We start from the raw sequence: 132,198 nt of genomic DNA on the forward strand, positions 1-132,198 counted from the left end.
ATACAATTATACTAAGGGAGTTGGTGTGTTCTCTCTGTGTCTGTGTGGGTTTCCTCCGGGTGACTGTCTGTGAGGAGTGTGGTGTGTTCTCCCTGTGTCTGTGTGGGTTTCCTCCGGGTGACTGTCTGTTAGGAGTGTGGTGTGTTCTCCCTGTGTCTGTGTGGGTTTCCTCCGGGTGACTGTCTGTGAGGAGTGTGGTGTGTTCTCCCCGTGTCTGTGTGGGTTTCCTCTGGGTGACTGTCTGTTAAGAGTGTGGTGTGTTCTCCCTGTGTCTGTGTGGGTTTCCTCCGGGTGACTGTCTGTGAGGAGTGTGGTGTGTTCTCCCTGTGTCTGCGTGGGTTTCCTCCAGGTGACTGTCTGTGAGGAGTGTGGTGTGTTCTCTCTGTGTCTGCGTGGGTTTCCTCCGGGTGACTGTCTGTTAGGAGTGTGGTGTGTTCTCTCTGTGTCTGCGTGGGTTTCCTCCGGGTGACTGTCTGTGAGGAGTGTGGTGTGTTCTCTCTGTGTCTGCGTGGGTTTCCTCCGGGTGACTGTCTGTTAGGAGTGTGGTGTGTTCTCTCTGTGTCTGTGTGGGTTTCCTCCGGGTGACTGTCTGTTAGGAGTGTGGTGTGTTCTCTCTGTGTCTGCGTGGGTTTCCTCCGGGTGACTGTCTGTTAGGAGTGTGGTGTGTTCTCTCTGTGTCTGCGTGGGTTTCCTCCGGGTGACTGTCTGTGAGGAGTGTGGTGTGTTCTCTCTGTGTCTGCGTGGGTTTCCTCCGGGTGACTGTCTGTTAGGAGTGTGGTGTGTTCTCTCTGTGTCTGCGTGGGTTTCCTCCGGGTGACTGTCTGTGAGAAGTGTAGTGTGTTCTCTCTGTGTCTGCGTGGGTTTCCACCGGGTGACTGTCTGTGAGGAGTGTGGTGTGTTCTCCCTGTGTCTGTGTGGGTTTTCTCCGGGTGACTGTCTGTGAGGAGTGTGGTGTGTTCTCCCTGTGTCTGTGTGGGTTTCCACCGGGAACTCCAGTTTCCTCCCACAGTCCAAAAACACACGTTGGTAGGTGGATTGGAGACTCAAAAGTGTCCGTAGGTGTGAGTGTGTGAGTGAATGTGTGAATGTGTGTGTCACCCTGTGAAGCACTAGTGCCCCCTCCAGGGGGTGCTCCTGCCTTGTGCCCAGTGATTCCAGGTAGGCTCCGGACCCACCGCGACCCTGAACTGGATAACAGTTACAGATAATGGATGGATGAATGAATGAATGAATGAATGAATGAATGAACAGCGCAACACACTTGCAGGAGAACATTAACAGGTGACACTTAAAAGTAGTTTGAAATTTCAAATTCACACACAAACTTGTTCCAGTTTTTGGATTATGTTTGACTTGAACACATGTTTGTTTTTTGATTTGTTCGTAGTGAAAATAGAGCCCAGTCTACGACCCCTCCCTCTAGTGCCGAATCATACTGGCACAATACAAACTCATATTTTCATCATTTGGAGTCCTTTCTGTTGACAGGCATGATTTAAATTCCCTGGCGGCACAATGCTAGATCCAGATGGAGGAAACAAGGTGAGCAGCGGCTTCGTTCAGAGCTGATAAAAACTCACAAGACAATAATGTCATTCAAAAGCAAAAGGAAAATCCATTCCTATTGCATGGTAAAGGGCGCTTAATATTGAGCCGATGTATCAGCAAGACAATGGGGCTGTGATAATGTCATCCAAATGCAATAAGCTTGGAGAGATGGGATCAACGCAAAGGCAAAGGCAAGAGGTTGCTGACATATTCATACAGAGAGAGTGAGAGAGAAAGAGAGAGAGAGATGCTTCCATTCATTCATTAAAACCACACAAAGCCTCACAAGCACTTAACCGATCCTTTTAAACACAGCCCCTGACACTCAGTCCCTTACAATGTTGTTTTCATACACATTCCCCCAATTAGCTTTTTCAGCACTGGCTTCAGTTCAGTTTTATGAAAGCACAGCCTTATCAGATGACAGAGGTAAGTGTTGGTGAGGAGTTAAGAGCGTGTACTTTTATTCAAGACAAGGATGTAATCTTAACAAAAAAGCCTAAGGACGTCAAAGTGAATAAAATGTGTAAACTTTGATCAAACAAGTATGGGTTTTTTAGCTTTGCACAAAGCTAGAGCTAATAGGAATGCCATAGAATTGCGGTCAATAACTAATATGTGACACAGCATCACTGACCAGCTCACAACACTTAAAGGAGGACACCGACAGCCACTAACACTGATGGTGCTTTTCCAGTGCATGGTCCCTGCTCTACTCAGCTGGGCTCTACTGGAATAATTTGCTTTTCCATTAATCAAATCTGGAACCTGTTACTTGGTTCCAAGTGAATGAAGTAGGGACTAAATGTGAAGTGTAAACCTTGCAGAGTGGTGACTGGCCTGAGAGACGTCAACATGACGAATTACAAACAAGCCGTTTGTAAAATCTCCATCTATAGTAGAGAGCACATGTTTTTATTTGACTCACAACAGCAGTTGTAAAATTAAACTGTGGTTTTTTCGAGAGGTTCAAATGGTCCTTGGATAACATTGTTCTAAGATATGGATGAGAAAATCTTCACAGTACTGTATGTTTACAGTAGGGCGTCTGAATGGCAACTGTTTCACCTGTGCGCCTATCACCTGGCGACCACCGATTTGATCCCCAGTCTACGATGGTACATCAATGTGGGATGCCCCACTCTCTCTCTCCCAAATCACTTCACACAGTGCTAGTCAATGTCTATATCCAATACCATGACTCAACTGGTCATTTATGGTACTTTTCCACTGTACTCCCTGTTTTTTTTTTTCACCACAATGGCTTCCCCCAAAATGTAGCCAGTGATGTCACAAAACACAGTCTCTAACGCTTTGAAATCCACAACAACAGCAGCGATAAAATTAATCAGTCTTGCCTCATCATGCATTCGCAGGTCAGTAGAGATTTGTCCGTTCCTTGTTGAACAGTCCAACTCTTGCTCGAGATTTTCGTTGGCCATGTTTCCAAGTAGGGTTTGAACCTCTTTAAAAGACCATGGCATGTTTTTACCAGCTGCCATCGTGACTCGGATAAAACCAAGTGCAGACAATTCTCTCCGGCCAATCAGTGCTCTGCAAGGTGTGTACATTATGGTTTAAGCCAAACTTGGTTCACTAGGTACTTAAAGAGGACTCAGTTAAAGGCAGAAGCAAAAAAGAAAAGTAGAGCCTAGCTGAGTAGAGTAGATACCTTGCAGTGGATAAGCGTCATTAGTGTTCTCCTCCCAGTGTGTTCAGTGGCAGCTCCATGTGTCTTAATATGAGACTACAGAGAAGGACAAAACTGCATGAAATAGATGTTTCTGCCGAAAGAATCCTTTATAATTCTACTCACATATTTCCTATTGATTTGCATATTAGTTATAAAGTCTTGTACATCCAGGTACAGTGTATCTATGGTGTATTTTTGAATTTGAAATGAAACATTCCTCTGGGGACTTCAAGGCTGAGGTGAGGACACACACAAATGCAAAAGCATTCACATTGCATTTCGGTTTAAATTCTCCTGTTGCACATGAAGTTGAAGAGCTCTAATAGTGCAAAGCTACAAGCATTCACCAGCTACTCTGGCTCTGACTCCCACACACACACACATTCACGCAGACACACACATATATCTACGTACACACACACTTAGCTATAGCTGAAGGTTGACAGCATTGCCCAGCGAGCTCTCAAGGCCCCATCAGTGTGGCCTTGGCGAGTGTGCGCTGTCTAAAAGGCTGAGAACAGCATGAGCCTCTACTCTCCCTCCACAGGGTCCTGATGAAACTCCTTAACCACATTCTTTCTCTGTCTCTTACAAAGAGAAGCAGTCGCTCCACACAAGAGTTAAGCGCTCTGTCACCTGACGAATGACAAATTAAGTGTTCAGTGTTTATTAATTCCAATTTGGTGACTTTACAAGAGAACAGAAAATCATTTGGAATTTTTAATGGAAGCCAATGCAAAGAGATTTTATTTTTAAAAATATGTAAATTTTGAAGCACTTCTATTGGTCCAGAGAAAACCCAGAGATGCAAATCCATTTCTTCAGATTGAACTCATAAGGAATGCAGTGATTATATATATATATATATATATATGTGTGTGTGTGTGTGTGTGTGTGTGTGTGTGTGTGTGTGTGTGTGTTAAATAAATGTCATTTTTGACACTACACAACAGTAGACAAATGAGTAGGAGAAGGTTTGAATTTTAAATGATGATAATACATAACATTATTCATCCACCCCCTGCAACATCTGGAGCACATGGAGGAAGGCCCTGCAGACACAGGGACAACACACAAAACTGTTTACAGACATTGACTTGAAGCAAGGACTGAACCCAGGACACAGAGACTCTTACACGGTGTAATAGAGACACTGTCTGTTACAGTACTCTGCTGCTTTACAGTAATCTGATTATTACCTATTGATTAGGATGACACTGATACACTGAGAGTAAGTAAACACGTTGTCTTGGAAACACGTTCTGTATTCTGTAGAAAAATGAATCAGTGAGGTTTGTTTTTAAATATGAATTAAATAAAGCTGTTTGCTTTTGTATCTTTTTTACAGCAGACCTTGCAAACTGCTCATGACTAAACCGAGGTCAGTGCAACTACTCAAAACTTCTCCTGGATCGAAGGGAATTTGTACCTCTTTGCTGAATGATTCTGCTCTTCTGGGAAGACATTACAATTGATCCTGGAAGTTTTCTACAAGGAATGGATACTATTCCGCTAAAAGGACAGTGGTACGGATGTTAGTTCTGGACCAGAAACCCTACTCCACCCCACAGCCTCCAGAGAACACAGCTTAATATTTCTCTTGTGACGTTGGGTACTGGGCAGGACTGGGCACTTATTACGTATAACGTGCACTTTGAAGTTGCATTTACTCATTAAAAAGTGTGTCTACAAATTCTGGGCTCATTCATTTAAACTGTTGTGGTTCTCTCCACACTCTAGGAATTCCATTGTAATGAAATATCTTGGAGCTTTCCAATTAGTAATTTAGTGTCTCATACTAATCACATTACCGAGAACCTTGAGAAACTGTAAAAGAGTTAAAAGAGAGTTATCAATAAATATTTTAGGTTTTGTGTAACATAAATATTATAATTAAAAACTCAAACATTATGCCACAACTTTTTGTCATTTTATGGTAAATTACGGTAACATTTTATGGTGGATTTAAAACTAAAAATGACATATTAAAACACTATGTTAACAATCGCTAATTCTTTAAATGATCTAAACCAGTGGCTCTCACACCGTGCGATGTTTACCCTTGGTGTTAGGCAAAGCATCCTGAAGTACACCAGACAACGGATTTATACTAAAAATCTTCATGTGTTAATTATGCGATCTCTTTTAGAGTTGTCATAAAAATGAATCTGGGTTCAGCAGAAAAAAACTTTATTGACCTCTTGCCGAAAATATGACAAAACCAAGACCAAATTATGTAACAAAATGGATGCTGAGCGAGATCTGGATTTAATTCATCTAGTCTCTTCCTCGGCCTGGATAGGGTCAGCCCTTTAACTAATTTGGAAAGCAGTAAATGCCTACTGTGCACAAGTAGTGTGTGTGTGTGTTTGAGTATGTAATATGACGTATCAGTGAGGTTGTGATTTGATAATGGGTGGTACTTGTCCTGAGATCCACTGCTCTAAACCAAACCTCAAATGTAACGTATTATCCCCAAGAACAGAACTAATGGATGCACTGTTTTGTTCCTTGATGGAACTCAAAACAAATGCAGTGACGAATAAATTTTCTCGTTTTCTATTTTCAAACATTTTAAATTTTAGGTTTGTTTTTTTATTGAATGAAATGACAGTTGTCATGTTGATACAATGCAACAGTTCAAATAAAATGACAAAAGAGCAATCATATGTTTCACAAAAAAACCCTCTTTGAGATTAGTCCTGGACTATATCCTCCTTTCAATGAAAAAAATCGCAATTCAAAATACTACGCAGTCCAAGGCTAGGCTTATTCCCCGTTTGGGAAACCATCCCATAAAAACGTATTCGTACACTTTAAAAAATACACGATCCGATTCCAAAACTGAATTTGTGTACATTATAAGATAAATACAGATAAATGGGGTTTCATGTGGAGTATGATCTGTTAGAGTTGATCATTCACAACAGAGCAGTGGGCTCTACTGATGAATACAAGATCAGATCCTGAGGGAGGGAGAGATAGAGCCAAGGTCAGTGCTGTATTAATTCAAGCTATAGAGCCCATAATCATGCTAGGACAATCCATTCTGTGCGGGGAGCCGCCACAGAAACTGCTGCCTTCAGCAAGGATGAGTGAAAAGTGTTGAGGAACACCCTTGTCCAAGCAAATGGGATGTAAATCAAGAAATAAATGGTGGAAAAGCATATAACTTCAGCCCAGGGAGTTCCACCATAGACTCTACCATAAGAGGAATTCCCCTCACAGACTTCAAAGACGAAATTAACTTCTGAACTTCACACACCTGATCCGAGCATTTGAGAGCGTCATTTTTCCTCACAGTAGACCAGAGAATATCCAAAGTAAATACTGATGATGTAAGAGCAGGTCTTTAGGTCGCTAGCTCTGTTATCCAAAGAAACCACAGGAAGAACAAAAAAAAAGACTCATCTTTCGGCAGCTCATGGATCCATCAGTGTAACGAATGGCTGCGCTGTTATCCCACTTTGCCGCACACTCCCACACCTCTCGGAGACAATAAGCCTGTTGCACATCCCACATCCTTCAAGATCACGTCCATAGATATGACTCAAAGCCCGAGGCTTCTTCAGCCTGACTCATAGCGAAAAGAGCAAGTCGTTTCTTCTGATTCTGACTCACTGATTGGCGTCTGGCTGCTAACCAGCGCTTCCTTAACCAGCAGGACCCTCAGCACCAGACATTTCAGAGCGCTGGTATCAACAATGCGCCCCCACGCTCTTGTCACACAAACAATTTAATGTGGATCTGCTGAGCAATTGACTGAGTGCTTCTGTCTAGTGTTTACCTGATAGTTTTCAGGGACTTGAGAAGACTTGAAGAAGGTTACGAAACACTATTATGTTCTTGTTTATGTTCTTAAAGGTCCAAACACTAACAAGCAATCAACTCTTTAAACGTTGGGACATGGAAATTAAAGAAAAGATCTGCATGATATGATAATGTTGTACCACTGTAGGTGTAGGACTTCATCAGTACTTGAATGCACTCACTGACTAAATAAATAAATAAATAAACAAATATTTGTCTGCATCAAATGAAACTGTGCGTGTGAATGCAATGTTGGCATATGTAAGTAATTACAATATTGCAGCGAAAGGATAAATTCATTGGGAAAACCATACATTTGAAAGGAAGCTCTAGTAGCCTGTTAGGTTGCCTCTAGCCTGCATTAAAAAACGAGATAAGGTTGGGCATGGAGACATACAGGTTGCGGCTAGCATCCTGCAGCACATTTGCCCACAGATGTTGCTACAGCTGGGCCTGTAGATCCTGCATGCTCTTAGGTTGCAGAAGCTGGAGTCCCAGCTCATCCCATAAATGTTCAATTGGCAATAAATCTGGTGACAATGTAGGCCAAGGAAGTGTTATAATCTGGCAGAGACATTCCTGGGAAACCCTTGCAGTGGTGAGCATTATCCTGTTAAAAATGTCAGTTAGAAGCTTTGCCGAAACGTCCATCTTGCTTGTCTCAGTCCAATGATGTGCTCCCTCTCAAAGTCGAAAGATCTTTGAGTGTGTCGTAGAAGCATGTCCTCACCAAGAGGTACAATACCTAAATGTAGCATCTGAGGGTCTTTTTTTAAGGCTGCTCTTGTGGCAAATCCCAGTGTCAAATCAGTCCACAGCTGTAATCATTTACATATCTGCTGGAGACATAACTAAAAGACATGTAAAGCTTTGTTTCAACCTGCACTGGACAGCTCAACACCCTTGAAGGAGAACACTAACTGCCCAGGTCTGTCATGTTGGCTAACATATGCCTGATCGACTCACTCCAAAGCCCCGACCCCCTCCTGGCTTAAGTGATTTTATTACATTGTTCAACAGCACAATTATAATCACCACTGTGGGAGGCCACTATCATGACTCCAGGCAGATCACATTGTAGGCAGAGTGTATCATTATACCGCTACTGGGTTTGCAGGTTTCTCCTCTATAACTTGCAAAAGATCTGACCCTTTCATTCTCAGCAGGACACCCAGGGGCTTGTGATCTCAAGGCTGAACTACTGCAACTCATTGGTCTTGTGGTATGGGTTTTCAGTCCACTTCAGCTCATCCAGAGTGGACAGCATGGATGTCTTTAATCTTCTGAACTTCTCTTTGATGCTCTACTCCCTGCATGATGGCAGATGGTCAAAACCCAATCGGTGCCTTGACTTCTTCAAACTTCAAGTATAGCTCAGCTTGAGCCACCTTCTTTCAAGTCACATGGGAGACATAATTCAAGAGTTTTCCCTCAGATAGAGGCTCAAATAGTGGAACAAACTTCCAATGTCTTCAAATGCAGAGTGAAGACTAGTCTTTTATTTAAAATTTAATCGACCACTAACCCTGTACTTATTGAAGCATCCTGAAACTATTAATGTTTTGAATAGTTTCTCTTTCCCAGACATCAGAAATTACTGTGATATAGTATTACACTTATGTTCTTTGCTTTAGATCTCAGCATTGACTTCTGTATCCTACTCGTTCTGGTGAGGATATATTCTGACAAAATGTCAAAGCTGTTTTGTAAGTGGATTATAAGTGTGCCAACTAAATGCTGTAACTGTAAATTGATTATGAACCCCACGATTGGGCATTTAATGTACTTTAACATAACCCAACCCAGCTCAGAAAGAACCTAGAAAAAATTCCATAAGAAAATGTAGATTAGGACAAACCTCAAGGCCCCGCTGTTACACAGTGAACATGAGGAAAACCACTAAAGACAACCCTTGATATCCACAAAACCAATGCTGAAAGATTTGGCAAAAACAATGTTTCTTTTTATCCGTGAGAGTGCAAATAATTGTGTCACAAAAACTTCAACCCAATGAAAAATCATCACCCCAAATAATCCTAGATTGGCTGTCACACTCATCCACTCAGTACACATTTCTGGGGTCTATAACAGCCCTCTTTTGACGAGTGGCACTTTTACAACTGGATCCACTTGACGTTTAATGCAGCAGGTATGCTGCCAGTCTGTTCGTAATATGAATTTTTACATATTTGACTAAAGGACCATTCCCAGGATTCATACAATGTGTACAAATATAGTTTGCCCTTCTTGGGAGTACATGTGGAATTCTGACACAAACCCAGTGTGAAGAATCAGCCTTAACCCTGCCCATATATTTAACCTTAACTCTAAGCCTGACCCTAAGCTTTGAAATAATCTTCAGCTCCAAAATATTACAGATTATAGCACACTTTCTGTAATTCTTCCTTTGATGTACATAACAGAGTTTGTGTGGATTTAGTGAACAGCGCCTCCAGTGGATGGGAGTTCGCTGAGTACCATAAGTACCACTCAAAATGAATCATAGCATAGAACGTTTATGAATATTAATAATTATTGAAGATTTAACACAGCACTAAACAGAAGACAATTTAATTTTGCATGAGAATTTTATAGAAATACAACGGGCAATATTCTGGACATTCAATAAAGCTAAATAAGTGGCCAGCACAAGGTACAGGTGTGAACTGGCTACAATACGTTTCAGGGAGACGTTGTATAATTATCACTGAAACCACATTCCTAAGTGGTTTAGAGACACGTGAGCATATAATTCCTGTAGTGTTTCTGGGGCTGCACTGGCTATATTTCTAGGACAAAACCTCAGCCATGCCCCTTCTCCAGTGAAAATGGTGTGAGAATCCAATCACAAGCGCTCACAGGAGACACATTTAAATGCAAGGAGTGAACATGCGTTTTTGGCAGTTGTTTGTAATTGGATTATTCGAGACGCATATTAATGCTAGGTGCAAATGGGGCCTATGTGCAGCCTATGACTTTGAGATGGTGGTTAGATTTAATAGTATGTTAGCACTGACAGCTAAACTAAGCACAAATTACTATAACAGCACAATTTCTGCAACTGTGTTGTAATTCATCTCAAAGCTTTTTTTTTCTTGGCAATTTGAAAAAAACTTTGCAAATATCAGCTTTTTCCTGGATGGGGACTTAAACCTGTGCACAGTGAGAAAAACAATGGCGCTAATGAATTCTGGCTAAGCAGGAAACAGGGTTTCATTTCCAACAGCTTGCACTTCATGCTGAATACTCCTTCACAAAAACAGTCTTTGTTAAAACCAGATACATGTGGAGACACAAACAGGGAGACAATAAACCACCCACAACCTCCAACACCAAAAATATGCAAATGAAATATTTCCATGCCACCTGCAAATGTGGTCCCCCTAGACCTCCAACCGATATTGTATCTCACAGATCTTCTCTGTGCATGATCTGAGTGACTGTTTCCATCTCTGCATATAAATATAGCCTATAAATATCTCCATATCTTCCTATAACCTATAGGTTCCTCTCTAACGCCTTGGTACTTCCACCCTTTTTCTTCTACTCTTTGGTGCTGTCGCTCTCACGTGGCTCATTAGGGTCCGGATCTGGATTTCTATGAAGTTGATTAGTTGTAAAAACCTATTGTTAAAAGAACAAGGCAATTAAACTGAACTGAATGTGATTCTACTGAATTAAACAGTAGGCTATGACAAGTTCGCCCATTCTTTTTCAGTGCCATAGACGAACCGCATTTGGTTTCCTGGAATTGAGAACCCAGTAAGTGAATGATATTTTTAAAAGAATGGTGAAACATCCTATAACCCTCATATTCGTAATGCTTTATAAACATGTTTCTATGCTAATGGCATGAAGGGTAACCTGTTTAGTAGCTTATTTATTGTTATAATTACATCCATGACCGTTTTTAAACAAGAATGTATGTCCCGTTTTGCTTCTGAAATGCTGATCTTGAGTTTCTGTAAATATTTCATATAACAGACTCATAACAATGAGCCTTTAAATATACGGTTGGATATTGAACAAAACCCACTGTAAAACATTGTTTAGACACAGCATTTCTCAGCACTCGCAGCATCTTTGTTTACCATTTTGGTACCTTCAGGAGTGTCATTTCAGTGCCAGTCATGCAAAAAATGTGCCACTCTCTGGCAAAAGAGTACTTTGCAAACAAAACCAATGCAAAATGATGCACATCCATTGATGCTTCACTTGTAGGTGAGAGTGCTTTATAAGCTTTATTTATTTGGTTTCACTGTCTTTAATTTCCCCTGGGGATCAATAAAGTATCTATCTATCTATCTATCTATCTATCTAAATGCCTTGTGATCAGTGCAGTGCTACAGTTAATATGTGAGGTGTTTGTTTCGACACTGTATTGGTGTAGTTTAGTGTCACTGTTGATGTTTGTCAGAAAAGTACAAATAGAACTCAACACACAGCAAACTCAAAGTGCTGCTGTGAGTTAAGAATATGACCTTAATTGTTTTTTTTAAATCACTAGCACAGTAGTCTTAATAATGTGGTGCTACAACCCATCCACATATTGTACATATAGTATATATATATATATATATATATATATAAGTATAAGGGCTGCTTATATCTTAGGTTAAAATGAATGACTCTGATACTATGTTGCATCTTATTTAGATAGCAAGTACATCAGAGGCTCACCAATCACAGTGCTGCAAAACATACATTGACCGTGGACAAGTATGTGGAGAGTGGAGAGTATATGAGTTATTATATATGGTAAAAACAAGCAAGGAAAAGAAAGAGAACAGAGCGAAAATGCTAAAACAGCGTGGGTTCTGGAGTCAACAGAGGATCGTTTTCATTTAAAGAAACAGGTGCCGAAAACGGCTGTTCTGAACAGGGTTGTTTAGATGAGGGAAGAATGCTGCTGTGGTTTTTGACCCTTGTGGTATTTTGAGCAAAGCATGTCACACATAATGACTTTATGAGCTAACACAGTTATGACACACCTTGGATGTTATATCCTGTGATAATTGTGCATTTATAATGTTTTACATACATTTTGACAGTGTTACCAAAAGAAATAAATGAAACCTAATGAAATGTGTGTGTGTAAGAAGAACCACATAATGACAATGTCCTACGCCAGTGTAAGGATCTTCCAAGAGCTGTATTTCTCATCCAACAACCACTCAGAAGTCTTCATTTTTAAGAGTATTTACTCAGTAGATTTTGGAAAGATTTGGAGCGCCCAGTTGAGGTTTGTCTCCATGTCAAGACTTTCACATTTTACTCTCCTGCTTTTTTAGTGTTCCTTAACGGGCAAAGAATGGCGTGTTGGTTTGATGGTGGGTTTTACGTGCCTGTGTTTGTTGCTGTTTACTTTTAAATAGGGAAAATCTGGGGCTAAAACGTATAAAAGCTATTCCACTGTCCAAAAAATCAAGTATACCCAAATTGGCGCATTTACAGAAGAAATAGAAAACGGTATTTACTTCTAATGTAAAAATAATGTTTGTTTTTCGACTGGGCCATTTTTCGTGAAGCTTTCACACAATGCAAAAGCCCTCTCTCATGTTCAAATTTCACTAAATTACACAAGCTGCACAATGTGGGGCTTGATCTCACAATCCCAAGACCTTGGGCCTGTGTGTCAAAGCTATTACCCACAGTGCCATCCAATATAAACTGATCAAAGGATGATATCTATGTTCCTGTGAGAATCCTCCAGTAAATACTATCAAGAAAGAAACTTCAGACCAAGAATAACATTCCACCGCATCTGAGCCTCACCAAAATTGTGTATATCTCAATCTGACAGTTTCCGAAACATACATCTCTCCAGGGACTAAGACACCGAAAGTGATCCAAGCCCAAATTTGCCCCCTCCCCACTGTTGTAAAAACACTCCCCAGACTCCGGGCAACCACCCACAGGCATTGGCTACCTCCGTGGCTGTCCAGGGAGCATTCTACTGTGGAGCCAGAGGGCTAAGGACTAACCACTAACTGCTTCCCTTTTTGCTGTCAAAACTGCTCCCGCTGCTGGCCCTCAGGAGGCAGATCTATTTCCATCGCGCCATTCTCTGGGTGCCGCCGCCGCCGCCGCCAAATCCCAAGCACCATCTACACAGAGGCCGGCAAATGAAACGAGTCACTCTAGACTGGACGCAGGAGCAATTCAGGCTATTGTGTAAGAACACAAGCGCGTCTCACACCCGCACACACGATCTGCCAGGAAAAGCCATAACCCCGTTTAGCTCTTCGCCCGCCAGTGCTTTACGCCTCTGTGAGCCCAGGCTCTATATTAAGCAAGTTAGCTAATGGCTGTACGCTGGTGCAAGGCACATACCGCTGGGCTTATTTGTTAGCCAGCTAATTTCAGTACAGAGGAAAGCAAAATGGACTGTGGATCTGGGAAAATGAAACCAATTATTTATAAAAAAGTAAACAGAAGAGGGGACCATCAACAATCCCGCCGAGTACATGTTGTGTGCTGCGGGAGACGTCAAAGCAGGGTGCTCCATGCCTGGTTCCAGCCAAAATGAATATACAGGCATTCAGATGTCTGACACCTTGCCAGCTTTCACACTCTCCGCAGCAATACACATACGCCAGTAGAGCTTCGCCGCATTATTCAGAGTGCTAAACTTAATCCTTCGGTAATCCCTCGAATGAGGGGTAAAAAAAAAAGTTATCAACACAAGACGGATGATGTGCCTGCATTTTTGGAAAGGAATAGGAGTTTCTTTTAGAGGTGCCTTTAGCTGTCATTGCTGTCTGCACCACAAACCGTTCATGCACCACTTTCACCATAAACAAGTTCCTTCTGGTGCTGCAGCCCATGCACATCATTACCATGAAAAAAGCCTGACATTTCTCTTTGTTTAATCCACCCTAATGAGGCTAAATTTAGCAAGTGTGGTGGATGCTGAAGGTGACTGGGGCCCACGGGGGGTCTTTAAAAACCCACAAGGGGAACAGCAGCTCTGCCACTGTTGCCACGCATCATTCATGGGCGAATGCTCACCCACCGTGTGGTTCCCACTTTAAAGGGGAGGTGGAATATTAGGCCCCAGACAGTAAGCCTATAGGCTATAGCTGCTTTACAACTATTTACCACTGTTTAGATCAGTCCTTGGTGTTTCACATGTGACATGTGAGAATGCCTTTTAGGTGAAAGAGATTTAATAAGTATTTTAATTTCAATTCTATAATGTGAACTTTGTGGTGACGATATAAGTGATGGTTGATTAAAAAATAATGAGGACACATGGTATCCTTTTAAAGGGGAGGATCCACCTTTCATTAAAAATTGCCAATGCCATTTTTGTTAGATTTTCTTAGACTTTGAGTAATGCCCAAAGAATGAGATACAACCAACTGAAATGAGTTTACTCCAGTGAGGTGTTGGGCTCTAGAACCTGCTAGAACTGCTGCTCCTCCACAGTGAAAAGAGCCAATTGAGGTGGTTCAGGTATCTGATAAGGATGCTCCCTGGAAGCCTCGCCCTGGAGGTATACCAGGCATTGGCGACTAGGAAGAGGCCTCGAGGTAGACCCAGGGCTCACTGGAGGGAGTATATTTCCTGGTTGGCCTGGGAAAACCTGGGGATCCCCATGAGGCGTTACCTACAGCTCTGGGGGACAGAGACGCCTAGGATTCATTGCTCACCCTATTGCCACCACAACCCTGAAACGGTCTAAGCGGAATAAATGATGACAATGATGATGATGATGGTGATGGAAAATGCTCTTGCAACATTACTGTGGTTTTTCGGTCTCCCTGCATTGAAAGAGTAAAAGCCTGGTCTTTTATGAGCGCCGGCGATGTCAGCAAAACGGCCACCGAGTGCTCAGAGGAAGGGGCGCACACATGGGGCATATAGGATACTGCCAGTATGGTGTAGCAGATCAAAACAATGCATAAACACCACAGCACTGAAGACTTCACACCACAAACAGCCAGCACAAACAGAAAGAACAAGGTGTTAAACGTCTTTGATACTGATAAACGCTGGCTTCTCAGTTCTTGAAAGTCTGGAGCCGCAGTCAGCAGCCCATTCACTTTGGGGAAAGCTAATGCTGACAGTCCATTCTCACCTAAGACAGGTACTTCAGAGAGGTGCGGCTGAAACTGAATGGCTGCGGACCTGGAGAGAGCCATGCAATTAAACACATTCAGAAACAGGGCTGGATTAGGTAGGAGGCAGTACGACAATATTTATGGTTACAGTGATGAATGACTTATGGCTTTCTGAGCGCACTGTGGGGATTGTTAGTATTTAAAGAAGTATTCAGTGAAGCATTGGATGAGACTCATTGTATTCACAGCTGTAAGGGGTTTTATCATTGCTGCAACATTGTGTATGCTCCAACTTGTCAATTCTCAGCTATATGCAGAAGTTTGGGTACTCTTGGCGAACTGACATGATTTTCTTTGTGACAATAACTTTACCATTGTTGATTTTAAGAGATTAATAATAAGAATATAAAATAAAGCCTGCAGGTGCCTGCTACTCTTTCCACTCTCTTTCTTTTTAAACGTTTTTTTTTTAGATTTGCTGCATCTAAGTGTTCAAAGCCCATTATTTGAGCAGGATTCACTGCAGCCAATAACCTGCACTTCGATGGTAACCTCCACACACACTCTCAGTAAGTCACGGACATTATTCTACAGAGACATGAAGTATCTGGAACTTTCTACGGTCTCGATTAATGGTGCAAAAGATGCAAAAGTTCATTTTTGGACCAATGCATTTGACACAGTTGAATAATATGTTATAGCCCTGTCCCCCACCTTTTGCGTGTGTGTGTGTGTGTGTGTGTGTTACTTGTGTTGGGTTTTTGATCTAAAAAAATGGCCTGCAAATAAAGGTAAGTCATATTTTATACTAAATTTGAGATGGTTTCTCTGTGTTAAAGTTTGAAAGCCTTAAATTTTGCATAAAAATGCTGCAAAAACACTTTTTTCTCTTCAAAAAAACATATATATATTCTTATATTTAGTTAGAAAATCAAGACAATAAGTCATTTTTATTTGCGGTCAAGGATCCTGACGTTCTGTTTTGTCGTGTCACCCACCACTACCCTGGAAGATATTAACAATATGTATCATTATCGTCTTAATGCTTTGGGTCCCACTTAATAGTGTCTCCAATGCTCTAATTACACATTAATAATGCAGCAGTGTAGCTACTGGTGATGTATTCACTGCTGCAGATCTATTACAGTAATAAAGCTTATGTAAATGCACTAGTTTCTACTATATCTTTACCTAAGTTATTATGACTGCTATCAAATTTCAACACTGAATATAACAGCGTTGTTATAATGCTGTTGCATGTACTGTTTATATGTAATTACACAGTTATTAGAGACCCTTCATTCATTCATTTCTGTTTGGGTCTGGAGCTGACAGTCTATTAGAGTATCACATTCACCCAGTCACACACACACACACACACACACACACACACACACACATACTCACACCTCTGGACACTTTGCATGGTCAACCCACCTAGCAACATGTTTTTGGACTGTAGGAGGAAACAGAGCCCCCAGTGGACACCTGCGCAGACACAGGGAGAACACACTAAACACCTTAAAGACAGTGACTCAAAACAGGGGTGAAATCCACAACCCCAAAAACCTGGAGCTGTGTGGCTTCCCCCAAAGTGGCACCAAGTTCTGTTTATTGGAAGCCAATATCTGTTCTCAAAAACATCTTAAACAACGAGTGTTAACCTAATCTTAACAGAGAGAGAGAGAGTGTTCGGTGTGATGCTCACTCCACCAATTTAGAACCTTCATTTCTATAAGATGCTTTTGGGAAATTCAGCCCTGATTTTTAACCTCTTACTTTTAGGTTTAAGAGGCTATTACTCCTTATTTAGCCCTTAATATTTGCTTAATATTACACTCTCTACAAAAAAAAAGGTTCGGCAGAGGTACTAAAGGTCCAAACAGTGTAGTGTATCTTTAAAGGTGCAGCAGTGGTGTTAGAGTCCAGCTGTGTTCCCTAAAGGTTCATTACATTCTCTTCTCCAGAAGGAGATGGGCATATTTCTAATAATTCATTATAAAACCGTACAAAATGAAAAACATAATAAAAGTCCTGGAGATGGAGAGAAAACATCTGAAATCAAAACAATTTTAAAATCTACAACTGTTATAAAATAAGGTACAATGATGTTCCCTAGCTAAAGCTACAGGAGATGTCCTCCTGACAGTAACAGCAAAGCGTACCACCACAAGGAGAGGTTTTCAGACAGTGTATGACACTAATTCGTAAGTTGCGTGTAAATACATCACACAAACTGACTAAAAACAAACTTAATAATCCATTCATTCACTCATGAGTGACATTTATATAATGCACCCTTGGCATTGGATGCTGCATGGAATTATAGCATTAGCACAGCTATGACCTCGCACCACAAGATTAGCTAGGTCACGCCCTGCAGCCAAACACAGCTGAACTTGAAAAATCAATTTAGTAGAGGACATGATAATTAGCTAAGATCAGATGAGCTGAAGTTCCTCTCTCCTGGAAAATCAGCGTTTCACTGATGCAAAGTTTTCTGCAGTTGTTCTAGTGAGCAGTGCCCTGCTTTGTTTCAGGCAAAAACCACAGTGCAACTGCCGTTATGAGAAAACCAGATAAGGCCTGGTGGCCGTCCAGCGGTCAGAGAGCTTGGCCAGGAAATGGGGGGCTGTGGCTTTGATCTTAGCCTTTTACCTCCCACTCCACCACTAAAAAATGGCACTCTACAGCGCTCAGCGAGACCAGGCCAGTAAATAGAAGCCAGTTCATCCAAATGCATCAGCAAACAGGGGCACTGTGTGTCACTTGCAATGTAATAATCCATACAGCCTCGACGCAGGGCCCCATTTAAAGAGGAGAGCGGAGAAGAATGATACATACCCCAGATCTAATAAGACAAGAGACATTCCTCTTGTAAAACTGCCACAGCCATTGGTGCTGTCCTTGGGTCAGTGTGGTTATGTGGTATTATGAAAGATGCTTATTATTGATACCTAAATACCCTCTATTTTGGAAAATTACACAAAGCTGCCTAAAGTTTTCCAGTTACGCTTAAAATAACACAATACGCTTTTCACTGGGAGTGCACTTGGACATTACCCTCCATAACTCGACTGTTCAGTGTTCAGAATTAGCAAGATCTCATTAATAAACAGCAAAGGTGATGCTATAATAAGTGACAATTTAATAAAACATTAATACAGGATCAATAAATTCATTCATTCATTCATTATCTGTAACCCTTATCCAGTTCAGGGTTGCGGTGGGTCCAGAGCCTACCTGGAATCAATGGGCGCAAGGCGGGAATACACCCTGGAGGGGGCGCCAGTCCTTCACAGGGCAACACTCACACACACACACTCGCACCTACGGACACTTTTGAGTCGCCAATCCACCTACCAACGTGTGTTTTTGGACTGTGGGAGGAAACCGGAGCACCCGGAGGAAACCCACGCAGACACAGGGAGAACACACCACACTCCTCACAGACAGTCACCCGGAGGAAACCCACGCAGACACAGGGAGAACACACCACACTCCTCACAGACAGTCACCCGGAGGAAACCCACGCAGACACAGGGAGAACACACCACACTCCTCACAGACAGTCACCCGGAGGAAACCCACACAGACACAGGGAGAACACACCACACTCCTCACAGACAGTCACCCGGAGGAAACCCACGCAGACACAGGGAGAACACACCACACTCCTCACAGACAGTCACCCGGAGGAAACCCACGCAGACACAGGGAGAACACACCACACTCCTCACAGACAGTCACCCGGAGGAAACCCACGCAGACACAGGTAGAACACACCACACTCCTCACAGACAGTCACCCGGAGGAAACCCACGCAGACACAGAGAAAACACACCACACTCCTCACAGAAAGTCACCCGGAGGAAACCCACGCAGACACAGGGAAAACACACCACACTCCTCACAGACAGTCACCCGGAGGAAACCCATGCAGACACAGGGAAAACACACCACACTCCTCACAGACAGTCACCCGGAGCGGGAATCGCACCCACAACCTCCAGGCCCCTGGAGCTGTGTGGCTGCGACACTACCTGCTGCGCCACCGTGCCGCCCCTGTATCTATATATCTATATATAATTAGTCCAATCACCTATAAACTCACGAATGCTGTTGAAATGTATTCAATTGTAATTTTGATTTAATTTTGAATTGTTAACTGTATAAAATACGTCTAAGTTCCCTGTGACCACTAACCAATAGGAGGAGGAGATACACAGCTAACAACATCACATCCCTCAAAGAGAGTGTGTGCTCTTTCAGGACAGATCTGTTACAGAGTCAGGTTCATTGTGTTATTCTGTTTAATGTTTAATATATAGTTTTCTTCTGATATCGTTCCACGACTGATATCTGGTATCTGTTCAGCACCATTAACTCAAGATCTTGAAGGATTGCCTGTACATATGAGAACACTATGTTGTTGATTAGATTATGACTGATGATATTTGAATATAACACGCGAGGTTTGATTATTTTTGGAACTCAACCACAGTCTTCACTAATGCTCAGTCTTCCAGGGTTCCTCCACAGGAAAACAATGCAAAAACAATGCTTTGACACTTTTTTCACAGACATTAAAGTAACCCAGCCTCAGTCACGCCGGCGCTCTGAGTGAAGCTGGCAGGAGCTGAGTTCTGAATGAAACCCGGTGAAAAAGAGAGAGAGAGAGAGAGAAAGTTGAAACGTTGTCATGTGAAGATTGAATGCAAATGTAAGCGACTCTGACGATCGTCTTATCCCTGACTCTCACAGAGGAAAGCTACAGTAAACATATCCATCACACACCGTTTAAGGGGAGACTGGTGCTATGTGGCATTACGGAGGATGAAGAAAATAGCATCGTAGCTCCGTTTCTCCTCCACCTGCTTATGGTGCCTAAAACTCCTTCAGCACTTCAAACTCTGGAATGAACACGGATGTCGTCATGGAACACATTGTTGCGTCGTCAAAGAAGATGCTGAGACAGGAAGCGGGTTTCCACTGGACCGGCTCTTTACCGCTTCAGCTCACTCTTTCAGTGTTGAAGAATACCTCCCATTGAGCTTCTCTCCAGCCGTGGACTCGAAGAGGATGATTATGGGGGGACATAAAACGAATGCAATGCCAGTGAAACACCTCAAGAACAACAGCATATCGAAAACCCTTAAATAAATAACTCGCAGTCTCGAAGTCGCTCTCTCAAACTCCTCCACAGCTTAAAGGAACACTAGGTTCGTTTTGGTGTTTTGGCTTCGGGGCTCCCCCTACGACTGCAGGGTGTCATTCACTTTTAAAACACTGTCCTAAAATCAAGAGAATCTAGTTTCCTACCCACAGTGCAGCCTCTGACATATGACAACAACAACTGTGGCGGTGGAGTAATAGTGGGGTACTTGTGCTTGCATTTGTGCATGTATCATATCATTCGCTTACACTGCCCCCTTGATTTCCAGTGGTACTGCTCTGTTTAGTCTACATTCATAACCATTCAAAACGTTTCACAGATTTGCACTGAACACTGATTACAGAGAGAAGGCTCCGTATCTGTATACATATTTAACATCCAGCATAAATGAGCCTTTGGTGTTTACCGCTCGACATCTGTGACGAGTTACGCAACATTCAGACCTTAAAAGAGAATCGAGTCAAGCACTCTCCAAACCTATAATCCTATAAATAAGACGCAATAACAGAAACGTCTCATTTACTGAGCTTCCCTCTAATGTGTCCCTGTTTCATTTCGGAATTAGCATGAGAGCATAATTCAACATGGGAACTATATAAAACAGGCCCGGAGCCAGCACAAACTGTCGAGGCAGCATAAATTTGCTATAAATTTGCACAGTAATGCAGACCTACATAGTGGCAGGTTAAAGGAGAGCATCGGCAGCGTATACTGATGAATAACTTTGCTTTTCAGTGACAGGAATCAATGTAAATAGATTGTTCATCAGGCTCCTGCAGGAATGACAGCTTCCAGTGATAGAGCAATGAAGAAGAATTGCATTTACACATCGCTCTCCCTTACCTCATGCGCTCCAACGACTCTGACGTGTTTGGTGTCTGGTGATTGCTTCTGTTTCGGCTCTGAAGGCAAGGCCACTGTAACAGCTAACACTGTTGGAAACAATTTATTGGTCAAAAGTTGCTCAGGAGACTTCTTTTATTAATTTATTCATATTTTCAATTTTAGCTGCTGCTGCTGCAATGGGTCAGGCATCACCCACCAACCTGACTGATGACCTACTAGTGGTGTCCATCAACTAAATCCCAATCACTTTACAATTAATCATGATTAATCACAATTTAAAACGCTAGTATTTCCTTGTTTTTTGAGGTTTTTTGTGTGTTTAAGGAGGATAAAACAAATACATGTGCAGAGTGAGAGGAAACCATTCTTTTTACTTTATTATAACATTTCCCTGTAGAGATTATTCATTCATTCATTCATTCATTCATTCATTCATTCATTATCAGTAACCCTTATCCAGTTCAGGGTCGCGGTGGGTCCAAAGCCTACCCGGAATCATTGGGCGCAAGGTGGGAATACACCCTGGAGGGGGCGCCAGTCCTTATGTAGCGTTTATAATATTTGAATTTAAATCTCTTAATTTGCTCAACAAGGTTTAATATCGAACACAAGGATGCTGTTTACATCGTTAATAAATCCGCTATGGTTCACTAGGCTCCGTGTAACTAATGAATCATGGGAGAAAGTTGTGACCAAATTTGGTAAAATCATGCATTTTTTTGGAAAAAAAAGTATATGTTAAATATTCCAGAATAATCACATGTGTAAATGCATTAAAACGGACAGCACTGCCACACACACAACTCAGAACAGTTTAAAGCCATATGCTACTCAGCGGCTTAACAGCATTTCATCTGGGATTGGGACCAGCAGCAGGAGCACACCAGCACCACTCCAGTAGCTGAGGGGTAAATGCAGTGGAAACTCCACACTAGGGGTGGGGTAAAAACTCCACACTGACCCGAGGCAAAGCACAAACCCAGGTCCCCAATGCCCCAGAGCTGTGCAGCAGCGACACCACCCTCAGGCCATTGTCCTAATATTCCTCATTTTACAACAAACTAAAACGAGACTCGGACTCCAGATCATAATGAAAATAGTTATTTATAGCACACTTGGCTAATACTGACTTTTATAATTGGAATAGACTTGTACTTAGTCTTAGTTATGCTTAGGAAAATATAATGAACTACTATTGCTTTATACATAAACCCTTCAGTTACATCTGACAACAGTTTAGAGTTAGGGCTAGGGTCGTATTTAACGTTTAGCAAAGCGTATCTGTATTTTTTAAAGCTGATTTTCCATTACAATTATAAATGTGATATAAACATAACGTATACATATAACACTCTCACACCTAACACACACTGGAAATACATCTTATAAACTAAGAAGTGGCTCTATCTGCTCCCAAGATTTCTTGAAAAATTAGTGTACTACTGGTACATTAATATCAGTAAACTTAATAACGTATACTTCACCTTTACTTACGTTTACGTAATAAAACGTACTTTAAATATACTGTTTCTGTAAGTGTAATCATGAGCGTTCATATCTCAGCAAATCTGAGAACAGTGTGAGATTTACTGAGAACTCCAGACTCCGAAACAGACACACACACGAGGCTCCTTCTCTCAGGAGAAATTTGTGAGCAGCTGGAGACTTCAGCTGAAGTGTCTTTTGTCTTTTCGTCTGAATCCGACTGTCGTCTAGGAGAAACTACAGAGATATTAAGTAGATCTCTTTCTTGATTTTTCTTGCCTTTGGGACAAGTAATGCAACTCGCATTGAGAGCAATTAGCACCAATTAGCATTGTGCAAACTGCATGCCTAAAGGCTACCACACACTCGAATTTAATTGGAAAGCAAAACAGCAAAATCTAGTGAATCTATCACGTTTGGTAAAAGCTGTGACTCACCATCCTCAGCGCAAAAGCCACACCTAATGTCAGGTTTTTTTTATCTACTTCAGGCTTCATTTCAATGCAGTAACAGCAGCACAATCCCAAATGGCACTTATAGAAACTTAAAAGTGCTTGAAGTCAAAAATGCAAATAGGACGACTAAAAGCAAAAGGGTCTTATCCAACCTTCCCAATTCCCCATAGACATGCAGTGCTTTCTGACAGAGCAGTGATCTCATACAGTGTAGAAAAGAATGGGGAATATCTAAAACCAGTGATGGTTAATGTCTTGAAGCTTGAATTTTCATATTTCCATGCTTTGAACTTTATAGATAACTTTTTGATGTGGTTACTTATCATTAACTGAAAGGTACACCAGGTAAGATTTGGTATTTTTGCTCCAGATCTTCCATTACAGGTCAGCGTAGCATCACAATGATTTTAATGACCTAGTGTTCAATCGCTCAGTGTGTTGCACATGTTGCTGAGAGCCTACAAATTTTACACACAAAGTGTAAAATAAAGAATCCCAGGCAGTTTTCTGTGGACTTCCTAAGTCAGAAAAAGTTCTGAACCCCAGTCCCAGCACCAGATCCGAGATTACGACAGGGTTTTACCAAATAAAACAGACACGAGCTTCTGCACGCTTCCTTCTCACTGCCGCAAGCTCGTGGATGGTGTGAACTGTGTGTGGCTCAGTCTCATTTAAAGGGACAGTCACTGAAACCGGTCGTTCTGAACAGAGGGAGAAGAGCCCTGTGCTGTTTGATCTTTGTGGTATTGTGAGCATGTCTCACATTTCCGTTAAGACGCCAGGGAACTGTGTTAAACTTGTGGGAAAGGTGACTAATATGTCACCGTTAAGAAATAAGTGCCTAACTAAAGTGAGCAAATGTGTCAAAGATGCTTTTCTGACATTTTTTTACCACACTGTTAAGAAGATAGTATGGCAGTTTACAGCACATACACAGAGCAAACCTTGGGAACTAGAGAATAAGACATCAGCAGAGAGGGAGACAGGGAAGGAGTGAGAAAGTGAGAGAGTAAGGGAAAGTGACTTTGCGAGGTCAGTAATGCTGAACCCCGGTGGTGTTATCAACATGCACAACAGCTCACTCGGCCCATTGGAACAGGCTGCAGAGATAAGGCCTGGGGTTAAACTGTGCCGCTCCAGCACCCTCAAAAAAAAAAAAAAAAAGTGCTGAACCTTAAGCAACTGCTCTTTTAATGCATGTCAAACTGCTTGACTCTGCTTTTCAGAAGATATCTCAAAGTCTGGATTTAAATGAGAGCTGGGCACTGGAGAAACTCAAAGAAAAATGCAGGAGGCTCATGTGAGATGCTAACAAGCCTTTGGAAATATTTGGAAGATGAACAGCGCTTCTCAAATCTGATTGGCTGAAGCATGTTCAAAGCAGCGCTCAAAAGTACGCTCAATATTTTCTGTATTGGAGAAGTCTGATGCATTGCAGCCTGAAATCAAACAGACTCGTCCTTACCAGGTTGGTGAAGAGGGACATATTCCACAGGTATCTCAGAGGACCCACACTACTGGGGTCTTAAAGGAACCTCTGGGATGTGCTTTGGTCGAAATACCACAAGGATCAAACACCACAGCCCCATTCTCCACGTTTAAATGAGCGATTTCAATTCTAAAATGTCTTCACTCTAGGGAAGATGTTCTACAAAATCAGAGCATGATGCATCCTGTGTTTTCAAACTTACACAGCCCCCAAAACACTAACTGGGTTGGTTAGTTAGCTCTATTTTCCCTCTGTTATTGCTACTCTGGGCTCAGCACTGCAGAAACTACACTATGTAACTTCAGGAGGAGAGTAGGAAACCACCCCCACCCCTCTCGCTCCCAGTCTTTAAGGTCAGGAGAGTGCTGTAAAAGTGAATTAAACTTTGCAACTGTAGGGAGTGCCCAGGAACAAAAATACCTCTCACCTAGTGTTCCTTTAATGTGCTAATGCATTTTATTATTATTTTTTTTTTATATGTTCCTTTTAAAAGATTTAAGTATTTTGCTCCTGGGGCTCCCCTTAGTGTAATTACAGTACCATACTGTAATCACTGTAGCAGAGGAGAGAGGTGTAAATTTTCTACCCTCTTCCAAAAATTACATAGTGTAGTTTCTGCAGTGCTGAGCCTGTCTGAGCAATGACAGAGGCTCTGCTCCCCTTATTGCAGCTCAGTGGAGCACCACAGTGATTTTGAAGCTGTAATTTCGAGGTGAACATATGACATAGTGTTACTTTAAAGTTCCCAGTGATATTGATCACAGAACATTATTTGTTTTGGGGTTTTTCTTGTTGTTTTGCCATAACCTTAAATTAAAATGTAATGACTTGCATAAAACAGCTTCTGAGGTTGATTACATCACTCTGCATCAGTGGACAATAATCTCCTCCTCCCTCCCTCCCTCCATACCGACCTTAAACTGAAAAAGAAAGTGCTACAGTATATGGCCTCTCTGCCCAGTGTGCTTTCTGCAGTCAAGGGCATCGATACAGATATTGTCTTTCTCTTCTACAGCAACAGCTCCTACTCTTCTGAGAAGGCTTTACACTAGAACTGGGAACAAATCCTGTGAGGATTTGGTTGCGTTTAGTTGCGTAACTATTAGCGATTCCAGGTACTGATGCTGGATGATTCGTTTAGGATCATGAACGCCAATTACCCTCATCCCAGCGGTACTGGATAGTGCTCCATCAGTGCAGAGAACACAATTCTCCTGCTCCACAGCCACATACCAGGAGCCTTTATACCCCTGTAGCCCATGCTTGGCAATGGGCTTGGTACTTAGGGCCCCATACTGGAGGTGCTTTTCTGTAGAGGTTGTGCAATCTACGAGTGTAGTATTGAACACCTGTGTCAGCAAAGGGTGCACCGTAAAGTAGTGGGAATCAATGGCTGTAAGCTGTATCTACATTTGGACAGGTGGTGTGGCTTAGAATCCCTCACTGTATGGAAAATGCATGAAGATTTCCAATGCACATCGACTTTAAGAACTTTTTTTCTTACGAAGTCTTCTTACGACATATTCCTCAGGCGGCCCACGCACCCAAAGAAAGCTCAGACGGAGCTGGCCGACTGCGGACGTGTAGACAGACCAGCTTACTCCTCACTTACCGCAGGCTCCAATTCCCAAGTGGTGCGCCGTAAAAGAGAAATGAATTGGTAACCAGAGAGTAATTTGATTCAGGGCTAGCAGGCACCGCCATTACAACCTTGTGTACGGCACTTAGACTGGAGCTGGCCCTGGGGCACAATAAGATCGAGAGAGGGAGAGGGAGGGCAAGGGAAGGAAGGTGGAAAAAGGGAAGACAACAGAGGAAAACAATACATATTCCATGATCTAACGACCCGAAGAAAAGCCCACTGGTCGAGGTGCTATTAGGCCCGTGTGAGGATTAATGAAGGCATGTCCCATGCATTAAGGATCCATCAAAGAATCAACAGGGAACGGAGGCCATGTGTTGCTAACGGCAACATGTGTTAAAAGCATTTCGTGTATCTTTCCGATACCGCACGCTGGCAGATGAGGCAGTGCAAAGTGTCTCTAATGAAAGACATACACGCTGCCTGTCAAAGTCTCGCCAAGCTTTTAATAAATGAGCATGTTTTCTTTGTCGGTTTGTACTTAGCATATTAAACGAGAAGCGTGACGGATCACCCGTTAGATCTCGCCATGTCTCTTTGCAGGAACTGTGAAACCAAAGGAATAAGTGACAAAACAATGGGAATGTTGCCAGATCCACAAATTTTATCCACTCTTGTGATGTCAGTGCTGAAAACCATCGGCTGTTTTAATCAACTTTGGGCTGCAACATTTTCCAAACCTGCTTTTAATAACAGCGAGAATATAATATTCATGCTCAGGAAGACACTCTGACCCTGTGTAAACCTTGTCTTGAGTTGATTATATAAACATAGTATCTACATGAAACTGCAGGTTCAGTTGCCCTCAGGATGGAATTGAACACAGATTTGAAAATAAAAGGATCTCTATTTTCAGTTTTTAGTTTTCTATATCCTTTGAACACAGCACATCATTGTGTACAACTTACATCATGAATCGACCAATATAAATGCTCCAAAATTACTGTCAATAAGCTTTTAAATGGCCTTCAAATGAAAGTTAAAAAGGCTGTTCCCTTCTGGTGTAAAGTTACCGTTTTGAGATGTTTATGTTTGGACAGAGACGATATCCTGAAGGAATCTTATATTCCACTTCCACTCACGTTATTATAATATTGTATACATTAAAGAGCCCTGGCCGTCCTGTATAGAGCCCCATTCAAAGCACCTCAAGCTGAAACACACCCTATAACTTCAGTATAAACCGCCACGGCTAATTCTCCAACAGTAATGCTCCAAAAGTTTATGGCCCCCTTAAATCTGATCACCACCCCCACTGCAGGAGCTGCTTGAGATGCACTTTAGCCACATGTCATATCAGCAAAATAAATGTAAACACATCCATCTCTCCATGCCACACTTGACAACAAATCCCTCCCGGGCGTTTACCAAGCGCAGGGACGATACCCGCAATGACTAAAATATCCATCGTCTCGTAAACATTGTCTGACAGAGGTTAAGGAAACGTACGTCGTCCAAAACTGTGAATGTTATGGAGCTGGAAACCTGGAAATAACCTGCAAATGAAGAATCGCACAGGGGAATTGACTGCCATGTTACAAGACATGAACACATGAACGTGTTTAAAACCTGGTCAGGATACAGCCCAGCTTCAAATCATAATGAATGACAAATATATCAGGAGGAGAAAACTGTGAGTGTTGGAGAACACTGTGGCCCGTTTAAAGCTGCTTAGTAAGTCGTAGTAAGAGAAGGAAGCCTGGTCTCAACTTGAACTTGAATGTAACCTTAAACATAACACTAACCCTAACCCTAACACAACTCTAACCCTAGCCATAACCTTCACCCTGATTCTAAGTCTAAAACTACTTTAAACTGTAAAATGTAGAAGCTTTTATTTTCCTTTTGTCATCATTTTGTGTAGCGTTTCCCTACAACAGTTTACAGCACTGTTTCTATTCCTCTTCTTCAGATAAATAACAAACAGGATGGTTGACTGGTCCCACAGTCCAAAAGGTGGATTGGCGACTCCAAAGTGTCCGTAGGTGTGAATGTGTGAGTGTGTGTTGCCCTGTGAAGGACTGGTGCCCCCTCCAGGGTGTATTCCTGCCTTGCGCCCAATGATTCCAGGTAGGCTCTGGACCCACCGCGACCCTGAAATGGATAAGGGTTACAGATAATGAATGAATGAATGAATGGTTGACCGGGGTGGATGAATTTGTGCCTGTCCAGGGACTGCAGATGGAAAGTTGCTTATTATATAATGAATAAATATATCTATACATTCAACACCACCAGTGGATATGAGCTCAATTTATGACTGAAACTAAGAACATGAAATGTTTTGAATGTCCGAGCTGCTCCTTCTGTTTGCATATGTACTCTTTCCTGTCCCAAATGATCTCATAATTATGACTTGACATTGAGGAGCTGGGAATCGCACAGAGGGAGCTCCCAGCATGTCCTCTGGCCTCTCTTTTTGTTAGTTTTGGGGTTGTTTAGGGGGTCTGATGTTGTAATTGTCTGTTTATTTTGTGTGTGGTGGGCTGGGGTGGGGGTTGTAGTTCTGTTTGTGTTTGTGTTGGAGCAGTATACAACGTCAGGAAGATCTGTGAGACCGTGGCCTGTGCCGCCATACACCAAGCTCAAATTACTGCTTGTTTACATGCTTCTTTCTGCCTAGTGCACTTCTAAGGGCACTTAAATAAAGGGTGATTGCTGCAGTAATGGCTTTGCATTATTTCTCACAATTTTTTATAAAGCCTAACATAATAATGAGATCGTAAACTTTCTTTTTCTGTTTAATCGAATACGTTAAAAAGAAATTGTTCCCGAAGAGTCCCCAAATCTGACATGAGCAGAACATTGGAAATAAGACTAAATGATGGGAAAATGAGATAGATTCAGAATAAGGCTGAGGGAGGGAAAATGGGGTGTGTCCTCCTGGACTTTGTGGCCTGTCGAAAGCAGCTGGAGTCATAGAGATGACAGAGGGAGATCACACACAACAGCCTTTTTGATGGCGTCTGCTCTTTAATGACCCTGATGGGAATCGTTGCAGCTGGCCTTCAAAAAGCAGCGCTGTCTCTCAGCTAAAGCGTCCAATATGTGCCGATGTGATGCTCATTGTTAGTACAACTCAGAGATAATCTTGTGGTTTGCGCTGTGTTTAAATCAATGCATGGTCTTTTAATTAGCTTCTTACTGAGCTAGCAGTCGCTTTGAGTTTTAAGACTCGTGTAGGTATTGATAGCGCGAGCGGAGAATAGACCGCCCTAAGTATTATAGCCTCATTCCTGGGACTTTGAAGCTATAATTTGGTGAAAAATCTCATTTGAAGATTTTTTTTCTCATCTCAAATGTGGTTGATTATCCCAGGAATGTTTGGTTCTTGAGCTATGCCTCTGCAGCTATGAGGTTAATGTAGCTAACGAGTTAAAAAAGTTAGCATTCAAAAGGCTGTAGGCTTATTTTTTTAGAGGATATCGTTGGTTTAGAGGCTAAATCAATATCACAAAAGATAATGTACATAAAACCATATTTTATTACTCAAAACTAGCAGTAGAAATTTGGTAGCTTTTTTGTAACTGAAGATGGTGTCTTTTCAGATGAGCTAACACTAGCCTTAGCTAACCAGTGCAGTGTTTGTTGCTAATGAGGGCTTTTACTGTTCTACACAAGGTCTTTTCTCCTCAGTATACAATGTCCTCAGATGTGATCTTCTCAGAAAGATATATTACCATTGTTTATGGACCTACTAACAACATCTTGAGTAGCTAGCTAAGTTAGCGATAAAACTGAATATAATATAAATCAGTAACGTTTTACTCATATAAAGATATTTCTTCTGTATACTCATTGTATACAAGGTGAAATTTATTCCAAGAGCCTATATTACAGTTTTCATTTCCAGCATTAATACCCGGTCTGGCACCGCACCAGCACTGATGAGGCTGAGCCCAAAAAATCGCTTTTGTTGTTGAGTTGATTGGCACTGGTAGTTTTCCCTGGAGCTTATGGAGTCATGGAGGAGATGTGCTCACAGGTCGACAGAACATGGAAATAAATTCACACCGATGTTTCAGAGGCTTCATATGGTCTGTGAGCGCTCGAAGGCAATTATAAATGCCGTGTGACTGATATGAAATATGTGGCAGCAGGTGATAATGACGTGAATATGATAAAAACATGAGCAAATTCACAAAAAAAAAAAAAAATAAATAACAGTGTGAGCTGTGAAAAGAAAAGGTGTGTGTGAATGTAAACGTGTCATTTCCTTCCTGAAAAACATGTTTAACTTTCACATTTCAATTAGGTTTCCACTCTTCAGTTCAGAAAAAATACACACGCTGATTTACTTCAGCTCAAAGCTGCTCAGCTACAAACATTTGTAGACACCCCAAGGTCAACTGAGTTGTGGACTAGTGATTGTGTACCATGTAGGACCTTTATGATGAGCTGAAGACACTAGGTAAGCTTTTATTTTTGTTCTTGGGCTCCCCCTACAGTTAGAGTACGTAATTATTTTTACAGCACTTGAAATCAAAGGTAAGTGGGTAATGGGGAGGAGGGAGGGGCAGGACGGTTAACTACCCTCCTCCAATATGACATAGTGCATTTTCTGGCGTGCTGAACCCCAAATAACAATAACAGAGGTTCAGTTCTCCCTGTTACATGTCAGTGGAGTGTCACATTGACTTAGAAGCTGTAATTTTAGGGTAAAAATAGTACCTAGCGCTCCTTTAAAATCTATTCTCAGTATTTGTACAATGTGTACAAAATATAGTTCATCCTTTCCGGACATACCAGTTAATATCTGATGTTCAGATTGCCGGATATGTGACGTGTGTGTGCATGTGTGTGTGAGTGAGTGTAAAAGCCAGGCAGGTTAAAAGAGTGCGACAGAGGAAGGAGAATCAGTCTGTGCAGTAGGAGCAGTTGGAAGACCCTCACCTACATCGGAGTGGTTTTAAAGCCTAACACTCTCCCCTCTTTTCCTCTCTGTGGGGATCAACAGCTTCAGCCTCCAGAGCTCCGGTTTCACCTACGGGGCAGCGGCTCAAAAAGGAGACGTTCATCTTCAAAACAAAAAAAAACAACAGTCCATTCAGCCTCCGCTCTCATTAATCACGTTACGACCACCGGGCTGACGTAGGAATCAAAGGTGGTCAAGCTGGCCCCCCTTTTAAAATCTGTCCCCTGCCGAGAGTGCGTCTGGTGCCTCTGAGTACTGGACGGCGGGTGGACAGGCCTGTCAAGTCTGAGCCCTGTGCCCCAGCTCTCTAAAGCTAAGAGGCTCTTAAAAAAAGGGCTATTTACTGCTTTCTAAAGGAGCAACAATGCCACAGTGGGGGCCTGGCCACCGTCACCGCCTCTGTCATTGCACAGAGGACTTGGGTGGTATATAGGACTGTGTGTGGGTGTTTGTGAGTTTTTGAGTGTGTGTGTGTGCACCTCCAAACCAAATAGTCATGATTTTTTTAGAGAAAAAAAAAAAGACCACATCCAATACACAGACCAAGCTTCAATACAGTACTTTTCTTTCAACTTGTGGTAGTAGTAGGAGCAGTAGCAGTGATCATAGTCTGAAATGATCCATATTTGGTCTGTTTTTATCAACGTATAACTAGTGTTCATCACAGTAAAGTAAAGGAAAACTGAGGATGAAATTAATGTAATAAAGAAAACCATTTCTGGAAAGAGACACTGTTTTAACGTCTGTGTTTATATGGTTCTCAGCTGTAATCTGATACACACCAACCTTGGTGGAGGTCTTGTATGGAGTGTGTACAGTGTGTGTAACTCTTCTCCGAATCCTTTGTGCAGTTCAGAATTGTGGAAATTGGAAGGTTTAGCAGGCTCCTTTCATTTTGCTGGATTTACATTGTATCATTTCACATCTGCGTGTGCCCTAAGTGACTCACGTTAACTTACTGCGGAACACCTGCACCTCCTGAGCCTAAAGCTCTTTGAATCACAGCCAGATTTCCCACTACATTCGGTGTCAAGCTTGTGGTGTGGGACATCTTCGTTTACAAAGTGGTAAATGTTTGACCAATCGAGAGCTAATGTTATAGTTTTGAGTTACAATTAAATTACATTTCTATGTAATTAACATGTACTCTTTCAAATTACAGCACTTGCTGTATTATTATTGGTGTAATATTATATTAAATCATGATTTTGTAGTAATATAAACTATTTGTAGGTGTCATATTCAACATTTCAAGTGATTTCAGTTCATTTTTACAGTTACAACAATAGAATCATTTACATATTGGTCAACATTCAAGAAACGTCTAAACACTTCTCATTTTTTAAAGTTTGGGAGTGTAGCATGGATGATACGTTTCATTCTGATGACATTCAGTTTTCCGTTACTTTCAGCATAAATCAATGACACTGACAAAAAAAAGTTTTAAACATACAAAACATTTTGGTTTTTTTTTCAACATCTCTTTTATTTTTTCTTGATTGTCTTGGATAATCAAGGGTCTAATGGTTAGAAGTCATGGCTCTGGAGGGTTTAAGGAAGCACCTTGATATTGTGTGACGTCTCAAGGTTGCCATGGCAAAGATTCTTTTAAAAAATTCAGCCCACAGCTGAAATCTGTCATGATGAATTATGTGGGTTTGTGTTTGCTAGAAATGTCTAGAGCTTTTCTTATCTCAGAAATGTAAAAGCAACTGTCAACTCTTGGGGTTTTCATGAATACAGAGACATTAGCGGTGGCAGCGGTGTTCTGGGTTGGGGGGGTGGAGAGGGAGGAGGATATCGCGTCTCACATTGATGATATCACTTGGTTCCATTCCGCGGCACATCATTACTCTCGCCAGTAACAGCTGGCCACACGGCGTGTGTTTACAAACTGATAAGAGGAAGGTGAACATGAAGCAGGTAACAACAGTCTTTGTGTTCTCCAGTCTAATATGGCGGAACTCCTGTAATGTACCTAGCATATGTGGTTAACACTTCAGGCCCAAATAAAAGAGCAAGGATTGACAGATAATAAACTACAAATCTCACATATCCTTCCAAAGCTCTTACTGAGGGCGTAGTTATTCAGAACATGTTTCAATCCACTGTTTATTCCACTCTATCAACACAGACAACATATTCAAGATTTTTAATGTGTACTTTGTCCAGTGATTGGACTGTTAAAATGTTTTAAAGTACCGTATTTTTCACAAAAGCTGAATTTGATAATATCCCGATCGATCCCAGTAGGTTAGCCCAAATAACACTGCCCACAAGCTAACGTGCTAATGACAAGGCAGTGATACAATATACAGTTCATATGATGTGTACAGGCGGCACGGTGGTGCAGCAGGTTAGTGTCGCAGCCACACAGCTCCAGGGGCCTGGAGGTTGTGGGTTCGATTCCTGCTCTGGGTGACTGTCTGTGAGGAGTGTGGTGTGTTCTCCCTGTGTCTGCGAGGGTTTCCTCCAGGTGACTGTCTGTGAGGAGTGTGGTGTGTTCTCTCTGTGTCTGTGTGGGTTTCCTCCGTGTGACTGTCTGTGAGGAGTGTGGTGTGTTCTCCCTGTGTCTGTGTGGGTTTCCTCCGGGTGACTGTCTGTGAGGAGTGTGGTGTGTTCTCTCTGTGTCTGTGTGGGTTTCCTCCGTGTGACTGTCTGTGAGGAGTGTGGTGTGTTCTCCCTGTGTCTGTGTGGGTTTCCTCCAGGTGCTCCGGTTTCCTCCCACAGTCCAAAAACACACGTTGGTAGGTGGATTGGTGACTCAAAAGTGTCCGTAGGTGTGTGTGTGTGTTGCCCTGTGAAGGACTGGCGCCCCCTCCAGGGTGTGTTCCCGCCTTGCGCCCAATGATTCCAGGTCGGCTCTGGACCCACCGCGACCCTGAACTAGATAAGGGTTACTGATAATGAATGAATGAATGAATGATGTGTACACATAGTGTTTTAAAGCATTTTTGTGTGATGCATAATTTTAATTAAAATTTCAAACATTCTCCTGCTCTTTTGTCATTATTTGGTAACGGCTGCGTCATTTAACAATGTACAGTTCTCATTTAATTAAACACAGAATAATCTAAAAATTCACTATTAATACATTACTTTCATCTAAATCTCCATCTTTATTTCATCTAAACCATAACTCACACATACTTTTGGACACAAGATTATCCCCAAGAACAGAGCAAATCAATGCACATGATTCTTTCTGCAGGGCGTTTTCCTGATGGAGCTCATAACAAATGCAGAGACAATTAAACTCTAAATTTTCAAATGGCTTCATTTTAGGTCATTTTTGTGTTGACAGTTGACATTTTTAATACTAGACAACAGTTACCACAAAATGACTAAACAATGGAAGAATTACACAAATAAAACGCTTAATACATTACATTGTTACATCTCTTACTTGTAAGGAGTAGGTGGAGCCAGAGACATTATTTTCATCATCTCACATGTGTTTTAAAATGAAATGAGCTAAATTCGTTGTATAGCTGGATATTTCAGCTTAAGGTTACACTCCAGGTCTCTGGGTTTGACAGCGTCCGTGAGGAGTTAAGTGGGTTCTCCCTGTGTTTGCGTGGGTGTCCTCTTTGTGCTTGGGTTTCCAGTGCAGACAAATACATAGATAGGTGTCTGTGTGAAACTGTCCGAAGGCTCAGCCGTCTGGGTGAATGTGTGTAGCCCTGAGATGGACTGGGCTTTTAACCAGTAATTCTGAGTATGAGCTGGACTCTGGACCCTGATTGTGATGTTGTGTTGCCCAGTGAAAATAAATCATATTTACTTTATATGATGCGTAGGAAAAACACAGAAAATATGGACGAGGTGTGTATTCCAGGTACAGGACGGGAAAGCAGTACAGAGAGGGTCGGATAAGTATAGACGAGTGGAGAGGGAATTGAGGAGGGGCAGGTTTAGGGGGAGGATTAAGAGTGACACGCTGTGGTCCTGGAGGAGGGGGGAATTTACGGTGTTGTGGCGGTGAGGAATGGCCTGTTCCCTGGCTGGTGACAGAGCTGCTGGGAACGCCAGCCTCCCCCCATACAGCAGCCTTCTACAGAGGGAATTAAGTTTTCTCTACCTCTCTCTCTCTCTACACACACACACACACACAGAGACTGTGTGATGGTGGCTGTCTGATTTCCTGGTTACCATCTTCCACAGTAATGTCTATCCCTCAGGCTCTTAATTTATTGCATGAATTCCATAGTCTATAATTCAGCTCACCAGAGTTAATTTATGGGGACTTTTATTTTGGTCTGGGTTTGTTTTAGGGTAGTGTCCTCAAATCACAGCAAGATGTTTGTTTGTTTGTTTTTACTCACATACATGTCACATGATCATTTTCAGTTTCATGAGTCAAAGTAGCAGTTACCAGTGATTCCTGAAGTGGGGGGTGGGGGCGGTGCTACTGCAGGAGGGCGGAGCTAAGGCTAATGAGTACATAACGCATGTCACTTCTAATAATTCCACTGTAAAGCTGTTTTTTCGCTTTATTTTGTTTTGTTCAATAATAAGTTGCCGTTTTATACGAATTACAATATTTAAAATGAATTCCAGTCTGAAAGTAAATGATTTCTGTGTGTGTTGGAGTGTGTCTTCTCGTTTTAAAAAGGGGGCCATGGTGGAAATATTTGGGAACCACTGCCACATATCATTAATATCATACATTAGGGTTAATATCATCAACATCTGAAAAATACCCCTCAAATCTCCAAAGACAGAGAGGTGACATTAACAGGAGACCAAACACAGTCTTTACATCAATAGAAATGAATGGAAACAGATACTGAGCAATTTTGCAGTGTTTCTATTTATCTGTTTGATATAAAATCTCAACGGGTCCAGCTCGCCTTTTAAAAGGTTATGGAAAATAAGACAAATATATAAGGCATTTGGGTAATACGCAGTGTTAGGAAGCTGGTGTAGCATGGTGCCCAACAGTGAGCTGAACCCTAGTCGACTGGGTGCAGGGAAGTGGTGTTATCCACTCTGCTATAGCAGCATTTTTGTTTTGGTGTTTAATGTAAACAGATGAATCTAAAGTTTCCTTATTTAATAACAGTAAGCAATGCCACTCCTTTGGATAATGAAGGGTTTTACTTCACACTTCATTCTTGTGACTTATTTGCTCTCAGTATTAGCTTTATGTAAGTTGTAATTAGTTTTCCAATTTGTATCTTTCTGGAAATCAACAAAACAACGAGAGAGAGAAAAAAACATTGTCCCTGATTGTGCTCAAGCCTGTGTTTAAGCACATTTAAATGGCGCTCCTCTTTTCCGCAATTACAATTTCAGGCCAGAACATGCCTTAATAGACTCGAGAGCCACCTTGGGTTTTTTGCAAGGACGTCTGGATCTAGCGTAATTTCGGCGTTGAGCTGAGTGGAGGGAATGTGATTGGTGGCATTCACCATGACCATGGGAAAAAGGCTTGAGCTGTAAATCCAGCTTCGTCACGCTGATTTGTTACTCACTTCACAAGAAGAAATAACGGACTCTTCTCTTTAATCACAGTCCTCCATTCTGCGGAAAGTTAGCGCTGCTAGAAATAAATTAAAAGAGTCACAAAACCGAACACTGGGAAAAGACATCATGCTAACTGGTAGCTACAGCTGCAAATTAGCATTAGCAAATTACATCATGCTAACTGGAAGCTACAGTCATATATCAGCATTAGCAAATTACATCATGCCTATAGGTGGCTGGTCTGGAATTAGCATTGTGCACATAATACCACGTTAATTAGCAGTTACTAGCTTTTAGCCACATATTAGCATATTTGGCCAGGCCTATTCCTTAAAAGGCTGATGTTATGTATGTACTGTTATCAGAACTGTCACCTACCACCTAGCCCACAGCAGTGAAGGGAAAAGAAAAAAAACTTTATCTTTGTTCATGACATAGGGAGAGTGTAGTGCTTCTGAATGTTAGCATCGTTCAACCCGGAATAAACAAATGGGTCTGGATTTCAGAGCTAAAAGAGATGCCCACTACACAGCCCTAGGGTTTTTGTTTGAGAGCAATGCCAAATAATAATAGGAATTTGGAAACTAGGACCTTGTGAATCTATCCTCTGGCTAATCCATATTTCCAACTTCTTTAGCCTTGAACTGGGGTGAAGGCTGAATAGTAAACACTGCAGTATCCAGAAGTTTAAATGAGAAGTTCAGTACGTTTCAAAAGAGATGAAGGCTGTTTGCTGCTGATAACAACACACAATGAAATATCATCACTGTAAAATACATTCACTTTGCTCGCGTCTGTCCAGTGTCAATACAGTCCTCCTTCCTTGAACATTAGCCCGTCATTGACCTTTGAGTTTTTGTCCACAGCTCAAGCTTAGCACTTAAAAATGGGTGACAAACTAGTGACAAGAACACACACCAGAGACATGACCAGCTATGGGGTAAATGAGCATAAACAAAGACAAAAATAACCCTTGTCATAACCACTTATAAAGACAAACTGCCATAAGCAGTGACATAATCAGTGGCAAAATAAACCTTCAACCACAGATGTAACCAGTTACGAAGGCAAGAAGCCATAATAAGTGCAGCACCCCTCTGTTCTTTTTCTGCCTGCAGTTTTCCATGTCATCAGACCACAACAGCATAGAATATCACTGCGTTCACATACTTACATGATTACATTTCGGGGTTTTTCCTTCCTATAATTTGCAACAGCAAACACACACACATTGTTGAGATTCTGCTGGTGTGGGCTCCAGTTTCCTCACTTTTCATTACGCACGTAAGAGCTAAAGGCCGATTTATGCTTCTGTGTTGCCTGGACAGCGGCCTGGGCAAGTGCCCTATGCTGTTGTGAGTGCTGCAATTACACCTTCAAAACACTAGGGTTGAGCTACAAATATCTTCCTCAACCCTATGTCACAATGGCAGCATCCTGTATAGCAGCAGCTACTCCAGCTCCCGTTAGCGATATGCGCTTTATTGTGCTAATATGTGATTAGTATGTCTGTGCTGAAATACTGTGTAGAAAATAAAGTTCACTCTGACTTTGACTGTAGAGTACACAGTGTAGTGCAGTGGCGGATGCTGGTCTTTCAAGGAGGGGAAGCTCAATTTCGGCCTACATCATAAAATGTGTGGGTTTATTTATACGTAAATTCTACCCTCCGTTCCTTTTTAAGAAAATTATCTGTGACCCTGTCGTACCAACAATGCGTCTGTTCCAGGGACTTGACTAGTGTCCTCTCAATGGCCAGCAGAGCTAGGCTTAAACGGCCTTGGCCCATGTGAAGTGTGTCCGCCTGTGCTCCCACGGATCTTTACACCAAAGGATCACTGATTCGCTCATTTCGCTGTCAATCAAAAAGGGATTCAGCCTCAGACAGATCATCCAATCATCATGCAGAAGCTGAGCATCCGGGCCAGCCGAGGCCAGCCCACTGCCCCATAGACCCCCAGAGACGCTGAGCGTCCGATGGGCGGGACAAAGCCCAGCATTTATCCAATGACTCGTCTCGTTTAGCTGCACTTCGCTGCTTCGCTATTGAACTCTGTGGACACTGTTTAAAGCACCGTGAAGCTGCGGGAATGATTGAGAGGAAAGCCGCGTCTTTACCAGTGATAAGAAGCTGATTCTGAACAACAGTTGAGCGCGTTGTAGTGCATATTTATTCAATGACATGTACACACAACAGTATATATTTGATCACTTATTTTTACATTTTAGGGGAAGCTGAGCTTTCCTTGCAGTCTCAGATCTGAGGAAATATCTCACCATGAATTTGCTGCTCCTTGCAGTCTTTGTAGTTTGGAGAAGACGTCTTTGGTTCAACTTTGATCCATGTTCATCCAACTGCAGACCAGTCACAGATGTTGTGGTCTGCGCTGAAGCCATGCGTAGTTAGACTCATGGGGAGGTGCGCATCAGGCTGCAGCGTAGGGTACGTAGGGATATAGCCATTGACTACGCCATAGGTTCAGTGCAGAAGCATAAAGTGGCTTTCAATCTGGGAAGCTAATTTTGGTACAAAATAAATATTGAAAATTATTTATTCAATTATGGGAACAGGAAAATAGCATCCTTCAAATATCAACATCAGTTTTTTTGCTCTGCATTGTGCTTGATTTGAAAAGCAGCACAGATTGAATTTGGAGCTTAATTTCCGTAACTTTTAATGCTGTAAAATACACACGCTTTCAGTCACACAAAAGCACACCATCCATCGCAAGGATACAGCTTCACAAACTCGGCTGAGGGAATGAATAAAACAGGGTCAGCACTGGCCACTAGTTACAGATTTGAATTGAGAAAAGTGATGGGAACAGAATGTGAAAAGTATAAACGCTGCCTACGCTTCGCTGTATCAAAAACTCTCAGTTGTCATAAACACAGACACTTCTCACTGTGGCTCAGTAGCGCACACACACACACACACACACACACACACTTGCACGCTCCCTTGTTTGCGACTCAATAAGAGTCGCCCGGGTGCTAAATCCTGGCACGCTGCAGTTGGCGGCGCATGAAAACGACAAGGCGTCGTGTGCCAGACAACAGTGCAGACGTCACACATGGCCACTGGAGCTCGGGGGGGAGGAGCTGCTTCTCTGGGGGGCCGGCCAGAGGGTGAGGGGTTCTGCAGGAGGAGGAGGAGGACTGTGTGCATTATCCCAGAGAGACACCTGCTATTTCTGTGCAGCAGAGGCAGCACCTGCGAGAGCGGCCTGTTGTGCTGATGCCCGTGTGTACCAACGTGATAACAGAGAGACCATTCACTGACAAGAGCTCTGAGTTCTCTCTCTCTCTCTCTTCTCCCTCACTCTCTTTCTATCTCTCTTTCTGATTTTATCTTTTCTGTCTCTCTCTCTTTCTCTCTGTCTCTCTCTCTCTCTGTTTCTCTCTCCTCACTCACTCTCTCAATCTGTGTGTATCTTTATCGCTCTCTCTCTCTCTCTCTCTCTCTCTCTTCTCTCTCACTCTCTCCCTTCTTTCTCTCTGTCTCTCTCTCTGTTTCTCTCCTCTCACTCACTCTCTCAATCTGTGTATCTCCATTGCGCTCTCTCTCTCTCCTCTTTCACTCTCTTTCTGATTTTATCTTTTCTGTCCCTTATTTCTCTCTCTCTCTCTCCTTTTCTCTCTCTCTCTTGCTCTCTCTTCCTTTTTTCTCTCTCTCTCTCTCTCTCTTTCTATCCCTCTTTCCGATTTTATCTTTTCTCTCTCTCTCTCTCTCTCTCTCTCCCTTCTTTCTCTCTGTCTCTCTCTCTGTTTCTCTCCTCTCACTCACTCTCTCAATCTGTGTATCTCCATTGCGCTCTCTCTCTCTCCTCTTTCACTCTCTTTCTGATTTTATCTTTTCTGTCCCTTATTTCTCTCTCTCTCTCTCCTTTTCTCTCTCTCTCTTGCTCTCTCTTCCTTTTTTCTCTCTCTCTCTCTCTCTCTCCCTTCTTTCTCTCTCTCTCTCTCTCTCTCTCTCTCTCTCTCTCTCACGCTTTCTCTGTGTTTCTCTCTCCTCTCACTCACTCTCTCAATCTGTGTGTGTTTCTATCGCTCTCTCTCTCACGGCACATGCCCTGACACACACTTTTGCTGGCTTATGCCAGTGCACACACACACACACACACACACACACACACACACACACACACACACACACACACAGTTTATCACTCTTATAAACCCACAACTAGACAAATTAGTAGCGTGTCCTCAAAGCCAAACAATATTCCTTACAAATGACTTTACCAGAGTCAGCACACACACATGATGGTTGTGCCATACTTGTGAGGACCTCCATTGAAATAACTATTAGCTCATTAACTACACTTTGAAGTGTCCTCACAATACCGCAGAATTTGAGATACTTTTGAGGGCATGTGGTCCTCACGAATACATAAAAACACACACACCACAAACACAAACTGTGTGTGCTACAAAGTGTTCCTACAAAGAACACTAGAGACAAGGGGTTTATAATCACTGTGGAATATCAAGGACTACCACCACCAGTAAAGTCAGACTACAGGTGTAATACCACCTTAAAAATCACACCCTGATTTACACAGCAACAAAAGAGAAGCAAGAGGTAAAGGCCCAGTGTGAACTAAGATGCTAGCTTCATGCTAAATGTTGCAGCAGTTGAGTTCTGTCGCCTTGTCCAGGGATGAAACTATTGTACCTTTTACTGCATTTAAGGTGTAATGGCCTATTTGGGCAAGAAGCGTAGAAATCAAACGTAACCACTGCAATATTTAAGGTGGAATGGATGATTTCACTTTACAATCTTAGAAAAACACTGTAGCAGATGTACATTATTGTCACTAAAGGTACAATAAAGAGAAAAAAGTAGCTTTAAAAGTACAACAGTGCGTAAGTCCAGTTTTGTTTCCAAAAATGTATATTACTTTCCCTTTCCCACTATATTCTCTGTAATATTTCATTATAGACCCGTGTAAAACAAAAAAAAACAACAACATATAAATCCTTGAGATTAAATCTGACCTGTGAAATAATTCATTCATTCATTATCTGTAACCCTTATTCAGTTCAGGGTCGGGGTGGGTCCAGAGCCTACCTGGAATCATTGGGCGCAAGGCAGGAACACACCCTGGAGGGGGCACCAGTCCTTCACAGGGCAACACACACTCACTCACACCTATGGACACTTTTGAGTCGCCAATCCACCTACCAACGTGTGTTTTTGGACTGTGGGAGGAAACCAGAGCACCCGGAGGAAACCCACGCAGACACAGAGAGAACACACCACACTCCTCACAGACAGTCACCCGGAGGAAACCCACGCAGACACAGGGAGAACACACCACACTCCTCACAGACAGTCACCCGGAGAAAACCCACACAGACACAGGGAGAACACACCACACTCCTCACAGACAGTCACCCGGAGGAAACCCACGCAGACACAGAGAGAACACACCACACTCCTCACAGACAGTCACCCGGAGGAAACCCACGCAGACACAGAGAGAACACACCACACTCCTCACAGACAGTCACCTGGAGGAAACCCACGCAGACACAGAGAGAACACACCACACTCCTCACAGACAGTCACCCGGAGGAAGCCCACGCGGACACAGAGAGAACACACCAACTCCTCACAGACAGTCACCTGGAGCTGTGTGACTGCGACACTACCTGCTGCGCCACCGTGCCGCCCCCTGTGAAATCAACACAATTCTAATAAAATAAGGCAGAATTATGATCCCTAATTAAAGGCACTGAATATTTGCCCTTGAGGGTACCACCACAGTGACCGTTTCTCTGACAGTTTACGAGTTTAGGTTCCAGAATGTAACAGATGCACCATTTAAGGTGGACTGTATCAGTGAAAAAATGAAGGTCACCTCATTTTATTTGATACGTGACTATAATTATTTTAGCATGTTTATTTTATGCTTTTTTTCAGTTTCAGTCTTCAGAGAGGTTTCCTGAATGATGGCTTCGACTTCAGCCAAGAATTATTTAGGTGCATCGCTGGTCTGTGCACAGTTTCTCTCTGAGTTTATTTCAGACATGAAACACACATCTGAACTGATGGTGAATACACACCGCACATAAACACATTAGCTTTCATTCTTTATCATCCTTAATCACTTATTCTCTCTCTCTCTCCTTCTCTCTCTCTCTCTCTCTCTCTCTCTCTCTCTCACACACACACACACACACACACACACACACACAGAGGCTCAGCTGTGTTTCAGCCTGAGTGAAATGTTCAGCTGACTCACTGGTCTTGAATTTAAAAAGAAAACTGAAGCACATCTGATAATTAAACAATGCTCACTGCTGCGGAATAGCTTCAGCAAACAATAAACCCATCTCCATCCGCTTGTGAGTCACTTTATTAGGTACGCTGACATTATATCTACACTTCTTGGCCACTTTATCAGAAACACTGCCCAGTACAGGTGTCAAATGCATATTCCCTCTTTTTATATTAAGTGTCAATAACTGTGTGGTTACACATTAACATCACATACAACTGCATGCAGTATTCACTGTTACAGGTGATTTACAATAAAACTGAAGTGATTACAAATGTGTATCAGTTTCCTGTGTAGAATGATAGTTATGATGTATATATGTGTAGTTACACAATTAGTTTTACACATTATAAATGGTGGCACACAGTTGTATACATCAGAATACAACATAAAGACCCAGTGAACTACAAATCAAATGCCTCTTGTCTGTATTCGAGAATGGACAATAGCTGTAGTTGTTACACCATGAAGATTTCGAATGCTTTGTTATGAATACCATTCAACTGTTTTTAGGGTTAGCTGAAGCACGGTGGTGCAGCAGGTTAGTGTCGCAGTCACACAGCTCCAGGGGCCTGGAGCTTGTGAGTTCAATCCCCGCTTCGGGTGGGGTTTCCTCCGGGTGACTGTCTGTGAGGAGTGTGGTGTGTTCTCCCTGTGTCAGTGTGGGTTTCCTCCGGGTGACTGTCTGTGAGGAGTATGGTGTGTTCTCTCTGTGTCTGCGTGGGTTTCCTCCGGGTGCTCCGGTTTCCTCCCACAGTCCAAAAACACACGTTGGTAGGTGGATTGGCGACTCAAAAAGTGTCCGTAGGTGTGAGTGTGTGAGTGAATGTGTGTGTGTGTCTGTGTGTGTCTGTGTTGCCCTGTGAAGGACTGGCGCCCCCTCCAGGGTGTGTTCCCGCCTTGCGCCCAATGAGCAAGGTGAGCAGGTAGGCTCTGGACCCACCCTGAATTGGATAAGCGCTTACAGATAATGAATGAATGAATGAAGCAGTGTTTTCTTTTTGATCCATTAATAAAAATGATGGTCTAACAGACAGCACTTGAAAATGCACAAAAAAGAAAAAGAAAAAGCCGCCCCACATTTGAATCAGCACGATAAGTGAAAAATAGGCACTAGGCCTTCACCTCTATTTGGAAAAGATCATAAGGCCAATGGTTGAAAAATTCAGCCAATTAACCATCGTGTTACTCATTCGAGCACAATATTCAAAATATAAAACCTTTACCAAATAACCGCCTCAGCGTTAGTAATTGCTCCATTCAAATACTTGACCTGTCACAACATGAAGAAGCAAGTTCCTTCACAATGCAGTTTGAATTCTTCACATTAACCTTTAAGGATTCCTCTTTTAAAGCCAGCTGTAACCATACATTCACGGTGATCCATTAACACATGGATATGGATTCATTCTACTTCACTGCACTTGAAATGTAAAAGCCTTCCTGAGGTTTTTCAGTCAGTATGATAAAGCGAAAAGCACCCGTCCATGGGAAAAGACTGTAAACCCAGCAGATGAGAAATACTCCGCGATTGATTAATGCTAGCTCCACCCACAAATGTGTTATTTTTTCATGGGGAGTATTTTGTTTTATAAAGAAATTTTTAAAAAATGCTAGTTCTTTAGTCTTTCTCCATCTACGTCACCAAGAGCTCAGACTCACAAGCAAGACTTCTGCCGGTCTAGGGAGGGGTGCATTTAATACCCTACAATGACCGAGAACTATGTACTTTACAGGAAAGGGGAGGTTGACTGAGGTGAGTTTCTTAGAAGAGCTACAACAAAAATACAGCCACAAAAAACAAACTGGTGTGCATATTGGCCAATGTCTTACAAGCGCTTCCCAGAAAGACTGACTTCATTAATTACTTTTAAAAATGTGTTTCTGAAAGGTTCACCAATGTTGTGCGACCCAGAACATCGATCTGTACCTGTGTTTATAACGATTTTCACAGTTGTGGCCCACAGTGTTGGGAAATGTGTGTTTCCTATCACACTGTTCAAAACTCACTGCGCATACAGTAGGTTCGCGCGTGAACAGACTTTGTGTCACATATGCACAGCTTCAGGGGCAGCAAGGCAAGTACAATGTCGAAAATCATGCTTAGTCACTTATGCTAAAGTGACTAGCCTGGTATCATTAGCATTGTTAGCTAGCAGTGCTAAAGCAGCAGAGCTGCTAAACGTTCTTCTTAATTAAAGGCAACATGGACGATAAGGAGAACTACTGGTCTCAAAGCAAAACAAACTCCCCCTCCAGATAGTGTTCATTTAGAAGCTCTGCATTTTTTAAGGTGGAATGGTGTGTTTGAGTATGAAGCTGACTTTAGCTTGTAGTTAAACTTCTCTGTGAGATATTACTCACTCTTTGACTTGCCACAGAAATTCATTTATAACTTGAGCTGTTTAGTTTTATAGCACACTCAGTATGCATTCGCCAAACTGGAGGTCAGTTCCACCTTAAGTAGTGTAACTTGGTGGTTCTTTTAAGGTGGAATGGTGGTTTTGAGTAAGAAGCAGGCTGTAGCTTGTTCCTGGTGGCAGTGTAACTTGCCTGTACCTTTTTATTCACTGCTTTAATTACAACAGCTGCTCATTTGTAACTGTTTACATTTGTCGCACTTTCCGTCTGTGTTTATTTTACTTCGGAATTTGCAGTCAGTTCCACCTTAAGTAAAGCAACGTTAACAGCACAAATAAGTCAATATAATCCAGCTATGGAGCAGAAGTAGGGCAACATCCTCATTTCCTTTCATGCATTTCAATGGTCAGAGGTCACTCCACCATCCAAGAGAGAGCTACTGAGCCAGTTCAGACCAACTTCCCGAGTCAGAGCTGTGTACACACACCGGACCTCCTTGCACCATGCAGACCGACCCGAGAGATACACTGAACTGTGTATTTAATTAAAATCATGAACACCACCTTAAACTAATGTGTTTAGATTTGTCACAAGGATGGTGCATTTTTCTGCTCACGTTAAATTTGATTTGGCCACTGCTGTAAAACACCCAGTCTAGCAACAAAATCGTGTCCAACTGAAGAACCTCATCCAGAAAAGAACACAGAGCCTAGACAGATGAATTAACAGTCATAATACTTGCTTAAAATCCAAAAACTAAAATCACAGCCAACCACCATCACCAAGTTTGGATTTATCTGCCTGAAAGCTGGCTGTGTGGGCGGATCCCAGGTTGAACGTGAATAGGCAGGATTTTAGAAAGGATCCGAGGCAGGTTCAGAGCAGAGTCTAGAGCCAGAAAAGTCTGACAGACTGCTGCTGAGGTTCAGCTCCACTACGCTGCTAGAACGGATGGACAGTGTTGAAGAAAGAGGAGGCGTTCTTCTTTCCTGCTTTACACTGGCTCACTGCCTTTCTATCGGTATAAAAAGGCTTTCTCTCCCCAGCTCCACGTTTCCTTCACATCTCCACATTTTCTCCTTTCTCACTTTTGTACCCTTTCATTCTCTTACCCTCTCAGACCTCGGCTCGTTTCTGAAACACTTTGGCCTCCTTTTTTCAAAAAAAAAAAAAAATTCATTGACTTGCAGCTTCATGGCCGTGAATCCTATGGGTCGGAGAAGAAGGTGCGAGGGAGAGAAAAAGAGAGAGAGAACAAAGGGAGGCAGTGCTGCTAAACAGAGAAGGGAAGGCTGAGCGTCAGGGTAAAAACGTGCCGAAAAACGTTAGCTTGGGCTGACACAACACCTTTCTGAAAGCTGAGACGAGGAACGTTTAGACAAATGGAACGAACATACACTCACTGCTTCAGAACTGTTTTATTTAACTATTAGACTTAAATCTATTTGCACGACTTTCCATCTTTCATTTTGTTTCTGAAGCACTGTGATGGATTCATTTTAAACCCTGGCAAAGGCTTTAAACCCAGTACTGCAGGTTTAATCAGCATTAACACGCCTCTTACACAAAATGCCCAAAAGGCGTACCTTTTATTACAGCGATCTGACAACAAAGATTCCAATGCTGCTCAGATAGGCCCACGTCTTGAGTGTCATGTCAGCTCCAGTTAAAGCCTGAATTCAGGGTTAAAATCAATACGAAGGAGCCTCTGACAAGAGCAAAGGAAACAAAATGCCACCCCAAAACATCAGCCTTAAATGGCATTTACATATGAAAACCAGCCATTGTCTAATGTTTGGACCATGACATAAGCCCCTACTCATGGTAAAGGTAAATCTCTTTAATATCTCTATGGTTTCTCCAACACAACCCTGAGGTCCGATGGAAAGACAAAAGACTAAAAGTCTCCCACCGTTTAGACATTTCTCCTTGCAACACTAAGATCCTCTTCCTCCTATAACGAAGTTTAGGAGAATCGCCGTTAATTCTTCTGAGCCATCAACAAACAGCTTTTGAGCAATATAATTTACCTCTGGGCACACACACCCCTATCTTCACCTGTCTGTCATTCCCAAACCAAAGACGGAATTGATTTTTTTGCAGGTTACGATCAATATGAGCGAGCCTCTTCAAGCAGTGACTCAGAATGTTAGCCTCAAAAATATGCGCTTAGATGAAAATAGCATCACCAAAAACAATATTCTCTCAGATGATTGGCCGTTACATACTATATATGCTTCCTTTGGCTGTCATTCCAGGTGCAAGAATCAATTACTGAATCAATAATGGCAGGGTGAAACTAATTTGAAAAACCAATGACTCAAAATGGCCCCACCTCCAAAATACAACAAAGCAAAAAAGTCAAAATGGCATCAAGAAAAACAATCCACAACAACTGTTGGTCTAACTGTCAAATAGGGCACAAGAAAAGTAATTACAGCAGGTTAAATCAATGTGATGTGCCTCGTAAACAAATGACTCAGAATGGTATTCTAAAAAAAAAGCACTTAAAAGACAAAACTGTACTCTGTCTAATGCTTGGATTGTCACTGTGTCCCTGTCTTCACCTGGTCAAAGACTGATAGGGTTAAAACTATATGAACAGACCTTTTAAGTCAATGAAGTCAAATAAAGCTAAGTCATGGATGAAAATGGCACCCCCAGGTTTATGTAGATTATAGGCACAGTGCAAGAATCATAGAGGAAAATGGTATTTTGTCAAAGAGCAAACACTGAATAATTGTATAGATGCCATGCACCCGTATATTGGTTCATTTGGTTCATTTGATGAATTCATTCTTTAAATAAAGTGAAATATTAATCAACATTTAACATTATGAATAAAAATGGAATGAAAGCTAATGTTTACTCATTTCTTGGTTCATTATGAAGGCTGTAAAAACTAACACAGCACAATAAACAGTCATTTAAAATGGTACCACTACAGTCGTGAACACAAAACTAAAAAAACGCATTTTTAAAGGAATCATCACTTTCTGTTTAGACCATGCTCTTTACACGTTTATCAATCGTAGTCAAAGGCAGAATGTACAACAGCACATTCTAATCAATAGTTATGAGCTTCTTACAATTACAAATGATTCAAAATGTTACCCTTTAACAGTGAAGTAAACGTAGTCTTCTGTAAACACTGATGCTTAAATCATACAGCTTCTTTACCTGCCACATGAGGAAAACGAATGAATAGTTATGAGCTTCTTACAATTACAAATGACTCAAAATGGTACCCCTTAACAGTGAAGTAAGATAGTCTTCTGTAACCTGCCACATGAGGAAAACGCTGAATCCACTATTACAAATCCAAATCAATGTGAATGAGCTGCTTACAATAACCGATGACTTGAAATGGTAATCTGAAACCAAACCTTTAATATGTGAACCTCTCAGAAATATCTAACATTCACCTCCAGTGTTTCTAGAATCTGTTGCAGCACGGTAAAATGTATTTTGCATTGACTTTATTAGACTATAGACTTAAATGGTATGTATGGTGCACACCTGAAAGCAAAGCTTCAGCCAATGAGTTTAACAGTGTTTCAGCAAGTGTTGCACCCAGTCTCGTACATTCAGATAAATGCGATGAAAAAAAATGAATTCTCAAATCTATGGTTCAAAATGGTACTCCGAAAAACACAATCAGGAAGCAAACTTTTGCCTAATATTTGGAACATCCCGTCAGAGTACATCTGATCTGATTTGACCGAAGTTAGAATCAGCTGCAGCAAATAAACGTCTATATGTTGCACTGTAATTCTTACACTAAATATTGGCTCTGAATGGTAGCTTTAGAATAATCTTAAGTGAAAATTGAACGTCCGAAAGCAGGTCTTTGCCTGACCTTAAGGGTCTTAGGTAACACTGCACTGTAGGTCATTGTTTATAAGGCTGCATGACCCTTATATAAACCTTTCATTATCATTTATAGACGTAGGTTTAGGACCCGTGACATGGCTGTTGTAGTTATATATGGTTTGTCCTGGTCAATAGCTATAGTCAGTATATTCAAATGAATAAAACATAGAGGAGCGGGTCTCTTACAACACTGACCCTAACCTCGGACTCAAATGGTATCCTTAAATCCAGTTATGGATGAAAATGGCATTCACCTACTCCTTTGACCATGCCACTCTGGTCAAAGGCTGACTACATACTGCAGGTTAGAATCTGCCTTGATGTTACCATTGACTCAGAATGGTATTAGTAAAACAGGAATGGGGGAAATTGCACATGTAAAAGCAAGCCTTTGTGCTGTGACCGAACCATTACATCAGCTGTTCTCTTTCCCTCGGTGCTCCCCAAACTGAATGGGGCAACAGCAGTCCCTTCACACAGCAGAGCCATAGATGGAAATGGCATTGATATCCAAGAACGTCTAAGAATAAAAGCTTTGTGCGATCACCCAACAGGCCCCTACCTTCACCTGCGCGTCTCTGCGGCTGTTAAACCAAGTGCATCCTCCTCAAGCCTGTGTCAGCCGTCCGGTGCTGGAGATACGGGTTTTTTTACGTAAGTCTAGCGCAGGTTAGAACTGCAAAAACCGCCCAAAGCACGAGCTGAAGAGCGCGCTGCGGGACAGCACCGGAGACCCGCGCGGAGGAGAAGAGAAAAACGCCAGTCTCCAGCATCGCCTCCACGCAGCAAGAAAACACAATCAGCGCCAACGACCAAAGAACAAAACCGCACTCTCGCGCTCACCTGCTCGCTGTGCGGGGGGCGGGGGGACTCCGGGTGGAGAGGGAGGGGGGAGTCGTTCAGCTCCGCGCGCTGCTGATCCAAACCTAACTCAGCGGATCCGGTCAGTGGGGCATTTCTTATCTCTGCTACTTCACTCACTGACCGCGGACACTGCGGCGGCCAACAGCCCCTCCACACACACCCTCAGAATGTGTTTGTGTGTGTGTGTGTGTGAGAGAGAGAGAGAGAGAGAGAGAGGGGGTTTGTAGGTGTGGCTGCGTAACGGCGCGGATCCAAAAGCGCTCACTCGCGCCTCTAGAAAAAGCCGTTACAGACTTCGTGTGTGTGTGTGTGTGTGTGAGAGAGAGAGAGAGAGAGAGAGAGAGAGAGAGAGAGAGAGAGAGACAGGAGAGAGAAAGAGAGAGGGGGGGAGAAACAGAGGGGGGAGAGAGAGAAAGAGGGGGAGAGAGAGAGAGAAGGGGAGAGACGGAGAGAGAGAGAGAGAGAGAGAGAGAGAGAGAGAGAAAGGGGGAGAGAGGGGAGACAGAGTGGAGAGAGAGAGAGAGAGGGAGAGTGTGTGTGAGTGAGAGAGAGAGAGAGATAGAGAGACGGGAGAGAGAAAGAGGGGGAGAGAGAGAGAGAGAGAGAGAGAAAGGGGGAGAGAGGGGAGACAGAGTGGAGAGAGAGAGATACAAAATAACAGGGAGCTCCTTTCTCGTTTTTGTGTAAGAGCTGTCCCTTAGAACAGTATGCCCCCTCTCATCTCTCCCCCCTCTCTCTCCCTTTCTCTCTCTCTCTCTCTGTCTCCGTCTCTCCCCTTCTCTCTCTCCCTCTCTCTCTCCCTTTCTCTCTCTCTCTCTCTCTCTCTCTCTCTCCCTCTCTGTCTCCGTCTCTCCCCTTCTCTCTCCCTCTCTCTCTCTCTCTCTCCCCTTCTCTCTCTCACTACATCTCACTATATATGTCTATAGGTCTATCTCTTATTCGCCTTATAAGTTTGTTATAGGTCTCAGTCTCTGTCAATTTGTCTCTCTCTCTCTCTAACAGGGCATCTTTATGCGAAATTAAATATATATCATTCCTGAAAAGCTGTGTTAGAGAATGTCTCAGTCCCTGCGTGTATCTATCCATCAATAAACCCATACACACACACAACAGGTTTCCTTTCAGGAATCAGAAAATAGCAATGTCATTTACTTGTTTACTAGCAATCCCCACGTCCTCAAATAATACAGTGTTCTCAAGGCCGCTCCCTCCATAGCATCTAACATTCACCTAAATGTTCACATTAAAGGGTTAAATTGCTAAATAATGAACATATATTCCATCCAGAAGGATGCGACGGAGGCTTTTGAAAACAGCTGCTGTGGGTGAGATGCATTATGAATAAGGAGGAGATAAGCAGGCGTCAGGGCTGTGTGTGGGGTGTTGATGGAAGGTAACTGGTGAGGACTGACACAGAGAAACTGGACCTTTCTGTGAGTCAAGGGTGAACAGTTGTGTCAGGATCTAATTGAGGGCCCTGTAAAGTTCTGGGGGGCCATGGCTGTCCCTACATCTCCTCTAATTACTCTATTTGTAAGGTATAGTGGCATCTAGTGGTGAGGTTGTAGATTGACGCCAAACAAATACCCCTCCCTCACCCCTCCGTTTCTACGTGTCAGGCAATCTCTACAGCCAGAGTTTACATTGTCTGTCCTGGACTCCAGTTCTGTTACTATATCCCCTACAATATTACACACTGTACCTTTAAAGCTTTCCATTAAAATACCAATACACAATAATGCAAATAAAGTTTATTTATTACATTCTATACTGAGCTAAACTGATGTATTTCCACTATATTTCCATGGTGTACTCGTCAGTGGTCCTCAGGGACCCCTGGATGGTCAGTGTTTTTACTTGTACGCACTGTGAGTTGGATTGGAGCTAATATCTGGACCATCTGGAAGTCCTTTAGGACCAGTTTGAGAGCCACTGCTGTTCATTAACCAATAACCAACACTTTCTCAGTGCACCTCACCTTATGCTTATGTACAGTGGGAATTAATCTGCTACTCTATGTGTAATCAGAAGATGAAGCTCATAGTGTGCTCCAGTGCCCCGTGCCATCTGGGTTTGGTGTGGGGTGGCCCAGCAGGCCTTGGGCATATGGGATCTGATAATACATCAGACAGGTCAGGAGAAAGCCACTCCTTACAGCAGCTTTGACTTTTTCTGACTATAAATTTTGTTCCATGTGTTTGAATTCTGAAATGGCAAGAGCTGCACTTTTCACATTTGGAGTAGAGAAATGTAACCTAATGCCTTTAGATGGGTTTAAACCAGTCAGAAACATTCAAACACCTACTTGAGTTGTCTAACCATCAGCCTGGCAATGTATATTCAAGCCTCAAGTCAGACAAAAATGGATATAACTAGGTATTGCTAAGCAAATGTAAAGCAATAATTAGCTTATGCTAATCATTAAAGGCAATTTTTAATCAAAAAATGTAGAGAATGTCTCCTTATCATTTGCTAGCTCTCCAGTCAATTTGCAGTTAAAACTTGAGCCACGTTCACGCTTTTTGTTTAGTTAGTAGTATTGTTTCCTACTCAAATGTACCATCCCACTTTTAAAGAATATTTTAAAGAGTTTCTGAATGAAAACAAACACACGTTTATTTTGCTGGGAGAACAGTAGTGCCCCAGAATCATCTTATGTTGCCTTTAAGGCAGAACTTCTTGACTAGCTAATGCTAATCCAATATGGCAGCAATCTATGACTAGCTAATGTTAATTACATGTAACTAAAGCTAGCTAATGCTAATCAAATATGGCAACAACAAACTGCTAATGTTTGTTAAATGTAGCTCATGGCAAGCTAATGCTAATCAAACATGGCAGCAAAACAGGACTAGCTAATGTTAGTTATATGTAACCTAACCAATGGTTAGCTAATGCTAGTCAATGTAAGGCAATAGCTCATGACTAGCTACAGCTAATTAAATATAAAGCAGTACTTAATGACTAGCTAATGCCAATCAAAAAATAGGCAGTAATGCTGGAAAAGTTAATGCTAATCAATGTTTTTTGGTTGGTGAAATGTCCTTTGTTTTTGTTTAAAGCTGGCACCTGTATGGCTTCACATTACCCTTTCTGCCTCTCAAACGTCCGCATGTAGCATGGTTTGTTCACGCTTAATACAACCCAGACTTCACAGATGGATTCTCTCGTGCTTTAACGTCATGCTGCGGAGGATACAATTTCAAGTCAAAACTGATACATACTGCCATAAAACATACCTCTCATATGGTCCACGCTAAATTCAACATGTGACAATGGCTCAGACCCAACAATCAGCTAAAGTCTCCGCCTTACTGCAGTACACTGAATACTGTAAATAGTAAATAAGCCTCGTAACTGATTAATATCTAATATATTAATATACAGTGTAAGATCACACCTTTGTTTCCAGATGTGAGACACTGAAGCAGTGGAGAAAGTGTATTTCATTCAAATTTCTTGAGATAAAGAATAAAAAGGTGTTTTTTTTTTTGTTTTTTTTAAGGAAACGTGGTCAAAAAGAGTACGGCAGGATCAAAGCCTGAATTTACGAGGTCTGAAACCACAGATGTGGTAAAATGCAGAGACAAAGTTTGATCAGAGGAAGTGAGAGAGGGAGAGAGAGAGAGAGAGAGAGAGAGAGAGAGAGAGAGAGAATGCCCTTGTGAATACTGTAATATTCCTGTCAAGCAGATTTTTTTAGACTGCTGCTGGGAGATGGCATCAGGAAGCGATTACGGCTGATATTTTCAGCCCAAAGGTGCAGCGACTGTGTTTCGATTTAGAGCTGGAATTAGTAGCAGATTCTAACATTTGACATCTACAAATTGGTGCAAGGGCCATTTTAAACCACCCAGAGGCATGACAAGTGTACAACTACTTATTCTTATGGAAGGCGCTCTTTTGTGCAGCTGTACACTAGTTTAATATCTGTACATATTGTATATACACGGAACATGACTGGAATAGGAACACCTACCTTGTATCTACACAGTCCATTTTACCAGCTCCTCTGACCACACGGGAGCACTTTGTAGTTGTACAATTAAAGACTGAAGTCCACCTGTTTCTCTGCATACTTTCTCACCCCTATTTCACGCTGCTCTTTCATGGTTAGGACCCACACAGAGCAGGTATGATGTGGGCGGTGGATCATTCTCAGTGCTGCAGTGACACTGATGTGGTGGTGGTGGTGTGTTGGTAGAGTGGATCAGACTCAAAGCAGCTCCACTGCTGCACTGAGAATAGTCCTCCGACAGCGTCCTGTGTCACTGATGAAGGACTAGAGGACGAGCGACACACACTGTGCAGCGACAGATGAGCTACTGTCTCTGACTCTACATCTACAAGGTGGACCAACGAGGGAGGAGTGTCTCACAGAGTGGACAGAGAGTAACTTAATAACTCAAGTTAATACACACCGAACTCCCTCATCCATGTCTTTATGTACCTTGCTTTGTGCACTGGTGCATAGCCCCCAGACAGTGTAAATATACTATAAATACATTACCGTCATTTTTCCCATTCTTCCCACAAAGGTACCAGTGCTGTCTCCTGATATTTAGCCGAGGTAGTTCAGGCATCTTAAGGAAGGTCCCAGTCAACTCCCACTGGGACTACACCAGGCATTGGCCAACCGGCAGGAGACAATGAAAGAGCCTCAGAACTTGCCAAAGGAATTATATCTTCTGACTGGCACATGAACTCCTGGGGCTCCCTGGGGACAGGGAGAGGGAGAGGGAGCTGAGAAAAGGATGTCTGGGCGTCTCTGCTTGCCCTACCCTGACCCGGACTGAGCTGAGAAGAAGATAAAGATGAAGTTGCCATTTTGTAGGTTTCCTACCACAACAATAAACACCTTCTTTATAGATGCCAATAGTGTCATGTTAGGTGTCTAATTAGGGGGAAAGAAGAAGGAATCTGATCCATTCCTGTAACAAATCTACTCTGAAACAGCTTACAGTTAGGTTTGATGTCAAGTGTAATGTCGAGTGTTGTTAGCTTCGGATTCCTTCCTGTGCAGTAGTAGAGTATTTGAATAATCTGATCCCATTGACTGGCATTTAGAAGCTCATTAGTCAAGTACTTAATTAGTGATTAGTTGAACCAGTCACAACAAATACTACATATGGTCAGGGGTTCTTAATACAAGCCCTGGAAACTCTGGAATATCCTGGAATGCATTTCTGTTTAATACAACCTTGTACAGTTTAAGGTCTTATCCAAGACCAAAAATGTGATTATGATATTTATATACAGTGGAAAGAACTCCAAACGTTGAAAAGCATGAGCTAAAATAGGGATACTGCTCTATTCCTGCTTATTCCAGGTGGGCACTATTGACTTATTTTTGCTGTTTGTTTACTTAAGGTGGAAATTTGATCCACAGCTGGAGTAGGCAAAACCCATACTCTTAAATGTATAGCCAACAAGCTAACTCTAATCACATTTAAAGGTAGGACTTCATGAATAGCTAATATTAATCAAATGTAAGGCAAATGTTGAACAAATAATGATAAAATTATGGCTAATGCTAATTAGAAAAAAAGCAAACTTGATTTGCAGAGATTAATCGACCATCAACCGTCTAACGCTGGATCCCAGTGTCATGACAACAGACATGTTACATGCATTCATTCATTATCTGTAAGCGCTTATCCAATTCGGGGTTGCGGTCAGTCCAGAGCAGGAATACACCCTGTAGGAGGTGCCAGTGCTTCACAGGGCAACACACACTCACGCATTCACACCATACGGACACTTTTGAGTCACCAATCCACCTATCAACGTGTGTTTTTGGAGCGTGGGAGGAAACCGGAGCACCCGGAGGAAACCCACGCAGACACAGAGAGAACACACCACACTCCTCACAGACAGTCACCCGGAGGAAACCCACGCAGACACAGGGAGAACACACCCCACTCCTCACAGACAGTCACCCAGAGGAAACCCACACAGACACAGGGAGAACACACCACACTCCTCACAGACAGTTACCCGGAGGAAACCTACGCAGACACAGGGAGAACACACCACACTCCTCACAGACAGTCACCCGGAGGAAACCTACGCAGACACAGGGAGAACACACCACACTCCTCACAGACAGTCACCCGAAGGAAACCCACGCAGACACAGGGAGAACACACCCCACTCCTCACAGACAGTCACCCAGAGGAAACCCACGCAGACACAGGGAGAACACACCACACTCCTCACAGACAGTCACCCGGAGGAAACCCACGCAGACACAGGGAGAACACACCACACTCCTCACAGTCACCCGGAGCGGGAATCGAACCCACAACCCTCCAGGTTTCTGGAGCTGTGGGACTGCAACACCTACCTGCTGCACCACCCACAATGCAGTGCAGCAATGCAGAATTAGTGTGTTGAGGTGCTTGGTGTTTCTTGGTGAAACCTTTCCCTAGACTTCACCCACCCTTCCTAGCAGCATCAGGTGATAGGTTCAAGACTTGGAGGATTGGACTGATAACTGCGGAGAAAACTGGAAAAATAAATGTAAAAATTAAAATATTTTTTTAAACCCCCTGAGTCGATGGTCTCAGAAATGTGGGTAATGCAGTAAAGCTGGGAATAGAGCAGAGCATTTAAAATGTCAAGCAGATAACATTTCTGCTGTCATCAAACGTATTGTGTAACTATTGTTTTAACTATGCTCACCCTAGACAAAGCAGACCTCAGAATCCAGGCCTCGTCATGTTCCAAGTTGTTCCTCCACAGTGCTTGAGGTTTCATTGGAGTTTATTGGAGTTACCCATAATCCATTTGCGTGCATCCTAGCTTTAGAAATGAAGAGATACTACAGCCTTGGTACATATTCCTACTGCGTTCATCCATTCACGTGGTCCCTGGTAAGTTCATTCAGTCAGGAAGACTTGGTCGCCCTCTAGTGGTGACTGAACGGTTAGACACCTTTTAATTGAACACCATTCATTTGAACTAAGCCATAAACAGTTGTGAGAAAAGTCCAGGACAAATGTTTACCATGTAATCATTCCTTTATTTATCAGTTACATTACAGCACTTACATCCGTCGGCTAAGAAAAGGAAAAGTGAAGATAAAAACAAAAACGTCCATTAAGCTTCATACATCATAAGAGGAAACATGATTACATCCTTATACACAACTGCAACTAGGAAAGGGGTTACACACCTATTATTTAACTCTGGGACTCTTTTTAATATTATTATTGTAATTAAATCATTACTTATTCATTTATTTATTTTACATCTTCATCTGAGGGTTCGCTGACAGGTGGATATTAACTATTATTGCTTCTGAGGTATGAATCAGGAGTGGTTTAGTTACTTCTCATCTTTTAAATATTAAAGACCTAACATCTGTAAGTTATTTAATTTTATCCCGTTTTAAATTAACTGCAAATCCAGTAATACATCGAGATCTTTAAGGACTGGGATGGTGTCGTTCCTTCGGATTTGAGAGGCCGTTATTCCGATCACCCGCTAGAACCAAACGAGCTCGCTCCGTTCTCAGGTGAAGCCGAAGACGTCTGAGCCGCGCCGAGAAACACACCGAGACCACCTCCCCCCTTTAAGAACGGCTCTGGTTCGGACGACAGCTCTCACGTTAAAGCAAACGTTATTTAACCTCTTAGAAAAATAGATTTGCAAGTTCCTCGGAATATTCTCAGAACACGTTAAAGCATATCTATAACATCCAGAGTGTTTCGCAACAGATGTTTATATTATAAATAGCTCAATATACAAACGTCTCCGCAATAAGAAATACCAAAGAGAGAGATGATACTTTACAAACCGACAATGCGTTTGTGTGTGATTTGGCATGCGTCGCGACCCCTCGTCCACAGACACGAACGTGGAAACCCGAGGGCGGCTCCGTTACGAACGCCGGGCTGAAATATGGCGAAAGGACTTCGAAGCATTGGGCCGTGTGCTGAGAGCTGAGCCACATTAAACACTAAAATGGAGGAAGAGAGGACTACAGGGAAAAAGAGAGAGAAGAGAAGGGACTACAACAACAAAAGATGTTAGAAAATGGGGATTGAGGGGAAATAAGAGAAGGTTTTAAATAAACAATACATAGAAAAAAATCGTATATATGCGATATGAGAATAATGAGAGAGAACTGAGGTGAGAGAGAGAGAGGGAAGAGTGTGAAAACAGGTATGAATAGGAAAGGTGGTGTATTCAGTGGTGTGTGTGTGTGTGTGTACTGAGTATGGTGCTTTATATCGTGCCCGGGTTATTTGTGGAATCTCTGAAAGGATGTCACAGTGAGACAAAGTCAGAGGAAAACAAGAGCATTTCATAAAATGAAATATATACAGAATAGAAAAGACTGGAAAGACAGGACTGCAGTTTTCATAAAACACAGAGAGAGAGAGAGAGAGAGAGAGAGAGAGAGAAAGAAAGAAAGAAAGAGAAAGAGAGAGAGAGAGAGAGAGAAAATGACCAAAAGCCCGTAACAGAAAAATCACTGAAGGAAAACACAATGGTTGATCATTATTCTGTAAAAAAGACATCATCCTATGGATTTGTTTAAAATTGCTGTTTAAAGTCCAGTTCCTAGCTCTATTTAGTTCAGTTTATATCCAATGAGAGCAGCGTGTGTGCCCCGTATCCATCCGCAGACTCACAGGATGACTTCCATTTGTAAATGGAACCAAATCAAATTTTCCAATCCCAGGACTCGTTATTGTCATTTTCACAGTAATCATAGCTCTATCACTTGCTGGCTAAATGCTAGCTGTAGTAAGCTGGTGTGAAAATCTACAAATATTTGCAGGGCACACGTCAAACAACAGCTCTGAACGCTGTCCACAAACACATGAAAGGGCGGTGATGAAAAGGTGACCAGGGGAAAACTAAGTGCACGAGAACAGAAGCATTTCCACATGTCCTTAAATGAACACACAAACACTGTATGGAGACAGGCGACCACACGCTAAGACGCTCAATCTGTCCAGCAGAGAGAGCTTGTACACACAAAAAAAAGAGGGGAGAGGAGGGGAGGAAAGCATCTCACTGGTCCTGTGGGTCAACAGAAATGTTCTTCTGACCCAAAATAACACAAGTCCTAAAAAACAATTAAAGAACTTTTGAAAAACCCCACAAAGAACCTATGGCAGTCTTCTTGCAGATGTCTCACCAAGAAGAAACAAGTCAATGCAACCACAGTCTCGCGGTGAGGCGTCTTCTACTACAGCTCTAACGTCCCACTCCAAAACTGGTGTTGATATTTCTGTATGTGTCCTAAAGCTCTATAAATCCATCCAGGTCTCCAGCTTCTCCTCACCCTTCAGACTGAACGCAGGTAAACACAGGTATTCTCCATTCACAAAGCTGTTGTCATTACAAACGGACTCAGGCATTGATGGCTATTTGTCATAATTTCGTACTGACCCCACAGGTCACGGAAGTCGGGTTCAAAAGCCTGTGTCCCGCCGCTCGTTCGGATCTTCAGGTGTACTGGGCTGCCACTTCCTGGCTGATGAAGCGGCGCAGACGCTCCAAGTACTGGCTGTAGAGCTCGATGTCGTTGTGGCCGGCTCCCTCCACCCACAGCGGCTCCACGGCCTTGGGGCAGCGCTCAAACAGAGCCAGGCCGTGAGAGAAATCGATCACCTCGTCCTCCGTCCCATGGATGATCAACACCGGAGACGTGATTTTAGACACCTTCTCAATGCTAGGAGAGAGAGAGAGACGGAGTGAACGTGGGACACAGAGGGTTAAACTCAAGTTATACAGCTTTAAAATAGTAACCAACAATCGATCTACCTTTTACTTACAATAACTACTGAAATGACAGATGGCAGTGTCAAATATCTACACACATAATTGAGATAAATTATGCTATTGTCATTTTAAGACATTTCTATTGATCTAATGATAACACAGGGTGGTTCATTTATATGGATACACCTTAATACAATGGGAATGGTTGGTGATATTAACTTGTTTGTGGCACATTAGTATATGGGAGGGGGGGCTTTTCAAGATGGTGGTGACCATGGCGGCCATTTTGAAGTCGGCCATTTTGAATCCAACTTTTGTTTTTTGGGAAGAGAGTCATGTGACACATCAAACTCATTGGGAATTTCACAAGAAAAACAATGGTGTGCTTGGTTTTAACGTAACTTTATTCTTTCATGAGTTATGTACAAGTTGTCCACTTATAAATTGTGTTCAAAGTGCTGCCCATTGTGTTGGATTGTCAATGCAACCCTCTCCTCCCACTCTACACACTCTTAGAAACACCACAGGAGAAATGCTAGCACAGGCTTCCAGTATCCGTAGTTTCAGGTGCTGTTAATGCTATTAAACGCCTTTAAAGAGCAATAAACTTATAGTACAACTTAGTTAAGAATAATCAGACATTGGAATTAGAATATAAATGTTTAAATAACTTCAATAATTAAATTTAAATAAACAGATTTTAAACAAACGAACATAACAGCTCCAGAATGGAACAAACAAAAGAAAACAGAACAGGAACGGCTAAAAATATTGGTGGCATTTATTCTTATGTAAATAACTACACACTCAAACACAATGAGAAAAATGTATTAGGAAGTGTCCCTTATACATAGTGTGAGAAGTTGATAAAGTAATTATTGTGAAAGGTCTAGTTATACAACCAATTATCTGCAGCGAAGCCAGCTCGTTGATAATGTATGTTTTAACTGTAAATGGTGTGGTGTAATTACATTTCTTCTCTTTTAGATCTTGGTAGCTTTCCCCCACATTTACAAAGATTAATACTTTCACTGATTCATTACTGTATCATTAGTAACTGCTTTGCCCTCATCAAGGGTGCAGCGGGTCCACAGCCTTTGTGAAACCTTTGGATGCCAGGCTGAAACACACCTTGTACAGGTCCATCGTGGGGCATCACACACACACACACACACACCTATAACGACTTGCTCAAGAGCTTACACACACAGTCACTCTCACTTATCTGAGGACTAGATCACGCAGCCAATCCACATTCCAGTTTGTGTTTTTGGATTGTGGAAGGAAACCAAGCACCCAGAGGAAACTCACACAAACATGAGGAGAACACACCCAACTCTTCACAGACGATGACCCCAGGCAACGACCCTGACACCGTGAAGCAGTGTCACAGAGACAGTCCCGTCTGCGCCACCATGCCACAAAACGCTCATATAGGATTTTACACACAGATCAACCGTAACATTACGACCATCTCCTTGTTTCTACACTCACTGTCCATTCCCTGCTCCACTGACTCTACAGCACGCCTTCGTGGTCCATCTGTTACTCTGCATACATTGTTTCCCCCCCCTTTCACCGTCCGTCAATGGTCAGGAACCCCACAGGACCACCACAGAGCCAGTTAGTGTGTGTTGTGCTGGTGTAGAGTGGATCAGACACAGCAGTGCTGCTGGAGTTTTTAAACCCTGTGTCCACTCTCTGTCCACTCTGTGAGACACTCTTCCCTCGTTGGTCCACCTTGTAGATGTAGAGTCAGAGACAGTAGCTCATCTGTCGCTGCACAGTGTGTGTCGCTCGTCCTCTAGTCCTTCATCAGTGACACAGGACGCTGTCGGCTGGATGTTTTTGGTCGGTGGACTGTTCTCAGTCTGGCGGTGATATTTAGGTTTTTAAAAAACTCCACTTGTAGCAGCAGCACCACACACCAACACCACATCAATCACTGCAGCGGGTCCTCTGGGGGTCTCGTCCGTTGACAAACAGGGGCGAACGGGGGCGAATAAAGTACGCAGACCATCATATGGACTTCAGTTTGTAATTGTAGAACAACAAAGTGCTCCTCTAGGGTCAGAGCTGAGAGAATGAACTGAGAGTAGAAACAAGGAGGTGGTCATAATATTACGGCTGATCTGTGTATACTTCATAGACATTTTTCCATCCCGCAGCTGTGAATAACCTTTTTAAATGATCACCAATAGTCCAGCCTTACTTTTTTTAAATGTCCCTTCCCCAGCATCAAACTGCCAGATACAGCAGGTAAAGGAATGATAATATAGTACAGAGAATCTGTAGCAGGATTACACTCACTTTGGAAAGGCATCAAAGAAGTAGGTCTTCTTGGTGTCGGGGAAGGCCACCCTCATGCCAGAGGTGAGAGGGGAGTGGAGCACGACGGCAGCACACTCATACCGCGATGCTAAGTCCACTGTGGGCACCGTGCCAATGCTCTGACCGTAGAGGATTATGTTCTCAGGACTGATGCCATATCTGGAGATTAATTAAAGGAATACATTAATGAGATTACTATTTTGAAAATAAAAAAGGTCTTTGTTTATTTGTGTTCAATATCAATGCATTTTGGATTCTGGGGTGGAATTAGGGTTCATCTCAAATCTGCCTGCCCTTCACATCCTGTTTCAGGGACGGTACACGCCACTAGATATTTATATGTACTCCATGGGACATATATTCCAGTCTGAATCTAAATGACAGTCCCAAACCACAAGCATGTGATCGCCTACTAAAATAGCCACTGACTTGTTAGTGTTTGAAAAGGTTATGATCTTATACAATCATCACAGGAAATAAAAAGGCTGGCTTTGACAATAACGCAGCTCAAATGAAAATGCAAGATGTGTGCCACCCTTGACCCACCTTGTGCGCAGTGCATGCCATGCAGCATCTATGTCCGCGTAGAGGTTCTTCTCCGACGGTTTCCCTGTGCTGGCTCCGTACCCAGAATAGTCATAGGAGAAGATATTGCAATTGATGCGTGTGCCAAGCCCAATGTAGAAGCTGCTCATCTGACCTAGATCCACAGCATTGCCATGGGAGAACAGCACGGTGAACCTCCAAGGGCATAAAACACAAGCACAGTGAGAGGCCTGGAACTCCTGTAATGTTAGGTGCAGCTGAAGAAGGTGCAATCAAGCCCACACACACACACACACACACACACACACACACACACACACACACACACACACACACACACACACACACACACACACACACACACACACACACACACACACACACACACACACACACACACACACGACCTTGCTCTCTACCTTTTGAGCCTCATTTAATCTGAGGGTTTATATATATTTCATAAGAGTGTAGCAATGTTTTGAAATAGGGAAAAAATTACATATAGACACAAGTTAGCAGCAGGTCAATCAACTAAGAGCAGAAGCATATACACACACACACACAAGCTTATACCTAGCTGAGGGGGCACAGCGGATGTACATGCATCCCACTTTGTTTCCTCGACTGGAGCGTGTGAGGAACACCTCAGTCCCATCCAGCTCCCGTTGGGAATACTGGAACTCTGCTCTCTCAGACAGATGGAGCTTCCACCTGCCTTCTCTGTCCCCGAACCCTCCTCCTCCACCTCCACCTCCACCTCCTAGCCGGGACCGCAGCCCTGGGGCCCCCAGGCTGGAGGCCACTGTGGGGGTGGAGTCCAGGTCCGGCAGCAAGCTGTAAGTGGGCTCTGGAGGCAGGAAGGCCAGTTTCGCCGCAATCCGGCTCGGGCATGGAGGGCAGCAAAACAAGCCGCACAATTCACTGACGGACAAGCCGTTCATCTTCTGCTGACGCGCTGGAGAAAAGCTGGAGGAAACTGAGGAGACAAACAACTGGAGGTTTTCACAAAGCAATAATAGTAGCATTAATAAGAAAACAAATTTCAGCTTAAAGTACAGTTTACGTCCTGATATTGTTACTTAGAAAAACAATGTCATCTTGTCAACTTCTGATAACTTTACTGTTCTTTGGTCTGAATGTAGTCACTGAGTTATAGGCAAAAAATACAATAATAAAAATCAATACAACACAATATACAAGACCTCCCTGTAAAGTCTAAAGGGAACATGATCACAGACAAAAAAAGGCTTCAGAGAATGATACAGGGGAATAGCAAATTTATTTTTTATAACATGTTAGGGCAGAGAAGCTACTACTACTGACCAGTCTGTGACAGCTGCTGTTGACCATGAGGACAGCTGTACTAAAGCCTGTGGCCAGTGGAACCAGTCAGTGACAGCTGGCAGTCAGAAGTCAGTGCTGGTAGCAGCTGCCAATGACTGCCACTTCCTGCTGCCTGCTAGACATCACAATACTACAAATGTTTAATACCCGAGTATGTCATTTCATTTGGAAGCATTTTTTGTTACAAAGTAGAAGAGACCATCGCCAAAAACATGAAACTGAGACACTGTGCTTTTCTCTGCTATGATGCTTCCACTGTGGACTCCTCCAGCTGTACTCAGGCAGTGAGCATTCATGTCTTTTTGGGGCGTGGCTTAGACAGGCCCAGGAGAAACCCATTCCAGCTTTAAAGCCATTACCCACTTGATTTTAAGTATTATAAATATAGGTTTACCTTAAACCACATTACCACATTTTTAATAGTGTTAAAGCTAAATAATTATTCCCATTGTTGCTTTCTTAGATCTGCAAGGGGGTGTAAAAGGCATAGAATAATTGACAGTGGTTCTTAATCAATACCAAGAACACAAAGAACGGACTTGTGTCCTCCAGAAGATTGGTCTCCAATTCGTGATGCAGCAGTGATTTTTTTTCCAGGTTGTTTTCATTGGCAAGTCATAAACCAATGCATCCTCGTTATTTTGAGTGGCATGAGAACAACATCTGGGGACTTCAACCATTCTTGGCATTTACGTCCTTGAGTAGTGTTACGTACATTTAGCCAATGAAGATGACGCCAAAAAACGTAAGAACACACAAGAACAGATACTGAGAATCCGCCTGAGTGAGTGGAGGTGCTACAGCGCTAACGAGAACCTCTGTAAAAAAAACACACCCCTGGGTCTGGATGCTCCAGCAGTGGATGAGAGCTAAGAGGCAGTGAGTGATAAAGCGGTAGTCAGTGCACCTCTGACACGTATGTGACGCTGCCACGGTGAACAAAATAAAGGCCTGAAAAAGTGTTGTCACTGAAAACAGAAACACGTCAGCGGTGGGCAGCGGAATAGCCAGCGTGTCACTGCTGGAACGAGTGGTGTAAAGATCGCAAAGCGCACTCATCCTGTAGCCATTTTAATGCCCTCCAGATGCAGGAGTTTTATCACTGAGGAAACATGTAAAATATTTCAATATAAACATCCCCTGGCAAACCTTCCTCGTACTGATGGGGCTTCAGGGGCTGAACATGCTGGAACATGGTGTGGCAGTGTTTGTATCGAAGTGAGGGAGAGATTTTCTTTTTTGCAAAATTACAGAAGAGATCTAGTGTAGTGTGTAAACACTAAAGATTTACAAGGTTCCTGCTGCATTCGATGTAACCCATATATGGGCATTGGGGCTGCATTTTCATCACCAAGGACACAAAAATTTACATAAATCCGCCTATGGTGCAAAGCCCCACCCATTTGTGCTGAAGTTATAAGCAGTGTTTCAGTGTGAACCGCTTCCTGAAGCACAACACAGACAGAACTCAGATTTTAAAACCACAAGAGACTGTTCTAAGAAATAAATAGAGCTTGGAAATGTTGTAAAATTAATTAATATATATTTACATTTTTTTTAAATAAATAAATAAATAAACTAACCCACACACACAAGTCGAGCTCTAAGGGAAATTAAATGAAGGCCTATGTAGAAAATGGAGGACACTGGCCCCTCAATAATTTTCTTTGTCCTTTAAAACTGTTATTAAAAACGGCTAAGAGCTTGTTTATATCGCGATACGCTGAACCACATTAAGCTTTTGTTTATGGTGTGTTCCAACGGAGGATAAAATCACTTGGTGTAAAATTTCACTCTATAATTTATATCACAGGTTGGTCTTCAGTCAGTAGCATTGATAAGGGCTGAGTACAGCTCTGAGATGATGTAGGTCATTAGTTATATGTATATTACTATGGAAACTAATCCCTATGTGTTTTTATAGAATCGACCAGGATCCTGTTAACGCTCAGTGACAGCAGTAGAGCCGCTAGCTAACGTTAATTTACGCAAATAACAGTAATAAACTTCCTAAGCACCGCCGCTATTGATTACATGTTTTGCTGTCACGGAAAATCGTCACTTTATATTTCATCCTAACACCACAGTGTCCTGGGGGAACGTTGGGTGATTAATGAACATTTTAAAAATCAATCCTCCAGGCTTTAGCCGAAAACACAGCGGCGGCTAAAAAAAGGCGATGCACTCACTAACACGGCTTCAAATGAACGGTGTGAATAAAACAAACCTTCACCGCTCACCAGAAATCAGCTGGAGCCGTGGACACTCTGTAGACTCCTACACATTAGAAAACACTAAACTCTCGACACAGCGCTGTAGTGGGGTCCAGAAAACCATCCTGAAAATCATGAGACCCTCGCCGCTCTTCAGCTGTTTTGCTAGCCAAGCCCGAGAGTGAAGTCTGACACCACACACACCGTCCCCGCAGTTCTGTTCCAAAAGTCGCCTATTTTTCAAAATAAAAGCCGGGAAAGTGAGCGTTCAACACTTGTTTCACAGAGAACATATTTCTAAACATAATATACACGTCCTACCATTAGCTGCAGTTAAAAAACTGAAAAAAAAAAACATTTTAAAAATAAAATCATACAAGTTTTATTTAGTTTTTTTTTCTAAAAGGTCAAAGCCCAATTCAGTCAAGGATTGAGCCCATAAAATGCATCGGAATGACATACTTAATAGTTATTTGCAAGAAGAGAATGATGTTTCTCAACCCTGGTGCTAAAGCTACCCTGCCCCAGCACATTTTAGAGGTTTCCCTGTTTAACACACCCTCTGTAAATCTGAAAGGAATTGATAAGTAAGTGAATCCGGTGTGTTGGGAGAAACAAATATATATATATATATATATATATATATGTATATGTATAAACTGTGCAGGTGCCTCCAGGTGCCTACACTGCTGTAGAAGAAGTTTAGATGTAAATCTACACCTTAGCCTTCAGTACGTATATGTACCTACTCCTCATATATATCTCCACCCACTCACACCTCAAAAACTCCACCAACCAGAGGATGGGTTGCTTAGGTTTATGATATCAGAAAACCTGGCTGTCTGAATTTGCTCATTTGAGACTGTCTTTAAAAATGGCCTTGATTGACCTCTTAAGCCAACAAAGAGGTTGAGTACAATATGAAGTGTGTTGATCTGAAATTGAGTCACAGAGTCATATTAGATTGAATCACAAAACATGTTTATGCTCTGATATGTGAGTTTTCAAAGCAACAGTGAACCAAGGATGGTAGACACTGCTCTTCTTAGAGGGACAGCCATGGACTGTGTGTCTGTTTCTCTGGACCAGGCACATCCTGTACTCCAAAAACAATCCCTTGTGATGTCCTCCTCCTCTGGGACGATAAAACTCATACGTAAACAAATTCAAGTGTGACATCTAGATCCACCAATCACCGTAAAATCTAAACAAAATGACAGTGTGTTCATGAGTAATTTTCCATCTCATTTATTCCTTAAATAATGTAAGCTTCTTTACAGAGGAATGGCACAGTGTCTCACTGTAACACAGAGGGAGTGTTTAATCAGTCTTCACGGCCAGTGTTCCAGTTCGTCAGTACACTGGTGGCACACTGTATTTGTTAAAGCTTGTAAACACATGCTCATCCAGTGCACTTCTGAAATCAAGTGTATTAATGGAAACTTTGCCCCATTTCTGCTGTAATCGTCCGTCTCATTTGGGAAATCACTGTAACTCATCCCAAATGTGCTGGGTGGTGTTCCATCATTCACACAGTTCCACTGCCTTCTAACCCAGCGCTGGGAGGCTTCAGCCAACAAATGACACTGAGCATAGTAAATAAAGAACGTTCTCAGACAATTATATTAAAGCACAGAGCACAATTAAACATGGTCTAGGCTCTAAATCGCAGATTAATATCTCAGAAAATAAAAAAGTGTGTCTAATTCACCTTAAAAACCCTGCATTTCTCTCTGTTACAAGCTGCTTTAAAGCTTGTGGTTGCCATTGCCTTAAAGGTTCACTATAGGTGACATAACCAGGCTGCAGACGAGCAGACAGTCAGACACTCACAGCAGCACCCTGCAGGATGTGGCCTTTTCCTTACGCAGTAAATAATGCTGCCTCAACGTCATCAAAAAACAAAACAGAAAAACAAAAACATGTTTGTGTTTGCACCTTTTGCTAACAATATTATCTATCTATGGCCTATTTATTCTGGGTGGTCCTAATTACCACTACATTTACCCTTTTTAAATTTCATTTTCGTGCAGATTCAACATCCCTTTTCCCCAAAATGAAGCCTAATAAATCAGCACACAGTGAAAACAACACACATTTCCATTGTTATTAATTACTTAATAGTTCTTCAGTGTGTCATAACTTTACGCAATAGAAAGCTACCACCAAGTTTTCATAGATTTCCTGAGCCCATGAGGCTTCATTTAACATTGTAGCATAAAGGAATCTCATTCATTGCTGTCTGAGGGCTCAAAGGCCACACACATTCTTTGGTGTTGCGGCCTGGCCACACTCACCCTAAGATTCCTCTAAATATCATGAATCTTTTCAAAATGCTCAGATGAAAACTCATTTCTTTACAGTCTTGGATTGACAAATATCCTTTGAGTAAAGTTTGACAATTCACCACCACCTAGTTAGAGGAAATACACCGGAACAGCAAGAAAACTCGTAGCAAAAATGAAAACCTTGTAAGGTTACCACACTAGGGCATGTGATACAGGCTGGAAATAAAAGAAAATGAATGTACCTGTCTATATAAATGTAAAGGTTCTAACTACATAAGACTACATAATAAAACCACCCTGACGTAAAGCTGAGCCGAGTCTCACTGTGCTTTATAAACCCTTTCCCATTCATTTCAACATGCCCAGTCTAGCAGAGGCCTGCAGCGTTTCCTGTTAAAGTGTGATTCACTAGTGATGGGATTTAACGTTAGATTTGACGTCGCAGCTCCACGTCGTTCTTTCTCTAAAGAACAAAGGGCGAAGTTAGTGTTATGGTGTTATCTAGAACAGCCGTTCAACAGATAGCTTTGTTTTAGAGCTCAGTGTTTTGGAACGTTCAGAACCCGGAGGCGGAGTTAGCGCGCTAAGAACTCGATTACCCAGAGTACAACGCGCACCTATTGACGAGTGGAACAGAGGAAAAAATACCAGTCTGCGAAACGAGCAACTGCGAGCAGTCCCAAATGAACTTGTTTACTCGGATTTCTGCTTTTAAAAAGTCGCTCAGAAACGGTAGCTAGGTTTCTGGGCTTCGTGACTAGTGTGTAGTGAAAGCAGAAGTGGCTCTGGTTATTAGCCCGTTAAAAGAAGGGCTGTGAGGGGGGAATCGTCGCGGAGGGAAGAGTGAAGGCTTTGTGGTTTTTCTGGCTTTGCTACGAAAACAAATCTGCTCCGTTTGACTGGTTCCAGTTCGCGGTTCTCCTTCTTCAAGAACTCTGACCTTGGTGATTCCATGGAGCTGGTGTATAATGAGATATAGTTGAAACGCTGCTCTGTTAATTGTGCGAAAAGTGGGACGTTTTCCGTGGAGCTTGTTTTTCAGCGTCGGGTTTAGCTCGGTGGCTAGGCTAGGCTCAGGGAAGTCCAAACAAACAAAAGACGTGTGTGTGCAGTTAGCTGGCGAGCTATCCGCCGCACAAAAGCCAGCGAGCCCGAGTGCGCCTCGCTTAGTTCGGGGTTGACGTTCACTGGCACAGCACAGGCTTTTAGAAACATATATATTCGCTTTCACACAATAAGGGAAATATCTCGGACATGGCTCAGCACAGTAGTTCTCACGTCGCCAGTTCGCAGAAAGCGTTAATGCTGGAAATGAAGAGTCTTCAGGACGAGCCCGTCGAAGGCTTCAAAATAACACTGGTGGACGAGGCAGATCTCTACAACTGGGAAGTAGCCATTTTCGGACCTCCAAACACACTTTACGAAGGGGGCTATTTCAAGGTGGGTCTCATTTTATGAATATAGTGTTATTCGCACAGCCGTTTACTGTATTTATAGCGGGCTATATTTAGCCTGATATAGCTGCCCGGCCGCTCACACAGCGAGAAGCCCTCATCGAGGCTAGCTTCATGGGTTTTTCAACATTAATATCAAATTCAGACTGTGGTTATATGGGGCTGTGAAGACCTCTGCACTAAATTCTGCTGAAGGGCTTTTAGAATTATTTAATATTTGTGGAGGAGGACTAGATTGGTGCTTCCTCACCTGGCACTATCTTTTCTTCTTTGTTCCAGGTCTCTCTCTCTCTGTCAACAATGCCACCGTCAGCTAGCACTGAACACTAGTGTGGGATTAAACCTCGAGCTGTAAACGTTAGGTTTTTGTGCCGACTTTCTCATGATTTGTTGAAAAAGCACAAGGTTTTAGTTGAAATACAACGTCCGGCCCCTTTTTGTGTCCCAGTGTTTAACTTCTAAACGTCTGTAACAGCTGATGTGACGTTTCTGCTCCATATAATAACATACGTTTCAGGTCATTATCATAAATATACGTCACAATGACATCAAATCACTTAACGTCGATTTAACGTTCTGTCATTTGACTTGTAAAGGGTAGGTGTTTTACCATTTCATACTCAGCCTGGATCTCTGTGCAGTGTTTTTTAATTTTTTATTTTATTTGAATTGATTTTTAACGTCTTATTTAATGTTTTGTTGGTTCCGTAACATTTAAAATTCAAGAGAAAACAACCCGTTTCAGTTCCTCAGCACAAGCAGTGAGGACCTGGAAGCTAAAGAATGGGCTCATTGTCTCACCAACATTTTTCAAGTGGAGAGATAATTACTAGATCTACATCTGCTTCGATTCTACTGTGAATTATTTAATCAGTTCCAAGCGGGCCCAGGATTATTATGACAGAACCGAATGAGTTGTTATGAAGGAATTTCTTTTTAAAAAGAGAATAAAACTAGGTCACGCTGATAAGTTCAGTCTTTGCCTTTGTTTTCCCTGGTAGAGCACCGTGGGCTTGGCTAGATCCAGTGTCGTCATTGCCTTCTGCTGGGGTTGGATACAGGGCTGTGTTCAGACTTGAACACACTGACTGATCTGGTAGTGTGAGCTGCTCACTGAGTGTGGACCAACCTGCTGCCCCCCTGGGGTGAAGCTTCACAACCAGTAGAGCTGCCTGCAACTGTTCACACAGCTCCCCAGGATAAGCTGGGCTTTGTTACAAACTTGAACAAAGCAGGAGGCAATAACGGCTGGGTTTTGACTGGGAGAATAAGGGTGGGAAAAAGTAACCGACCCATAAACCAGAGGATCTCAACAGGGCATATTTAACCTACGTGTAGTATTTGTTTGAATTGATCTGATGTTGAAATATGTAATAAGTGCACTGTGCCGACTACATTTTCAATTGAACAATGGTAATTCAACAGTAGGGAAATGTAGTGATGTAGATCAAGGGGGTGGGACTTTGTAGGCTCATGTTTTCATTTAATTTATAGCTCTACAGTGAGATTACGAAACATTCCTTAATACACGTTAACTTTATGATCTGTGCAGCGTGTCATAATATTAACTCTTGTTTATTAGTTGGTACAGTAAGCTTTAATCTTAGTTTTTGTTTGTTTGTTTATTTATTTTTTTGATTAAAGTCTGCACAGAGAGCGCGTGCGAGTCCTCCCCACTGTTTTTGTTTTTTTCCTTTACTGTTGGATTGGTTTAAACTTGAGAAATGTGCATCTAAGTATAAACCACATTTCACACCCCGATAGACTGCACACTTCAAAAGCCAAAATACAGTTTTGTAAAATCACATCTTAGAAAAATGAGTCCAATGCCTCGAGATTCAAGCCTTTGAAGAACAATATTTAGGTTTGTGTTTTGGAAACTCCGCATAAGGCCTTTTACACGAATCTGTTTTTGTGTCTCTGTGAGAGTTATTTGAATTATAGTTGCTGTATTGTTGTAAAAGCATTGGACTTGGATCAAGTTCAGCAGAGTGCAGTACTCTTACGTAATGTCAGATTAACCTAGTTGTGTTATTGCCTAGAAATGTGCCATCATTGATTTGTCCCCGTTTCCTCGTTTCAAGGCCCAGTTGTTGACTTGTTTTTGTTGTTATTTTGCCCGCACCCCATCTGCATTGTTTCCCTGAGTTGTAATGCATCTCCAATCCAATTATCAGCGGCTGTCCCGGCGTCTCCCGATCGCATTTCTTAAGGAGGGAGCGGCTGTCTCCAGCCGGTGTCTCTTTAATAGAGAGGCAGGCCATGTCCGATCACTTTGCTCCGTTGGGACATTAATGGATTTGAAATGGTCTTGAACTTCACAGCACCGTTGGGTTGGCTTGTCTGTCAGTGTGAGGCATAAAATCGGTCTTGATTGGGTCTGGGGCTGTGGCGCACGATGGCCCAGAGAGAGAGGCATGCTTATTTACTTAATCCTCCATGTTACGATGTTTGTTCTAGTCCTCTTGGTTAACGTGGACTATTTCTCTTCACTCCAGGCACGTATCAAGTTCCCTATCGACTACCCCTACTCCCCACCGGCCTTCAGATTCCTCACTAAGATGTGGCACCCTAATATCTATGAGGTAAGAGTTAGTCTTTGTCACGTTGCACTGTTCTGTGACTGATGTGATTTTACTCCATGGCAGGTGTTGGATATTGACCTAGCTTTAAAAAGTTCTCATACGTTTTTATAGTCTATTAATAGCTCACTTCTACAATAACGTGTCTGTGTGTGTGTGTGGTAAGACAAAAACCCAGTTGCTTCATTCACCATTGATGTTGGATTTCATTATTTTCTTCATTTTCATAAATAAACTGATTGTTTTTACGAATACTACATGATTGATTGCCAGAATAGATATTAATAATATATAATTTACAGTGTTCTCCTTTATTGCAAACAACAGTTGGAATGTACAGTGTAAGAGGATAACAGAGTGGTGTTTCAAAGTGGATAAACAAGACAAGTGACCTGACTTTGCAGCATTTCTAAGCTTGCTGAATATTACGAATGTATGGCATTCCAAGAGCCTTCCACAGAAGAAATGTTGTTGTTTATTCCTGCTAAACCAATCCTTCACTTCTGAGAAAGGGTTTATCCAGGGTGTCCTTCCCAAACATAAAGCAAACGGCCAAAGAAAGCCCAAGGCTAAAACAGTCAATCAAACACCGTGTAACGCACTCCCTGGCAGTTCTAAAGAAAGCTATATCGGGGTCCGGTTGTTCACAATAAAAGCAGACGGAGTAGTCACAAAAACTGTCATATAACTGGATCCCACTGTTCACCACATCAACGAGGCGAATGTAGGCTTTGGGGGAAAAAAACTTTCTTAAATATTAAGTTGTTTGAGAAGTTCTGTGTGTTTTTACTTTGTTTTTTTCTGTCTTCAGATCTATACGTTGTAGTGAAGTGTCCTGATTATCATTGTCATTTCTGAAGGGACTAGTTGTAATAAAAGTGTACAGCATGACCAAAAAATGTATATCCTTGTATAACTGAAAGATACGATGGTATTGGTGTACACCATAACATTAAAGACACCTCGTTTCCTCACTCACCATTTCATCATCACTACTTCTGGCTGTGGTTTGTGGTCCTGTGACTGATGGCCTCTGACTTGGCATCTACAAAGTGGACCAGCAGGATGGTGGATCCAGTCATATGACCACAACTCAACATCTAAATAATAAGGTCTCGGTGGTGATCTGGTGAGGTTCCTGATGATTGGAGATCAGGGAGAAAGGGAGCTAATGAAGAGCAGCAGATGCGTTACTGTCTGTAATAGTGGAATTACAAAATGCAGCTCTATGAGGAGGTGGCTTTAATATATTCCTGCAGAAGTTTGAACACCAGTTTCTTTTCTAAATGAGAATGAGCTTAAACAATACAATAAAATACACTTTTATTTGTCAGAGATCTCTGAAAATGGTCTTGCGTCCCACAACGTCTCTATTACAAATACAATACCATACACACCACGTTATACAAACAACACAAATAATATTTAATTACGTATATCACAACACACACACATCCTCAGTGAAGTATGGCAAACGGCATTGGACCTATTTTCCGCCCAACTTCCACAAATGTACTGTAATCATGAACTAAAATGTTAAAACAAAATAATTAAGATTAAAATACATTGAAACTATGTGAATGAAAGAATGTAGCAGTGTCTTTGGCCCTGAAACTAGTGTTAAATAATGCCCCGAGTCTGAATTGATCAATTACTTGCTGTTTGTAGAGCTGTACGATAATGGTCATAATTTATATCACAATGTATTCTTAATAAGATTTAATCCCAATACCGACTGCTGAGCCCTGAACAGAAAATCCACAGAAAAACTGTGGAGAACAAACAAGGAACCTGTCATTAACATCTAACGTTTACCTCTTGGCTTTGTCAATATTAACATCTTTAAACTAACGTGCCACGAACTGACGGCAGAGTCCTGTAATGAACAGCAGTGAGTGACAGCGGTGGTAAATAATGGATATTAAAATATTGAAAATCGTATAATTGTAACTGAAACTAGTTAAACAGCTGTAGCTGTTACAGAGGAAGGTTATAAAGTCTTAGTTCGACTTGTATACCGGCTAATGAATCCATCTAATTGTTTTTGTCTCACAGAACGGCGATGTGTGCATCTCTATCCTTCATCCTCCAGTAGATGACCCACAGAGTGGAGAGCTGCCCTCTGAGCGGTGGAACCCCACACAGAACGTCAGGTAAGGGATTCGGACGCCTAACCCGTGTCGTACCTTGTTTTTCTGCATGTATTTGTTTTGCCTGTTCACTGCCCCCTGTCAGACCAGTAGTCTCTTAACTTTTAATTTGGTTTAGTGAGATGTCTGACATCATGCTGTGGTTTGGCTGATACATCAGTTCGGCTGATTATTTCCTTAGAAGTGCTCAGTTAAGATGGGTTGTAAGTGCAGAACTGTTTGGCAGGTTTAGTCGTGTGGTATGAGGTCTCTAACAGGTCTTTCCTCTCTTAATTTTTATTTTTTTTGTGTTCACTTCAGGCCCCTGATATTAGGTTTTACTGATCTGTCTCATGTGAGAGGAAAATCTGTTACCTTCCTGGAAGTTGCTGTCGCGTGTATGTGCGCGTGTGTGTGTGTGTGGCACCTGTCATTAAGCAGTGAAGGACATGTTTATTCTGATTCTCCTCTATTCTGCTTGCTTTACAGTTGCTGTCCAAAAATAGCTTTTGTAAGAGATTTAGCTCCATGTGAATTTAGGAGGATGTCTGTTTTTCTTTATTATTATTTTGCACCATTAATTATAATAGTGAAAATACATAGCTGTACCAGGTAAAATATCCTGACATTTTTCCTTAACTCTCTTTTATTATTAAACGTTCACAGCTTTTACTGTACCCTGTGCTGTGTGTGTTTTCCAGGACTATCCTGCTGAGTGTAATATCCTTGTTGAACGAGCCAAACACATTCTCCCCTGCGAACGTGGACGCCTCAGTCATGTATCGCAAATGGAGGGACAGCAAGGGAAAGGACAGAGAGTATGCAGAGATCATAAGGTGAGATTACCACTTTTACTTTCCCTTTATAGAGGTTTGTTTTCTTCAAATGAAACAGTAGTTGTTTTTCATTTTGTGGAATAGATGTTGAGAATTCTTCTACAAATTGATATATATCTCGCTCTTCTTTGAGCTTTGATCTGTTGGAATCTCAGAAATGTAACAGTTTGTGTTCAAAGCCATGGCTGCCGTAATATTGAATGTTTTTTTTCGTAAATGGTTCAATGATTCAGTAAACAGTGACCTGGTTGTGTCTAGATGTTGTGGAAAGTGAGAATTCTTGACAGAGCATCAAATATATATTTTCTAAATAGTCAACACACACAGCCACATTTAAATAACTCAGCCACGACACAGAAATACTTTCAGTTCCAGAAATAAGCAGCCATTTACTGTCACTTTGATGGTAAATATGTTTAAGTTTACAGTCGGTAGAATCTTACAAAGTGTAGCTGCAGCTTTCAGTATGGGGTCAAAAGGTTGTTTTCTACTGAATGATGTAGTGGTGTAATCATTCAAACAGGAAGAAATCAGTCGCCTTAAAAGGCAAAAGAATTCACCTTTGATTCCAGATTGTGTTGAAGAGCGCTGGTGTGATTCCACAGAAACAATCAGCGAATTCAGATAAAGTTCTGGTGAAGTTTGACTGGCGAAGGAATGTTTAATGTGTGCTGCCCCCTTGTGGTTAGCAGCTTTGCTCATAAACCTCACAGACTACAGTACATCGCCCAGAGGCAGACAAACAGTCCGTGAAACTGAAGTTGGAAGTAAACAGGGAAGCTTTGCTTCATTTGGTTTCAACACCGTTTTTCATGTTTGTGCTCTGTGTGACTGAGGAGCCGTGTGACGATAATGCAGAAGGAAAGAAGAAAAAAAAAGCACAAGCGCATGTGTTTGTTTGTTACAGGAAGCAGGTTCTGGCCACTAAAGCAGAAGCAGAACGGGACGGCGTTAAAGTTCCCACCACGCTGGCGGAGTACTGTGTGCGCACACGTGCCCCAGCGGCCGACGAAGGCTCCGATTTGTTTTACGACGATTACTATGACGACGAGGACTTGGAGGACAATAACGACGAGGACTGTTGCTACGATGAGGATGACTCAGGAAACGAGGAGTCATGACACCGCTACCGTCGTCCTCTTCCTCATCACCATCATCTTCACCCTGAAAAGTTGACGAGTTGTCGCATGTATTCACTCTCACTCGGATAGCTGTATTCTTTTTCTTTAAAAGAACTGTAAAGGATGATTTTTAGGTTCCATTATTGTTTTGTTTTGATTTTACTTTTAGCTGAAAAATGAAAGCATTCTCTTCTCACTCTGGTCTCGGCTGTTTCAGTTTCGCGTACGCTTTTAATTTCACAGAGGGTTTCTTCCCCTTTCACCTTCCCTCATCAAAATATTCTTTGTGCTATCGATATCCAAACACCTTTGCTTTTTTTTTTGACACACGAATGAGTGGAGTGACTTTAGTGCTGGAGTGAACAAAGGTGGATTGGCCTTCACGATCTGTGGCGTCTGAGCCGCACAGTTCTAGTCCCTTAGTCCCGTTTCTGCCTGAGAGACTTTTCTAGCTGCCCCTGTCTATCCTCCAGCCACGTGGTCTTTCATAGCAACCGTTGCAAGGTTGGACAGATTTTACAGAACGTTAGCAAAAGTCCCATCATGAGAAACGGTGGTGCGCTACTCTTCCGTATTTGAATCGGCTCTGAATCACTACTGAGTCACGTTTAAAACCCGACTCGTCACGACTAAATGTATATAATCAGCATTAACTTAACCGTGCTTAGAAAATGAACAATGTTTTTAGGCGTTTGGCTGCTGCAGGTTCACATTGGGTTCGATAAGCTTTTTGCCAGTGTTCTGTAAGGCTTTTAAACTAGCAATATTTGCTATGAACATGTGTCTGAACAGAGCCTAGATGGGTCTGATTTAAAAAAGCATTCGCAGGCCTGACAGGTTCAGCAATAAAGAGAAAACCTTTCTACCTATTTTTATGCTCCAGAAACGAGAGATTTGAACGGTCTACAGCAGTGTTTCTCAAGCCCTGCTCTGGGAGTGCTTTTAAAATGCGTTTTTCTTGCTCAAACACCCTTGATCGAAATCATTAATTATTTATCAAGGCTTGGAGTTGGCGCCGGAGATACACCACGCACAGACGTAGACTGGAAAACGCCGCCTGATCGGTGGTGTAGCAGGCACTCACGTTAAATACATTGTGGATGTTGAAGGGACGCTCATTCTTCCGTTGATGTTTGTGCTTAGGTCTTTTAAGGGCAGGGGCAGTGCCCTTGTGTGGAAGCAGAGTTGTGCTGATATTTTTCCTGCAGAGCCCCGAACCATCATTATGTCAAAGTCAGTAGTGTATACAGTACACGTTATTATCACATTATTTCTTCACGTCCTGAGAGACAAGTAGCGCTCTTCATCACAGGTCGGGAATTATGAAAACACAAGGTTGTTTGTGTGTTCCTTTTCAGCGGAGAGAGAGTTTTGTTGCAATGCCAATAGTGTATCATTGTCTCATGAGTTTCAGTTTTATCTGCTCCTAGATTTTTAATAGAGAATGTATTGGGGGGTGGTTGTCCCCCTCCCCCCACCCCCTCTAAAGGTAAATGTCCTGGTTTGGGTTGATCAGGGTGATTCTCCTGGACTTGCCAACGGTCGTGAGTTTAGTTTTGATTTTTTTCGCTCAGTAAAACGATGACAAAAACCCTGCAGTTTATTTGATGCCTGTTGAGCGTTTGAAGAACTGGAGAGGACTTTTAAAAACATTGGCATCAACCGTTTTGAATTAGTTCTGCGTGAGCTCATTTTAACTTTACTCTCAGGACAAACCAAACAAGACGGGAAGGAACCGGTCCCACAGCAACATCAACGGAACCACTTTTTCTTTTTTTTTTTGTTTATTTTTTCTTCTTCATGTGAACAGCAATTTAACCAGTCTTTCAATTGTTTTCAAAGACTGTTTACAATCAAACCTCGATGCTGATATGCACCTGTGGGTATGTGGCTGATCATTTTACTGACCTGTATGTATTTTTATGGTTTGTTGGCCTATTTAAAACTGAAATAAAAATAAAAATCTTTATTAGAATAGTTCTGGTACTCTCAGACTTCCTAAATGCAGTACGTGTCGATAACATCACCCACGTTACAGATTTAAATAAGCGCCGGTGTCAAGTGAATTATCTTTCCATTGTTTTTCACAAGCATTGTGATATGTTCTTGCATTACTTCACTTTTAATCAACGGTTCCTTTTGTACAATCATAGTCTGTGCCAGACTTTAATCCATTTTGGCTCAGCTTTAGACTGCAGGGCCTCGTATTTATCACCAGAGCGCAGGCCGTGTTTGGCTCAACACCACTGTGTGCAACGCTGCTAGTGTTGCAGTGCTTTTATTAACACTTTACCCTTTAAAAGTACATTTATATTTAACTGGAACACATTTATTTGCCTTCATTTTTAGTGCCTATAACCAATTGGTGGCCCACTACAGACAAGGAGCACCAGAAGGTCCTTTTGTGGCCCACTTGGCCCTCATCAATGAAATAACTACACACACACCAAATGGCACTTGAAGAATTAATAACAGATTTTTATTCTACTCAAGAATTATAAGGTAATATAGGGGGTCCTCGACTTACGACGTTGATCCGTTCCTACGTCACGCCGTAAACCGATTTTCGGTGTAAGTCGCAACATACGTACATACTGTACGTAAATAAAATACTGTAAGCACTTATCCGCCTCCTAACACCTATCCTCCTCGGCCCCGAGCCGCGTAACCGTGTATTCTTCCGCCGTGCACACCAAACACGAAGTTCACGTTACGACGTTTACGACGCAAAACCACTTAAGTCGAAACAAGACTTTATACAGTAAACGGGAGATGTGTCGTAACCACGAAACATCGTAACTCAGGACTGACGTAACCCGAGGACCTCCTGTATTCTATTTAAATTGATTGATCTATCTTTTAATATCGAAATGGACAAAACTGTCCAGAACAATCTGAATGTTAAATGTCACTTCAAATTTAACTATATATCGTTATTTTTATTGTACGACAATAGGAGTTAGCCTGCTAACGAATATAATTACAATTAAAGACAATAAAAGTCATTAGCTCTCTGTGATGCTCAATGTATTTGGAAGACGGTTAACAGCAAATAAAAATGTTCAGTGTGTGCGGTTGATAATTGTCCGTATGTATCACATCCAGCCATTGCTTCAACTACGAGGCTGAGAACTCCTGTAAGAGCTGTGGGTGGTTTGCATTTTCTTTGGAGAAGTGTTCCAAACCTGACAGTCAAATGAAGTGGGATTTACAGCCTGCAATTCTCAGTTTGGCATTTTTTGTTGTTCCTGCGCCGCCATCTAAGTACGTCTAAATATGAAGTGATCGAGTTCTTTGGTGACTTCGAAATATGTTGGTGGATAGTAGCTAGCGACTTTCTTGAAAAGCCTTCTTTGCCTTGGTGAGGGTTTAGTGGATCAGACACAGCAGTACCATGTTGGAGTTTTTAAACCTCTTAGTATCGCTGCTGGAACGAGGATTATCCAACAACAACAAATATACGTTAAACAGTGTCCTGTGGGCAGCGCCCTGTTGTCACCGATGAAGGATGTCTAACACAAACTGCAGTTAAGGAATGAGCTACTGTCTACAAGATGGAACAACAAGGTATGTGTGTCTAATAGTGGACAAAATGTAAGCATTGTTTATAAAGTTGTTCTGCTGTGACTGATCCACTTGTATCAGCTCAACACACACTAACACATCACCACATAGTCACTGAAGTACTGAGAATGATCCAACACCCAGATAACACCTGCCTTTGGGGGTCTTGATCATTGAAGACCAAGGTGAACAAAGTATGCAGAGCATCAGATTGAATACATTCTCTAATTGTAGGCCTACAAAGTGTACCTGCATGGTGCACTGTGTGTGTAGAAACAAGGACACCATTTTAGGAGTGAAGAACTCCAAAATGTAAAATGAATAGTAGGTCTTAAATATCCAGTAGTTTTTACCTGAATAGGACGTAATACGCACGTGGAATCCTCATTTTTTTTAAAGCTGTTTTCCAAAACAAAAAGACACCACAAGAGCATTTATATACAGTGTTTTACTTTAAAAATGAGAACAATATAGAAACTAAAAAAGTACAATGCAGCTTTTTTCGGTTCACAGTCATGAGCTCTGTTACCATGACAACTCTGACATTCTGCTAGCACCTGAAGCTAAATCAACTGTTACATATGGAACTTTTCAGGCACATATTTACATAACAGCAACTTTTTCATTCAAACTCTGCTGTTGATTTTAGTAATGCTTAGTGTGTATGTGTGTGTGTATATATACATCTTTTTTAGTAGCATTAGCATACACGGGCAAACAAAGACTTAGCAAACATCTCTTTGTTAGCAATGTGAAACGTCATGTAAAAACACCATATATTCATGATTTCATGCTACAGTGATACATCTAAAGTTAACAAGTATTTTCTGATTGTCTCAGAGGTATAATATAATCAATAGAAGGTGTGCATTAACATCACATTTCTATCAGAACACGCCTCATCTGTATGAATGTGGGGCAAAAAGGTTTTCCTGTATTTACTAGCCTATACTAGGGTACTTCACTCAGGATAGTGGCTCTATATAGAATTATGAACACTCAAAATCCATTCACATGCTTCTTTGTGCTGTGAAGTGTTCCTCGGGTTGATGAAATGTATTGTTCTATTTAGCACCTTTTTGATAATTGTTCTATGCAGCACCTAAAGGAACTCAGCTGCTGTTAATGTGTCAAGTTTGTAATAGCAAAAAAAGCCCTTTTTTTGTGCTATTTAGAACGATTTTTAAAAATATTTTGACTTAAAACTTTACAGGATTTACAGGATGCAAATGTACATTTTTGTTGAATGTTCATGGTTCTATATACAACCACCATCATTACTGAAAAAATAATTGGATCATCTTTTTAAAGACAAACAGCAAAACTGGGGCACCACACTGCCACTCCTTAACTTTGTTTGCAGTTATGTCTGGAGGGAGGAAACATACTTCACTGCCATGTCATCTGTAAAAAGAGTTCTGAATTTGTAATTTGTAAATAGCAATTTATTGCTGCATTCACACTGAAAACCGACCCTGGCAGTTATGACATCACATGCGTACCTTCTATTTAATGCCACTGAACCTCTAAATCTGCTAGTGTAGCTAACTGAAGCCATTGATGAGGGCAGAGGGAGGGTCATGCTAACAACAGACACAGCTAATCATGCTCACTTGGCTTCATATCGCTGAGACATTGTACTTGAGGTTAAAAAAAACTAGCTCAACCGCATGCTAACATGTACATGAATTAATAATTCTTCACATTATTGGTTACCACATCATGCTAACCATCACTACCACTGACCCACTCAATGCTAACAAAATTAGCTGCACTATCACTGTCACTTGGAATTTGTTTATTTTTCAAAATTGTGCTGCGATATAATACATTTACTCAGAGAGAAGGCTAATGGTGCACTTTAGTGAAACTTGGTAACTCGAAATTGGGGCTATCTTTATTTTATTTAATTTTATTTTTAATTACAGTCCAAATGCACATGTTTAATGTTGATTAATGGGGTAATAGTGTTACATTCAAAATATTAGTGCAGTAAAAATAGATGTTTTAAACTCAAACATTAGATCAAATTTACTTATAACAACAGATACCATATCAGGTCTTTTTTAGGTGTTTTTTATTTTTATTTTTTACCTTTTTTTGGGTATCGCTACATCGCAGAGTGAGTGAACAATCGGGACACGGCAAGTTTCTCCAGTGTCCTGAATTTCTCCGGTGTCCTGAAACTCTGAATTTGTTTCCATTTATTGTTTGAGATACACAGAAAGTCCCTTTAAGTGCCACGCTCAAAGGATTGTAGTGGTTAATGTTGGGATCTCTATAATATGGCGACTCAACAGTATTAAAACTATGTTGTGGAAAAACACAAGGTGAAAAATATAAACCTGAAACCTTAATATTTCACAAGTATAAAATAATCAAATGTTATTTATTCAAATAACACACTCATGATCATTTTTTTCCTTTCTTGTTTTGATAGTTGTTCTTGCATGCAGGGTACAAAATGGCTGTTCTGTGCTTGTATTTTGACATGGGGTAGTGTTTTGTTTTACAGTCTGTGGATGGGCTCATGGCTGTCTGTCAGGGATTGCTATTAACTGATGGGCTCCTGGTTGAGTGGCACTGCTATTAAATTACTATTTAAAGTTAGCTAAACCCAAATATCCTTTTAAAAACAAGCTCAACGGGCTACATTCCTCTTTGTGTACCTTCTTTGTCTTCTGGGTAATGTTGAGAGGTCAGTCATAAAACCAGGACTGTAAATTCAATCCAGATTCATTCCAACAGACTGTCACTGACGCAGGAGTCCATCAAACTGTCAAAACCCAGGCACAGAGCAGCCAAGGTTTGTACTTGGTGTGCGAGGATAACGAGAGAATGAGAATGAAAAAAATACAGATTTTCCGTGTTTGCAGGAATAGTGAGGCAACATTTTAAAAGGTGTAGATTTATATTTTTCAACTCTGTCGTAGTATAAACAAAGAGCTGACCAGAATGAAACGTCTGAGGCGAGAGTTCACATGCATAGACGCACAGAAAGAAGACACGATGCTACGCAGGCCATAAGGCACAGTCTAAACATGTTCAGAGCTGTGGCCTGTTTTCCTATTGCTACAAATACAAACACGAAATATCAATCACAACAGAAAAGTCTGACAAAAAATGTGCGTAAACTTGTGAGAGTCCAGAGCTGTTACTCTCACACAACATACAGCAGTCACTTCCTGAAACTAAAGACAAATGCTTTGTACGAACCTAACCTATCCAACTTCAGTAGTTGAGTCTAGATCAGGCTCATTATAAGAGTGTGTTAATTCAAAGTGCTTCCAAACAACAATACAGTCAGTAGCCTGCACTCACAAGGCCTCTGAGAACCGGAGTGCTGAAGTAGGATCAGTCTTCTCGCATTCTTCACAGAACTTCAAGTTTTAAAAAGGTAAAACAGAGCCTTAAAGAAACAGTTTGGCAAGAAATTGCAGGTTGTTTCCTCTTCACTTGAAGTAGTTAACTTCGTAAAGCTATGTTTTTTAATCATTTCACAATACAACTAAAATGTTAATGTACATTTTTTCTCTCTTTGCTGCTGTAAGAGCCTTTTCTCCCCAGGGAAGACCTTTCCTAGACCAAGTGGAACCTAGTGGAACTCAGCCACAAGGGGTTAGCTCTAAATAACTCAAGTCTACTCCAGCAGTTTTCCAAAGGTACTGCACGGAGCTCCTTCATTAAACAAAATGCAGTTCTACTGCTCTACAGTTCAGTCAATTTAAACCCTTTTACCTACACTTAGCACTGACCATGAGCTTAGTTTTAGCTGCTGCAGAGCACTCACTTCCTTTTAGTTTCTAGGCAAGATTTGTCCAGACTGGGTGCAGTATAAAGTATAAAGAGTGTTTGGCCAAATAAAAAAATGTGTGAAAGAACTGAAAGCTTGTACCCCATTTTATAGCATTGTTCAAATTCAAAATCATTCCTTGCCTCAAATCTTAGGTGGATTTGATATTTTATGTTGTTCTTGGTGGGTCTGGAGCCTACTTGGAATCACAGGACACAAGGCAGGAACATATCCCGGACAATGTGCCAGGAAACCCCTGCAGACACAGGGAAAACACACTAAATTTCTCACAGACAGTGACCCGAGATGGGGGTTGAACCCGCACCCCCAGGACAGTGCCTGTTGCTCCTATGTGCTGGCCCCAAACAACGGCACTGCACTGAGAATAACACTGAGGCATATGGTTTGTGGGAAACTTATGTGTGTGGGGTAAAATCTTCCACTAGAATCTGTGAACACAGCCCTACGGCACTCCTTTCGAAATACCCAGTGCTGACCTTGTGTATTCATACACCACGTAGCTAATGCTGACAGCCGGGATGACCTTCATGAAGTTGGGTAGAATGCCCCGGTAGAGGCCGAAGAAGCCTTCCTTTGCCACTATGCTGTTAATCAGCGAGGTCATGGACTGCTGCTCCGAGTTGCCGAGAGATGCTAACAGCAAAAAACAAAAATAACATTAATACTTGAGCTTCAAAATGAGAAAATATGACAAGGAAAGAAGTACACACTGGAAACAATAGCGACTAAATAAACACTGGAATAGAGAAGAGAGAAAGTTGTCGCTGGCTGATTATCATTTAAAGAGCAAGTGCTCAAACCCACCGATCTTTACAGCACCGTTTCGACGGGGAAGGATGGTACTGTAAAGCTTAGTCCTTGTAGTATTTTGACCAAAGCACTAAATATGTGTTAATTTGCAGGTAATACGTTCCCTTAATTTTTTACAATTTACCATTTTTTACAAAACTAAGAAAAATAAACTGCAAATTGACATTCATTTCGTCAGACTTCAAAAGGTTCTTTCTTCAAAAAGGTTTACGGTAATTAATGTCCATTCACAATGACACAGTCTAAGACTAGGTTTAATCTGTGTTTGAAAAAACCCAGCCCTGGGGCACTTAGTGACCTTATTTGTTAGTGCCCCATCCTTTAGTGCCAAGCGCCAATTCTCTAAATGCCTTGTTAAATGCCACACGTCTCTGCGTTCTTGCCAGCTCTCTCTCTCTCTCTCTCTCTCTCTCTCTCTCTCACACACACACAGCATGGTGGCAGATTTGTTCTTCATTAAGCATTCGAGTGCGTCTCTTAGCGCCCCTCAGGGCTTTTAAAGGGGCACAGGGCTTACCTTGTGCTTGCATGCGAGTTCTCACCAAGGCCAGAGGGTAACTGGCCAGCTGGCCGCACGTGCTGGACACAGTCCCACAGCCCAGAAGCACCAGCACGCCAGGGTTAGCTGAGTCTCGGGCATAGTTTGACAGCCAAGCATTCTTCAGGCTCTGGAACGGCCGCAAGCAAAACAGAGAGGCGTCAGGGTCAGTAAGGCAAAGAGAGAACGAATTAACGAGAGCAGTGAGAGATTGATAGATTTATCCTCAGGAAAAAGCTGATTCTAACTGATAACTGTTTCTTAACATTTTTAACAGCTTTAACTGCTTATAAACATCTAAGAAGTCTTTACACAAGATATTGGGACATGGCTCTGAGATCTGACTGTATTCCACAGGTAGGTAAGATGACCTGTGCCTAGTCTGGAGGCACAACAGTGTCCCATTCTATTGCTGATGCTTATGGATATAGTGAAAGTGCAGGATTTTGTAGGGAAAAGTAAATCGTCTTATTGCACAAGGAAAGAGTAGGAATCTTAGGACCCACTGACAGACCCTTAGAGTGACTAAATGCTTCTACATGGCAATTTTGGGATTGTGGAGCCATCTAAATATACAACCACTCCCACAGAACACTTAACTTTGCCTCCACTTTGGTTAAATGCTCAAATTCATTCATTGTCTGAAGCCCTTATCCAGTTCATATTCGCGGTGGGTCCGGAGTCTACCCAGAATCACAGGGTGCAAGGCAGGAACTCACCCTGGAGGGGGCGCCAGTCCTTCACTGGGCGACACACACTCACACCAACGGACACTTTTGAGTCACTAATCCACCTACCAACGTGTGTTTTTGGAGTGTGGGAGGAAACCGGAGCACCCGGAGGAAACCCACGCAGACACAGAGAGAACACACCACACTCCTCACAGACAGTCACTCGGCGGAAACCCACGCAGACAGAGGGAGAGCACACCACACTCCTCACAGTCACCCGGAGGAAACCCACGCAGACACAGAAAGAACACACCACACTCCTCACAGACAGTCACCCGGAGGACACCCACGCAGACACAGGAAGAACACATCACACTCCTCACAGTCAGTCACCTGGAGGAAACCCACGCAGACCCAGGGAGAACACAGGACCCTGGAGCTGTGACAGAGACACTACCTGCTGATCCACTGTGCCGCCCTGAATGCTCACCTAAATATTTACATGACTAAATGTTGCATCTATATTTATTTATTGTTAAAGTGCTGATTCTGGGGTTTAGACTCTGTACGCTGCTGAGACACCTTTCTACACTGATGTATTGATGAGCTGAAAAAGAAAACGGCAAACAGTAAACCTACAGGGCACAGAAATGTTCTGGAATCGATTACGGATAAAAGTTTCAGAGGATGAAATAACACGCCGTGTCCAAAATAATGGACTATACATTCTGGGTGCCAGTGTGAGGCTATTTCTGCACGTACCTCATAAACGGCGAGATCAATGCCAGCGTAAGGGATGATGCCGAGGATGTTGGGGATGTAGCCTTTATAAAAAGCTTTGATGCCCTCTTTTTTCAGAATGGACACGGCACAGTCCCACATTCCAGAATACTGGCCAGTACTTCTCAGAGTCAGTCTTGTCTTCATTACCTACAGCAGCAAGATTTACACACACCGTAAACCACTCTAGATTTTACTGTAAATGACACTACAATATTTATAAGAGCACAATGACTTCTCAAATTACAACAGGTGATTTATCATTTGGAATCTGTGTTTATTAGTGTACAATAATGTCCTTTAAAAATATAACTATCCCAGAATTCCCAGCAGTACAAATGGTTTCAAATTCTACACACACACAAATACCTAATTGTCCTTAAATTCTAATTGGCTCGTGTTGGGTTTTGTTCTGTATATTGATAGTCATCTTTAATGTAAACATACACTCCTCTCACCTCCATGGGGTAAATGGCGGTCTGTGCCGTGGCTCCAGCCAAAGACCCAGCCATGAATCTCTGTGCTGTCTCTATTTTATCTCTCTCTGATGACAGAAGCTTCTTGTACTGAAGAGAAAAGCAAAGAAGACAGTGCTTCCTGAACATGATCAGTGCTGGGTCAGGTAATGGTTAAATCCAAGTTATCGGCTCGTTGAGAAAATGGGAGATAATATTCTGAGCCATAGGGAGATATTCCACTGAGGTCAATGCAAGAGGAGAAAGTGAGAACGACCTTCAACACTCAGTGAGTGAAGGGAACGCTCCAGTGTTTTTAACTTCACGTTTTTGTAATTAGTAGCATTAGTAGTATTTCTCTTATGAGAAAGCAATTATAAAAAATACATTGTGATGACTATTTAATCTTCTTACACACCATATCACACGCGAGGGATGGGAAACACTGGATGAATAATCCATTACATCTTACCTGTTCATAAGCCATAAACTTGATGGCAGTCTCAGGAGCCATTTTTAACACATTTAGGCCATTCCCCCTCCACAGAGATGTCGTTCCTCCTTCTTTAAGCATCTGTCTGAAGCCCCCTAACAGACTGATTCGGTTTGACTTGGAAGCATGAACCTGCAGTAAAACAGGATTAAGGGCAGATTTGTAACACACACAAAATTAAAACAGGATTCTGAGAAATACACTGGGGAAAAATTTTAAGGTAAAAACGCAAATATTAAAGCAACACTAGGTAAAATTTGGTATTTTGCTCCTGGGCTCCCCCTACAGTTGCAGGGTGTGATTCACTTTTACAGCATTCTGAAATCATGGGAGGGGTGGTTTCCTATCCTCCAAATTTACACAGTGCATTTTTTGCAGTTCTGAGAACACAGTAGCAATGACAGGTGTTGTAGCTGGAATTGTAAGGTATAAAATACTACATAGGCAGCACGGTGGAGCAGCAGGTAGTGTCTCTGTCACAGCTCCAGGGACCTGGATGTTGTGGGTTCGAGTCCCGCTCCGGGTGACTGTCTGTGAGGAGTGTGGTGTGTTCTCTCTGTGTCTGCATGGGTTTCCTCCGGGTGACTGTCTGTGAGGAGTGTGGTGTGTTCTCTCTGTGTCTGCGTGGGTTTCCTCCGGGTGACTGTCCGTGAGGAGTGTGGTGTGTTCTCCCTGTGTCTGCGTGGGTTTCCTCCGGGTGACTGTCTGTGAGGAGTGTGGTGTGTTCTCCCTGTGTCTGCGTGGGTTTCCTCCGGGTGACTGTCTGTGAGGAGTGTGGTGTGTTCTCCCTGTGTCTGCGTGGGTTTCCTCCGGGTGACTGTCTGTGAGGAGTGTGGTGTGTTCTCCCTGTGTCTGCGTGGGTTTCCTCCGGGTGACTGTCTGTGAGGAGTGTGGTGTGTCCTCTCTGTATCTGTGTGGGTTTCCTCCAGGTGCTCCGGTCTCCTCCCACACTCCAAAAACACACGTTGGTAGGTGGTTTGGTGACTCAAAAGTGTTTGTAGGTGTGAGTGAAAGTGCGAGTGTGTGTCGCCCTTTGAAGGACTGGTGCCCTCTCCAGGGTGTGTTCCTGCCTTGTGCCCAGTGATTTAACTGTGCTAAGCTCCGGACACACCGCGACCCTGAACTGGATGAGTGGTTACAGATAATGAATGAATGAATGAAATACTACATAGTGTTGCTTTAAAGTACACATACCCTTACATCATTTCTGGGAGTTCAGCCATTGTCCTTTACAATGTCAAACCCTGAATCAGTTCACCTTTGACCTTCTGCACCATAAACCTGAATGTAATCTCCACAGGAGGTCACTTGACTTTGTATATTCAAGTGTGTGTACCTGCATAAATACTTTAATTCTGTCCAGAGGGGCCGTGCCTGTCCGGGAGACCGCCCCTGCTGTCGCCCCAGCAACCAGCTGTTTCCACCAGCCCCCGGAGATTTTCTCCTCTTTGGTTAACTCATCAGGAACAGCCAGATTGTCACCAATGTCCAGCTGCTAACTTGGAGAGCCATAAACTATAATGTTAATAATAGGAAAATGTGTGGAGATACAATATTACTTTCTAAATGTTTAAATACTCCAGTATAATTTCAAATTACATCGTTATTACACAGAAATTGCAACTGAAAATGTATCACCATTAATAAACACGTTTTACTTTCACAAATGATGGTAAATAGAAGCAAACTGATTGATCACACATAACTAAAACGAGTTACGTATTCATACACTCCCAACAACACATTTTAATATAAATATCACAACAACACAAACACAGAAAAAGCACATGTATAGACAGAGTAACTGACCGAGGAGTGTCTCCAATATCGAATAATTTCCTCAAGGTCTGTGGCAGGGTTAAAAAGGAAGTGCTCTCTCCACTCATTCCAGTCCACAGTCATGGTGCCATCACTGTCAATGCTGAAGAACGCAGCGATCGTGTAAATAAACATGTTTTACACTACAGACAGGGAGATGTTCATAGATTCAGACTCATCTCACATGGATTAGAGAAACGAACACAGACCTAGCTCTTGACGACACTGATCTGGAATAAAACCGGTAAGGTTTGAACTTCATTTAGATTACGGTTAACACTTTACAGTACGGGCACATAATCCACGCTATATAAGACAGTAATGACTTAATAAATGGTAATGTCACATTCATCACGTAACGACAAGAAACATTAACTAGCATTTGTTTAGAATTTTACAAAGCCCTAAAATAAGGTTTGTTCTTATTACTATCATTACACACTGATTTATTGTGGCTTTACTTAATCGTTTAGTAATGTTTTTACTGTCTTATTACTAATTAAGTACCTTTAATTAATGTACACTTATTGTAAGGCGTTACCAGATGATGTCTTTAATATCTTTATAGTTATATATTAATACATTGAGTTATATTTCCTTTATTAAATGCATTGTTAATTTGTAGACATCATGTCAACACCTAAGTATAATCATGATGTAATTAATAATCTACTTATGCAGATATTACTAAGTACTCTCAGGTAAAAATGAAACTTTTGTTCACAGTACTACTGTAACTACTGTTTCTTTTCAGACATCTGTTAGGACGAGGTTAGGTGTGAAGATAGGGGACATACATCTAAGCTTTGCGTTACAGGGTGACGATGTGTAAACACAATTATAATAAAATCACAAGTGGCAATTAAATAGCCATAGATTATTGAATATGATATAATTCCCTACAATAATAATAATAATAATAGTCCTTACTGTGTATTAAGTCTAAAGACTGTACCACTTTAAAAGAAGATAATATACTGGGGGCAGCACGGTGGTGCAGCAGGTAGGTGTCGCAGTCGCACAGCTCCAGGGGCCTGGAGGTTGTGGGTTCAATTCCCGCTCCGGGTGACTGTCTGTGAGGAGTGTGGTGTGTTCTCTCTGTGTCTGCGTGGGTTTCCTCCGGGTGACTGTCTGTGAGATGTGTGGTGTGTTCTCTCTGTGTCTGCGTGGGTTTCCTCCGGGTGACTGTCTGTGAGGAGTGTGGTGTGTTCTCCCTGTGTCTGCGTGGGTTTCCTCCGGGTGACTGTCTGTGAGGAGTGTGGTGTGTTCTCCCTGTGTCCGCGTGGGTTTCCTCCGGGTGACTGTCTGTGAGGAGTGTGGTGTGTTCTCTCTGTGTCCGTGTGGGTTTCCTCCGGGTGACTGTCTGTGAGGAGTGTGGTGTGTTCTCTCTGTGTCCGTGTGGGTTTCCTCCGGGTGCTCCGGTTTCCTCCCACAGTCCAAAAACACACGTTGGTAGGTGGATTGGCAACTGAAAACTGTCCGTAGGTGTGAGTGTCTGTGTTGCCCTGTGAAGGACTGGCACCCCCTCCAGGGTGTATTCCCACCTTGCGCCCAATGATTCCAGGTAGGCTCTGGACCCACCGCGACCCTGAACTGGATAAGGGTTACAGACAATGAATGAATGAATAATATACTGGTTATTTATTAGGTTTTAAACACCATAACGGTCATTAATAATTATTTGTAACACACAAATAGAAAGGGCACCCGTGACCTGATGTTTGCTAAATCGTGAAAGTGTCAGGCTCCTCACTAAAACTGTCAAAGTAAAGAATGTGCTGAGAACTGAGAATGTGAATGTAGTCATTTCATATGCGAAGGTGCACCACATGACCTTTAATGTCTAAAGGACAATCTGTTGGTAGATAATTAATTAAACTTGTGCATAAATGGTTAAACTTAGTGAAAATACTAAGTGGAGAGGGAGAGGGGGGGGTCATATCCTAGATATATTTTCCCTCTAGTTACACAGCAGTGTCCAGACCACCAACCTCTGTAGGATTTTCAGTGCAGCTTCTTGAGATATGTCCATTCCCAGTTCAGCCAGGGACTGTTTGATCTCGTAGGAATCCAGACGACCTGACATCAGACAGGAGAGACACAGCAGCCCCAAACACTTCGTTACATGCTTAATTAAAAGACACAGGGTCTAATGCAATCAAATCAACAAGAAAACACTGTTTAGGAGTGTGTGGATGCGCAGAATAAAGTTAACCTGAGTTACTTTGCCTTACTGAACTGAAAATGGAGATTTTAATTTATTAATCAGGTTTGAAGCGTCCAGAGCCTTCACAAAAACATTGGGCTGGAATGTACAAAGAAAAGTGCTGTTTCAAACCAAATTCTGAAAGTGATTACACCTTCTTTTGTTTATTTTTACACTATTAGCCCTGAGACGTTCTATAGAAATGATGCTAAATTAATTAGAAAAAATTTAGACACAGGGCGGCACGGTGGTGCAGCAGGTAGTGCCGCAGTCACACAGGTCCAGGGACCTGGAGGTTGTAGGTTCGATTCCCGTGTTCTCTCTGTGTCTGCATGGGTTTCCTCCAGGTGATTTTCTGTGAGGAGTGTGGTGTGTTCTCTCTGTGTCTGCGTGGGTTTCCTCCCACAGTCCAAAAACACACGTTGGTAGGTGGATTGGCGACTCAAAAGTGTCCGTAGGTGTGAGTGTGAGTGAATGTGTGAGTGTGTTGCCCTGTGAAGGACTGGCGCCCCCTCCAGGGTGTATTCCCGCCTTGCGCCCAATGATTCCAGGTAGGCTCTGGACCCACCGCGACCCTGAACTGGATAAGGGTTACAGATAATGAATGAATGAATGAATGAATTTAGACACACTTTAAGGTTAAGAATCTCCTCCCCTCCTGTTTCTTTGGTTCACTGAAGCTATGGAAAACTGAAAGGGAAACAAACAGCGCGAAGCATACTACCATCATCATTCCTGTCCAAGCTCTTAAAAGTGAGCCACAGTTTCTTCTCGTGTTCTTTCAGGTATCTGGTAAACTCGCTGAAGTCAAGGACCCCGTCACTGTTTTTGTCCCCGGTCGTGACTATTGTCTGTTACACAAAAACAATAAAACAATAGCTGATTCTACACAAAGCCCAGCAATGTCTGACAGTATTCACATCTCATCATTTACAGACACAACATTTGATTATTTAGACTTTGGTTTAGTTTGACAGACGATGAAATGTGAGCTGAGGTCCTTTTTGATTTCACTAAGACACTGTGTAAAAATATTTTTGGAGACTTTTGAGGTTTTGTACTTTCATGTTTGACATCTACATTTAACCAACTTCCGTTTTATTCAATAAATTAATAAAGATCTCCTAGGGGTGTGTGGGATGAATACTGACCACAAAGCTAGGAATTATTACAAATAAATTAAAGATAACAATATTTTCAGGTTTACAATTTATCAGAAATAACGGTCGGTGTTGAACAGTAACGCGCGCTACGTCATTTGGTCACGTGACCGAGGAGAATTAACCCGCATCTTCTAACATTGAATAAAACGAGGCTGAGTCTCAATGTACTCCCTACTACCTACATAGTGTGCACTCTGTAGGATACGAATTAGCCGACCGACCCCTGCCCCTACACAGGAGTCAATATGATACACACACAGCCTCTTCAGCAGTAAGTGGAGGGCTCTATATTTGATAGGTTTTAGTATTTGGGTCTAGAAGCTGATACAATACAAACAATATAGTGCACTACACAGGGAGTGCGGAGGCACTTGGGATACAGCCCTAGCAGAGAAACAGGGCACGCGGTTCGTTTTAGGACTAAATTAACGACACAAACAGAAAGCCCTTGTTATTTCAGTGTTCGTTTTGTTGTTCTATTTCCCCCACTGTTAATTATTCTCTGAGGTGTGTGGAGCGGCCGGGTGGAGGTGTGTGTGTGTGTGTACAGTCACCTGTGCCGCTCCTGTCCTCAGAGAGATGCCCATAGCGATGAGGCCTGCTCTCAGCTCCGCCACATCCACCTTCCCGTCCCTGTTTGTGTCCAGTTTCTGGAACAACTCCTCGTAGCTCCTCTGGCTCTCCGCATCCAAGCTGTCCCGCTCGGAGGAACCCATCCTGAGCCGGAGACTCGCCCGAACGACTGCTGCTTTCAAAACGAGGGACCCTGAGCAGCTCTAAATGAATTCACGAGTCACTATGACGCTCGGTCTGAAGCGCAGTGGTCGAGGGGTCGTGTAAAACACCGCAGAGAGACCCCCACACTCTGAGGGAACTGTAGCACCCAGAGCACCAACGACCATCTAAAGGGCGGGGCTTATCACTGACACCGCCCACTGCGCAGGGTAATTAAGACGGAACGGACCAATAGCAGAGCATCTTCACAACTCGGGGATACGCTGGAATGCTATATAAAGGGTTATGGTCCACGGAAAACTGTAAATACAAGGGTTTTCTACTGTGAATCCCGATAAATCTCACTCCGGCCTTAGTTTAAAACACTAAAACTAACCCATGTTCATGAAAACGACATATTTATAAAGTATTTACAGGGAAGTAATTTCATCAATTCATTAAAAATGGTTTAGCTGCAGCTCTCCATTCTTCCCTCATTCATTGGGTACCCTCATTCACCCGCCCCCCTGCCACCCGCCTGCAGCTTAAAAGCCCCGCCCAGTAAATGTACAGGGTTGGTTCCTTAGGTTTATGACACAAGAAACCCTTGCTGTCTGAATCTGCCCGTTTCAGACACTGAAGTTTCTAGTCGTAAATGCCAAGGCTGTGTGAAATATATTCACTCACTTAGGGACAATGTAGACAATGGCCTGTGGTTTCTGTTTCTGTCTCAAATATTAATTCATCATCGTAATGAGGGGTTAATGCACAGCAAAAATAGATTTAAAAAAAAGATTTAAATATAGAGGCCAGTTTAGACAGCATTTCTGTTAAAACATTAGCCAGTGGAGCTGTCTTTGTGATTGAAGCCATGAGAGCCACTAGAGCCAGGTATTTTCCTCTATTTGGATTCAAATTTAAAGTCAACTGAAACTCCTCTGCATTTTCATATTAGTCACAGATCATGGACGTCCAGGAATGACCACTTACCGAATACGTTTAGACAACATTCATTATTTTGATTAAATACATTCATTCATTCATTGTCTGTGACCCTTATCCAGTTCAGGGTCGCGGTGGGTCCGGAGCATTCCCGGAATCATTGAGCGCAAAGTGGGAATACACCCTGGAGGGGGCGCCAGTCCTTCACAGGGCAGCATTATTTAAAGTAGCAGACACTAAAATGAATGTATATACATACTCCTGACATCTGAGTTTATAAACTTAAAAATATTAAGGCAAATATATAAACGTATTGGTGTTTACATTATCAGAACATCAGCCTGAAAGACGCTGCACTTGTTTATAAATGTACACATTCATTTACATATATTTATTCAGGATTGATTTGTCCTCTGCATTCCAGAAAATCATGTACCTCCATTTTTGTTTATATTTAGTTTACTACTCATTTGAACACAATAGCTATCCGTCAGATTCTGTGAATTAAGGTTCTTCCTTCTTCTATAAAGTTACTGTTTTGGAGATACATGTTTTTCTTTGGACAGCAACAATATTATGCTATAAAAGAATAAACTGTGTCCTATTTGTGCCAGCAGGGGGAAGCACAGGGTTCGTGTTGAAGGAACAGTTGAAGAAAGCTTTCAAGTGAGAGTCTGGAAAGAGAGGCACACTGAATGATGACCAAACATAACACGAATGCTCAGTTTGAGATACAAGATCATGGACTAAACCCTCACACGCTTGATCTTCAGTGTTGGTCAAGAGTTAAACAGGCTGTTTATTCGAGAAAAAAAAAAAAAAATATATATACATATATATTCATTCATTATCTGTAACCCTTATCCAGTTCAGGGTCGCGGTGGGTCCAGAGCCAACCTAGAATCACTGGGTGCAAGGCAGGGGCATTCACAGTCCTTCACAGGGAAACACACACTCTCACACCTACGGACACTTTTGAGTCACCAATCAACCTACCAACGTGTGTTTTTGGAGTGTGGAAGGAAACCGGAGCACCCGGAGGAAACCCACGCAGACACAGAGAGAACACACCACACTCCTCACAGACAGTCACCCGGAGGAAACCCACGCAGACACAGAGAGAACACACCACACTCCACACAGACAGTCACCCGGAGGAAACCCACGCAGACACAGGGAGAACACACCACACTCCTCACAGACAGTCACCCGGAGGAAACCCACGCAGACACAGAGAGAACACACCACACTCCTCACAGACAGTCACCCGGAGCGGGACTCGAACCCACAACCTCCAGGTCCCTGGAGCTGTGTGACTGCGACACTAACCTGTTCTTTCTATAATAAATAACAATGAAAGGTCTTTGTGATGGTCATTTAGAGCTACAGGATAAATATCAGCAAATGTTAAATGATAAATGTTGCTGGCTAAAAATAGGCACTGATCTACAGAGATGTGGAAAAAAATGACATGGACATAGAAGGCATCTACCACCATAAATGTACTCAAATAAGTGTGTGTGTGTGTGTGTGTGTGTGTGTGTGTGACATATACCAAGAGAAGAGGGGCCAAGAGATCTCTAAATGGACAGGTCAGTGTGAAAATGATAGTAATCATTGGCTAAAGCCTGTGCGCTCCCCTGATCTCAGGGCAGGACCGAACGCTGTGATGATGTATTACCATTGTATTGAGAGGTATTGAGTATTGAGTGAAGACATGTTGCACGTCAATGCTTTTTATTTACATCGGTGTTACATGAACTCATGAGAGCAGACAGTGGTGCAAATAGATAACAAAGACAATAAATAAGAACAATAGTCTATGCAAACATTGCTACAAACGCTATTCTATACCCATTTACTTTCTAAACACTAACACACAGCATTAGAGGCAATGCTTTTAAGGACTTACATACTGTACTGTATACGTGCACTGATCGTTCTGATTCTCCTTAAGGAAGGTAAGAACTTGTTGTGAATGTTCATAAATTGCTCAGTGCATTTCACCAGTACATTTTTCTTAAGGGTAACACTATTAATAGTCCTTTGCCCTTTAATAATTAATAACTCCATCCTCACCACATCCACAGTAGAAGTCATTTTCTTTCATTGTTGGTAATGGGCTTTACACATTCATTTTTTATTCATTGATCTACTGCAGCCATTTCATCCTGATCTGGGCTGCAATGGATCTGGGGCCTACACACCCTGGACAGGGCATCACACACACACACACACACACAAACACCCCGACCTGTGGGGAATTTCACATAGCCAGACCTCCTAACAGCATGTGTTAATGAATTGTTGGACAAACACAGAGCACCTGAAGGAAACCCATGCAGACACAGGGAGAGGACACTAAACACAACAGAGTACATAATGGACCCCGAGGTCCTGCAGCTGTGTGGCAGAGAAGGTTCAAGGTGTGTTTGTGTAGCGCCACCACACCCTCTGGGCTTTAAAAATACACATGTATAAAATAAACAACAAATCTCATCACTATTCACATAATATCATCTTATTAATTTATATTTACTAATATTGTGTTATAGTGGATAATACTGCTGCTTTCTAGACAGAAGTAGACTCCCAGTAAATAAACAAGGAACGTCCCTGGACGTTCAAAATAGGTCTAAAGTAGTCTGTCCGTCAATGACATATTTTAAACGTCAATGGACGTCCAAAATCCATCTTAATAAGTTAGTTATCAAGTGGTGACCAATCGATAACGTCAGTGGACGTCCAAAACGCGTTTTATACAAGTAATTTATTTCGGGACCAATTAATAACGTCAGTGAATGTCCAAAAGACGTCTAATAGTCGTCTTTTTTTAATGTCTGTGTTTGGACGTCTTTTCAACTTTCATTTTCAACCTTAAGAAAACGTTGATTAGACGGCAGTCTTTAATTATTTCAACGTTGAATCAACGGCTAATTGTTTACTGGGCTAGGTGTAATTCTTGGGTAAGTATATCACGTGACCGGTTCCATGGGCAAGACTCCCAACACTGCTTTAAGAGCGTAGCCTAAAAACGCTGTACAAGGACCTCTTCCATTAATGTAAACGTAAACTAGGTTGCTTGTGTTTACAGAGGATTTTGTAGTTTAACATCGACCTAAAAATATTTTTGTTGTTTACGTTTCAGACAGCGGTTGTAAATGGTAGCGAACAGTCCCTAGAATGTCAAAACGTTGCCACGACGTCAGTATTTTTCCCATCATCATGAGGACATCTGATCCGCACAAAAAGCGAAACACACACACACACACACGCCGCCACCTGCGCGCGCGCACACAGCTCTCGCGCCGGTGAATCAGCTCGAGCTCCTTCACTTCACTCCGGTGTGAGGCAGCGGCGCAGCGCCTCCATTTTAAACAGCGCTCGGATTCGGAGCCGCGGCACTCGACAAGTTTCAGCTCGGCGCCGGCTCTCGGAGAAAAGAAGGAGGAGGAGGAGGCGGCGGCAGCGGGGTTCTGTTCACGGCGAAGGCTCGGTCTCCGCGGACAGCGGCGACATGACGGGGTCCGTCAGTACGACGTGAACCGGGGAAGGCCAGGGTTAAACGCGGCTGAAAACAGAGGAAAAGGCGTTCAGAACTGGATTATAACGGTCTGAGGAGGAAGTCTGAGGAACACAGAGGTGAGGAAGGCCCTCGTTGTTTTGGTTATTGTTGTGGTGTGAGGACAGGTTCAGTAGGAGATGATGGTGCAGCTGTGTGACCGGCCCCTCTGCTCTTTTGTGCTCTGTGTGTGTGTGTGTGTGTGTACAGTGCATATATGTGTGTATACCTTGAATATATCTCACTTTATAGGGTCTAAACCTATTTACACACACACTTTGTGGGGACAGGTCCCCACAACATAATGATTACATGTAAAGGTGAAGGCATATTTAAGTTAAGGTTATGGTGGAGATCAGGTTAGTAGCTGATATTAGTAAAAGTAACTCCACCAAATGGATGGAAATGGCCTCAATGCACGATAAACCAACGTGTGTGTTTGCAGGTGTATCAGCTTCCTCTTGGGTTCCAGCTTCCCGAAGGTGTGCACAATCTTCTCTCAGCTTTAAGCAATGCGTTCTGCTTCCATTTACAGCCGAACTGCTGCATTAATCTTTTATGAATGAGGCTGGAAAATAATTACACATAGAAACCAAATAAACAAATTAGGCTAAGTAAATGCTCTCTCTCTCTCTCTCTCTCTCTCTCTCTCTCTCTCTCACACACACACACACACACATAAACACACGTAAACACACACCTACACATTCCTCAGACTATTTGTTGTGTGTAACATCGTAATAAATCATGTTGTTTACCACTGGGTTCTTGTTTTTTATTCCTCTGTGTTTAGAATGCTGGAGTATGCACGCTGAAATGACACATATTCTCAGAATATTGGTTATTAACCTGACAGAATCACTGACATTTAAAACAAGTAGCTCGACACATCGCCTTATTCTCAGAATATATTATTACTAGCTCAAGAAAAATATATATACACTCTTAAAATGAAAGAACCAACAAAAGATGGAAGAGAACTAACATTCTGCATATTCATGTGCTATCTGAGACATTGGGTCAGTATTCTGAGACATTGAGTCAGTATTCTGAGACATTGGGTCAGTATTCTGAGACATTGAGTCAGTATTCTGAGACATTGGGTCAGTATTCTGAGACATTGAGTCAGTATTCTGAGACATTGGGTCAGTATTCTGAGACATTGGGTCAGTATTCTGAGACATTGAGTCAGTAATCTGAGACATTGAGTCAGTAATCTGAGACATTGGGTCAGTATTCTGAGACATTGAGTCAGTATTCTGAGACATTGAGTCAGTAATCTGAGACATTGGGTCAGTAATCTGAGACATTGAGTCAGTAATCTGAGACATTGAGTCAGTATTCTGAAACATTGAGTCAGTATTCTGAAACATTGAGTCAGTAATCTAAGACATTGAGTCAGTAATCTGAGACATTGGGTCAGTAATCTGAAACATTGGGTCAGTATTCTGAGACATTGAGTCAGTAATCTGAGACATTGAGTCAGTAATCTGAGACAGAGTCAGTATTCTGAAACATTGGGTCAGTAATCTGAGACATTGAGTCAGTAATCTGAGACATTGAGTCCGTAATCTGAGACATTGAGTCAGTATTCTGAAACATTGGGTCAGTAATCTGAGACATTGAGTCAGTAATCTGAGACATTGAGTCAGTAATCTGAAACATTGAGTCCGTAATCTGAGACATTGAGTCCGTAATCTGAGACATTGAGTCCGTAATCTGAGACATTGAGTCAGTATTCTGAAACATTGGGTCAGTAATCTGAGACATTGGGTCAGTAATCTGAGACATTGAGTCAGTAATCTGAGACATTGAGTCAGTAATCTGAGACAGAGTCAGTATTCTGAAACATTGGGTCAGTAATCTGAGACATTGAGTCAGTAATCTGAGACATTGAGTCAGTAATCTGAGACATTGAGTCCGTAATCTGAGACATTGAGTCAGTATTCTGAAACATTGGGTCAGTAATCTGAGACATTGGGTCAGTAATCTGAGACATTGAGTCAGTAATCTGAGACATTGAGTCAGTAATCTGAGACAGAGTCAGTATTCTGAAACATTGGGTCAGTAATCTGAGACATTGAGTCAGTAATCTGAGACATTGAGTCCGTAATCTGAGACATTGAGTCCGTAATCTGAGACATTGAGTCAGTATTCTGAAAGATTGGGTCAGTAATCTGAGACATTGAGTCAGTAATCTGAGACATTGAGTCAGTAATCTGAAACATTGAGTCCGTAATCTGAGACATTGAGTCCGTAATCTGAGACATTGAGTCAGTATTCTGAAACATTGGGTCAGTAATCTGAGACATTGGGTCAGTAATCTGAGACATTGAGTCAGTAATCTGAGACATTGAGTCAGTAATCTGAAACATTGAGTCAGTATTCTGAGACATTGGTTCAAGATGATTTTCGGAGCTACTTTCAGGACAAGAAGTCAAAATTTTTATAATTGCTGCCTTGAACACTGCCACAGGCAATAACTTCTCTTTCTCTTTCTCCTTCCCCTTCACCTTCCAGGAGAGTTTTTACACATTATTAGGGTCTTTTCTTACATTCTGACATTTAATTATTTTTTTTTTTTATTTAAAATGCTTTCAGGACACTGCACATTGCTACATCCCCTAAACAGACACTCTCTCACACACAGACACACACACACACACACCATTATTGGAATTGTCTAAATTTAATACTATAATTGGGGCAAGTCTGATTAAGCCCATTGGGTAAGTTTCATATTCAGAGTCCCTCAGTGTTGGTTTGCCCTTATGGCCGTGTGTGTGTGTGTGTGCATCTCTGTGCGAGTGTGTGTGTTGTTGTGGGTGTGTGTGCAAGGGCACATGTGTTCATCAGTTGACAACCCAAATTTAGAACCTCCAGAAGGGACAACGGGAAGAGATTTCAGCTCATCTCAACGTCTGCCTGCGTTTTCCGAGCTGGACATTAACTCAGCATCGCTGTACAAAGCTTGTGTGATGATTTCTAATAGGCTTTTACTAACTAATTTATAACAAAATCAATAATTTAGTTGTGATCTTGAAGGTGATGTTTCATTTATTCTATTTCTGCTCAAAATGGCCATTCAGTTCCTCATTTTTCAGTGTCGCAGATTTAAACAAGCCCTTACATTATTCTTTCTTTACCTTTATTACAGCTTCCTTTCTTTCCAAGAGTCTTGCACAATGTTTAAAAAAGAAAACAATGCAAGGATAGATTCATAGAGTGTGGCATTTTTATCTCCTGGCTATCCATATAACACCAAATGCATTTGACACATTCTCAGCTCCGGCGTTGGGGGTTTGGAAGAATTGTTTGTATTTTATTTTAGGGCGGTCTCAGTGAAGGAATCTCCTGTATTCGGCCGGCTCCATGACTCTGTGCTGGAGGCAGTTGGGCTTCGATAGCTGGACGATACGTAACTAGCCAAGCTGAATTTGGTTTTGCAACTAAGTTTGCGTCCGTTTATAAAACAAAGACTGGTCCACGGTAGTTCAGATGCCAGCAGTTGGGAAACTGGAAGCTGGGAAAAAAAGAAAAACACGTATACATCGTGAAGGTGACAGTGTCTTGCGGTTCCTTGCAGCTGATTGGTCAATAACATGTTAGCGTGTAGCGGTTATTGCGACAGCCCTGTTTTATTTCCTTAATAACAGCGTCTTCACAGCTCTTCAGCCTTTCAGACCCATACTGTGGAGGTATCTTCTCACAGTGGACGGATGAACATAAGCACGTTATTTTTTTCAGATCTGACGCAAGAAAAGGGCTGTATTTTCTCTTCTTTGTCAAAGACCTTTATTTGAAGGTCCTCTACCAGACGTCGACTGATTTTTATTAAGTCTAGTTGTATTTTATTGTTGTAGTTTATTGATATCTAGTCGTATTTTTATTTATTTATATATTTCTTGGAATTTCAGTTAAAGAACAAGTCTTTCTCAGTTGCGTTCCTCTGAATATACCTTCCTTAGTGGAGTGGACGGTTGAAAATTAATTACAGAGACAGCTAAAGTGCTAGTTGTTTGTGTGAAAGCATGGGAACATAATGTCAGTGGCTCCTTTGGGAGCAGCGTTTGTTGGAGGACACAGCTGTGACCTGTTGGTTTAAGATTGGATTGATGGAGGAGTTAAAGTGGTATTAGTGTCGTGCACAGAATTAAGCTGTATGTAAGAATTAAGGACGTATGTAACCCCTTTTCCAGTTTTTCAAGGTTCTTAATTAAATGTCTTGGGCATTGTTTTGTGCAGGAGCTCTGCTTTTTATACAGTTTTGCTCGGTTCTCTTTGTTCTCTTTTTTCACAATATTTAATATTTGGCTCAGTTTATTCTAATCTTCGTGCTCTAACATGAAAAAGCACATCCAGCGCCGTGATTGGACAGACTCAGACAAGGAGGTGGGGAAACTCTAAAGCCTCAACACTCTGTGTAACAGTCAGACATAATCAATGACTGATTTTATTTCATGTTTTCAGAAGTAGACCGACCACAATAAATGGAAATGGTTTTACTTCAAAGCACCAGAGCCCCACATCAATGTGCTAATGTACAGAATTATTATTATTATTATTATTATTATGTCCCCTTTATCCCTGTGTCTGCATGGGTTTCCTCCGGGTGACTGTCTGTGAGGAGTGTGGTGTGTTCTCTCTGTGTCTGTGTGGGTTTCCTCCGGGTGACTGTCTGTGAGGAGTGTGGTGTGTTTTCTCTGTGTCTGCGTGGGTTTCCTCCGGGTGACTGTCTGTGAGGAGTGTGGTGTGTTCTCTCTGTGTCTGTGTGGGTTTCCTCCGGGTGACTGTCTGTGAGGAGTGTGGTGTGTTTTCTCTGTGTCTGCGTGGGTTTCCTCCGGGTGTGCTTCCTCTGGGTGCTCACAGTCCAAAAACACACGTTGGTCGGTGGATTGGAGACTCAAAAGTGTCCGTAGGTGTGAGTGTGTGAGTGAATATGTGTGTTTCTCTGTGTTGCCCTGTGAAGGACTGGCGCCCCCTCCAGGGTGTATTTCCGCCTTGCGCCCAATGATTCCAGGTAGGCTCTGGACCCACCGCAACCCTGAACTGGATAAGGGTTACAGACAATGAATAAATGAATAAATGAATAAATGAATGAATGAATGTCCCCTTTATAGGAACGCAAAGCAATAGAAGGTGAGAAAAAAATAATTAACAGAATCTAACACACACACATCACAATTCTCAAAATGTCAGAAATTAAATGAAGCTAATATTCAGTAATGTTTGCTATTGACCTTAGACTAGTGTGTACACAGATGCACAAGCACACACACATGAGCACACTGGCATCGGGACTGTGGTCGATGCATGAGTAGGCGCAATTACGCCAGCTAAAACATCTGTGCTATATATAGAAGCAAGCTGGACATCACATTGTTTTGTCCCTAAAATAAACACGCTCACACACACACACACACACACACACACAGTGAGGAGCATGATCGCACATAGATATAGAGTGAAATACGCAGACAGAAAGCTACAGTGCCATAGTGTTCCATGGTGCAGATTATAGAATAATCAATATTGATATAATAAGAGCATCTCGGGGAGTAACTGGTGTGTGGGAGCTCATGAAAAGAGACGAAGAGAGAGAGAGACACAGCCTCTGGCCGCTCTAACTTCCTCTTATGATGATAAAGGTCTCAGACACAAAGAGGTGGACACAGAGAGATAAACAGAGCCGATTTATCACAGAGAGAGAGATAAACAGAGGGAGCATTTTAAAGAGAGACTGCGAAATGTCCGTTTCATTTCCTCAACCTCAGTTGTACACATGCCATAAAATATGGACAAATATTAGCACTGATATTATACATGTGATGGTGAGACTAATTGCGATATAATGAAAACACACTGGTAGATCTGTAATGTGAGTTAAAGACCAGCCTGCGTTATTCACATGAATATGTTTGTTCTGTATCATGAATAGACCATAAAGCACACACATGGAGACAGGTGCACTGTACTGGACGCTCCAGAAATTGGTCAAAATCCTGCAAAATCTCTAGTTAACATAGAGCACACAGAACACACACCATCTACACGTATTACAAAGAGAATGTGATGCACCAAAATGAGAGAGCTCACTGATAATGAAATTCAGGGCACTGGCAATGTTCTGAAAAACAAACAAACAACAAACTGTCAGTAAACAAAACGTTGTAAATAAAATAAAAGTACAACTATGAAATAGTGTAGAAACCCAAAACCCACAAAAACAGAGAATGTTTGTTCAGCGAAGTCAGTAAATTACATCTTTTAGATTTATCTTCTATTGTTGTGATGTCATTTTTAAAAGTTTCTTTAAAAGTCTCTAGCAGAGATTTTCTTTCCGCTTCTGCTTTTTTTTCTGTTCTTTGTATTATTATTATTATTGGATATTGCCTTTTCGATCGATGCATCACACCTGCAATTGAGGTCTTGGGTTTTTCACCCCACCCCCTCGCCCCCACCTCCCTTGATACTTAACATGAAATGCTATCAGAAATTGTTCATCTAATATAATGTAGAAATTGTAAATAAGTTAGTGGAGTCTGCTGCTGATCAAATTGTTAGAAAATATCTGTAGTGAGCAAAGAAACACAAAAATATTTCAGTGACAGATATTCCCAAAGCTTCCTTAATTATTTTTAGAAACGCCATTGTGGTATTGACAGCTGTTCAACAATTCATTCATTGTCTGTAACCCTTATCCAGTTCAGGGTCGTGGTGGGTCCAGAGCCTACCTGGAATCATTGGGCGCAAGGCAGGAATACATCCTTCACAGTGCGACACAGTCACCCAGAGGAAACCCACGCAGACACAGGGAGAACACACCACACTCCTCACGGACAGTCACCCGGAGGAAACCCACGCAGACACAGGGAGAACACACCACACTCCTCACAGACAGTCACCCGGAGGAAACCCACGCAGACACAGAGAGAACACACCACACTCCTCACAGACAGTCACCCGGAGGAAACCCACGCAGACACAGAGAGAACACACCACACTCCTCACAGACAGTCACCTGGAGGAAACCCACGCAGACACAGAGAGAACACACCACACTCCTCACAGACAGTCACCCGGAAGAAACCCACGCAGACACAGGGAGAACACACCACACTCCTCACAGACAGTCACCCGGAGGAAACCCACGCAGACACAGAGAGAACACACCACACTCCTCACAGACAGTCACCCGGAGGAAACCCACGCAGACACAGGGAGAACACACCACACCCCTCACAGACAGTCCCTGGAGCTGTGACAGAGACACGACCTGCTGTTCCGCCGTGACTCCCCCTACAGTAAATGCCGGATCGTATCTTAAAAGAAGAATCCTGTAACAAATCAATCCTGAAATAGCCCATTCACACCTTGTGTGGTGCCATATGTTTCGCTCTGTATTTATTAAGTGCAGTTGAGTGTTTGAATAGCTTGAGCTTGGTAGTATGCTCCTCTTAATCTTTAATTAAAAACAGCTTAGTAGTTCGTTGATGCCTAGTTCATTATTGGCTAATTTTCAAAGTTTTACGAGTACAGGAAAAGAAAACATTAAAGGGTTGTTGTGGCAGTTGTAGAATGAGCTGTTTCACTTAATTATTCACAGTGACTCAGTGAACAGATACAATGTTATTGCAGTTTAAGATAAACATTGTATTTCTTTCAGTTCCAACTTCAAAAACCTTAGACAAATGTAAATAAATAAAGAAACTAAGTAATGAAAACGAGAGAGAATGTTTCGACATATGACCGAGCCCTGTGGTGATAATTTACAGCTCTGTCAGCAGTGGTATACAGCTGCTCTTTGGCAGAAATGAGATCAACTACATTTACCTACCATTATCCACAACATTTAGTTAAACCAAACATCCAGCTCCACTGCAGGAAGAAAAGATAAGATCATGTTTTGTCAGCGCCGATCATTCTTTGCAATGCTTTCCACTCACCTTCTACACGATCACAGCAACCATTACCATCTACGGCTTTGGAGCAAGGCTCTTTTTAGGGCCGATGACACCGTGGCTCATTTTAATGGCCTGCTATAAATATGTTCTGAACAACGACAAGCTGCTCAAGGAAACACTGTGCTCAGTGCTTTGTGGAAACTCTCCTATCTGACTAATCAGTTTTCTTTGATGTGTTTCTTTTCCATTCTGTTTCTATGCAGGAGGCAAATTGGCGCGGACGAGCCTCTGCAACTGAGAATAACCGAGAGAGATCATTAACACGTTGGGACACACGCATAGCTGTCCGCCCACCAACACACACACGCGCCAACACCCAGCCTCACATATACACACGTGCAGATACACACACACAAACATACAGATGGCACTAGAAGACTCCACCTTTGCTTCCCGCCCAGAGTCCCTTTCTCTGCCGGTCCCAGAGAAGGGGGAGGAGCCTGCACAGGAGGCCAAAGAAGATGCCCCCACCACCGGCGTCTTTAACGTATCGGAGGAGCTCGGACATGTGGTTACCACGGAGACGTCCCCACCACCACAGCCGTCCACAAATAACAACATGTCCTTCCAAGACAAAATGGCTGCAAGAGAGGCACAAGCCAATCAGCCGCGGAAAAAGATTCAGGTGGTGGTGCAGGAACGGGGAAGGTTTGGCTGGGGTAAGAGATTTGAACCTCCTGATTTTGTACACAATTTTGTGGTGTGTTCTCCATGTAAAGGTAAAATACACGTAACAGCTGGAGTGAACTTAATTTTGTATTCAAGTCTAAAGAAAACACTTCTACGATGTGTGTTAGTTTTTATTACTTTATATTTTTTTTATTATTAATGTAATAATTTATAAAAAAATAATTTTTATAAGGGCGCAGCAGGTAGTGTCGCAGTCACACAGCTCCAAAAACACACGTTGGGAGGTGGATTGGCGACTTAAAAAGTGTCCGTAGGTGTGAGTGAATGTGTGAGTGTGTGTCGCCCTGTGAAGGACTGGCGCCCCCTCCAGGGTGTATTCCCGCCTTGCGCCCAATGATTCCAGGTAGGCTCTGGACCCACCGCGACCCTGAACTGGATAAGGGTTACAGATAATGAATGAATGAATGAAATGTTTTTATAATTATGTCATACCATGAATTTTTGTTTTATCATAACTTTATTGTACAAATGGTATAATACACTGTCCAATGCATCTCTGTTTATTTTGCAAACCCCTATGTTCCCTACAAAACAGATTTGTACAGACGTAGTTATTCTCATGAAGAATCAGCCTCCTCCTTCTTGTATAAAGTTATTATTATTCAGAGATGAGCTCATGACAGCGATATGATGCATAACCAGAATTAAACCTGCACCATATTTTCAAAAATTGCAGCTGCTGCTTCCTCCCCACTGCAGAATCAGATCATTTAGGACGTGGACTTGGGGCCTATTCTGCTGCTCTGTCACCATGTGTATGAGCGGAAATGTGACGAAAAATCAGTGTGATGTAACTGTGCTTTATGTCTTTCTTCATCCACATTCTCTACCCTTCGCTCTGTTTTCTCCCACTGACTCTCTTCTCTTACGCTTGACATCCATTATGATTTCTCTTTCTGACCGCTTCTATTTTTCTCTTTTTGGCTCTGGCTCTCTCCTTTTCTCTGTATTTACATCCCTCCCCTCTCTCTCTTTTGTAGGTCGCAGTAAGCGTAAGCGGCAGCGCTATGTGGAGAAGAATGGCCGCTGTAACGTGCAGCATGGGAACATGCGGGAAACGTACCGCTACCTGACAGACATCTTCACCACGCTGGTGGACCTGAACTGGCGATGCTCACTCTTTGTGTTTGTCATGGCGTACGCTGTCACCTGGCTCTTCTTTGGAGCGATCTGGTACCTTATCGCATACTGCAGGTGTGTAAATGGGCCCAGAGCGTACATGCTCACAGAGAGGACACTTAGTTTATAGCCTATTGTCTGTATTTTATAAATTACTTTGGATAACGATGACTAAACTACATTAGCTTTTAAGTTTCTAATTATGTATTCATTCATTCATTCATTCACTGTCTGGAACTGCTTATCCCGGACATGGTGGGTCCGAATCCTACCCGGAATCACTGGGTGCAAGGCAGGTACTCCCCCTAGAGGGGGTGCCACTTAAAAACAAAAAGTCTCAGATATGGACTTTGTGTGCAGAATTGCCTTTGCATGATTTAAAGGCAGTTTTAAAATTGTTGTGATGCTTCATTGACCTGTAAAAGGAAGAATAGAGCCTCTGTCTTTGTTCCCCTTGGCTCAGAACTGCAGAAACTCCACTATGTAACAGGAAACACCCCCCCCCCTTTCCCTTTGATTTCAGGACAGTGCATTGCACTGTTAAACTGTAGGGGGAGCTCAGGAGCAAAAAGATCAAATCTTATCTGGTGTTTTTTAACAGATGGGAAGAATTAAGAAATAAAACGTGGCCCGTTTATGGTCAACACTTTAAAACTGGATGGAATAGTTTATTACAAAAAGGTGTTCGCTTACTCCATTGTACATTATTTACTACATATTTGTCATTAAATATTTACCGTATTATTCCATGCTTTAGCGCATTGTATCAGGTGAAAATCATAGAAGCTAAAGATAGAATAGAAAGTAGGTCTCACATGTGGGAGGGTGCCTACGGGTGGCCAGTGTAATTTATAATGTTTTTCTGTAAGAAGATAATATAGCGGTTGTTGTTTTTAAACATTTCCCAGGCCTCCTGCCTAACTCCGCTGCTTAGTTTACATGCAGACAGAGCAGTATATATCTCAGGCACAGCAGATGGACACTAACATATGTGTAGCTGTGAGTGTATCATAGTTGGATTTGAGTCAGTGTATTCCTCAGGGTTTTCCTCAGGTATGGAGGACACAAACAAACAATTACACGTGCACATGGACACAGAGCTAATATCATGCACAAACACGTAAAGCATACACACATGCGCCTAACCACCTGAGATTAACCTGCAGTCATCTGAGTGGGTGAGATCCAGAGAACAGCAACACAACACACTCCTACTTTTGCTCTCTCTCTCTCTCTCTGTTATCTCCTCTTTAAAAGCCCCATTAAAACAAACTCTTTATTGTATTATTAACTTACTGTTCAGCAGAATATATTAAACATAATGTCAGAGGATTTCAGTCCCGTTTTCTGTGTTCCACAGCCAAGAGAACCCTAGTATAAACAGTGCTGATTGGCTGCTGAATAAATAACATATAACCGGAGTTATCTGTTATTCTGAGTGTATTAGTGATGCACTGATCTCTTACACTGGAAGGGTATTAGCATTAATTCAGTGTTTATGGATCAACTGGTCAAGGCCAGAGACTGGATCTAGGGCTCCTGAGTGACATATTGTTGATAGATTGTACATTAGAAACCGGGTCCAACCGTAGAATTAAAGTAAATTTGAACGTGTCGTACATGATATAAAATAGGCTACTCGCTATAAAAAATATTTGCATGTGTAGTTATAGCTGTTTTTTAAGTGTGAAGCACAACATGGAACTGGACTGTAACTCACTCACTCGCTCGCCCATGTACACACATACTCAATCATGGTTAGGAATTGGACCACAAGGGGCACAATTTGTCAAATACTCACATTTAGTCACTGCTCCTTATGGGGGTGCTATTGTGTATTTTCACATATTTCTGCCGTATTTTATATCCTTAACCTTGACTATGATATTTTGGTTCTATCACATATTCACAAACCGAAATATCTCTCTCTCTCTCTCTCTCTCTCTCTCTCTCTCTCTCTCTCTCTCTCTCTCTCCCCCCTCTCTCTCCCCCTCTCTATCTTTCTCTCCCCCTTTCTCTCTCTCTCTCCCCCTTTCTCTCTCTCTCTCTCTCTCTCTCTCCCCCCTCTCTCTCTTTCTCTCTCTCCTTTCTCTCTCTCTCTCCCTCTCTATCTCTTTCTCCTTTCTCTCTCCCTCTCTCCCTGTCCTCTCTCTCTCTCTCTCCCCCCTCTCTCTCTTTCTCTCTCTTTTTTCTCTCTCTCTCCCTCTCTATCTCTTTCTCCTTTCTCTCTCTCTCTCTCCCTGTCCTTTCTCTCTCTCCCCCTCTCTATCTTTCTCTCCCCCTTTCTCTCTCTCTCTCCCCCTTTATCTCTCTCTCTCTCTCTCTCTCTCTCTCTCTCTCCCCCCTCTCTCTCTTTCTCTCTCTCCTTTCTCTCTCTCTCTCCCTCTCTATCTCTTTCTCCTTTCTCTCTCCCTCTCTCCCTGTCCTCTCTCTCTCTCTCTCTCTCTCTCTCTCCCCCCTCTCTCTCTTTCTCTCTCTCCTTTCTCTCTCTCTCTCCCTCTCTATCTCTTTCTCCTTTCTCTCTCTCTCTCTCCCTGTCCTTTCTCTCTCTCTCTCTCTCTCTCTCTCTCTCTCTCTCTCTCTCTCTCTCTCTCTCTCTCTCTCTCAAGGGGGATCTGGATCATTTGGAAGATGAGACATGGACCCCATGTGTGAATAATGTTAACGGCTTCATCTCTGCTTTCCTCTTCTCCATCGAGACCGAGACCACCATTGGCTATGGCCATCGCGTCATCACTGACCAGTGTCCAGTGGGCACCATGCTTCTGTTACTGCAAGCCATACTCGGCTCTATGGTCAATGCCTTTATGGTAAGAAGACACAGACACTCATACACTGAAAACGCATTAAATGAAAGATGTACATAATTCCACAAGAATATTAAACATTGACACAAACTTGTCTCTCAAAATGATCCCACTTCTTCATGTGGAAATGATGTATATTATGTATAACTTTAGTTTTTAGTGCACACATTCTTATAAAATGAATGTAATCATTTACACAGATAAATGCAATGAAAAAGAAGTGGTTACAAACAGAGTCACGACCCAACACTGGGGATGAGGGACTCATGAAGCTTGATTGGTTCATATTAGAGCTGTCCCAAACTGCTTTTTACAGGCTTTTAGATTGTTTTAAAATGAGTGTTTGAATCCTCATCTGTGTGGTTGGGCATTAGTGTGTGTTGCACTTGCAAAAGTGGATAAGAAAACCTTAAATATAACTTCACTAAATGGAAATTGGGCTGTAAAATTTACAGGAAAATACAATTTTACATTTAAGTAAGACTGGTGCAGCAGGTAGGTGTCGCAGTCACACAGCTCCAGGGGCCTGGAGGTTGTGGGCTGGTTCCCGCTCCGGGTGACTGTCTGTGAGGAGTGTGGTGTGTTCTCTCTGTGTCTGCGTGGGTTTCCTCCGGGTGACTGTCTGTGAGGAGTGTGGTGTGTTCTCCCTGTGTCTGTGTGGGTTTCCTCCGGGTGACTGTCTGTGAGGAGTGTGGTGTGTTCTCTCTGTGTCTGCGTGGGTTTCCTCCGGGTGTCTGTCTGTGAGGAGTGTGGTGTGTTCTCCCTGTGTCTGCATGGGTTTGCTCCGGGTGTCTGTCTGTGAGGAGTGTGGTGTGTTCTCTCTGTGTCTGCGTGGGTTTCCTCCGGGTGACTGTCTATGAGGAGTGTGGTGTGTTCTCTCTGTGTCTGCGTGGGTTTCCTCCGGGTGTCTGTCTGTGAGGAGTGTGGTGTGTTCTCGCTGTGTCTGCATGGGTTTGCTCCGGGTGTCTGTCTGTGAGGAGTGTGGTGTGTTCTCTCTGTGTCTGCGTGGGTTTCCTCCGGGTGACTGTCTATGAGGAGTGTGGTGTGTTCTCTCTGTGTCTGCGTGGGTTTCCTCCGGGTGTCTGTCTGTGAGGAGTGTGGTGTGTTCTCGCTGTGTCTGCATGGGTTTGCTCCGGGTGTCTGTCTGTGAGGAGTGTGGTGTGTTCTCTCTGTGTCTGCGTGGGTTTCCTCCGTGTGCTCCGGTTTCCTCCCACAGTCCAAAAACACACGTCAGTAGGTTGGTTGGCGACTCAAAAGTGACCGTAGGTGTGAGTGTGTGAGCGAATGTGTGTGTGTGTCTGTTTTGCCCTGTGAAGGACTGGCGCCCCCTCCAGGGTGTGTTCCCACCTTGCGCCCAATGATTCCAGCTAGGCTCTGGACCCACCACAGCCCTGAACTGGATAAGGGTTACAGATAATGAATGGATGGATGGATTTAAATAAAACAAATCCAAGGGTTTATTGATCCCAAGGAAAGTTGCTGGGCCAAAGGCTGATGGAGACTAGCCCTTTTTTTTCCACTTCATAAATTATTTGTATGGCCTTGTCTCACACACACTCTGCGCTCGTGAAGCCTGCCACAAAACCTCTGACAGACGACTGTGTATTTAAATTGTAAATTGTGGCAAAATGCAGTATTTTCCATATTGGAATTCACCTGCTGCATGAATCTACAGGGACACCTCATAAATACTCATCAGCGCAGTGATTAACATATTGGAGTGGAGTTGCGTAGTATTCAGGGTGAAAGCATTAATATTAATTTGACAGTTAACACTTCAACTTCACACCATATCCCTGCACCAGATGCACTTCTATTTCTCTCTGTTTTCTCCACCTCTCTCCCTCTCGTTCTGTAAATACGGCTGTATAATTTTTCATATTGGATTAATTTTCTGCGCTGTGGGTGAGAGAATAGGTTCTGTTTTTCATCTCACTCGATTCTCTTTCATCTTCAGATTCTCCAAAGTGGCAACAAATTGTGTGTGTGTGTGTGTGTGTGTGTGAGAGAGAGAGAGCGAGAGAGTTATTTCAGACGAGCCAAATGAGTCATACATTTTAAAACGAGGGGATTTCTCATTCTGCCTCTCCTCTTGTTTATACCTCTTCTTTTCTTATAATCTCTATCCCATTATCTCTGTCCTTCATTTTTTTCTCTAAACTTAATTTAATATTTTACAACATCATTCAGTCTCTGTACCTGATCTGAGGTTATAATGAGTTTGTGACCAAAGGTGTGTGTGTGTGTGTGTTTGTGTGTGTGTGTGTGTGTGTGAATTTAGTTAATTTGTCTTGTCCTGGTTTAATGTCTTTTCCTGAGGCTGTATTTCACCCATGTAATCTAGAACACACACCCACACACACTTCAGACACACACACACACTTCAGAAACACAGAAATAAGTAATGCTTTGAAATCACTTGATTGAAAGGGGCATGCATTTTCCATTAAAGGACAGTGTTGGAGTTTTCAAAGAATTAAAGTTAAAAATAAAGGTTATTATATTTAACTTTAATTGTTTACTTTGCTTAAATAAATCAAAAGAATGATTTCCATTTAAAAGCAGCATGTTTTGTTATTGATTTATAAAAATAGACCAAAACATTTCATCAGAATGTGTGTATTACACTCAGTTATTAAATAAAATTAATCGCGAACACAGCATTCACAGACCCTCAACCTAAAAATAACCTGATTTCCATGTGAAGAACTCTGCTGGTAATGAAAAAAGACCATGGGAGTTGCACTATTTGCACACAACTGAATATAATCATATCACTCTCAGCCTCTTTTTGTTCACACAGCGTATGGATCCTGGGTCTGTTTGTACTGGGCTCTCAAGGGTAAACGTATCTTTCCATTTGCATGACATCCCTGTCTTTTCTGCTGACAGAAATGTGTTTGAAGACTGCATTAAATTTAAAGACTGTATTTGAATAAAAGCTTCAACTGTGGATTCCATCATTGCAACAAACAGCACAAAAATAAATAAATAAATAAATAAATAAATAAATAAGTAAAATAATAATAATAATTTGGGCGGCATGGTGGCACAGCAGGTAGGTGTCGCAGTCACACAGCTCCAGGGACCTGGAGGTTGTGGGTTCGATTCCCGCTCCAGGTGACTGTCTGTGAGGAGTGTGGTGTGTTCTCTCTGTGTCTGTGTGGGTTTCCTCCGGGTGACTGTCTGTGAGGAGTGTGGTGTGTTCTCCCTGTGTCTGCGTGGGTTTCCTCCGGGTGACTGTCTGAGAGGAGTGTGGTGTGTTCTCTCTGTGTCTGCGTGGGTTTCCTCCGGGTGACTGTCTGTGAGGAGTGTGGTGTGTTCTCCCTGTGTCTGTGTGGGTTTCCTCCGGGTGACTGTCTGTGAGGAGTGTGGTGTGTTCTCCCTGTGTCTGCGTGGGTTTCCTCCGGGTGACTGTCTGTGAGGAGTGTGGTGTGTTCTCTCTGTGTCTGTGTGGGTTTCCTCCGGGTGACTGTCTGTGAGGAGTGTGGTGTGTTCTCTCTGTGTCTGTGTGTGTTTCCTCCGGGTGACTGTCTATGAGCTGATTTAAAGGGGGTTGTGAGGAAATGCTGCTCTCTGTGGTTTGTTTAAGTTCAGAAGCTCTGCGTCTTTTAATGTGGAGCAGTGTGTTTGAGGGAAATATGACTGTTGTGTTTTCATGGCTGATGTTTAATTTATCTGTAAGTTTTTATTTTTATTCACTCTTTGAGTTACCACGGAAACTCATTTGTTTTGTTTTGTCACCTCCTGTAACTCAGTTAGCTGAGTGATTCCAAATTCGAAAACATTTCCAAACTGCAGAAATAAATCAGTATCACCCACCCGTGGAGCAGGAATAGAGCCGTATCTTCGTCTTGGTTCACGCTTTTCAAAGTTTGGAGATGTATTCGTTGTCCAGATTCCTCCTTTCTGACGGACAGCAGACAGAGAAAGCCTCGCAAACCAGACACAGGCAGGATGTTTTTAGCAGTTTACTGACAATGGGGATTTGTATCCACATTAGACCAGTTTTGAACTCGGAGACAGACTGCAGAGCTGGAGAATGGTGAGGAAACATCCTTGAGATTTATATAAAAAAGTGTTTTTCATTAACATCATGAGCATCACCTTTAACTTCTTTAACTGAAAACATATAACAAGTTTATAAAAGCCTCAAAGATGATATAGATGCTGTCCGAGGAAAAACATGCATCTAAATGGCAGCAGATTTGATCAATAGGAATGCTCCAGAATGAATTGGAATTCAGGTTTTTACAGTGACTTCCACTGAAAATTGTGTGGGTTTTTTTTTTCTAATTTTATTTATTTAAATGTTTTTTTTTTTTGAGGTGCTGTATTCTCTTTTGGCAGCGACGATATATAAAAGCTGTTTACGTTTTGAACAGCCATTCACGCTGCTTATGAATGAATTTCAGTTCAGAAGCCTGCTTTTTTTGGCATTTTCATTGTTGTAATGTTGCACCTGACTAGACAGACATCTAAGTGAACATCTCTGTATGTATCTCTTTGTTGTAATCTGTCCCTCTCTCTCTCTCTCTCTCTCTCTCTCTCTCTCTCGCTCTCTCTCCCCCTCTCTCTCTCTCTCTCTCTCTCAGGTGGGATGCATGTTTGTGAAGATCTCTCAGCCAAACAAGCGGGCAGAGACACTTGTGTTTTCCCGGAACGCGGTCATCTCTCTGCGGGACGATAAGCTGTGTCTGATGTTCAGAGTCGGGGATTTAAGATCTTCACACATTGTAGGAGCAAACATGAGAGCCAAACTCATCAAATCCAAACAGACCCAAGAGGGTGAGACATCAGCTATAACATCATCTAGACTACAAAACATTAACATCAAATCAAAGGCATCAACTGCAATGGCTCACGAGCAAAAAGTTCAGAATACAATGGAGCCACCTGCTGGAATATTCTGTTATCTACTCTTTGTTTTTAACTCAAATAGTAGTGTAAGTCAGATGGGTGTGAATATCTGTAGTGATACTTGATCTGACAGTGACAGGATACTTGCTTTGATTTTGAAATATTAGAATTCATTATAATTTATTATAATGTAAATATTAAACGGTGGCGCAGCACGTTAGTCACACAGCTCCAGGGACCTGGACATTATGGATTTGATTCCCGCTCTGGGTGACTGTCTGTGAGGAGTGTGGTGTGTTCTCACTGTGTTCTCACCCGGAGGAAACCCACGCAGACACAGGGAGAACACACCACACTCCTCACAGACAGTCACCCGGAGGAAACCCACACAAACAGGGAGAACACACCACACTCCTCACAGAGAGTCACCCGGAGGAAACCCACACAGACACAGGGAGAACACACCACACTCCTCACAGACAGTCACCCGGAGGAAACCCACACAGACACAGGGAGAACACACCACACTCCTCACAGAGAGTCACCCGGAGGAAACCCACACAGACACAGGGAGAACACACCACACTCCTCACAGACAGTCACCCGGAGGAAACCCACACAGACACAGGGAGAACACACCACACTCCTCACAGAGAGTCACCCGGAGGAAACCCACACAGACACAGGGAGAACACACCACACTCCTCACAGACAGTCACCCGGAGGAAACCCACACAGACACAGGGAGAACACACCACACTCCTCACAGAGAGTCACCCGGAGGAAACCCACACAGACACAGGGAGAACACACCACACTCCTCACAGACAGTCACCCGGAGGAAACCCACGCAGACACAGAGAGAACACACCACACTCCTCACAGACAGTCACCCGGAGGAAACCCACACAGACACAGGGAGAACACATCACACTCCTCACAGAAAGTCACCCGGAGGAAACCCACACAGACACAAGGAGAACACACCACACTCCTCACAGACAGTCACCCGGAGGAAACCCACGCAGACACAGGGAGAACACACCACACTCCTCACAGACAGTCACCCGGAGGAAACCCACGCAGACACAGTGTCAGGGTGGTGTGATGAGTAGCTTCAGGGAGGCGGACACACTCGCTACAACACAGACTTTAATAATGAAATAACAAAACAAACGAACTAGAAGAGAAACACGAAATAACATTAACGATAAACATGGGAATGAGCAGGAAACAGGCAGGAGACAACGATAAACGAGCTAGAGAAAACAGACTACGAAAACAATTGGAAAACAGAACAAGCCAGAGAAACACAATTCACAATGAAACAAACAAAGAAACACACCAAGCAACGAGAACACTCAAACTCAAATGAACAAACCAAAATGACCGATCCCAGGAAGTGAGGGAAGAGGGCTTAAATAAACGAACTTAACTAGACACACCTGACACGGATAACGAGGGGAAAAGAAGGCGGAACATAGGCGGGACAAAGGCGGAGAAAGTGAACATAAACAAAGCCATGTGAGGAGAAGGAAAACAACAAACAGAGCCACATGGAAGGAGGAAAACAAGCAGAAAGTGTCAAGGTGTGACACACAGAGAGAACACACCACACTCCTCACAGACAGTCACCCAGAGGAAACCCACGCAGACACAGGGAGAATACACCACACTCCTCACAGACAGTCACCCGGAGGAAACCCACGCAGACACAGGGAGAACACACCACACTCCTCACAGACAGTCACCCGGAGGAAACCCACGCAGACACAAAGAGAACACACCACACTCCTCACAGACAGTCACCCGGAGGAAACCCACGCAGACACAGGGAGAACACACCACACTCCTCACAGACAGTCACCCGGAGGAAACCCACACAGACACAGGGTTAACACACCACACTCCTCACATTTTCTGCCATTCTTATACCTTTTTGAAAGAATGATAGGACATCTTGTCCTACTAGGTCCTTATTAAATGTTCTCTTGTTTCCTCTCTTTATTTCTCCTTAGGTGAGTTTATTCCTCTGGATCAGACAGATATCAGTGTGGGCTTTGAGACGGGGGATGATCGTCTGTTTCTGGTCTCGCCGCTGGTCATCTCTCACGAGATTGATTCTCGCTCCCCGTTCTGGGACATGTCTCAGTCGCAGTTGGAGAAAGAAGACTTTGAGATAGTTGTTATTCTGGAGGGCATGGTGGAAGCTACAGGTGAGACAAACACATTCAGTACTGTGTGAAGGTTTTAGACACCTCTGAAAAAGAGATTTAAAGAGTTATTTTATCTGAATTTTAGCTGATTTCAAACTCCATTTGGTCAAACAAACTATCTGGAAACAAACTTTGTTCTTTACTCTCGCTCACCACATATCTACTATATTTTAGAAAAAAATATCCGTTTACTTTTAATATATTTGTTTTTTTCTTACTGTAATCATTTATAATTTTATACAAGCACCACATTTATTGAGAAGATAAACGACTTTAAGTAATAACAATAATCTTAAGTGCCTAAGACTTTTGCACAGTACTGTATTCTCTTAGCGCCTCACTCCAGGTGACTGTCCGTGAGGAGTATGGTGTGTTTTCCTTGTGTCTGCGTGGGTTTCCTCCGGGTGCTCCGGTTTCCTCCCACTGTCCAAAAACACACGTTGGTAGGTGGATTGGAGACTCAAAAGTGTCCGTAGGTGTGAGTGTGTGAGTGAATGTGTGTGTGTGTGTGTGTGTTGCCCTGTGAAGGACTAGCGCCCCCTACAGGGTGTGTCCTCACCTTGCCCCCAATGATTCCAGGTAGACTCCGGACCCACCGCGACCCTGAACTGGACAAGGGTTACAGATAATGAATGAATGAATGAATGTATTCTCTTAAGTTTGACTTTGCCAGCAGCTAATCTACTTTTAATCAAATGACAGTATTTTGAAAGGTGTCTCACATATTAAAGCTTCAGATGAATTAAAGAAAAACACTGATCAGTTTTGTCTCCCCATCTATTTTTTGTCTGTTTTTTTGTCTAATAAACAGGTATGACATGCCAAGCACGAAGCTCTTACTTGGCAGAAGAAGTGATGTGGGGTCACAGGTTCAGCCCAATGATGTCCTTGGCTGAGGGGTTCTTTGATGTAGACTATGGAGCCTTCCATCACACCTTTGAGGTAAAAAAACAGATATTTCACTGTACGCATCATCACTGTCATCACATGTATCTCCCAAAATCACATGTATCTCCCAAAATAGCAACTTTATAGAAGAAGGAATAAACCTTCAGAACTTATCAATGTATTAAAGTTAATGTAAAAAAATTATATATATATTATTTTGGAGCATTTTGATTTTGATGTTAAGGACAGGTGCTGGATGATGCAGTAAACTAAAAATCTGCAAAAATGGAGATACATGTTTTGGACAGTGATGATATGAACTAATGCAATAATTCACATAAAATTCATCCTGAAATTGCATTTGTGTGACTTAAAAACTGAGTTAAAATACATTCATTGTCCCTATCTCTCTATAACTTTTTAATACATTTATTCTTGGTTTGTTGTGATTCTTGAAGTCAATTCCATTGAAAAGAAAATACTCATGACATACACAAAATTTCTGTTGTTTAAATCCTACACCTAACCTCTCATGTTGCTGTGGCTGTTAATGATTCGATCAGCCGCTAGCTGTCCTTACCACTCATGGATAGTCATTGAGTCCAGCCCATGAGCACCCAGTCCACCCACTGCATCATTAGCTATTCACAGGGGTCATCAGGTAGGCATCAGTGTTTTGCTGAATTAAACCCACAACACCTCCAGAAGGCTCAACAGTGAAGTCTAGTGTCCCAGTCCCACCACATCCAAGCTTTACAGTCCACCCTTATGCATCAACAACCGTAAATCCACATTGGCCTCCCTGGTGACTAAGGCTGTACTAAGCCCCACTGGCACCGTTAATGCATGCTCAGTGCCACCAGTTCCATGTGAACTTTATGTGCTTTAAGTGCTACCTCTACAGTGCATTTCCCCAAGTAATCTGTGTTGTCTTTATGCACAACCACGGACTAGACCTTTCAGCTGTTTCTGAAAACTCCTTCACAGCTGCCCTTAGTTTTTGCACCTAAAGCCAAATTGTCCATGCAGTAAAAAGTGTAATGAAGGAAAAAACTATGAAAAAGTGATGAAAAATAAGAAAACATCACAGTGCATGTTTCTTGCAAAAATATAAAAAATGTGTAGTGTATTTTAGGCCCTGTGGTTAAAGGGCAAAAATCAAGTGCCTTCTCATTCTCTCTCTCTCTCTCTCTCTCTCTCTCTCTCTCTCAGGTGGACACACCTTCCTGCTCAGCACGAGAACTGGCTTTGGCTGCCGCTCGCCTGGAAGCTCACCTCTACTGGTCAATCTCCAGTCGACTAGACGAAGAGAAGTGGGAGGGGCCTAACCTTACAGAGCAATCAAAAAAGCCGACAGATTCTGAATCCGTTAGTGGGAAAGAAGGAGGTGGGCCGACGTTTATTGTGGGTGGAGTCACAGATACCCAGGACCAGTCAGTTGTAGGGGAACAGAATGGGAGTGTCACCACAGACCAGTCTGAGTCTGAGGCTTAAAAGGAAAGAAAGTGAGAATGGAATTGCTTTTTTTTTAGGGTTACAAAGGGATTATAATAATATATTACATTTAGATTCGATTGTGAAACAATCCATGCCTTCTTCTTCAAGTTTAGTCGTTTAGACGCTAATGTATAGCATAGATTACTTTTCCCCAACGGGGAAATTTTAGTCTCTTATTGCTCTTTTTGTTTATTGAATTTGATAACAGACATCTGCAATGATACTGCCTTCAAATTCTGGTAGGGTGTTTTCACATATGAAGTTTCACTTCCCTGGTGCCGTTCACTACACTCATTATACACAGAGAATACACACGGTACATTGTGTTTCCGTTATCCATAAGGTTTGCATTTCTTTTTCTTTTCTAGAAGTGGGAAGTTCCATGCATCTTCAGTTACTGCAGCTTCATAAACCTTGGTTCACTGGTGCATGTCTAAATCAGTGCCACTGGCTTTTACCAGCATTTTTTTGGGGTTTGTTTGTTAAAGCCACGCATTTCTCAGTACAGGGTCTCATATGGAAATGGATCAAACAGGCGTATGTAAAAGCACCCTTGTTCAGTAGTATGAACTGTACTGTAATTGTCTCTGTGTCAGCATAAGTCAGCCTTACACAACGTTGACTTTTTCCAATGTTAAAGTGTTTTATGACTTAACTTTCAGCAGAAACGGTTTAATTGTGTGTACACACACCAGGGACGGTAAAAAACCTTTTAAAGTGAGGGCTGATACGGGATAAACGTTTGAGTTTCATGTCTGAAAGCATTGTTTGACCAAATAGAATTATGCATCACTGTCCCGAGCGGAGACCACCACCCTTTAATTTGATTGGTTGTCGGTCGGTTTGGTCATTAATCATTTTTCAGTGTCTTAATGTATGTAATTATTTATAGATACTACACCAATGCCTCCAACACTTCGTATACTATGTCTTTCTGTATTTGTACACTCTTCGCTTTCATTAGAACATATGTGAACGGACCCCGTCAGCGAAATTAAAGACTCTTTTTGAAACATGTCAACGAGGATTAGATGAACATGGGTTAGGGTCAGTGCAGATTTGGGAATGAATAACAGCAGCAGGAGTTGTTTGAAGACAAGTATGAGCGCATTTAAACTACGGGTGGGACTTGATTAAAATAATGAATCTAATTAATTAGAAGCTTTGTAATTAATAAATCGAAATTAATCACATTTTAATCACATTTCAATATTCAGCATGAGAATTATTGATTGAAGTTTGGTTGATGAATGAATCAACGAACATAAGCTTAAATTCTAAATCTTGTTTATTTTCCCACCAGTCTACTCCCAGTGACTTGGTCAGTTTGTCTGACGTGGACTTTGACATTTTGTTTCTGAATGTGAGCCCCGACATGTGGTCGAGTGTTGAGTGGCGACACTGTTTACGTTACAGTCATCCCTCGCTACTTCGCGGTTTTTTTTATTAGACTGGGCCTGTGGGTGACACAATATATCATTTACAAGTGTTTCTTACGTACAGTACACGTGTTGTTCACGTCCACATCCGAGTGAAATTTACTTACGCTGAATCACAGCTTAGGAATGACTCTATTATAGAAACTGGTAGGATATCACATGTAGTTCCAGCTGAAAAACATTATAGAACGACTGTTTAATGGAAAGGGTGGGGTGTTAACAGTAACAGGGAGGGGTTTAAAAGTCCAAATACTCGTTAAATACATAAAAAGTATCTTTCCTCTACTTTGCGGAAATTCGTTAATTGCGGGTGGTCTTGGAACGCATCCCCCGCCAAAAGCGAGGGATCACTGTACTGTTAACATCACTGACCCGCGCACTAGCCCCAACATGTTTTGCGTTGAGTTGGTAACGAACGGTGGAAGTGCTCCTGTGATAAACAAACTCCTTCCTGCTGAAAGTGCAAATAACAACATTTTTGTTTGTACTTCCATCTGGAAGTTTCTTGTATTTAAATTTCCCTTCCACCAGCGTAGTCTCTTCCGTCATCTCCATCATGTTCATCACACTGTGTGTCGTTATAATCTGTACGCCTGGAACTCATGCACTGAGAAACTTTCCATGGTGCAAAGTGCAGTTAAAATGCGTTAAATTTTTTATTTCGTTATTTTCCTCGTAATTAATTAATCAAAATTAACGCGTTAAAGTCCCACCCCTAATTTAAACATATACTGTGTGCGCTGCTACAACCAAAACACATTTCTGAGAAGAACAAGAGATGGACGCTGTTGTCGAGACCAAGTGGGGGACAAAGTAAACTCTGAACATTGTGATTTTATAATTCATTGTTGAGGCTTATCTGTAATCTTCTGTTTTTAGCTCATTTTTGGTGCTGATAAAAAAATGCAAACCTGTCCTTAGTTGCTTTTTTTTGATAGAAACGAAAGGGTGGTCTCTGACTTTTGCACAGTACTGATGTTGGGAGGCTCCTGCGTCTATGAGCGAGGAAGCCCTACTGCCATGGGCCACACTACAGGTGTCAAACTTTGATATTTTGCAATCAAGGGACCTGCCAAAGGAACTATTGCACAGCTTAATTGTTCCCGCAGCATCCTGCGGAACGGACATTTGCTCTCAAATATAGCGGGCTATAAATAGAGCCTTATTGTTGTGTGGTGTTGCTGGTGCCTTTTTAGAATTTCTTGGACTCAGAGGGACTTAACCCCTTTGGGTTAGATATGATTCTAGAGCCATAATGTGTACTAACCATGAAATAACAACGAAAGCTCATTCGCAGGATTGGAGAGGCGGAGCATAACCGGTTTGTGCTAATGAGACCCTGATTTAGAGGCTGAGCGGTAAACACAGCAAACGTTATGCATCCAGATCACTTGATTCAAGTCCATACATCAGATCCACATATGAATATATTACGTCAGCAGACTTTACTTTATTGTATTATATCACTCTTATAATTCATGTGATGGATTTAGGTGGAAACGATGTTCTTGTTGAATCAAGTAAATTCAGTGCAATGCTTGTTGATTTATCTATATTCTAATAATAACAAGGCTGATGTATGAACACTTATGTCCCAAGATTCCTCTTGGTTTATTATGAAATATGCTTTTAAGGTAGATTCCATTAAGGACGCCTGTTGCAATATCGGACCGTTTTTGTTTAGCTGCTGATGGGATTCAGTGCTGAAACTGAAGCTGAAAACACAAAAAGCAACTTGATGTACAAAACAAAGTACTTGTTAGCGTGTTACTATGGCGACATTGCGTTCTGGTTTTTAACACCACGTTCCGATTCACCGTTTATAGATCTCTAACTTGGAAACCAGACAGTGCTATAATTAGCTGGCTATATATTGCTCCTGCCCACCCACTAGGTCTTGTCTGGAAACATTATTCATGCACTGCCAGACCATCAGGTGACAGTAAAAATATGTTCCTTGAGGTTGCTTAGATAAAGCATTAAGGCATGGTGATTAAAATGTAGTCTGGAGCACCATACACTTTTTACAGCATTTTAGTATTTAGGACCAGTATCCACAAATCGGGGCGGCACGGTGGTGCAGCAGGTAGTGTCTCTGCCACACAACTCCAGGGACCAGGGTTGTGGGTTCCTGCTCCGGGTGACTGTCTGTGAGGAGTGTGGTGTGTTCTCCCTGTGTCTGCGTGGGTTTCCTCCAGGTGACTGTCTGTGAGGAGTGTGGTGTGTTCTCCCTGTGTCTGTGTGGGTTTCCTCCGGGCGACTGTCTGTGAGAAGTGTGGTGTGTTCTCCCTGTGTCTGCGTGGGTTTCCTCCGGGTGACTGTCTGTGAGGAGTGTGGTGTGTTCTCCCTGTGTCTGCGTGGGTTTCCTCCGGGTGACTGTCTGTGAGGAGTGTGGTGTGTTCTCTCTGTGTCTGTGTGGGTTTCCTCCGGGTGACTGTCTGTGAGGAGTGTGGTGTGTTCTCCCTGTGTCTGCGTGGGTTTCCTCCGGGTGACTGTCTGTTAGGAGTGTGGTGTGTTCTCTCTGTGTCTGCATGGGTTTCCTCCGGGTGACTGTCTGTGAGGAGTGTGGTGTGTTCTCTCTATTTTTGCGTGGGTTTCCTCCGGGTGCTCTAGTTTTCTCCTACGCTCCAAAAAAAACCACATTGGTAGGTGGATTGAAGACCCAAGATTGTCCGTAGGTGTTGACCCGTGAAGGACTGGCACCCCCTCCAGGGTGTATTCCCGCCTTGTGTAGGCGCTGGACCCACAGTGACCCAGAACTGGATACGCGCTTACAGATAATGAATGAATCCACAAATCTTGAAGATCCACCAAAATGTTATAATTTGTAGATTTACTTTATTTATTTGCCTTTTTTGATCAACTTAGATATTAGGACCTGAGGCAGCTGTATTCAGATACATACTCAGGATAAGGTTGTATGCTAGGTCTAGAGCCATTGAGTTGTTCTTATAGAGATCTGTAGAGACCCCTGACCTCCACATTTAGCCAGAAGTGAGCTGAGTATTACTGTATTTGTTTTCCCTTTAATTAGGAATGCTAACTTAGTTATACTTAAGTGATATGGCATGATATAATGGGATACATTTGCTTAATTAACTTGCTGCAGGTGGTAAATTGTGTTTCTTTCGACAGAAACAACCTTGGAATTTTTTGTGCCAAATGCTAGTGTCCCTTCAGGTAACAGACTTTAATGAATGTTGATTGCTTAAAGCCACATACATCGAATTCCATGCCAGTGTGTCGCGCTCATGTTGAAAAATGACTTTTGAGGAATTAAAGCTAACCTTAAGGTAGGACTGAATCACCAGTGTAAAATAACGCCAAACCACTGCTTAAATCCATTACTTTAGAAGACGGATATAGTGCAATATCCAGATACTGGGTCTGTGTAGTTCCCATAGACTTCCATCCCCTCCATGACTCCGGGTGGGATGGAGTTGAGGATAGTAAGGGAATATTGTGTAGCTGCCACGATAAATGACGTCACATTATGCTTTTCTGAGTATAGTATGAGCCCCTTGGTGAGTGCTGATTTAAACGTGTGGTGAAGAGTGAATCAGTGAGTGAGTGAGTCACAAGTCTATGGGGTTCTTCAAATCTGAAAAGACCAATCACACAGAGCCTGTAAACAACAACGACAAGCAGTTTATAATAATGACACAAACTGCCTAGTAACAGCTGACTGTGTTGATGGTGTTCCTTTTATAATGTGCATTGATTAGTACATTTCTGCTGCAGCTTGTTTACAGGTCTCATATTGAGATACGTATTGTGCGTTGTGAAAATGTCTTCAAGTGCCATGGCATTATATTTTGCCACATGTAATCCACAGGTCTCTGCTAAGTTGTTTGTTTCATTTATGTAAATACAGACACATGCCCATGACACCTGTGCTCTGTGGTTGAACGTGGATCTTACAGCACGAGAAGGGCATCATCGGAGGGTAGGAACACTGGTTCCCTAATGAGACACTTCTTCTGCCCCTATAGCAGTGTTGGACCTGAGGGATGCTGCAGAGGTGTAGTTACTCTTTAATTCTCAGTTGAAGCGAAGCCACACAGAAGTCCTGCTGAATTTATTAGAACACATGAATGATATGTTTTTATATAACTATTAAATATTCATTTATTTGTTTATTTACATATTTTGATGAAGACATTTTTGCAGCACATGATACACACTGCGATTTACAGTCGTGGCACTTCAGGTTTCTTTATTCAACGTGCAGTTGATAACAGTTCTGACGATGCCCAGAAAAGCTGGACGTAATTTATTGTGACAGCTATAACTTTACCACAGAAAGAGTGGACTGCACACACACACACACACACACACACACACACTGGACGTTATGCAAGACTTAGCTTAAAATCATTTGCTGCACATTTCCATGCACAGCAGGGTACAGTACTAGTCTTAGTTTTTAGACAATTCTCCAGTCAGCGTCGTCACACAAAACCGTATTCCTTTATATAGAAGGAATGTTGTTGTCTTTATGCACCATTTTGGTGTTTAGGAATTTGTACGTTTGCTTTGGTATTCTGCAAACCATTTACCGTTTAAAAAGTTGCAATACGTGTCTCTTATTAACGAAGTCTTTCTATACCGCCCTCTACGTCATGTCCATGTGCTGATTGGAATTCAGAGACGTCGCCCTCTTTGAACACACCCTGCGGAGAGAAGGCCTTTATCGATGAGAAAAGGCTCAGGGTTTGCTCTCTCTCTCTCTCTCTCTCTCTCTCTCTTTGAAATCGTGGTGTGTGTTGTCTTGTATGCGGTGTGTAGCACATGCAGATCTCTCTTGCAGATAAAGTATGAAAAGCACAAACCCTACACTGGTCCCTGGGACTTTTTTCCTCTTGCTTTTGCTGCTCTAGGCATTTTTAAAATCAGTGTTTTTATTCTGTACGACGACCTGTGTTAGAAATGACAATAAAACTATTGAACCTTAACATCTGGAATGTTTTCTATGGATGCAAACAGGAATATTGTGAAATACACAGTAAAATATATATCTGTTATCTGTTCCCTGCTGGTGGTTAGTATATTGGGTAATTTGTCATTGCTTAAATGTGTCCCAAATAACACCATACTCCCTGCATCGTGAATGTCACTGATAATTAAACTGAAAATACTACACTCAGACAGTAATTAGGTACTAATTCAACAGGGAGACTTTCCTGTTTTTGGACCGTTTCCTCCCACGCTCCAAAAACACACGTTGTTAGGTGGATTGGCGACTCAAAAGTGTCCGTAGGTGTGAGTGTGTGAGTGAGTGTGTGTCACCCTGTGAAGGACTGGCGCCCCCTCCAGGGTGTGTTCCCGCCTTGCGCCCAATGAATGAATGAATGAATCACAAATACACATGAGCAGAGAAATGCATTGGATTCTAACCATTTTCCTTTAGATCCTATTCTAAAAATGCTAATAAGGCTAACAGAGGATAACAGTCCTTTTCTCCTCATTTGCAACACAGTGGGATCCTTAATGCCATGAAACATGGCAGCAATGGGCTTTTATGGTTCTGAGTGTTGTGGGACACTCTCCTCTGATGCTGAGACACTGGACTCGCGACCGTCTCTGGGCCTACTGTGTTCAGTTCTATTGTGTTCTGTACTTTTCTAACCGAAGCATGAAGCTCCATCAGACAGGACACAACCATGAGCCTTGGTCACTGAAATCCACATCTCGACGCGTCGGACAGAGTTCACATTCATCGTCTCTTCCTGTGATGCCGAAGGGAGATCCTGTGTACTTTGCATGCATCACCGTTTCCCACTCTGTCTGTGGGGGTTTTATGGGTAAATGTTAAGTTATCGACTGCTCTCTGACCTTCTGACTCCCCTGTCCCTTTTTCCACCACTGATTTCTCTCCATTTTTTTCTCTACCCACCCTTTTCTCCCATCATACGCTTGTCTTTTTATAACCTGTAATGAAATGGAATAAACTGGAGCAGCTGCATATGAGCCATAGGTCATATAAATGGGTATAAAACCCCTGCAGCGTTGGAATGTGAGGCCTTTTATCGAGAGTGTTTGAGCACCATACAATTCCTCTGGGACAGTGGAGCAACATCAATAACTGATTAGTAATATTAATGTGGCTGAGTGCCATCAAGTGATCCAAACAATGTTGTAGCGTGAAGCCTTCCAAGGACAGTAGAGGTTGTTACTGCAGCACAGCGGGGCAGTCTCCCTATGAGCAGTCGTCCACATGACGTTCATTTCTCTCCCTTCTTTGTAGGCCTCATTTTTTTCCCTAAGAGTGTATCCTGCTATTCTCTGTCGGCCCACACTTCCACCACCACACAATCTAACATTAAAGTCAAAGAGTGTAGACACTGAATAATTTATACTAGTTACTATGTAAAAAGCCTTGAAGGGGAAGTCCACTGATTTTTCAAAATTCCTGAATAATTCAATAATTGAGATGTAAACAAAGGGCTTCAAAGTCGTACAATGCACCATTTTACAGAACATTTTATCAGTAATACACGTGTTAATATTTCATAACTGCATCCACTGTACACTCGGACATCACATTAAAACCACTGTCATGTTTCTAACTCATGTGTGTTGTGTCAGTGCCCAGTGAAGGACTGGAGCCCTGTTTGAGCTGTGACTCCAGACCCACCACAAACAGAAGAGGCATGAATAAATAAGACATTATCAAAAGAAAATGTGAAAGGCAAAACTTTAAAACGTCCCATTCAAAATGGTGCAAAAAAGGGGAAAAGCAGTTCCTTGAAATGGACTCTAGATGGCGCCATTATCATCTTATATAAGTATGATTTCTGAAATACATTTAGAAGACCGTCTAAAACCAATATGGTCATTCAAAGCAGGGTGATTTGTAGTGTGTACCTTGTTTGTACCTTGTTTGTTAATTATTTGGAAAATTAATATATAGGAAAATCTTAAACTCCCTCTTTATAATTATATACATTTCTTCTGCTATATATTCTTGAAGCCATCTAATGCATGTGTGTGTGTGTGTGTGTGTGTGTGTTTCATTGTAGCTCAAAGTACAAAACACTACTGTGGACTTTATATTGGTCAGAATCCTTAAAGACCTATAAAAAGATGCTATGTGTCAAAAGTCATGGAAGATTTACACATAAATATTCCTACTGCTTTCATAGTAAACCAACACACCTTAAAATACCACCTTACTATTTGAGTGATGGAACGATTGTAGCGCTGCAGTGACACTGACGTGGTGGTGGTGTGTGAGTGTGTGTTGTGCTGGTGTAGAGTGGATCAGACACAGCAGTGCTGCTGGAGTTTTTAAACCCTGTGTCCACTCTCTGTCCACTCTGTGAGACCCTCCTCCCTCGTTGGTCCACCTTGTAGATGTAGAGTCAGAAACAGTAGCTCATCTGTCGCTGCACAGTGTGTGTCGCCCCTCCTCTAGTCCTTCATCAGTGACACAGGACGCTGTCGGCTGGATGTTTTTGGTCGGTGGACTGTTCTCAGTCCAGACACTGAGGGGTTTAAAAACTCCAGCAGCTACTGCTGTGTCTGATCCACTCTACACCAGCACAACACACACTAACACACCACCACCACGTCAGTATATGCCCTGTGGTGGTCCTGTGGCTGTCCTGACTATAGAAGAACAAGGTGAGATGTACATCTCTATGGTAAGTGGAGCTGAGACAATGGACAATTAGTGTTGAAAAAAAATGGAGGTGGACGATTAGTTCTTGATCACAGTGACCACTCCAACTCCGCCCACTGGTATTTGATGGAGCTCCATCGTTCCTGAAACCACAGCTGAGAACATGACAATGCTGAGGCGGTTTAAACCCATCTAACTCACGCTTGGCATTGGGTGTCCTTAGGCTCTAAATGCCATGCAGTTCCATAGGTCAATACACATCTGTGGACATTATAAACGCTGTGTGTCCAGTTGTACAGCGTCAGCACAGGGGCCACGTTAAAGTTGCTGAATGGACTCCTTACAAGGAGTGTCCCCCAAATCCTCTGATATATAGTGTATATATGAGAACGAAGAAGACTCCAATTCAGCATTTTCTCTGAGCTACAGCTTTATGAGCAGCAGCAGAGCATGCTGTAGGTGATGTGTAATCCCGCAGAGCGCTGCTAGAGGGCAGTGTTTCGGCGGCTCTGCCTCCACTCGGCTGTTTTACCTAGTAACAGATACAGGTCATAGGTCTCTACAGGTCCACTCACCAACTGAGCATCTCTCAACTTAAAGGAACAATAACACGTGCTTCCCACTACGGCCTGATGAAATATTTAGAGAAATGACATCACTTAGAAGGTGTGCAGTGATAAATGGGAGACGGAATTGCAGTGAATTATGTTCTGTGGACTTGGAGAAGGCTGTTGTTTTTCTTTCTCTCTGTTTCCGCTCTCCCTTAGAGCAACCATGGGCAGGTCCATTCTGTGGGGAATGGAAATGTGATATAGAACCTGATGTGGAGTGTAATGTCAAGCTCAGACAATGTTAAATATCTCTTCTTCTTCTTAGAGATGAGAGAAATGACCTACAATGCAGTGACCTATGCGCTAAACCAGTATAGTGTAAACACATAAGAATATAATCTTCTTATTTCGTTTACAGGGATGTGGATAAACACAGAGATAAGGTAGATATATGTGTGTTATATAACGCTTCAGACTGTGTCTTAGTTTAGGGATTTTACATTTAAACCAACACATTGCTCATAAACAAAACTAATCCCCACACGGTGTGAATACATACAGCTGCATGAGGGAGGACTGACTCTGATTTTAAGGCAGAAACTTCACTGCAGCTGCCTCTCTCTCTCTCTCTCTCTCTCTCTCATCCGTGCCACCTCTAGCGTATCTGTAAGGAATGTCACAGCAGATAACGCTCATGCCATTCTGATCCGACTGGGAGCACCAGGAATTCTGGGTCAGTGTTCCATGCTGCTGAGGTATATATGTGTGTATGTGTTATGCCTTAGAGAGGTACAGTGCTGTGCAAAATTCAGAGACCACCCTGCATCTATTTTAAAAGAATGTCCTGAGTGAGTGTAAGTTAATGAGTCTTCTACAGAGAACACAGTTCTTTTAGTTGAGGAACATAAATGTACCATGTTCTCTATGAATTGTATGTTTTGAAGTTGTGCTGATTTCACACGCCCCGTTTTACCTCCAGGACTTTTATGGTTTTATATTATTTCACTCAGTTCAAGAACGAAAGCTTTTCAAATTTCTGGAGAAGAGGGTGTAATGTACTTTTAGGGAATTGAACTGACTTTAAAACCACTGTTATATTTTTAAAGGTATATTTACATTCTTTGTACCATTAGTGACAATACACTGCACTTACATTCATCACTATCCAATTAAAAACATTCATTGATTTTCTGTAAGCGCTTATCTAATTTAGGGTCATGGTGTGTCCGGAGCCTACCCGGAATCACTAGATGCAAGGCAGGAACACACACATTCACTCACACACACGGACACATTTGAGTCGCCAGTCCACCTACCGGAGCACCCGGAGGAAACCCACGCAGACACAGGGAGAACACACCACACTCCTCACAGACAGTCACCCGGAGGAAACCCACGCAGACACAGGGAGAACACACCACACTCCTCACAGACAGTCACCCGGAGGAAACCCACGCAGACACAGGGAGAACACACCACACTCCTCACAGACAGTCACCCGGAGGAAACCCACGCAGACACAGGGAGAACACACCACACTCCTCACAGACAGTCACCCGGAGGAAACCCACGCAGACACAGGGAGAACACACCACACTCCTCACAGACAGTCACCCGGAGGAAACCCACGCAGACACAGGGAGAACACACCACACTCCTCACAGACAGTCACCCGGAGGAAACCCACGCAGACACAGGGAGAACACACCACACTGCACAGGTCCCTGGAGCTGTGTGACTGCGACACCACCTGCTGCACCACCGTGCCACCCGCTTAAAAACATGTATCTCCCAAACCAGTAAGTTTACAGGAGAAGAGGGAAACCCTTCCCAAATTTCAAAGAAAGTCATTGTAAAAGGATTTTTAATCCAAGTCATTTTGGAGTATTTTAATTGGTCCATTCATCATGAAGTCGTACCACAGTGTGAAGGGCGGATGCTGAGGGAGCAGACAGAGCTCTTCCTTTACTCACCTGCCCTCAATTTTCTGTCATTCTGCAAGGACCAACCTTCTGGTTCCAAGTCAGTTTTTCTAAACTTAAGGCCATTGCGGCCCCGTAACCTAAAGGTTAGTGAAGTGGAATATATCTTGTGCACAATAACGAATAAGATTACAACACCATTTGTATTCTGCATTTATTTCAGCATGGGGAGTAAACACGTAAACACACAAGTGGTTAGTGACATTTAACACACACACACACACACAGAGCTGTGGGCAGCGGAGCAGGTGTGTGTAAGATGACTTGGTCAAGTGCAGTTCAGGCATGGATGTTGAAGGAGGAGAAAGTGCTGTTCCTTTACTAAACCCACATTATATTTCAGTCAAGTAGAAAAAACTAGGAATATTTCCAAGTCCACTTCTTTAACCTGAACTGGAATACACCATTCTTCTGAAGGGTGGGTTTCAGGTGAAGAGGCACACATCAGGACTCCATAGAAACAGATA

General features: G+C 42.4%; 4 protein-coding genes across 6 annotated transcripts; 2 read left to right on the plus strand and 2 right to left on the minus strand.

Moving 5' to 3' along the window:
* Positions 1–56,992: 56,992 nt before the first annotated feature.
* On the minus strand, positions 56,993–66,354 carry LOC136675944 (alpha/beta hydrolase domain-containing protein 17A-like). 2 transcript variants are annotated; one of them, XM_066652766.1, is made up of 5 exons: positions 66,182–66,354; positions 63,171–63,573; positions 62,598–62,792; positions 62,031–62,210; positions 56,993–59,670 (listed from the first exon to the last, which is right to left on the minus strand). In XM_066652766.1, the coding sequence occupies exons 2-5, from the start codon at positions 63,536–63,538 to the stop codon at positions 59,445–59,447; spliced, it is 969 nt and encodes a 322-aa protein (XP_066508863.1). In that variant the 5' UTR covers positions 63,539–63,573; positions 66,182–66,354; the 3' UTR covers positions 56,993–59,444. The 2 variants fall into 2 exon arrangements, with proteins under 2 accessions (XP_066508863.1, XP_066508864.1); XM_066652767.1 differs by having other exon boundaries at positions 66,169–66,354.
* A 2,684-nt stretch (positions 66,355–69,038) lies between these two features.
* On the plus strand, positions 69,039–78,526 carry LOC136675714 (ubiquitin-conjugating enzyme E2 R2-like). Its single transcript, XM_066652433.1, has 5 exons — positions 69,039–69,882; positions 72,395–72,481; positions 74,534–74,631; positions 75,309–75,443; positions 76,351–78,526. The coding sequence occupies exons 1-5, from the start codon at positions 69,697–69,699 to the stop codon at positions 76,562–76,564; spliced, it is 720 nt and encodes a 239-aa protein (XP_066508530.1). The 5' UTR covers positions 69,039–69,696; the 3' UTR covers positions 76,565–78,526.
* A 2,110-nt stretch (positions 78,527–80,636) lies between these two features.
* On the minus strand, positions 80,637–93,760 carry LOC136675891 (mitochondrial adenyl nucleotide antiporter SLC25A24-like). 2 transcript variants are annotated; one of them, XM_066652691.1, is made up of 11 exons: positions 93,431–93,760; positions 92,438–92,564; positions 91,499–91,586; positions 89,499–89,610; positions 89,026–89,184; positions 87,669–87,821; positions 87,200–87,307; positions 86,724–86,891; positions 85,270–85,420; positions 84,419–84,575; positions 80,637–81,532 (listed from the first exon to the last, which is right to left on the minus strand). In XM_066652691.1, exons 1-11 carry the CDS (start codon positions 93,590–93,592, stop codon positions 81,529–81,531), a joined length of 1,389 nt encoding a protein of 462 aa, XP_066508788.1. In that variant the 5' UTR covers positions 93,593–93,760; the 3' UTR covers positions 80,637–81,528. The 2 variants fall into 2 exon arrangements, with proteins under 2 accessions (XP_066508788.1, XP_066508787.1); XM_066652690.1 differs by having other exon boundaries at positions 80,637–84,177.
* Positions 93,761–97,583: 3,823 nt separating this feature from the next.
* LOC136675405 (G protein-activated inward rectifier potassium channel 3-like) lies at positions 97,584–121,512 on the plus strand. The gene is made up of 8 exons (XM_066651934.1): positions 97,584–98,174; positions 106,262–106,717; positions 107,729–107,946; positions 110,477–110,677; positions 115,270–115,462; positions 117,553–117,750; positions 118,562–118,692; positions 119,851–121,512. The coding sequence occupies exons 2-8, from the start codon at positions 106,423–106,425 to the stop codon at positions 120,130–120,132; spliced, it is 1,518 nt and encodes a 505-aa protein (XP_066508031.1). The 5' UTR covers positions 97,584–98,174; positions 106,262–106,422; the 3' UTR covers positions 120,133–121,512.
* The last annotated feature ends 10,686 nt before the right edge of the window (positions 121,513–132,198 follow it).

This window comes from Hoplias malabaricus, chromosome X1 (assembly GCF_029633855.1).
Source record: "Hoplias malabaricus isolate fHopMal1 chromosome X1, fHopMal1.hap1, whole genome shotgun sequence".
Taxonomy (NCBI): Eukaryota; Metazoa; Chordata; class Actinopteri; order Characiformes; family Erythrinidae; genus Hoplias; species Hoplias malabaricus.

What these genes read in the sequence shown, in the direction of transcription:
- LOC136675944 (XM_066652766.1), bottom strand. Translation starts at nt 63,538, where the DNA reads ATGAACGGCTTGTCCGTCAGTGAATTGTGCGGCTTGTTTTGCTGCCCT. An exon ending in CGCTGTGCCCCCTCAGCTAG is followed by an intron (nt 62,793 to 63,170) that starts GTATAAGCTTGT and finishes ATGCCCTTGGAG; the next exon opens with GTTCACCGTGCTGTTCTCCC. An exon ending in TTCTTTGATGCCTTTCCAAA is followed by an intron (nt 59,671 to 62,030) that starts GTGAGTGTAATC and finishes TCTCTCTCCTAG; the next exon opens with CATTGAGAAGGTGTCTAAAA.
- LOC136675405 (XM_066651934.1), top strand. Translation starts at nt 106,423, where the DNA reads ATGGCACTAGAAGACTCCACCTTTGCTTCCCGCCCAGAGTCCCTTTCT. An exon ending in ACGGGGAAGGTTTGGCTGGG is followed by an intron (nt 106,718 to 107,728) that starts GTAAGAGATTTG and finishes TCTCTTTTGTAG; the next exon opens with GTCGCAGTAAGCGTAAGCGG. An exon ending in CCTTCCATCACACCTTTGAG is followed by an intron (nt 118,693 to 119,850) that starts GTAAAAAAACAG and finishes TCTCTCTCTCAG; the next exon opens with GTGGACACACCTTCCTGCTC.
- LOC136675891 (XM_066652690.1), bottom strand. Translation starts at nt 93,592, where the DNA reads ATGGGTTCCTCCGAGCGGGACAGCTTGGATGCGGAGAGCCAGAGGAGC. An exon ending in GCACTGAAAATCCTACAGAG is followed by an intron (nt 89,611 to 91,498) that starts GTTGGTGGTCTG and finishes TGCGTTCTTCAG; the next exon opens with CATTGACAGTGATGGCACCA. An exon ending in GAATTAAAGTATTTATGCAG is followed by an intron (nt 87,822 to 89,025) that starts GTACACACACTT and finishes GTTTTACTGCAG; the next exon opens with GTTCATGCTTCCAAGTCAAA.
- LOC136675714 (XM_066652433.1), top strand. Translation starts at nt 69,697, where the DNA reads ATGGCTCAGCACAGTAGTTCTCACGTCGCCAGTTCGCAGAAAGCGTTA. An exon ending in ACGAAGGGGGCTATTTCAAG is followed by an intron (nt 69,883 to 72,394) that starts GTGGGTCTCATT and finishes TCTTCACTCCAG; the next exon opens with GCACGTATCAAGTTCCCTAT. An exon ending in GAGTATGCAGAGATCATAAG is followed by an intron (nt 75,444 to 76,350) that starts GTGAGATTACCA and finishes TGTTTGTTACAG; the next exon opens with GAAGCAGGTTCTGGCCACTA.